The following is a 143,827-nucleotide window of genomic DNA, read 5'->3' as shown; positions in this document are numbered from 1 at the left end:
GAGGCGAGCGACGACTTTCCCAGTGGTTGATAGCCGGGAGATTCCCCTATAGATACCGCAGTCGGACTTGTCCCCTTTGTAAAAGATGTTCACGATCACTGCATCTCAAAGATCTCCCCGCATGTTCTCCAACCGCCAGATGAGAGAGAGGAGGTAATGTATTCGCGCCAGAAGTTCCTCTCTACCATACTTCAGTGCCTCAGCAGGGATTCCGTCCGTCCCCCGTAGCCTTGTTATATCTTTAGATTTCTTGAGGTGTTTTCTATCTGGTGAAGTGTTGGGATCTCATTGGGGTAGTGTCGGATAGCATTCTGCGGAATGGAGTTAACTACACTCGTGTCAAATTTTGGATTACATAGTGTATACTGCACAGAAACAGTCCATTCGCCCCAGCCAATTTTTTATGCTCCACGGGAGCCTCTGCTCAACTTTCCTCAACAGCCTAACGCTCTATTTCCTTCTCTCTCATATGCCTGTCTTGACTCACCTTAAATACTTCCATACTATTCTCTTCAAACACTCCCTGTGGTACCGATAAGTTTTTCTGAATTCCCGATGTTGATTTCATGGTGACTATCTTATATTGAGAGCGTCTGGTTATTCTCTTCCCCACCAGTGGAAACATTCTCACTGCATCCACACCATCAAAATCTTTCATAATTTGAAATGCCTCTATCAGGTCACGGCTCAGCCTTCTTTTTTCAAGGGAAATGGACACTGCCTGCTCATCCTTTCCTGATTTGTATACGCTGGATGTTCTGGTATCATCCTTGTAAATCTTCTCTGCATGCTCTGAAATGCCTCTATGACCTTTTTATAATATGGCGACCAGAACTGTGCATTGTACTCTAAGCGTGATCTAATGAAGGTTAAATACAGGTTTAGCATAATGTGACTACTTTTCAATTCTGTATGTCTCGAAATAAATCAGCGTGTTTGCTTTTGCTTTTTTATGGCCTTGCATGTCGTTATTTTTTCGACTTTTGTATTTGTACTCCGAGATCTCTTTGTTCCTGAACACCATCCAGACTGGCAACTTGCAGCAATAAGTGACCTCCCTAAGTTTACTATCTAAATGTTTAACACCTCACATTTATATGGTTTGAAATTCATTTCCCAATTATATGCCCATTCTGCAAGTTTATTAATGTCCTCCGGTAAGTTGTTTCAGCGTTCCTCAGTATTAACTATCCTTCCTAATTTGGTGTCACCCGCATATTTAGAAATTTTGTTTTTGCTTCATAGATGTAAATCTTTAATATAAATTGTGAACAGCAGCGGTCCCAGCACCGATCCTTGTGGAACACCAGTACCCGCCTTCTGCGAATAAGAAAAGTTACTCTCTGATTTCTGTCTCGAAGTCAGCTATCTCTCCATTCTGCTAGTTTTCTCCTGACTCTGCATTCTCTGACCTGGCTTGAGGCTTTTCTAGTTCATATGCAACAAACTACTTTTTGCAATTGTATTCATTCAAGCATATCGACATCGCTAGCAAGGGCAGCATTTGTTGCCCATCTCGATCTGCCCTTGTGAAGTTGGCGGTGATCACCATTTCGCAACTCGCCAGGCAATTTCAGAGGTCAGTTAAGAGCCAACGACATTGCTGTGGGTTTGGAGTCACATGTAGGCCCAGACCGGTAAGGACGGCAGATTTCCCTCCCTAAAAGCAACAAGTGAACCAGATGGGAAATTTGTTATAATGGTCACCATTACTGATACTTTTAAAATTCCAGGTTTAATAATTGAATTTATATTTCCCCACTCTAGTGTTGGGATGTGATTTCCTCTATCTGGATTATTAGTCCAGTTATATAACCATCATGCCACTATGATTGACCTCTGTCTGTGTAATATGCTCAAGGGGCTTAATGACTCCTCCTAATCCTGTGCAACATGTTGAGGGAAGGAATGGCATGCTCTTGTTCCTATGTAACAGGATCGAGAGGTTGATTAGCTTCCTCCTGTTCCTGTATAACACGTTTGTGTGTCTCAAATGTCTCATCCTCAGCCTATGCTGCAGTTTCGAATGGTTAAATGGGCTTCTAGTCTTCTTATAGATAAGTCACAAGGAGCTGAATGGCTTCCGCGAATCCTATGCCTCAGGCTCGAGGGGTTAATGGCCTTCCCCTATCCTTGAGCAACAGACTGGACAGGCTCAATGGCATCCTCCTATTTCTGCTCAACAGCTTCGTTGGTTTGGCATTGCCTTCTCGTCATCTATGCAAAAGCTTCGAGCGACCGAATGGAGTTCGACATTTCTTGTAAAACAGGCACAAGAAGCTGAATGGCTTCCTCCTGCCCTTTGCAATTGGTTTGAGGGGTTAATGGATACAATGGCCTCCACCTGTCCGTGTGTAACAGGCTCGATTGCTTGCATCTGCTCGTGTGCAAAATACTCAGATGATAATTGGGAAGGACTGTAGCCACTTGTGCAACAGAAAGCGCAGGTACCGCAGCTAGCCTTCTTTGAAGTATTGTTTTGCTGCACAATTCGCTGTGCAGCCCAAGCCCAAATACTGAATTTGGTGTGAGTGGAACCCACAAATGTTTAATATGCCATGGATTAGAAGTGCCAACGTGCTATCCAGTGCACCACCGAGCCGCCAAATGTTGCATCAATCCAAAATTAAAATAGATGCATAATCTGAGCTAAAAACAGAAAAATCTGCATATAGTCAGCAAACGAGGCAAAAACCTGCGGAGAGAGAAACAGAGTGAACGTGTTGGGTCGATGGACTTTCATCGCAACTGGATCAATCTCTGCCGTCCAAAACGGATGCTCTTTCAGACCCGAATCATCATGTTACTGTTTGAAAGGGATTTTTTGTCATTGACTGATGGAACTTTTCAGCTTGGAAGGAGGCCACTTCGCCCCACTGTGTCCGCAATGTCCGACAAATAGCTATCCCACCTAAACCCACTTTCCAGCTCTTCTTGTTCCCATGTAACAATCTATGGTTTCATTTTATTCATTCAAGTATGTGGACATAGCTAGCAAGGAGTTAATGGCCTTCTCCTGTTCTTGTGTAACAGACTGGACGGGCTCAATTGCCTTCTACTATTTCTGAGCAACAGGTTCGTTGGTTTGGCATTGCCTTCTCATCATCTATGCAACAGGTTCGCGCGACCGAATTTGTTGCAGTCATCCTCAGTATTGAATATCCAACTAATTTTGCGTCATCCGCAAATTGAGAAATTATGTTTTTGATTCCTAGGTCTAAATCTTAAATATAAATTGTAAACAACAGTGGTCCCAGCATAGATCCTTCTGGAACAGCACTAGCCACCATCTGCCACTATGAAAGCTAACTTTTACCCCTACACTCTGCTTTCTGTCTTGAAGCCAGCTAGCTATGCATTTATCTAGTTGTCTCCTGATTCCACATTCTCTGACCTGACTTGCGGTTCTTCTTTTTCCTGTTTCACAATCTAGCAATCCTAGTATTTCTTTTATTCATTCTAGCATGTGGATAATGCTAGCAAGGGCAACCGTTTTTGCCTTTCCCTAATTGCCCTTGTGAAGGTAATGGTTAGCCATCTTATGCAACTGAGTTTCTTGCGAGGCCATTTCAGAGGGCAGTTAAGAGTCAACCATGTTGCTCGGGATCTGGAGCCCCATTTAGGCCCAGACCAGTAAGGACTGCAGATTTCCTACACTAAAGGAGACCATTACTAATACTTTTAAAATTCCTGATGTATTTAATTTAATTTAAATTGCTCTATTCTCGCGGTGGGCTATGATTTTCTCGCACTGGATTACTAGTCCAGTGCCATAACCATTATTATATTATGATTGGCCTCCGCCTGTGTAATGTGCTAGAGGGGCTGAATGACTCCTCCTGTTCCTGTGCAACAGGTTGAGGGATGGAATGTCATCCTCCGAGTCCTATGTAACAGGTTCGAGTGGTTGATTAGTCTCAATCTGTTCCTGTATAACAGGTCGGTTGGTCTGAAATGCCTCGTCCTAATCCTATGCAACGTGTTCTATTAAGGGGAGAGCAGAGTGGGGTTCGGGATGTGGGGCCGCGGGGACAGGGGGCAGAGGTCGTGTTGCAGAGAAATCTAGAATGCTAAAAAGAAATGAAAAGGAAACAATGCCGGAAAGTGATTGTTGTATTGTAACCAAATTATGTCAAGAAGGGACAGAGCATAGAAACAAAAGGGGGCACTAACAAAAAGGATCCTGGTAAGAAAAAAAGCGATAAGATAAATAGGGCTATAGTACAAAATAATGTTACGATTTAAAGTGACAAATCTAAAAGCATTGTATCTGAATGAACGAAGCATCTGTAATAAGGTAGAAGAATTGACAGCTCAAATAGATGTAAACGGATACAATATCGTTGCAATTACAGAGATATGGTTGCACGGTGACCAGGGTTGGGAACTGAATATCAAACAATATCCGGTATTTCGGAAGGACAGGCAGAAAGGAAGAGCGGGTTGTGTGGCATTGTTAGTAAAGGATGAAATCAGCGCAAGAAAGAGAAAGTTTAACGGCACGGAAAGTCAAGATGTAGATTCAGTCTGGGTGGCACGAAGGAGAACGAAGGGGCAGAAAAGATTGGTGTGAGTTGTCTATAGGCCTCCAAACAGTTGTGGTAGTGTAGAGGATAACATTAACAGGAAATTGGAGCTGCATGTAACAAGGGTACGACCATCATCGAAGGTGACTTTAAACTGCATATAAATTAAAGTAATAATAATATGGCCGATTAATTCCTGGCATGTGTATGAGATGTTTTTTTAGCCCAGTATTTTCGGAGCCTACTAGGGAACAGAATATCCTAGATTCGGTATTATGTAATGAGAAGTGGTTATTCAGCAATCTTTTTGACCGGGGTCCTTTCGGGAAGAGTGGCAATAATATGATTGAATTCTTTATTAAGATGGAAAGTGAAGTATTCAATCCGAATCTATGGTCCTAAATCCAAGCAAAGGAAACTACGAATGTATGGGGAGTGAATTGGCCGTGATAGATTGGGAAGAGTCAATAAACGTCATGTTGGTGGATGAGTAATGGCTAACATTTCAGGAACGAATGCATGAATTGCGACAGTTACACTTTCCTTTCTGGTGTAAAAACACAAAAATGATACTGGCCCAACCATGGCTAACAAAATAAATTAAGGATAGTGTTAAATTCAAAGAAGAGTTATACAAAGTTGCCAGAAAAAGTAGCGAGCCTGAGGATGGTGGACAATTTAGAATTCAAAAAAATTTGCCAAGAGATTGATTAAGAGGCGAGACATAGAGTATGAGAGTGAACTTGCAAGGAACATAAACAGCAACTGTAGTAGATTCTACAAGTTCATAAAAAGGAAAAGATTAGTGAAGGCAAACGTAGGTCCTTTACAGATAGACACGGGAGAATTTATAAAGTGGAACAAGGAAATGGCAGGACAATTAAATAAATACTTCGTTTCTGTCTTCAAGGACGAGGACACAAGTAACTTTCCAGAAATGCTTGCGGACCAAAGGTCTACTGCGCAAGAGGAATTAAAGGAAATGATTATTTGTAAGAAAATAGTGCTGAGGAAACAAATGGGACTGAAGGCCGATTAATCACCAGGGCCTGATGATCTGCATCAAAGAGTACTAAAAGAGGGTGCAATGGAAAGAGTGCATGCATTGGTTGACAACTTCCAAAAATCTATAGTTTATGGAACAGTTCCTGCAGACTGGACGGTGGCAAATGTAACCTCACTGTTTAAAAATGGATGGAGAGAGAAAACAAGGAACTACAGACCGGTTAGCCTAACATCAGCTGCAGGGAAAATGCGAGAGCCTATAATAAAGGATTTTATAACGGCACACTTATATAATATCAAAGGGATTAGACAAAGTCAACATGAATTCATGAAAAGAAAATCATGTTTGACAAACTGCGTTTTTTGTGTATGTAATAATAGAAAACATAAGGTAGAACCAGTGTATATAGTGTATTTGGATTTTCAGAAGGCCTCGGATAAAGTCCCACGTAAGATGTAGTGTGCAAAATTAAAGTACATCGGATTGGGGGTAATTTACTAGCATGAATGGAAGATTGTTTAACGGACAGGAAACAGGATCGATGGGCAGCGGGACCGGTGTCCTTGTAAAACTGTAATGTGAAAGCATACATGCAGGTGCAGCAAGCAGTTAAGAAGGCAGATGGCATGTTGGTCTTCATTGCAAGAAGATTTGAGTAAAGGAGCAACGATGTGTTACTGGTTGTACAGAGCCTTGGTGAGACCGCACCTGGAGTATGGCGTGCAGTTTTGGTTTCGTAAATCAAGAAAGGATATACTTGCCATAGAGGGAGTGCAGCGAAGGTTCACCAGACGGATTATTGGGATGTCAGGATTGTCGTATGAGGAGAGATTGGGTCGACTAGCCCTGTATTCAGTGGAGTTTATAAGAATGAGAGAAGATCTCATTGAAACTTATACCATTCTGACAGGATGAATAGACTGGATGCGGGGAAGATGATTCTCCTGATGGGAAGATTTTAACAAGGAGTCACAGTCTCAGGATACGGGTTAGGAAGTTTAGAAAGGAGAAGTGGAGGTTTTTTTTCACTCAGAGAGTGGTGCAGCTGTGGAATTCTCTACTACAGAAGACTGTGAAGCCCGAGTCACTGAATATATTTAAGATGGAGATAGATTTCTAGACACAAAAGACATCCAGTGATATGGGGAAAAAGCCTGAATATGGTGTTGAGATAGAGGATTAGGAATGATCATATTGAATAGTGGTCCAGACTCGAAGGGCCGAATGGACGACTACTGCATGTTTCTATGTTTTAGGATCTAAATGGACCTTTGCTTTCTTGTAGAGCAAGCTCAAGGAACTGATCGGCTTCTGCCTCTGCTAAGGCTCAGATTTGAGGCGTTAATGGCTTCCTCCTTTCCCTGTGCAACAGTGCGGTGCGGCTGAAAGTCCTCCTCCTAAATCTGTGTAACAGGAAAGAGTGCCTCCTCGTCATCTATGCAGCAGGTACGAGCGGCCGAATGGCGTTCTACTATTCTTGTATAAAAAGCCCAAGTATCTGACTGACTTCCTCTTGACCCTTGCAACTGGCTCGAGGGGTTAATGGAATTCTACTGTCCTTCTGTAACAGGGTTGATGGCTTGCTCCTGTTGCTGTGTAACAGACTCAGTGTGCTAAGAGAACTCAATAGAAAAGTGGGTGAGGTTGGAGCCACTTGTGTAACAGGAAGTGCAGGCGCCGCAGTTTCCCTTCTCGGAAGTATTGATTTGCTGCAAAATGCACTGACGGCCGATGAAACACCAGCTCATGACCTAAATTACGACTTAACTCCAAGCTATCCAGACGAATGCCACTTTCCGGCTCTTGGTCCGTAGTCTTTTAGATTACTGGAATTCAAGTGCACCTTCAAGGACTTTTTAAAAGTGGTGAGGACTTCGCCCTCTAAAGTCCTTTCAGGCAGTGATTTCCAGACTCTCACCACTCCCTGGGTGAAAGCATTGCACCTCAACTCCCTTATAACCTCCGACCAATTACTTTAAATCTACGCCACCTGGTTGTTGACAACTCTGCTAAGGGAAATCGATCCTTTCTCCTATGCACTCTATCTAGGCTAGTCATAGTTTTATTCACTTCAATACGGACACCTCTTTAGCCTCCTTTGTTCCAAAGAAAACAAACCCAGTCTATGCAATATTTACTCAGAGCTAAATTCACCATCCGCCTAAATCTACCCTGTATCGTCACGAGTGCAGTCAGATCCTTCTCGTAGTACGGTGACCAGAACTGCATGTAATACTCTAGCTGTGGCCTAACTAGAGTTGTACACATTTGAAGCATAACTTCCCCGATCTTATAATCTAGGGCTCATCTAATGAAGGCAACTATTCCGTGTTGATTCTTAACATAGAAATATAGAAATTAGGCGCATCATACGCCATTTGGCACTTCGAGCCTGCACCACCACTCAATAAGATCATGGCTGATCATTCCCTCAGTACCCCGTTCCTGTTTCTCTCCATATCCCTTGATCCATTTAGCCGTAAGGCCATACCTAACTACCTGTTGAATATATCCTATGAACTGGCATCAACAACTCTCTGCGGCAGGGAATTCCACAGGTTAACAACTCTCTGAGTGAAGGAGTTTCTCCTCATCTTATCCTAAATGGTCTGTCCCTTATCCTAAGAATGTGTCACCTGGTTCCGGACTTTCGCAACATCAGGAACATTCTTCCCGCATTAACCTGTCCAGTCCCGTCAGAATCTTATATGTTTCTATGAGATCCCCTCTCATCCTTCTAAACTCTAGTGTATAAAGGCCCAGTTGATCCAGTCTCTCCTCATATGTCAGTCCTGCCATCCCGGGAATCAGTCTGGTGAACCTACGCAGCGCTCCCTCAATAGCAAGAATGTCCTTCCTCGGATTATGAGATCAAAACTGACCAGAATATTCCAGGTGAGGTCTCACCAAGGCCCTGTAGAACAGCAGTAAGACCACCGTGCTCCTATACTCAAATCCCCAAGCTATGAAGGCCAACATACCATTTGCCCTGTTCACCGCCTGCTGTACCTGCATGCCAACTTTCAATGACTGATGTACCATGACACCCAGGTCGCGTTGCACCCCCAGTTTTCCTAATCTGCCGCCATTCAGATAATATTCTGCCTTCGTGTTTTTGCCACCAAAGTGGATAACCTCACATTTATCAACAGTATACTGCATCTGCCATGTATTTGCCCACTCACCGAACCTGCCCAAGTCATCCTGCAGCCTCTTAGCGTCCTCCTAATGGCGCACACCGCCACCCAATTTAGTTTCCTCTGCTATCCTGGAGATATTACACTCAATTCCTTCATCCAAATATTTAATGTACTGTAAAGAGCTGGGATCACAGCACTGAGCCCTGCGGCACTCCACTAATCACTGCCTGCAAATTCTTAAAAGGATCCGTTTATCCCGACACTCTGCTTCCTGTCTGCCAACCAGTTCTCTATCCACGTCAGTACATTACCCCCAATACCATGTGCTTATGTGGGACCTTGTCAACAGCCTTTTGAAAGTCCAAATAGACCACATCCACTGATTCTCCCTTGTCCACTCTGGTAGTTATATCGTCAAATGTCCAGAAGATTTGTCAAGCATGATTTTCCCTTCATAAATCCATGCTGACTTGGACCGACCCTCTCACAGCTTTCCAAATGCGCTGCTATATCATACTTAATTATTGATTCCAACATTTTCCCCACTACTGATATCAGGCTAACCATTCTATAATTACCCATTTTCTCTCTCCCTCCTTTTTAAAAATGTGATGTTACATTAGCTACCCAGATCCAGAATCGATAGACTGTTGGAAAATGATCACCAATTCATCCACTATTTCTAGGGCCACTTCGTTAAGTACTCTGGGATGCAGACTATCAGGCTCCGGGGATGTATCTGCCTTCAATCCCATAAATTTCTCTAAGACAATTTCCCATCTAATAAGGATATCCTTCGGTTCCTCCTTCTCACGAGACCCTCGGTCCATTAATACACCCGGAAGTTTATTTGTGTCTTCCATCGTGAAGACAGAACCAAAGTATTTGTTCAATTACTCGACTATTTCTTTGGTCCCCATTATAAATTCACCTGAATCCGACTGCAAGCGACCGACGTTTGTCTTCACTAATCTTTTTCACTTCACATATCGACAGAAGCTTTTGCACTCATTTTTTATGTGTCCGGCAAGCTTCCTCTCGTACTCTATTTTCCCCCTCTTAATTAAACCCTTAATCCTGCTCTGCTGAATTGTATATTTTCCCAGTCCTTAGGTTTGTTGCTTTTTCTGGCCAATTTATATGCCTCTTCCTTGGATTTAACACTATCCTTAACTTCCCTTGTTCGCCACGGTTGAGCCAACTGCCCCGTTTATTTTTACTCCAGACAGGAATGTAAATTGTTAAAGTTGATCCATGTGATCTTTTAATGTTTGCCATTGCCTATCCACCGTCATCCCTTTAAGTATCATTTGCCAGTCTATTCTTGCCAATTCACGCCTCATTCCATCGTAATTACCTTTCCTTAAGTTCAGGTCCCTAGTTTCTGAATTAATTGTTTCACTCGCCATCTTAATAAAGAATTCGACCATGTTATGGTCATTCTCCCCCAAGGGGCCTCGCACAAAAAGATTGCCAATTAGCCCCCTCTCATTACACATCACCCAATCTAGGATGGCCAGCTCTCCAGTTGATCCCTCGATATATTGATCTAGAAAACCATCCCTAATACACGCCAGGAAATCGTCCACCACTGCAGTGCTACCATGTGTTCAGCCCAATCAATATGTAGATTATAATCACCCATGGTAACTGCTGTACCATTATTGCACACATCCCTTATTTCTTGTTTGATGCAGTCCCCAACCTCACTACTAGTGTTTGGAGGTCTGCACAAAACTCCCACGAGCGTTTTCTGCCATTTGGTATTCCGCAGCTCGAGCCATACCGCTTCCATATCATCCAAGCTAATGTCCTCTTTACTATTGCATTAATTTCCTCTTTAATCAACAACGCCACCCCGCCTTCTTTTCCTTTCTGTCTAGCCTTCCGAAGCATCTTATCTACTGGCCCTGCTACCGTCAAGGATTCAATGGACATGCACTCCAAGGTCATTTGCACCTCTACACTTAACAGTGGCCTAACATTTAATGTTTATTCGCTTTTCCTATAAGCACTCCCCAAATGCATTATCTCACACTTCTCCGTGTTAAATTCCATTAAACGCCTGACCAGTTCTTTGATATCTTCCTGCAATGTACAGCTTTCTTCCTCATTGTCAACCATACCTGGTTCACTAATCTTTTAGTCACCAGCGCTAACTTGTATTTAGCGGCGAGGTGTCAAATTTGTATCGCATAATACTCTTGTGAAGCACCATGGACTTTTCTCTAATTTCAAGGCGCAAATTGTATATAAGTTGTTGTTTAAAATGTGTGTTACGTAACGTTATATCGAGTTTTCACCACAGAAAGAGACAATTGCACCTAACTGATGTTGCTGAAGTTAATGCTCCACACAACCCTACTTCACTTGATTCTAACAGCATATTGTTCTTTTGCTTTCTCAGTCATGTGCTTAGGTACTCCCTCTAAAATAAATCTGTGCTCTTCGCCTCAACTACTGCTTGTGTAGCATCTTCCACATTCTAACCACTCTTTGGTAAATAAGTTACTGTTGAATTGCCAACTGAATTTAGCGGTGACCTCCGTGCTGAAATCCTGCACTATATCAAACATTTTCTCCACATCAAGCCGTTCAAATACCTTCATAATGTTAAAAAAATTTCTCCCTTGTTTTTCTAGAAAGAAGCTCCCCAGTCTGTTCATTTACATTTCCCGAAATGTAAATTATTTCAGTTCTGACCGAAATGTTTCCTTCTTTGCTGTGAGATTCTATGATTCTCCGATTTAATTTTCACATCGTCTGGGAGAGGCAACAGGGCAAGCATGCAGGCAGTCTCTCTGATAATTTGCACCAACCATTGGACTATTAAAACAGCGTTATCGTGTAACTGCGATGACCGAGTGGTTAAGGCGTTGGATTTAAAAGTTTGAACCCTCCTCGCAGTGATTCAACAGACGACTTTTTTTTTTCTCGACTCCCTGTGGATATCACTGGAATCTGACAACAATTCCCTCCACTGCCCTTTATTACACTGATAGACGCGAAGCTGTTGTTCGAACTGGAAACACTAATCATTTATCAGTATTAATTCGTGATTGTTGGTTTGTTATAAACTATCTGCAAAAATCAGTGAGAAATATACACCGCATGAAAAAATGCCTTTTAATAAAGATCCCTGCATTGTTAGGGAGGAAATCACCTTCAGTTAATGAGTGGGAACGGGGTTTGGTTTTATAAAGTTGAACAAGATTTGAGAAAATAACAGCGGCAGCATTTGACGTTGCGATTTTCTGAAAACATCAGCGTGTGCATCAAATTGAGGTGCCTTATCCATTAAGCGATGTGGCCCCTGCCGTTTGCAGCAGGCTAATGATGAGAATGAAGGATTACACAGCGGAATTGCATTTTGATCAGTTCAATACTTTGCACTGCAAACAAATCAGTGGCAGTGAGCCTTTCATTGATTGAAATACGAGAAGTCACAAAGCCCCGGAGGATATGGAATTATTCATGAAATGCTGAAAACACTCCGCAGGGCCATCAGCTCTCGGCAGAACTAATGTTTTGCAGCGTTACTTCAATATACTATAGTTCCGGTGTGATTTTCGTTCCTGAATGTTTAAGTTGCTCTAAAATACTTGCAGCCCAACCGCAACACCAAAAATATAATAGATGGCCGGTAATGAGTTCGAACCCGCGAATTTTGCGTTATTAGTACGACGCTCTCACCAACTGAGCTAACCTGCCTGAACGCTGCGTCCTTTCTTAAGTCACTTTAACATTAAAATGCTAGCATTTCTACAGCAACATTCACCTCAGCACTTCACAAGGCGGTTCTGAGCAAATTAATTACTTTTAATTCACTGTTGTAATGTAGGAGACGCAAAAATGTATAGCATGGAAGGAGGCCGTTTCAGCCAATCGTCTCCACGCAGGCCGACCAAGAGCTCTCCAGCCGAATTCTCACTTCCCAGCTCTAAGTAGGTTACAGCACTATAAGTGGCATCCAAGTATTTTTAAAATGTGTGAGGATTTCTGCTGCTACCGCCCATCCAGGCAATGAGTTCCCGACTACCAGGACCCCCTAACACTCTAACACTCCCACTAATTCATCATCATAGGCAGCCCTCGGGATCGAGGAAGACTTGCTTCCACTCTTAGCATGTGTTCTTAGGTGGCTGTACAGTCTAATACGAGAACTACAGTCTTTGTCACAGGTCGGACAGATATTCGTTGAGGGAAAGGATGGAAAGGGAGCCTGGTTTGCCGCACGCTCCTTCCGCGCTTGATTTCTGCATGCTGTCGGCAACGATACTCGAGGAGCTCAGGACACTCCCGAATGCACTTCCTCCACTTCGCGCAGTCTATGGCCAAGGTCTCCCAGGTGTCATTGGGGATGTCATACTTTATCAGTGAGGCTTTGAGCGTGTCCTTGTAACGTTTCCTCTGCCCGCCCTTGGCTCACTTGCCGTGGACGATTTCCTCGAAGAGCGCTTGCTTTTGCAATCTCGTGTCTGGCACGTGGCCTGCCCAGCGGAGCTGATCAAATGTGGTCAGTGCTTCAATGCTGGGTATGCTGTCCTGGACGAGGATGATAATGTTTGTGCGTCTGTCCTGCTAGGGAATTTGCTGGATCTTGCGGAGACATCGATAGTGGTTTTCTCCAGCGACTTGAGGTGTTTACTGTACATGGTCCAGGTCTCTGAGCCATACAGGAGGCGGGTATTACTACGGCCTTGTAGACCATGAGTTGGTGACAGTTTTAAGGGATTGATCTTCAAACACTTTTTTCCTCAGGCGACCGAAGGCTGCACTGGCTCACTGGAGGCGGTGTTGCCTCTCATCATCAATGCCTGCTCTTGTTGATAGGAGGCTCCCGAGAGAGGGGAAGTGGTCCACCCCGCAATTACTTTAAAACCATTCCTCCTGGTTGTTGACCACTCTGTAAAGGGAAACAAGTCCTTCCTACCAACTCTATCTAGGGTCCTCATAAAGTTATGCACCTGAATATAGTCTCCCCTCAGCCTCCTCTGTTGCAAAGAAAGCAGACTCAGCATTTCCAATCTTTCCTCATCACCCAAATTCTCCAGTCCAGGCAACTATTTTTGGAAATCTCCTCAGTACCCTTTCCAGCAGAATTCCATCTTTTTTCTGAAATGTGATGACGAGAACGGCACACAGTATTCCAGCTGCTGCCTGACCAATGCTTTATAAAGTCAATTATAATGTCCTTGCTGTAACCTGCAGAGTTACGGACCGAGAGCTGGTAAGTGGGAATGGGCTGGATAACCTGTTGTTGGCTGGCGCAGATATAATGGTAAGTACTGCAGGGAATCCAATACGGCCAAGGTGATCTCCTGGACTAATTTCAATCGACAAGATGGAGAGGAAGTTGCACAGATTTTTTTTCCCACATTAGCTTGCTTTTTTTTTCTGTTTTTTGCTTCTCACATGATTTCACATGGCTCCAGTTATGGTGCTGTGTATAAGATTTCGGTGGAAGGGGTGTAGCAGTTGTGCTGGGCGGACTTATTAGGTTGGGCATTCTTTATCATTCCGCCATTGTTAATCTTCACAGGTTCATATATAGCCTTCAGTGTTGTTGATCAAAGTGCCTTGTGGCTCATTGTCAGCCGGCACGTATTCTATGGGCCGAAGTGGTCTCCGTCAGCGCTGTGGATTTCTAAATTTCTATGTTCCTTCACAGATCCAAACTATTCCTTCACAGACCCAGACAGCTGCAACACTGACTCAGACTGCTCGTTCACATTCCCAGACTCTACCTTCACAGATTCAGAATCTTCCTACACAGTCCCACACTCTACCTTCACAGATCCAAACTTGTCCTACAGCGACCCAGACAGCGGTTAAACAGACGCAGGCAGCTCCCGCACAGAGGGGTACTGATCCTACACCGAGCCAGACATTACTGCACAGATGCAGATACTCCTGTGCAGACAGGCAAACCTCATACACAGCATCAAAATGCTTGTTTACAGATTCAGACAGTTCCTTTCACAGACCCAGCATCAACTACACAGGAGCAAACATATCCTCATCAGCCGCAGACAACACCAAAACCTTTCCAGAGAGCTTCGACAGAGACACTGACATTTCCTTCGTGAAAGCAGGCAGCTCCTGTACAGAACCAGGCAGGTGCTACACTGAAGCAGGGATCAACAGCACAGGCACAAACTTTACTACACAGGCCCATACAGCTCCTATCAGAGACATAGGGACCTCCGAGACAGATTAATTCCCTTCTACATAGACATAGACAGCTTTACCCTGGCCAAGGCTTCACCAACACAGATCCAAGAGAGCTCTTACACAGAGATAATCAGTTCTTACACGGGCGCAGACTGTTCCAGCAAAGGACCAGACTGCTGCTACACCCAGCCAGACAGCTAGCTTCGGAGACCCAGACACCTCATTTGAAGATCAAGACAGTATCGGCAATGAATCAAAAACGCCAATACAGAGCAACATCTACCCAGGAAGATCAACCACAGACCGACACACTCCAACACGGACGCAGACTCTCCAACACAAACAGAGACAGCTCTTGCACAGACCAAGTCAGCTCCAAACCTGACACATGGAGCTGTAATATAAACCACGACGCTCCTCCGCAATCACGGACAACACTTAAACAGACACAGTCAGCTCACAATCTGACAGAGGCAGCTGCAACACAGACCCAGACAGCATCTAACGAGATCCAGAAACTGAAAGTTCTTATCGTGACCCAGACACTCCTACATATACCCAGAGAGCTTGTCATTGAATCCAATGCCTAATGCTGCAGATAACGGAAATGTATAGGCTTACAAAGGAGAGCATAGCCTACGCTGCCTTTCTGCCTAATCCAACCATGCCAGCTTTTATGTTCTAATCGAATCTTCTCGAGTCTTTCCTGATTTAAATCTATCAGCATAGCCGTCTATTCCTTTCTCCCTCATATGCTTGTATCGCCTCTCCTTAAACTTATCTATACTATTCGCTTGAACCACTCCTGCATTTTGAGTTCCACATTCTCATCACTCTTTCCAGAAAGAAGTTGCTTCTGAATCCCCTAGCTTGTTCATTATTTCCTCTTATGAATAACCTCACGTTTCCGGTATCGTCCGTGTAAATCCTCTCTGCACCCTCCCAAGAGCCTCTATATCATCTTTATAACCAGAACTGCATGCAGTACTCTAAGTGTGGTCTAACCGAGGTTCAATACTGGTTCAGCATAACCTTCCTACTTTGCAATTCTATAACACTCGAAATAATCTCCACTCTTAGTTACCTTTATTTTGCCTTGCTACACTCTGTCACAATTTAAGTGAGTTGTTATAGTGAGAGATCCTATTGTTCCTCTTGCACCCCCGAGAGTCATTTGCACCAAGTAATAAGTGACCTCCATATTCTTCCCACCAAAATGTAATAACTCACATTTATGTGTGTGGAACTTCATTGAAAATGATGTGCCCATTCTGCATGTTTATCAGTGTTGTCCTTAATTTGCTGCAGTCCTTCTCAGTATAAATTTGCTCCAATTTGGTATCATTAACATATTTGGAAATTTTGTTTTTAGTTCCAAATCTAAATCGTTATTATAAATTGTGAACAATAATGGTCCCAGCATTGATCCTTTTGGAAAACCACTGCCGACCTTCTGCCAATGTGAATAGCTACCGTTTATGTCCAATCTCTGATTGCAGTCTTGAAGCGAGCTCGCTATCCATTCTGCTACTTATCCCCTGACCGTATTCAGTAGCTATTATTTGGTATCAAAGCGAAGATCTTTTGATAATCTCGATACATCACACTTATTGCCTTATCAAGGTCTACTCTCTCTATTACCTCTTCAAAAAGTATGTGAGTTTGGTCCAGCAGGACTTTCCCTCTTGAAATCAATGCTGATAATTCATTTTTATACTTTTGGTTTCTAGATGTTCTTCTATTAGTAAGGGTTCCATTATTTTCCTATCAAAGAGACAATCATACCCCTTGACCACCGAGCTGATTAGCTGAGACAAGCAGGGATTCACATTTTATTTTCCGCCAAAAGGGATTCAGCCTATCCCGCTTTCTACTGCGTAATACAGCGACATCAAGTTGTACTATCAGACTCGGATTAGTCTTTGTCTGTTTAAAATGGTTGTGCTGTCAGTGCTGCTTCACTCGGTGTATGCTTAAAAATGCAACGTGCTAGCTGCAGTATTAATGTGCTTAAATCGTTGGATTCGGAATTTTATGGAATTGTTCCCGAGTAGGTTCAAGCCCTACTCGTAGTGAATCAGTGGGTGTAGGCATTTGCTCGTAATCCGCTCGGATTGGAGTTCATTTCAGCTGAAATTCTTCTGAATTATTTTGCAGCATCTTTTAGGCCACCTGTTACATCACGCTCCCCCAATTATCCACTCGTTCGAGTCCAGAGGATTGGGACATTTTTAAAATCAAGCCAAGAACGACTAAAAATATGATTAAAAGAGGATAGATTATGAATGTTAACTTGCACGAAATATAGAAAACAGATAATAAGAGTTATACAGATATATAAAAAAGAAAAGAGTGGCTAAAGTAAATGTTGGTCTCCTGGAGGATGAGAATGTGGAATTAATAATGGAGAACAGGGAAGTGGCAGAGACTTTGAACAAATATTTTGTATCAGTTCTCACGGTAGAACTCACTAAAAACATCCCAATACTGGATTATCCATGGGCTATAGGGAGGGAGGCACTTAACACTATCATTATCACTAATGAAGTAATAAGATGTAAAATAAGGGGACTAAAGCCGGACAAGTCACCTGAATCTGATGGCTTATATCCTAGGGTCTTAAGAGAAAAGGCAGCATAGATAATGAATGGTTTGGTTGTAATCTACCAAAATTCCCTCGATTCTGGGTTCGTCCCAGCGGATTGGAATACCGCAAACGTAAAGTCCCTATTTAAATAAAAAGACAGACGCAAAGCTGGAAACTATAAACCAGTTAGACTAACATCTGTCGTTGGGAAAAAGCTGGAGTCCATTATTAAGGAAGCAGTAGCAGGACATTTGATCAAACATGATTGAATCAAGCAGACTCAACATGGTTTTATGAAACGGAAGTCATGTTTGATAAATATCCTGCAAATCTTTGAGGATATATCGAGCAGAGTGAATAAGGGGGAACAAGAGGATGTGGTGCATTTGGATTTCCAGAAGGCATTCGATAAGATGCCACATAAGAGGTTACTACACAAGATAAACGCTCACGGGGTTGGCGGTAATCTGTTAGCATGGATAGAGGATTGGCTAACTAACAGAAATCAGAGAGTCAGGATAAACGGGTCATTTTCTGGATGGGAAACAGTGACTAATGGGGTGCCGCAGAGATTTGTGCTGGGTCATCAACTATTTAAAATCTATATTAATTACTTGGATGAAAGGACCGAGTGTAATGTAGCCAAGTTTGCTGATGGTACAAAGATGGGTGGGAAAGCAAATCGTGAGCAGCACAAAAAAAACCTTCAAAGGGATATAGACAGGCTAAGTGACTGGGCAATAATTCGGCAGATTGATTATAATAGGGGAACATGTGAGGTTATCAACTTTTGCAGAAATAATAAAAAAGCAAATATTGGCCCTGAAATTCCGGCTTCCCCGGGTCTGTATGGAGTTCCTATGGACCCGGGAAGGCATCGGAAATGCCGGTTTTCAGTGTGCAAGTTTCTGACTTGACAGATGGCCGTATCTCTGGAGCAAGGACACTTGTAGGTGGAAATTTCCCATAATTATTCTTACTATTGTCCTCAAAAATCTTGCGCCTGGAAAAGCAGGCGCATAGCCGACTTTTACAGGCGCAAGTGTTTTAAAAAGCAAGAAACATATAAAAATAAAGTTATTGAAACATATTTTATCATTAAAAACCCTCCCCACAACGGTAAGTTTGTTAAAGAAAATGTTAAAATTCGTGAATTTTTTAAAGATATTATTAACTTTAATTTAAATGGAAGTAGTTTAATCAATTTTTTTATAAGTGTTTTAGCTATTTGGGGCTGTGTTTTTATTGTTTTAGGCTCTATCACAATCATAGTAACAGGAGTATAGGATCCGGCGGAACTCCTATTACTATGATACCTCACCTGATTGGCTGCACAAAGCCATGTGACTCCAGCTCTAGGCCGTGCACACCCTGCGAAGCACAGTCGAAGGAGTCCTCAAGAAAGTCGAACGTGGTCAACAGCTTAATGTAGATGCGTATTTTATCTCTGAAATGCCCGCGGGAAGGCGAAAACGGAATTTCATGGCCCACAATTTAAATGGAGAAACGTTGAAACGTGATGCAATAATAGGAGACCTGGGGGTCCTTGTGCATTAAACACAAAAACGTTATTATTCAGTTACAGTAAGTAATCAGGAAGGCATATAGCTTGTTGGCATTTATTGCAAGGGAGATAGAGTATAAAAACAATGAAGTCCTGCTACAACTGTACAGGTCACCACGTAGAGTACTGCGTACAGTTTTGTTTTCCATTTTAAGAAAGGTTATACTTGCATTGGACCTGCTCAGAGATGGTTCACTCGGTTCATTCCGGAGATGAGGGCGTTGATTTGAGGATAGGTTTGGTAGGTTGGCCCTATACACATTGGAGTTCTGAAGAATGCGAGGTGATCTGATTGAAACGTATAAGATCGTTAGGGAGCTCGACTAGGTGGATGCAGAGAGGATATTTCCACTCATAGGAGAAAATAAAACAAGGGGATATAGTCTTAAAATAATGTGCTGCCTATTTAAAACTGAGATGAGGAAACATTTCCTCTCTCAGAGTTTTGTTAAACAATGCCCCAGAGCGCTGTGGAGGCTTGGTCTGAATATATTTAAAGCGGAGATAGATAGCTTTTTGAGCAATAATTGAGTAAAGGGTTATGGAGTGCGGACAGGGAAGTGGAGCTGATTCCATTATCAGATCAGCCATCATCTTATTGAATAGCGGCGCAGGGCCAAATGGCCGACTCCTGCACCTATTTCTTATGTTCTTATGTTCCAAATGTAACACATCTACTGACAACGGCAGTGGGATGTGACTTAATGGATAAAGCGTCTGACTTCGGTGCTAACCATGCCCTGTCGGGGCTGTATAACTCACCGGGTAATAACTTTTCTATTCTTCTGTGAAACTGTCTCAAAACTGGCCATTTCTGGAACTCCCTCACCTGAAGTATTGGAAGAGCTTTTGCTTACAGAAGCTGATTGTAGACTTTGAAATTTGTGGACCTGGATGCTCGGGCCATTCAAGTGGTGAACTGGACTTTGTCGCAGGGTATATATGTTTGGATGCAAAAAACAGGAAACCGAAGGGCAGATCACACTTTAGGCCTCAGACGAGGTGTCCGTGTGGTTAAGTAGATGTACTGCGAATCCCTTATACACTGCACGTGTTGGTTCGGATCCCATTCTCGTATTTTTTTTGTGGAATGTTTCATGCCTCTGTTTTTTTTTTTCATTGTACTTTTACCTTGAAGGTCATGTCCAGATTCATCTTTTTCTACCAAGCATGTTACACTCAGCTCATGAAATTTCTCAAATTAATAAGCGAGCCTCGCTGGCTATTAGATAAAAGTAAATATAAACTATGAATTTGCTCCATTTTCCCCACATTTTCCTAAATCTCAGAGCTTCACATGAGCAACTAATGAAAACTAATCCACTGAGTAAAGTTAATTGTTTCCCGGTGTAGCGGCGCTGTGTCGACTTGACGTCTGACACCCGTGTTCCTTTCAGCACGCAGGAACTCGCCTGAATTTGGATACATTTAAATTCAGCGTCCAGCTCAAAATAATGTTGAAAAATCCTCAGCACTGTATTTTAGTCAGTGCCCATTCTCTAGTGCTGAAGGTTTTAAGGAGCTGGCCTTTGAATTACTATCATGTGTGTCGAATGCATACGATTATTTAGGATATACAGCGAAGGAGCAGGCCATTCGACGCAACCAGTCGATTCCCACCTTTATGGTCTACTGGACATCCTCTCATCAGAATTACGCTATACTCCTTTTTCACACATATACTTATCTAACTGTCCCTTAAATGATTATATCCTACTTGCTTCAACAAATTCCTGTGATAGTGAGTTCCACATTCTCAATCTCTGATCCATAAGTTTCTTGTGAATTCTTTATTGGATTTGTTGGTGACGATCTTATATTGATACCCTCCAGTGACGGTCCTCCCCACATGTGGAAACTCTCTCTCTGTGCATTTAACATATCAAACCCTTTCATGTCTAGCAGACCTCTATTAGGTCACTCTCAGACTTCTCTTTTCAAGTGAACAGAGACGCGGCCTGTTCATCCTTTCCTGATATATATCCTCGCATTTCATGTATCCTCCTTGTAAATCCTCTCTTTACCCTCTCCAGTTCCATTATATCAATTTTGTAAATTATATGGGGACGAGATTTGCACAAAGTACGCCAAATGTGGTCTATCTGTAGAGGATTCTGTAATGATTGGGAAGGAACCCGGCGTCGCCAGGCTGTCTGATCAGTGTAAAAGGCTTCATTCCATGAGGTAGTTTATAGCATTCCTGAAGGCATTTTGCTGGCAGAATCTGATTCTACATTTTGAACTTTGTCAATCTGGGTGCACGGGCAGGACTTTGAAGGTGAGGGGGACATTCTAGCAGAATATTTCTGGTTGGAGACTAACAGCACCAGGTTGAATGGCTGAGTTGTCTCAGACAGGAGACGGGACGTTATGGCGATGGCCGCCTAAACCGTTGTGCTCATTTATTGTAAACTTCTGATGCTGATGAATCATCCCAGAATTTGACTGAAACTTACATACAATAGGCATTGAATCCAAATCTCCTTAAAACCACTGGTCTCTGTCCCAGCATTGTTCACGTCTTGTTAAAATGAACACTGACTATTGGAATTCTTCATTTCTTGAATGAAGGTGGAACAGAGATCCGGATCGGAGATGGAACTTTTCCTCACTTCTTCCTTCAGATCATTCGTCTGGAGTGAACTGACAAAGATTTTTTAAGAAATGACATTCAAAGAGAAAACGTGCACGACTGTTCTCTTTACCAGAAGACCTGCCCGTGCATCCGGAGCAACAATGTCAAAAACTGACAGTCAGCTTCTGTGAGCAAAATTAATTTCGCTAAGTCAGTTATGTAAGGTCAGAGACTGTTAGAAATGTTCGGGTAAAAACAGTTCCTTTCCACGTTGGAAGCCACTGGGCAAACCGACCTCAACAGACTCGAAACCGCAATGTTATGTTCCATGAGGAGAGGTTGAGTATACTCGGCCTATATTCTACAGAGTTTAGAAGAATAGGAGGTGATTTCATTGCGGAGCAGGCTCGAAGGGCAGAATGGCCGACCCTTTCTACCAATGCTTATTTTCTTATGGTTCGTCACATGCCTTGCGGGTGCCCACAGATCGGCAATGTGGAAAACGCAGAATCAATCTCTGTAAGCAGGCGTTTCCATAACTTTAGTTGAGTAACTGTCAGAATTGGTCGCTTTTGGGGGAGATTCGGAAAACAGAAGAATAAGTTAAACAACCGGAACACAACCCGAACCTGCAATCTTCTGACAACATCACGATTAAAACTGAACGCGGATGCCTTATCCATTCGGCAATGTGTCCACAGCTGGTCACTTTATTGTGGAGAGAATTGGGAGCTTTTTCAGGGCTTCAGCTATGATTAGAGAAAGGGTTTTACTCAAATATAAATACATTTTGAATTATTCAACAGACGCGCTGTCAACTGGGTTCACTCCTACGCAAGGAAACCCATTTCGCTTTCAAATATATCACCTTAGAAATTCGGTCTTCACAGCTGTAATCAGACTAATATTAAGCAGACACACGCACAGAATGACCCTGGACAGACAGCACATCCCTTTTATACTGACAAAGAATGAACTGAACTGACAGCATATCCATTTAAAGAGACAGAATGATCCGGGACTGACAGCACAGACATATTTAAACACATATTGGTCTACTTTGCTCAATCCTAAAATTCCCCCATCATCATATGCAGCCCCTCGGAATTGAGGAGGACTTGCTTCCACTCCCAAAGTGAGTAATTTCATGGCTGAACAGTCCGATGCGAAATCCACAGACTCTGTCACAGGTGGGACAGACATTCGATGGGGGAAGGGGTCGGTTGGGCTCGATTGCCGCGCGCTCCTTCCGCTGCGTGCGCCTGGGCTCTTCATGCGGATTGCATCAAGCCTCAAAGAGCTCAACGCCCTCCCGGATGGACTTTCTCCACTTCGGGCGATCTGCGGCCAGGGTCTCCCAGTTGTCAGTGGTGATGTCGCAGTTTACCAGGGAGGCTTTGAGGATGTCCTTATAACGTTTTTGCTGTCCTCCTTTGGCTCGGTTACCATGAAGGAGCTCCGCCTAAAGGATTTGCTTCGGGAGTCTCGTATCTGGCATGCGTACTATGTGGCCTGCACAGCGAAGCTGATCGAGTGTGGGCAGTGCTTCAATACAGGGGATTTTAGCCTGGTCGAGGGCACTGATGTTGGTGTGCCTGTCCTCCCCGGAGATTTTCACGATCTAGTGGAGACATCGTTGGTGATATATATTCAGCGACTTGAGGTGCCTTCTGTACATCGTGCATGCTTCAGACCCATACAGGAGAGCGGGTATTTCTACAGCCCTATGAACCATGTGTTTGGTCGTAGATTTGTTCAGATCTGATCTTGAAACACTTATTTCCCCAGGCGGCAGAAGGCTGTTCTGGCGCACTGGAGTCGATGCTGAATCTCTGCATTAATATATGCCTTTGTTGATAAGAGGCTGCCGAGATATGTGAAATGGTCCACGTTATCCAGGGCCGTGCCTTGGGCCTTGATGATTGGAGGGCAGTGCTGTGCGGCGATGGCAGGCTGGTGAATGAATTTTGTCTTACGGATGTTCAGCGTAAGGCCCATGCTTTCATATGCCTCAGGGAATACAGTGATTATACCCTGGAGTTCAGCCACTGAATGTGGACAGACGCAGGCGGCGTCCGCATAGTGCAGCTCAATGACAGAGGTAGGGGCGATCTTGTACCTGCCCTGGATGCGGCGTTGTTTAAACAGCTTCCGACTGGTCCTGAATTTAAATGGGGAGCTTGTTGATTGTGAGGTGGAGCATGGCGGCGAGGAAAATTGAGATACGTATATGAAGGAGAAGAAAATAGAACATTCGGCTGATAGAGTTGAGGAGGAAGGACAGGATAACGTCATTTTAATTCCAGATGTATTTAATGAATTCAATTCAAATTCCACAGCTGCCATGGTTGAATGTGTACACATGCCTCTGAATTACTAAAGCAGTAACATAACCACTGTGCAACCGTACTCTAAACTTCATCCTTTACCTAAGCAAATGGGGCAAGGGGATGAATAGCCTCCTTCAGCTCTTATGTAACAGGCTTTAGTGGCTGAATGGCCTGCTCCATTTCCTAAATACAAGGGTCGAGGGCTTGAATCGCCTCCACCTGGATCGACTGGCTTATATTAACTGGAATTTAGAAGAATGAGAGGGGATTCTATAGGAACAGATACAATTCTGACGGGATTGGACAGGTTAAATGCAGGAAGAATGTCCCCGATATTAGGGAAATCCAGAACTAGGGATCAGAGTCGAAGGATAAGGGGTAAGCCATTTAGGACTGAGATGAGGAGAAACTTCTTCACTCAGAGAATTGTGAACCTGTGGAATTCTCTGTCACAGAAAGTTGTTGTAGCCAGTTTGTTAGATATATTCAAAATGGGAGTAAGATGTGCCACTTACTGCCAAAGGGATCAAGTGGTATGGAGAGAAAGCAGGAATTGTGTACTGATCTTGCATGATCAGCCATAATCATATGAATGGTGGTGCAGGCTCGAAGGGCCGAATGGCCTAATCCTGCATCCATTTTCGATGTTTGTATGTTTCTATGTATCCTGTTTTATCTAATAGGCTGAACAGCGTTTAATCATCCCCTCTATTCCAATGTAAGTGTTTTGAGGGGCCGAATAGTGTGCTTGTGTGTAACAATTTATGGGGGCTGAATGACGTCCTCTTGTTCCACTGCCACAGGCTCGAAGGACTGAATCGCCTCTACCCGTTCCAGCGTAACAGGCTCAAGTGGATGAATGGCCTCCTCCTATTCTTGTGTAACAAGCTCGAGTGGCTGAATGCCCTCCTGCTGTCTTGTCTAACAAGCTTGAGGGAGTGAAAGAGCTCCTCCTGTTCCTGATTAACCAGCCTCTGTGGGTTGAATATTCTTCTCCTGTTCCTATGTAACCGGCTCGGGAGATTGAATGTCCTCCTCTTTTTCTAGTGTATGAGCATCGATGAGCTTAATGACAACCTCCTGTTCCTATGCAACGGATTCGAGGGGCAGAATTGCCTTTTCCTATAACTATAAAACTGTCTGGAAAGTGACGAATGACCCACCTCCTGTTCTTATTTAAAACGCTTGAAAAGTTGAATGGTGGCCACCTGTTACTATTTAACATGTATGAGGGGATGAATAGCCTGCTCCTGCGTACAAGGTTGAAGGTACTGAAAGGCTTCTTCCTGTGCAATAGCCTCACATCATCATCATCATCATAGACAGTCCCTCGGAATCGAGGAAGACTTGCTTCCACTCTTAGTATGAGTTGGTAGGTGGCTGTACAGTCTAATACGAGAACCACAGTCTCTATCACAAGTGGGACAGACAGTGTTTGAAGTAAAGGGTGGGAGTGGAGTCTGGTTTGTTGCACGCTCTTTCCGCTGCCTGCGCTTGATGTTTGCATGCTCTCGGGGATGAAACTCGAGCAGCTCAGTGCCCTCCCGGATGCACTTCCTCCACTTAGGGCAGTCATGGGCCAGTGACTCCCAAGTGTCAGTGGGAATGTCACACTTTATCAGGGAGGCTTTGAGTGTGTCCTTGTAACGTTTCCACTGCCTCGTTGGCAGTGGACGAGTTGCGAGTAGAGCGCTTGCTTTGGGTGTCTCGTGTCTGGCATGCAAACTATGTGGCCTGCCCAACGGAGCTGATCATGTGTAGTCAGTGCTACAATGCTGGGTATGTTGGCCTGGACGAGGATATTAAATTTGGTGCGTCTGTCCTCCCAGGAGATTTGTAGGATCTTTTGGACAAATCGTTGGTGGTATTTCTCCAGCGACTTGCGGTGTCTACTTTACATGTTCCACATCTCTGAGCAGTACAGGAGGGCGGGTATTACTACGGCCTGTCGACCATGAGCTTGGTGAAAGTATTGAAGTCCTGGTCTTCAACCACACTTTTCCACAGGCGGCCGAAGGCTGCACTGGCGCACTGGAGACGTTGTTGGATCTTGTCGTCAATGCCAGCTCTTGTTGATAGGAGGCACCCGAAATAATAAATTGGTTCACGTTGTCCAGGGCCGGACCATGGATGTTGATGACTGGGGAGCAGTGCTGTGCAGCGAGGAGAGGTTGATGGAGGACCTTTGTCTTACTCATGTTTAGCGCAACCGCCATGCTTTCGTGTGCCTCAGTAAATACCTCGACTGTGTGCTGGAGTTCAGCCTCTGTGTGAGCATAGACGAAGGCGTCATCCGCGTACTGTAGCTCACGACAGAGGTTGGGATGGTCTTGGACCTGGCCTAGGGATGGCAAAGGATGAACAGGTTTCCCCTGGTTCTGTAGTTTAGTTCCACTCCAGCGGGGAGCTTGTGGACTGTGAGGTGGAACATGGCAGCGAGGAAGAATGAGAAGAGGGTTGGAGCGTTGACGCAGACTGCTTGACCCCCGGTCCGGAAGTGGATTGCGTCTGTGATGGATCCGTTGGTAATGATCACGGCCTGCATGTCATCGTGGAGCAGGCGGAGGATGGTGACGTACTTTTGGTGGCGTCCGAAACGGAGGAGGACGCTCCTTCAGCTCTCGTGGTTGAGAGTGGGAAAGGCATTTGTAAGGTCGAAGAAGGCCATTTTTCCTGCATTTTTCCTGCAGCTGTCGTGCTGCAAAAAATCATGTCCGTTGTTCCCCGGAGGGGACGAAATCTGCTGTGCAACTCCGTGAGGAGCTCCTCGGCCACAGGAAGAAGTCAGTTGAGGAGGAAGCTGGCGACGACTTTCCAAGTGGCTGGTAGCAGGGAGATTCCCCTTTCGTTGCTGCTTATCGCCTGATTAAAGATGTTCACGATCACTGAATCACTAAGATTTCCCGGCATGCTTTCCTCCCTCCAGATGAGAGAAAGAAGGTCAGGTATTCGCGCCAGCAGTGCCTCACCGCCATACTTTAGTGCCTCAGCAATGATTCCATCAGCCCCCGTAGCCTTGTTATTTTTTAGCTTTCTTATGGCGTTTTCTACCTCGTGCAGCGTTGGGATCTCATTGAGGTGGTGGCGGGAATGGAGTCAAGTACACTCATGTCAAGCATTGGATTACATCGGATACACAGCACTGCAACAGGCCATTCGCCTCAGCCAGTCATTTATGCTCCATTGGAGCCTCCGCTCAACATTCCTCAACAGTCTAATGCTGTATTCTCTTCTCTCTCATATGCCTGTCTAGCCCCTCCTTAAATACTTCCATACTATTCTCTTCAACCACTCCCTGTGGTACCGAGTTCCACAATCTCACCACTCTTTGGGTAAATAAGTTTCTTCTGAATTCCCTATTTTGATTTCATGGTGACTATCTTATATTGATAGCGTCTAGTTATTCTGTTCCCCACAAGTTGATACATTCTAACTGTATCCACTCCATCAAAATCTTTCATAATTTTAAATGTCTGTATCAGGTCACGCCTCAGCCTTCCTTTTTCAAGAGAAAAGAGACACTGCCTGTTGATCCTTTCCTGATTTGTATACGCTGTCTGTTCTGGTATCATCCTTGAAAATCTTCTCTGCATCCTCTGAAATGCCTTTATGCCCTTTTTATAATATGACGACCAGAACTGTACGTAGTACTCTAAGCGTGATCTGATGAAGGTTAAATACAGGTTTAGCATAATGTCGCTACTTTTCAATTCTTTATGTCTAGAAATAAATCAGCGTGTTTGGTTTGCTTTTCATGGCCTTGCTAACTTATGCCGTTATTTTTTGGAGATTTTGTATTTAGAAACATAGAAACATAGAAAATAGGTGCAGGAGTAGGCCATTCGGCCCTTCTAGCCTGCACCGCCATTCAATGAGTTCATGGCTGAACAGTCAACTTTAGGACCCCATTCCTGCTTTCTCACCATACCCATTGATCCCCATAGTAGTAAGGACCTCATCTAACTCCTTTTTGAATATATTTAGTGAATTGGCCTCAACAACTTTCTGTGGTAGAGTATTCCACAGGTTCACCACTCTCTGGGTGAAGAAGTTGCTCCGCATCTCGGTCCTAAATGGCTTACCCCTAATCCTTAGACTGTGACCTCTGGTTCTGGACTTCCTAACATTGGGAACATTCTTCCTGCATCTAACCTGCCTAACCCCGTCAGAATATTAAACGTTTCTATGAGGTCCCCTCTCATTCTTCTGAACTCCAGTGAATACAAGCCCAGTTGATCCAATCTTTCTTGATAGGTCAGTCCCGCCATCCCGGGAATCAGTCTGGTGAACCTTCGCTGCACTCCCTCAATAGCAAGAATATCCTTCCTCAGGTTAGGAGACCAAAACTGTACACAATACTCCAGGTGTGGCCTCATCAATGCCCTGTGCAACTGTAGCAACACCTCCATGCCCCTGTACTCAAATCCCCTTGCTATGAAGACCAACATGCCATTGGCTTTCTTAACCGCCTGCTGCACCTTAATGCCAACCTTCAATGACTGATGTACCACGACACCCAGGTCTCTTTGCACCTCCCCTTTTCGTAATCTGTCACCATTCAGATAATAGTCTGTCTCTCTGTTTTTACCACCAAAGTGGATAACCTCACATTTATCCACGTTATACTTCATCTGCCATGCATTTGCCCACTCACCTAACCTATCCAAGTCGCTCTGCAGCCTCACAGCATCCTCCTCGCAGCTCACACTGCCACCCAACTTAGTGTCATCCGCAAATTTGGAGATACTACATTTAATCCCCTCATCTAAATCATTAATGTACAATGTAAACAGCTGGGGCCCCAGCAAAGAACCTTGCAGTACCCCACTAGTCACTGCCTGCCTTTCTGAAAAGTACCCATTTACTCCTACTCTTTGCTTCCTGTCTGACAACCAGTTCTCAATCCATGTCAGCACACTACCCCCAATACCATGTGCTCTAACTTTGCACATCAATCTCTTGAGTGGGACCTTGTCGAACGCCTTCTGAAAGTCCAAATATACCACATCAACTGTTTCTCCCTTGTCCACTCTACTGGAAACATCCTCAAAAAATTCCAGAAGATTTGTCAAGCTTGATTTCCCTTTCACAAATCCATGCTGACTTGGATCTATCATGTCACCTCTTTCCAAATGCACTGCTATGAAATCCTTAATAATTGATTCCAAATTTTACCCACTACCGATGTCAGGCTGACCGGTCTATAATTCCCTGTTTTCTCTCTCCCTCCTTTTTTAAAAAGTGGGGTTACATTGGCTACCCTCCACTCTATAGGAACTGATCCAAAGTCAATGGAATGTTGGAAAATGACTGTCAATGCATCCACTATTTCCAAGGCCATCTCCTTAAGTACTCTGGGATGCAGTCAATCAGGCCCTGGGGATTTATCGGCCTTCAATCCCATCAATTTCCCGAACACAATTTCCCGGCTAATAAAGATTTCCCTCAGTTCCTCCTGCTTATTGACCACCCGACCCCTTTTATAACCGGAAGGTTGTTTGTGTCCTCCTTCGTGAATACCGAACCAAAGTACTTGTTCAATTGGTCCGCCATTTCTTTGTTCCCCGTTATGACTTCCCCTGATTCTGACTGCAGGGGACCTACGTTTGTCTTTACTAACCTTTTTCTCTTTACATATCTATAGAAAGTTTTTCAATCCGTCTTAATGTTCCCTGCAAGCTTCTGCTCATACTCCATTTTCCCTGCCCTAATCAAACCCTTTGTCCTCCTCAACTGAGTTCTAAATTTCTCCCAGTCCCCAGGTTCGCTGCTATTTCTGGCCAATTTGTATGCCACTTCCTTGGCTTTAATACTATCCCTGATTTACCTTGATAGCCACGGTTGAGCCTCCTTCCCTTTTTTATTTTTATGCCAGACAGGAATGGAGAATTGTTGTACGTCATCCATGCGGTCTCTAAATGTCTGCCATTGCCCATCCACAGTCAACCCCTTAAGTATCATTCGCCAATCCATCCCAGCCAATTCACGTCTCATACCTTCAAAGTTAGCCTTCTTTAAGTTCTGGACCATGGTCTCTGAATTAACTGTTTCATTCTCCATCCTAATGCAGAATTCCACCATATTATGGTCACTCTTCCCCAAGGGGCCTCGCACAACGAGATTGCTAATTAATCCTCTCTCATTACATAACATGCAGTCCAAGATGGCCTCCCCCCTAGTTGGTTCCTCGACATATTGGTCTAAAAAACCATCCCTTATGCACTCCAAGAAATCCTCCTCCACCGTATTGCTTCCAGTTTGGTTAGCCCAATCTATGTGCATATTAAAGTCACCCATTATAACTGCTGCACCTTTATTGCATGCACCCCTAATTTCCTGTTTGATGCCCTCCCGAACATCACTACTACTGTTTGGAGGTCTGTACACAACTCCCACTAACGTTTTTTGTACTCCGATATCCCTTTGTTCCTGTACACCACCCAGACTGGCACCTTCCAATAATAAGTGACCTCACTATGTCTCCTCCATAAATGCAACACCTCACATTTAGATGGTTTGAAATTTATTTGCCTATTATATGCCCATTCTGCAAGTTTATTAATGTCCTCTTGTAAGTTGCTGCAGTGTACATCCGTATTTACTATTCCTCCTAATTTGGTGTCACCCGCACATTTAGAAATGTTGTTTTTGATTCCGACGTCTAAATTTTTAATATGAATTATGAACAACAGTGGTCCCAGCACCGATCCTTGTGGAACGCCACTAACCACCTTCTGAGGCTAAGAAACGCTAAGTTTTACACCTACTCTTTGATTTCTGTCTTGAAGCCAGCAAACTAACCATTCTGCTAGTTGTCACCTGACTCCGCATTCTCTGACCTGGCTTGAGGCATTTCTTGTTCCGATGTAACAATCTATTTTTTTTATTTTATTCATTCAAGCTTGTCGACATCGCTAGCAAGGGCCGGATTTGTTGCCCATCTCCATCTTCCCTTGTGAAATTGTTGGTGAGTCACTTTACGCATCCGACTGGCTCGCCAGGCCATTTCAGAGGTCAGTTAAGAGCCAACAACATTGCTGTGGGTTTGGAGTCACATGTTTGCCCAGACCGGGAAGGGCGGCAGAATTATTTCCCGAAAGGAGACAAGTGAACCAGATGAGGAGTTTGTTACAATGGTCATCATTATTGATACTTTTAAAATTCCAGATTTACTTAATTGAATTTAAATTTCCCCACTCTCGTACTGGACTATGATTTCTTCTCTCTGGATTATTAGTCCAGTGACATAACCATCATGCTACTATGATTGACCTCCATCTATGTAATGCGCTCAAGGGGCTGAATGACACCTCCTATTCATTTGCAACAGGTTGAGGGAAGGAATGGTGTGCCCTGTTCCTACGCAACAGGATCGGGGGATTGATTAGCCTCCTCCTGTTCCTGTATAACAGGTTCGTGAGTCGCAAATGCCTCATCCTCAGTCTTTCGAATGGCTAAAGGGACTTCTACTCTTCTTATGGATAAGTCTCAAGGAGCTGAATGGCTTCCGCCAGTCCTCTGCCTCAGGTTCGATGGGTTAATGGCCTTCCCTTGTCCTTGTGCAACAGACTGGAGAGGCTCAATGACATCCTTCTATTTCTGCTCAACAGCTTCATTGGTTTGGCATTGCCTTATGGTCAACTATGCGAAATGTTCGAGCGACCGAATGGAGTTCGACATTTCTTGTAAAACAGGCGCACACAGCTGAATGACTTCCTCCTGACCTTTGCAATTGGTTTGAGGGGTTAAGTGACTCATTGGCCTCCACCTGTCCCTGTGTAACTGGCTCGATTGCTTGCATCTGTTACTGTGCAAAATATTCAGATGATAATTGGGAAGGACTGGAGCCACTTGTGCAACAGAAAGTGCAGGGACCACAGTTAGCCTTCTCTGAAGTAATGCTTTGATGCAAAGTTCAATGTGCGGCCCAGGCTCAAATCCTGACTCTGGTGGGAGTCGAACCCAAAAAATTTGAATGTTTAATATGCCAAGAATTAAAAATCTAACGTGCTATCCATTGCGCCTCAGAGTCGCCAAATTGTGCATCAATACAAAAGTAAAATAGTGTTGATGCGTAATCTGAGCTAAAACAAAATCTGGAAACACTCAGCAGATGAGGCAGAATCTGCAGAGAGAGAGAAACAGAGTGAACGTTTCAGGTCGATGAACTTTCATCGCTATTGGATCAATATCCACCGTCTAAAACGGATGTCCTGTCAGACCCGAATCATTATGTTCCAAAGGGATGTTTTATCATGGACTCGTAGAACCTTTCAGCATGGAAGGAATCTACTTCGGCCCAGCGTGTCCGCACCGTCCGAAAATTGCTATCCCGCCTAATCCCAATTTCCAACTCTTCTTGTAACCATATAACAATCTATTTTTTTATTTTATTCATTCAAGCATGTTGACATCGCTAGAAAGCGGTTAATGGCCTTCTCCTGTTCTTGTGTCACAAACTGGAGAGGCTCAATTGCCTCCTACTATTTCTGTGCAAAAGGTTCGTTGGTTTTGCATTGCCTTCTCCTCATCTATGCAACAGGTTCGCGCGACCGAATTCGTTGCAGTCATCCTCAGTATTGAATATCCAACTAATTTGGCGTCATCCGCAAATTGAGAAATTATGTTTTTTATTCGCAGGTAGAAGTCATTAATATAAATTGTAAACAACAGTGGTCCCAGCACCGATCCCTGTGGAACAGCACTACCCACCTTCTGCCACTCTAAAAAGCTAACTTTTACCCCTACTCTTTGCTTTCTGTCTTAAAGCCAGCTAGCTATGCATTTATCTAGTTGTCTCCTGACTCCATATTCTATGACCTGTCTTGCGGTTCTTCTTTCTCCCGTGTAATAATCTCGAGATCCTATTGTTTCTTTTATTCATTCTAGTATGTGGACAATGCTAGCAAGGGCAGCCTTTGTTGGACTTCCCTAATTGCCCTTGTGAAGGTGATGGTAAGCCACCTTATGCAAATGAGTTTCTCGCTGGGCCTTTTCAGAGAGCCGTAAAGAGCCAACCACGTTGCTCTGGATCTGGAGCCACATTTGGGCCCAGACCAGTAAGGACGGCAGATTTCCTTCACTAAAGGAGATTATTAAACGAGATGGTGTGTTGCGTCAATGGTCAACAATATTAATACTTTTAAAATTCTAGATGTATTTAATTGAATTTAAATTGTCCTGCTCTCTTGGTGGACTATGATTTTCTCTCACTGGATTACTAGTCCAGTGCCACAGGCCTCCGGCTGTGTAATGTGCTAGAGGGGCTGAATGACTCAGGCTGTTCCTGTGCAATAGTTTGAGGGATGGAATGTCATCCTCCGAGTCCCATGTAACAGGTTCTAGGGGTTGATTAGTTTCCACCTCTTCCTATATAACAGGTCGGCTGGTCTGAATTGCCTCGTCCTAATCCTATGCAACGTGTTCTATTGAGGGGAGAGCGGAGTGGGGTTCCGGATGTGGGGCTGCGGGGGGCGGGGAGCGGAGGTCGTGGTGCAGAGAAATCTAGAATGCTAAAGAGAAATGAAAATGAAGCAATGCCGGAAAGTGATTGTTGTAATGTAACCACATTATGTCAAGAAGGGACAGAGCATAGAAACAAAAGGGGGCACAAATAAAATGGATCCTGATAAGAAAAAACGCGATAAGATAAATCGAACCAAAGTGCAAAAAAATGCTACGATCTCTAATAATGTTAAAAAGACCAATCCAAAAGCATTGTAACTGAATGGACGAAGCATCTGTAATAAGATAGAAGAATTAACAGCGCAAATAGATGTAGACAGATACAATATCGATGCAATTACAGATATATGGTTGCACGGTGACCAGGGTTGGGAACTGAATATCAAATGATATTCGGTATTTAGAAAGGACAGGCAAAAAGGAAGAGCGGATTGTGTTGCGTTGTTGGTAAAGGATGATATCAGTGCAATAATGGGAAAGGTATTCGGCTCAGAAAGACAAGATGTAGATTCAGTTTGATGGCGCTAAGGAGAACGAAGGGGCAGAAAAGATTGGTGTGAGTTGTCCACAGGCCTCCAAACAGTTGTGGTAGTGTAGAGGATAACAATAACAGGAAATCAGAGCTGCATGTAACAAGGGTACCACCATCATCGAAGGTGACTTTAAACTACATATAAATTAAAGTAATAATAATGTGGCTGATGAATTCCTGGCGTTTGTGCCAGTTGTTTATTTAGCCCAGTATTTTGCGGAGCGTACTCGGGAACAGAATATCCTAGATTGGGTCTTGTGCAATGAGAAGGGGTTAATTAAAAGTCAAGTTGTCTGAGGTCCTTTAGCGAAGAGTGGCAATAACTCGATTAAACTCGTTATTAAGATGGAAAGTGAAGTAGCCCAATCCGAATCTATGGTCCTAAATCTAAGCAAAGGAAACTACGAATGCATGGGGAATGAATTGCATGGGGTATGATAGATTGGGAAGAGTCAATAAACGTCATGTTGGTGGATGGGCAAGCACGAACATTTCAGGAACGAATGTATCAATTGCGGCAGTTATACTTTATTTTCTGGTGTTAAAAAAAAGGATGCTGGCCCAAACATGGTTAACACAATAAATTAAGGATGGTATTAGATTCAAAGAAGAGTTATACAAAGTTGCCAGAAAAAGTACAAGCCTGAGGATGGGGAACAATTTAGAATTCAGCAAAAATGTGCCAAGAGATTGATTGAGAGGCGAGAAATAGAGTATAAGAGTGAACTTGCTAGGAACATAAAAACCGGCTGCAGTAGATTCTGCAAGTTCGTAAAAAGGAAAAGATTAGTGAAGACAAATGTTGGCCCTTTAAAGACAGAAATGGGGGAATTTATAATGTGGAACAAGGAACTGTAAGGACAATTAAATAAATACTTCGGTTCTGTCTTCAGGGAGGACATAAATAACATCCCAAAAATGCTTGTGAACCAAAGGTCTAGTGAACAAGAGGAATTAACGGACATGATTATTTGTAAGAATATAGTGCTGAGGAAGCTAATGGGAATGAAGGCCGATAAATCCCCAGGGCCTGATGATCTGCATCCCAGAGTACTAAAAGAGGTTACAATGGAAATAGTGCATGCATTGGTTGACAACTTCCAAACATCTATAGATTATGGAACAGTTCCTGCAGTTTGCACGGTGGCAAATGTAACCCCACTGTTTAAAAATGGAGGGAGAGAGAAAATAAGGAACTACAGACCGGTTAGCCGAACACCAGTTGTAGGACAATGCGAGAATCTATAGTAAAGGATATTATAACGGAACACTAAGATAATATCAAAGAGATTAGACAAAGTCAACATGAAGTCATGAAAAGAAAATCATGTTTGATAAACCTACTCGAGTTTTTGAGGATGTAACTCATAGAAAAGTTAAGGGAGAACCAGTGAATATAGTGTATTTGGATTTTCAGAAGGCCTCTGATAAAGTCCCACGTAAGATATAGTGTGCAAAATTAAAACATATATGATAAGGGGTAATTTACTAGCATGGATTGAAAATTGGTTAATGGACTGGAAACAGGATCGATGGGCAGAGGGACCTGGTGTCCTTGTAAAATAGTCTATTGAAAGCATACATACAGGTGCAGCAAGCAGTGAGGAAGGCAGATAATATGTTGGCCTTCATTCCAAGAGGATGTGAGTAAATGAGTAAAGATGTGTTACTACAATTCTACAGGGCCTTGGTGAGACCGCACCTGGAGTATTGTGTGCAGTTTTGGTTTCGTTACCCAAGAAAGGATATACTTGCCATTGAGGGAGTGCAGCGAAGGATCACCAGATGGATTATTGGGATGGCAGGACTGTCGTATGAGCACAGATTGGGTCGACTCGGCCTGTATTCTGTAGAGTTTAGAAGAATGAGAGAGGATCTCATTGAAACGTATACCATTCTGAAAGGGTTGAATAGACTGGATGCGGGGAAGATGATGCACCTGATTGGGAAGGTTATAACAAGGGGTCACAGTCTCAGGATACGGGGTAGGAAATTTAGGAAGGACAAGGTGAGATTTTTTTTTCATTCAGAGAGTGGTGCAGCTATGGAATTCCCTACCACAGAAGGCTGTGAATGCCGAGTCACTGAATATATTTAAGAGGGAGATAGATTTCTAGACACAAAAGACATCAAGTGATATGGGGGAAACGCGTGAATATGGTGTTGAGATAGAGGATTAGGAATGATCATATTAAATGGTGGTGCAGACTCGAAGGGCCGAATGGACTACTACTGCTCCCGTTTTCTATGTTTCTATGTTAAAGGATCTAAATGGACTTATACTCTTCTTGTAGACCAAGCTCAAGGAACTGATCGGCTTCTGCCTCTCCTAAGGCTCAGATTTGAGGCGTTAATGGCCTCCTACTTTCCCTGTGCAACTGGGCAGTGCGGCTGAATGGCCTCCAGCTAATTCTGTGTAACAGGAAAGGGTGCCTCCTCGTCATCTATGCAGCAGGTACGAGCGGCCGAAGGCGTTCTACTATTCTTGTATAAAATTCCCAAGGATCTGCATTACTTCCTCTTGTCCTTTGCAACTGTCTCGAGGGGCGAATGGAACCCTGCTGTCCTTCTGTAACAGGTTCGATGGCTTGCTCTTGTTCCTGTGTAATAGACTCAGGTTCTAAGAGAACTCAATGGAAAAGTGGGTAGGATTGGAGCCACTTGTGTAGCAGGAATTGCAGGGAACGCAGTTTCCCTTCTCTGAAGTATCGATTTGCTGCAAAATGCGCTGAGCTGCCGAAGAAACACCAGATCATGACCTAAATTCCGACTAAAATCCGACCTATCCAGACTAATGCCACTTTCCAGCTCTTGGTCAATAGCCTTTTAAGTTACTGGAATTGAAGTGCACATTCAAGGACTTTTAAAAGTGGTGAGGACTTGTGCCTCTAAATCACTTTCAGGAGTGAGTTCCAGACTCTCACCACACCTGGGTGAAAACAGTGTACCTCAAATTCCGGAAAACCTCCTACCAATTACTTTAAATCTATGACACCTGGTTGTTGGCCATTCTGCGAAGGGAAATAGATCCTTTCTATGCACTCGATCTAGGTCACTCATAATTTTATTCACTTTAATACCGACCCCTTAGCCTCCTCTGTTCCAAAGAAAACAAACCGAGCCAATGCAATATTTACTCAGAGCTAAATTCACCATCCGTCTAAATCTAACCTGTATGCTCACGAGCGCTGTCTGATCATTCCTGTAATGCGGTGACCAGAGAAGCATGCAATAATCTAGCTGTGGCCAAACTACAGTTTTACACATTTGAAGCATAACATCCCCGATCTTATATTCTATGGCTCATCTAATGAAGGCAAGTATTCCGTGTTGCTTCTCAACATCGAAACATCGAAAATAGATTCAGCAGTACGCCATTCGACACTAGGATCCTGCACCACCACTCAATAAGATCATGGCTGATCATTCCCTCAGTACCGCTTTCCTGTTTCCTCCCTACCTCTTGATCCTTTTAGCCATAAGGGCCACACTAACTCCCTGTTGAATATATCCAATGAACTGGCATCAACAACTATTTGCGGCAGGGTGTTCCACAGGTTAACAACCCTCTGAGTGAAGAAGTTTCTCCTCATCTTCGTTCTAAATGGCCTACCCCTTATCCTAAGACTGTGTCCCCTGATTCTGGACTTTCCCAACATTTTGAACATTCTTCCCGCATCGAATCTTTCCAGTCCCGTCGGAATCTTAGATGTTTCTACGAGATCCCATCTCATCCTTCTGAACTCCAGTGTATAAAGGCCCAGTTGATCCAGTCTCTTTTCATATGTCAGTCGAGCCATCCCTGGAATCAGTCTGGTGAAACTTCGCTGCACTCCCTCAATAGCAAGAACTTCCTTCCTCAGATTAGGAGACCAAAACTGAACACAATATTCCAGGTGAGGTCTCACCAATACCCTTTACAACTGCAGTAAGACGACCCAGCTCCTATACTCAAATCCTCTAGCTATGAAGGCCAACATACCATTTGCCTTCTTCACAGCCTGCTGTACCTGCATGCCAACTTTCAATGATTGATGAACCAAGACACCCAGGTCTCGTTACACCTCACCTTTTCCTAATCTGCCGCCATGCAGATAATATTCTGCCTTCGTTGTTTTGCAATCAAAGTGGATAACTGCACATTTATCAACATTATACTGTATCTGCCATGTATTTGCCCACTCACTTAACCTGTCCAAGTCAACCTGCAGCCTCTTAGCGTCCTCCTCACGGCTCACACCGCCAGCTAATTTAGTTCCATCTGCAAACCTGGATATATTACACTCAATTCCTTCATCTGAATCATTAATGTATTCTGTGAAGAGCTGGGGTCCCAGCACTGAGCCCTGAGGCACTCCACTAGTCACTGCCGGCCATTCTGAAAATGACCCGTTTATCCCGACTCTCTGTTTCCTGTCTGCCAACCAGTTCTCAACACTTCGGTTCTGTCTTCACAAAGGAAGATACAGATCACCTTCCTAATGTACTAGGGGACAGTGGGTCGAGTGAGAATGAGGAACTGAAAGATATCCTTATTCGGTGGGAAATTGTGTTAGGGAAGTTGATGGGATTAAAGGCCGATAAATCCCCGAGTCCTAATAGTCTGCCTGTCAGAGTACTTAAGGAAGTGGCCCGAGAAATAGTGGATGCATTGGTGATCATTTTTCAACAATCTATCGACTGTGGATCAATTCCTATGGACTGGAGGGTAGCTAATGTAACGGCACTTTTTAAAAATGGAGGGAGAGACAAAGCGGCTAAGTGGGCACGCAGGTACAGCAGGTGGTAAAGAAGGCAAATGGTATGTTGGCCTTCGTAGCTAGGGGATTTGAATATAGGAGCACGGAGGTCTTACTGCAGTTATACAGGGCTTAATGAGGCCTCACCTGGAATATTGTGTTCAGTTTTGGTCTGCTAGTCTGAGGAAGGACGTTCTTGTTATTGAGGGAGTGCAGGGAAGGTTCACCAGACTGATTCCAGGGATGGCTGGGCTGTCATATGAGGAGAGACTGGATCAACTAGGCCTTTATTCACAGGAGTTTAGAAGGATGAGAGGGGATCTCATAGAGACATATAAGATTCTGATGGGACTGGACAGGTGAGATGCGGGAAGAATGTTATTGATATTGGGGAAGTCCAGAACCAGGGGAGATAGTCTTAGGATAAGGGACAGGCCATTTACGACTGAGATGAGGAGAAACTTCTTCACTCAGAGAGTTGTTGACCTGTGAAATTCCCTGCCGCAGAGAGTTGTTGATGCCAGTTCATTGGATATATTCAAGAGGGAGTTAGATATGGCCCTTACGGTTAAGGGGATCAAGGTGTATGGAGAGACAGCAGGACAGCGGTACTGATGGAATGGTCAGCCATGATCTGATTGAATGCCTGTGCAGGCTCGAATGGCCAAATGGCCGACTCCTGCACCTATTTTCTTTGTTTCTCTGTTTCTATCCACGTAAGTACATTACCCCCAATTCCATGTGCTCTGATTTTGCACACATATCTCTTGTATGGGACCTTATCTAAAGCCTTTTGAAAGTCCAAATACACCACATCCATTGGTTCTCCCTTGTCCACTCTGCAAGTTACATATTCAGAAAATTCTGGAAGATTCGTCAAGCTTGATTTTCCCTTCATAAATCGATGCTGACTTGGACCGACCATGTCACTGCTTTCCAAATGCGCTGCGATTTCATCTTTAATAATTGATTCCCCACGACTGATGTCAGGCTAACCGATCTTTAATTACCCATTTTCTCTCTCCCTCCTTTTTTAAAAAGTGGTGTTACATTACCAACCCTCTAGTCCAATGGAACTGATCCAGAGTCGATAGACTGTTGGAAAATGATCACGAATGCATCCACTATTTCTCGGGACACTTCCTTAAGTACTCTGGGATGCAGACTATCAGGCCCCGGGGATTTATCGGCCTTCAATCCCATCAATTTCCCCAACACAATTTCCCAGCTAATCAGCATATCCTTCAGTTCCTCCTTCGCACTAGACCCTCGGTCCCCGAGTACATCCAGAAGGTTATTTGTGTCTTCCGTCGTGAAGGCAGAACCAAAGTATTTGTTCAATTCGTCTGCCTTTTCTTTGTTCCCCATTATAAATTCACCTGAATCTGATTGCAAGGGAACTACGTTTGTCTTCACAAATCTTTTTGTCTTCACATATATATAAAAGCTTTGGCAGTCATTTTTTACGCTTCTGGCACACTTCGTCTCGTACTCTTTTTTCCCCCTCTTAACGAAACCCTTAGTCCTCCTTGGCAGAATTCTAAATATCCCCCAGTCCTCAGGTTTCCTGATTTTTCTGGCCAATTTATATAACTCTTCCTTGGATTTAACACTATCCTTAATTTCCCTTGTTAGCCACGGTTGAGCCATCTTCCCCGTTGTATTTTTACTCCAGACAGGGATGTACAATTGTTGAAGTTCATCTATGTGGTCTTTAAATGTTTGCCATTGCCTATCCACCGTCAACCCTTTAAGTATCATTTGCCAGTCTATTCTAGCCAATTCACGCCTCATACCATCGAAATTACCCTTCCTAAAGTTCAGGTCCTTAGTTTCTGAATTAACTGTTTCACTCTCCACCCTATAAAGAATTCTACCATGTTATGGTCACTCTTCCCCAAGGGGCCTCGCACAACAAGATTGCCAATTAGTCCCTTCTCATTACACATCACCTAGTCCACGATGGCCAGCTCTCTAGGTGGTTCCTCGACATATTGGTGTTTAAATCCATCCCTAATATACTCCAGGAAATCGTCCTCCACCGCATTGCTACCATTTTCGTCAGCCCAATCAATATAGAGATTACAGTCGCCCATGGGAACTGCTGTACCTTTATTGCACGCATCCCTTATTTCTTGTTGGATGCTGTCCCCAACCTCACTACTACTGTTTGGAGGTCTGTACACAATTCCCACTAGCGTTTTCTGCCATTTGGTATTCTGCAGCTCCCCCCATACGGTTGCCAAATCATCCAAGCTAATGTCCATCCTTATCATTGCATTCATTTCCTCTTTAACCAGCAACGCGACCCCGCCTCCTTTTCCTTTCTGTCTATCATTCACAAGCATCTTATCTACCTGCCCTGCTACCGTCAAGGATTCTGTGCACATGCACTCCAAGGTCATTTGCACCTCTACACTTATCAGTGGCCTAACATTTAATGTTTATTCGCTTTCACTATAAGCACTCTCCAAATGCATTATCTAACACTTCTCCGGGTTGAATTCCATTAAACCCCTGACCAGTTCTTTGATATCTACCTGCAATATACAGCTTTCTTCCTCATTATAAAGCATACCTGGTTGACCAATCTTTTAGTCACCTGCGCTAATTTGTATTTAGTGGTTCGGTGTCAAATTTGTATCGCCTAATACTCCTGTGAAGCGCCTTGGACATTTCGCTAATTTCAAGGTGCTAATTATATATAAATTGTTGCTGTTGTTTAAAATGTGTGTTACATAACGTTATATAGAGATTGCATCACAGAAAGAGACAATTGTACCTAACTGGTGTTGCTAGAGTTAATGTGCACACTACCCGACTTCACTTGATCCTATCAGCATATTGTTCTATTGCTTTCTCAGTCATGTGCTCTGGTATTCCCTTTAAAATGAATCTGTGCTATTCGCCTCAACTACTGCTCGTGTAGCATCTTCCACATTCTAACCACTCTTTGGTAAATAAGTTGCTCTTGAATTGTCTACTGAATTTATCGGTGACCTCCCGTTCTGAACTCCTGCACAATAGCAAACATTTTCTCCACATCAACTCGATCAAATACCTTCAAAATGTTAAAAATATATCTCACTTGTTTTTCGAGAAAGAAGCTCCCCAGACTGTTCAGTTTTTACCGAAATGTAAATTATTTCAGTTGTGACCGAAATTTTTCCTTCTTTGCTGTGAGATTCTGTGATTCTATGATTTAATTTTCACATCGTCTGGGAGATCCAATCGGGCAAGCATGCAGGCGGTCTCTCTGATAAATTGAACCGACGATTGGACTATTAAAGCAGCTCTACTGTGTAGCTGCGATGGCCGAGTGGTTAAGGCGTTGGACTCGAAATTTAGGTTCGATCCCTACTCGCAGCGATTCTACAGGTTCTTTTTTTATCGACTCAGGGGGATCTCATTGGAATCTGATCACAATTCCCTCCACTGCCCTTTATTACACTGATTGACGTGAAGCTGTTCGAACTGGAAACAGTAATAGTTTATCGGTATTAATTGTTGGTTTGTTGGGCACTATCTGCAAAGATCGGTGAGCAATATACACAGCATGAAAAAATGCCTTTTAATAAAGGTCAGTGCATTGTTTGGGAGGAACTCACCTTTAGCTTATGAGTGCGACCGAGGTTTGGTTTTATAAAGATGAACAAGTTTTGCCAAAATGACCACGGCAGCGTTTGACGTTGCAATTTTCTGATAACATCAGTGTTTGCATCAAAGTAGATGCCTTATCCATTAAGCGATGTGGCTCCTGCAGTTTTCAGCAGACTAATGTACAGCAAAATTCTAATGGGTCAAAGTGTAATAGAAAGGCAAGCATGACATCTCGGTGCCGCAATGCAAGGATATTCGGAACCCAGGACAGGGCTCTGAGCTAGTTAGAGTGGGTGAGCACTCAGATCACAGGACCCAAGAAAAAATGCAAAAGGCAGGAGGCAACAGAGCAGAGTAGCACTGGGGTAAGTGTAAACGACAAGATGATAGGAAGGGACAATATGTATGAATAAAAAGTGTCTGCAGGAGGGGTCAAAACTAAAAATCCTGGTTTAAAAACTGGTATTAAAACACTCTACCTAACCGCACGCAGCATTCGAAATAAAGTAAATGATTTGACGGCACAAATCATCATAAATGGGTATGATTTGGTGGCCATTACAGAAACGTTGCAGGTTGGCCAGGACAGGGAATTCAACATACAGTGGTATCTGACAACTCGGAAAGATAAACAAGAAGGGAAAGCAGGTGGGGTAGCTCTGTTAATAAGGGATGATATCAGGGCAGGTGTGAGAGACGATATTGGCTCTAATGAACAAAATGTTGAATCATTGTGGGTGGAGATTCGAGATAGTAAGGTGAAAAAGTCACTGGTGGGCGTAGTTTATAGGCCCCCAAATAATAGCTTCACGGTGGGGCGGGCAATAACCAAGGGAATAATGGAGGCATGTGAAAAAGAAACGGCAGTAATCATGGGGGATTTTAACCTACATATCGATTGGTCAAATCAAATCGCATGGGTAGCCTTGAGGAGGAATTCATAGAATGCACACGGGATTGTTTCTTTGAACAGTATGTTACTGAACATAAAAGGGAGCAAGCTATCTTAGATCTGGTCCTGTGTAATGAGACAGGAATAATAAACGATCTCCTAGTAAATGATCCTCTCGGAATGAGTGATCACAGTATGGTTGAATTTGTAATACAGTTTGAGGGTGAGGAAGTAGTGTCTCAAACGAGCGTACTATGCTTAACCAAAGGTGACTTCAGTGGGATGAGGGCAGAGTTGGCGGACGTAGACTGGAAACACAGACTAAATGGTGGCACAATTGAGGAACAGTGGAGGACTTTTATGGAGCTCTTTCATCGTGCTCAACAAAATATATATTCCAGTGAAAAAGAAGGGCGGTAAGAGAAGGGATAACCAGCCATGGATAACCAGGGAATTGAAGGAGAGTATCAAAATAAAAACCAATGCGTATAAGAGGGCCAAGGTTAGTGGGAAACTAGCAGATTGGGAACATTTTAAACGACAGCAAAGAATGACGAAGAAAGCAATAATGAAAGAAAAGATAGATTACGAAGGTAAACTTGCACAAAACATAAAAATAGTTAGTAAAAGCTTTTACCGATATATAAAACGGAAAAGAGTGACTAAAGTAAATGTTGGTCCATTAGAAGATGAGAAGCGGGATTTAATAATGGGAAATGTGGAACTGGCTGAGACCTCAAACAATTATTTTGCTTCGGTCTTCAGAGTGGAACACACAAAAACCATGCCAAAAATTGCTGGTCACGGGAATGTGGGAAGGAAGGACCTTGAGATAATCACTATCACTAGGGGGGTAGTGCTGGACAGGTTAATAGGACTCAAGTTAGACAAGCCCCCTGGTCCTGATGAAATGCATCCCAGGTTATTAAAAGTGATGGCGGACGTTCTCGCAGATGCATTCGTTATAATCTACCAACATTCTCTGGACTCTGAGTAGGTACCAGCGAATTAAAAAGCAGCAAATGTAACGCCTCTGTTTAAAAAAGGGGGCAGACAAAAGGCAGGTAACGATAGGCCAGTTAGTTTAACATCTATAGTGGGGAAAATGCTTGAAGCTATCATTAACAAAGAAATAGCGGGACATCTAGATAGGAATAGTACAATCAAGCAGAAGCAACATGGATTCAGGAAGGTGAAAGCATGTTTAAATAATTTACTGGAATTCTTTGAGGATATAACGAGCATGGTGGATAGAGGTGTACCGATGGATGTGGTGTATTTAGATTTCCAAAAGGCTTTTGATAAGGTGCCACACAAAAGGTTACTGCAGAAGATAAAGGTACGTGGAGGCATAGGAAATCTATTAGCATGGATAGAGAATTGGCTGGCTAACAGAAAGCAGAGATTCGGGATAAATGGGTCCTTTTCGGGTTGGAAATCGGTGGTTAGTGGTGTGCCACAGGGATCGGTGCTGGGACCACAACTGTTTACAATATACATAGATGACCTGGAAGAGGGGACAGAGTGTCGTGTAACAAAATTTGCAGATGACACAAAGATTAGTGTGAAAGCGGATTGTCTAGAAGACACAGAGAGGCTGCAAAGAGATTTAGAAAGGTTAAGCGAATGGGCTAAGGTCTGGCAGATGGAATACAATGTCGGAAAATGTGAGGTCATCCATCTTGGGGAAAAAAACTGTAAAAAGGAATATTATTTGAATGGGAAGAAATTACAACATGCCAATTTGGCGTTAGTAACACCAAGGCTAACCAAGGGAGGCAACCGGCCTGCATGCGATGTATTTTCTTATGGCACTCTTACATTAAAATGAAAGCATTCCTATAGCGACTTTCACCTCAGCACTTCCCAAAGCAGTTCAGAGCAAATTAATTACTTTTAAAATGTGATCACTTTGTTTAGTGTAGGAAATGCAAAAATGTACAGCATGGAAGGAGGCCATTTCAGCCAATAGTGCCCGAGGAGGCCGATCAAGAGCTTTCCAGCCTAATTCCCACTTCCCAGCTCTAAGTCCGTCCTATGGGTTACAGCAGTTTAAGTGGCATTCAAATATTTTTAAAATGTGTGAGGGATTCTGCCGCATTGAGGCATTGAGTTCCCGACTACCTGACGCCCTGAGTAAAGACATTTATCCTCACAGCTCGTCTAACCCTCCCCCTAATTCATCATCATAGGCAGTCCCTCGGAATCGAGGAAGACTTGCTTCCACTCTTAGCATGTGTTCGTAGATGGCTGTACAGTTCAATACGGGAACCACAGTCTCTGTCACAGGTCAGACAGACCGTCGTTGAGGCAAAGGATGGGCAGGGAGCCTGGTTTGCCGCAGCTCCTTCCGCGGCCTGCACCTGATTTCTGCATGCTCTCGGCGACGATACTCGAGGAGCTCAGCACACTCCCGCATGCACTTCCTCCACTTAGGGCGATCTATGGCCAAGGACTCCCAGGTCACAGTGGGGATGTCACACTTTATCAGGGAGGCTTTGAGGGTGTCTTTGTAACGTTTCCTCTGTCCGCCTTTGGCTCATTTGCCGTGGACAAGTTCCGAGAAGAGCGCTTGCTATGGCAGTCTCGTGTCTGGCATATGGCCTGCCCAGCGGAGCTGATCAAGTGTGGTAAGTGGTGCAATGCTGGGGATGATGTCTTGGACGACGACGCGAATGTTTGCGCGTCTGTCCTGCCAGGGGATTTGCAGGATCTTGAAGAGACATCGCTGGTGGCATTTCTCCAGCGACTTGAGGTGTTTACTGTACATAGTCCACGTCCCTGAGCCATGCAGGAGGGCGGGTATTACTACAGCCTTGTAGACCATGAGCTTGGTGAAAGTTTTGAGGGACTCATCTTCAAACACACTTTTCCTCAGGCGGCCGAAGGCTAGCACTGGCGCACTGGAGGCGGTGTTGGATCTCGTCATCAATGCCTCCTCTTGTTGATAGGACGCGCCCGAGATAGGGGAATTGGTCGAACCCGAAATTAGTTTAAATCGATTCCCCCTGGTTGTTGACCACTCTGCAAATGGAAACAGGACCTTCCTTCCAACTCTATCTACTGCCCTCATAAAGTTATGCTCCTCAATATAGTCTCCCCTCAGCCTCCTCTGGTCCAAAGAAAACAGACTCAGCATTTCCAATCTTTCCTCATCACCAAAATTCTCCAGTCCAGGCAACTTTTTTTGTAAATCTCCTCAGTACCCTTTCCAGCACAATCGCATCTTTTTTTTTAAATGTGGTGACCAGAACTGCACACAGTGCTCCAGCTGCGGCCTAACCAATGTTTTATACAGTCAAGGACAATGTCCTTGCTGTAACCAGCAGAGTTACGGACCGAGAGCTGGTAAGTGGGATAAGGCTGGTTAGCCTCTTGCTTTCTGGCGCAGATACGATGGTAAGCACTGCAGGGATTCCAATACGACCAAGATGATCTCTTGGACTAATTTTGATCGCGTAGATGGAGAGGAATTTTAACAGATATTTTTTCCCCATAATTAGCCTGGGTTTTTTTCTGTTTTTTGCTTCTCCCATGCGTTCGCATGGCTCGAATTGGGGTGGTGTGTGTAATGTTTCTGTGCAAGGGGTGTCGAGGTTGTGTGGGGCGGACTTATTGGGCTGGGCGTTCTTTATCTTTCCGCCATTGACATGCTTCACAGGTTCATATATAGCCTTCAGGGTTGTTGATCAAAGGGCCTTGTGGCTCTTTGTCGGCTGGCATGTATACTATGGGCCGAACTGGCCTCCTTCAGCGCTGTGGATTTCTAGATTTCTATTTACTTTCACAGACCAGACTATTCCTTCACAGAGCCAGACAGCTGCAACACATATTCAGACGGCTCTTTCACAGTCCCAGACTCTACCTTCACAGATTCACAATCTTCCGACACAGTCCCACAAACTACCTTCACAGATCCAGACTTTTCCTGCACCGACCCAGACAGCGGCTAAACAGATCCAGGCAGCTCCCGCACAGAGGAGTACTGATCCTACAGCGAGTAAGACATTACTGCACAGATCCATACACTCCTGTGCAGACAGGCAAAGCGCATACACAGCATCAAAATGCTTGTGCACAGACTCAGACAGTTCCTTTCAGAGACCCAGCATCACCTACACAGGAGCAAACATGTCCTCATCAGCCGCAGACAACACCAACACATTTCCAGAGAGCTTCGACAGAGACACTGACATTTCCTTCACGAAGGCAGGCAGCTCCTGTAAAGAACCAGGCAGGTGCTACACTGAAGCAGGGATTAACAGCACAGGCACAAACTTTACTACACAGACCCATACAGCTCCTTTCAGAGACATAGGGATCTCCTAGACAGATTAAGTCCCTCCTACATAGACATAGACAGCTCTACCCTGGCCAAGACATCACCAACACTGATCCAAGAGCTCCTACACAGAGATAAGCAGTTCTTACACGGGCGCAGACTGTTCCAACAAAGGACCAGACTGCTCCTACACCGAGCCAGACAGCTCGCTTCGGAGATGCAGACACCTAATTTAAAGATCAAGACAGCACCGGGACTGAATCAAAAAGCTCAATGCAGAACCACACTGACCCAGGGAGATCAACCACAGACAGACACACTCCATCACAGATGCAGACTCTCCGGCACAAAAAGAGACAATTCTTGCACAGACCCAGTCAGCTCCAAACCTGACACATGGAGCTGCAACACAAAGCCCGACGCTCCTACACAAACCCGGACAACACTTAAACAGACACAGTCAGCTCATAATCTGACACAGGCAGCTGCAACACAGACCCAGACAGCACCTAAAGAGACCCAGAAACTATTACACAGAAACAGAAGGCTCTTACAGTGACCCAGACACTCCGACCTATACTCAGAGAGCTTGTCATTGAATCCAATGCACAATGCTGCAGATAACTGAATTAAATATGCTTACAAAGGACTGCATAGCGTATACTGTCTTTCTGGCTATTCTGACCATGCCAGCGTTTATGTTCCACTCGAAATTTCTGGAGTCTTTCTTGATGTAAATCTATCAGCATAGCCATCTATTCATTTCTACTTCATATGCTTGTATAGCCTCTCCTTAAATGTATCTATACTATTCGCTTGAACCACTCCTACGCTTTTGAGTTCCACATTCTCATCACTCTTTCCAGAAAGAAGTTGCTTCTGAATTCTCTATTTGATTTCTGGATTTCTTGATGACTATCTTATATTGGTGGCCTCCAGTTATGCTCTTCCCCACATGCGAAAACATTCTCTCTGTAAACACTCTATCAAAATCTTTCATAATTTTAAATAAATCTATTAGGTCACCCCGATAGATCAATCTTCAAGAGAAAAGAGACCCAGCTTGTTCATTATTTCCACTTATGAATAACCTCCCATTTCTGGTAGCATCCGTGTAAATCTTCTCTGCACCCTCCCAAATGCCTCTATATCATCTTTATAATAGGATGACCAGAACTGCATACAGTACCCTAAATGTGGACTAACCGAGGTTCAATACAGGTTTAGTATAACCTTCCTATTTTGCAATTTTATACCACTAGATATAACCTCCACTGCTTAGTTACCTTTATCTTTCCTTGCTGAACTCTGTCACAATTTTTGTGATTTGTGTTGTTGTACTCAGAGATCCTATTGTTCCTCTACCCCACCGAGAGTCGTTTGTGCCAAGTAATTAGTGACCTCCATATTCTTCCTACCAAAATGTAATACCTCACATGTATGTGTGTGGAACTTAATTGAAAATTATATGCCCATTCTGCGTGTTTATTAATGTTGTCCTTAATTTGTTGCCGTCCTCCTCAGTATAAATTTCCTCCAATTTGGTATCATTGGCAAATTTGGAAATTCTGTTTTTAGTTCCAAATTCTAAATCGTTAATATAAATTGTGAACAATAGTGGGTCCGGCATTGATCCTTTTGGAACACCACTACCCATCTTCTGCCAATATGAGTATCTGCCTTTTACCTCCAATCTCTGATTTCAGTCTTGAAGCTAGCTCTCTATGCATTCTGCTGCTTATACCCTGACGTTGCTCAGCAGGTTATTATTGGGTATCATAGCGAGGGTCTTTTGAAAATCTAGATACCTTATACTTATTGCATGATCAATGTCTACCCTCTCTATAACCTCTTCAAACATTATGAGTTTGGTCCAGCAGTACTTTCCCTATTGAAATCCATGCTGATTATTCATTTTTATACTTTTGGTTTCTAGATGTTCTTCTATTTTCTCCATTAGTAAGGGTTCCATTATTTTCCTATATAAGTGACAATCATACCCCTTGACCAACGAGCTGATTAGCTGAGACAAGCAGGGAATACAGCATTTAATTCCCGCCGAAAGCAATTCAGCCATTCCCGCTTTCTATTGTGTAATACAGCGACATCAAGTTGTTGTACTGTCAGTCTCGGATCAGTCTTTTTCTGTTTAAAAGGCTTGCGCTCTCAGTGCTGCTTCATTCAGTGTGTGTTTAAAAAATGCGACGTGCTAGCTGCCGTGGCTGGATGGTTAAATCTTTGGATTAGGAATGCAATCGAATTGCTTCTGAGTAAGTTCGAGCCCTGTTCACAATGAATCAGTAGCTGTAGGCATTCGCACGTAATCTGCTCTGTTTGGAGGTCGTTTGAGGTGTAATTATTTTGCAGCAACTTTTCGGCCACCTGTTCCGTCACGCTCACCCAATCATCCACTCGTGCGAGTCCAGAGGATTGGGACATTTCTATAATCCAGCAAAGAATGACTAAAAATATGGTTAAAAGAGGGTAGATTATGAATGTTAACTTGAACGAAATATAAAAACAGATAGTAAGAGTTTCTACAGGTATGTAAAAAGGAAAAGAGTGGCTAAAGTAAATGTTAGTCTCGTGGAGGATGAGACTGGGACATTAATAATCGAGAACAGGGAAATGGCAGAGACTTTGAACAAATATTTTGTTTCAGTTCTCACGGTAGAAGTCAGTAAAAACATTCAAATAGTGGATAATCCAAGGGCTATATGGAGGGAGGAAATTAATACTATCATTATCACTAATGAAGTAGTATGAGGTAAAATAATGGGACTAAAGGCGGACAAGTCCCTGGACCTGATGGCTTATATCCAATGGATGCATTGGTTGTATCCACAGGATATAAGCCATCAGGTCCAGGGGTCCTATGGAGGAGTTGCTTCCACTCCCAAAGTGAATTCTTTGATGGCTGAGCAGTCCGATACGAGAGCCACAGACCATTTCACAAGTGGGACAAACATTCGTCAGGGGAAGGGGTCGGTAGGGCTGGTTTGCCGCACGCTCCTTCTGCTGCGTGCGCCTGGGCTCTTCATGCTCCTTGCATCGAGCCTCAAAGAGCTCAACGCCCTCCCGGATGGATTTTCTCCACCTCGGGCTATCTGCGGCCAGGGTCTCACAGGTGTCAGTGGTGATGTCGCACTTTCCCAGCGAGGCTTTGAGGGTGTCCTTAAAACGTTTACGCTGTCCTCCTTTAGCTCGTTTACCATGAAGAAGTTCCGCATAAAGCATTGCTTATGGAGTCTCACATCTGGCATGCGTGCTATGTGGCCTGCCCAGCGAAGCTGATCGAGTGTGGTCAGTGCTTCAATACTGGGGATGTTACCCTGGTCGAGGACACTGATGTTGATGCGTCTGTCCTCCCAGGAGATTTGCAGGATCTTGCGGAGACATCGTTGGTGATATATCTCCAGCGGCCTAAGGTGCCTTCTGCACATCGTCCATGCCTCAGACCCATACAGGAGGGCGGGTACTATTACAGCCCTGTAGACCATGAGTTAGGTGGTAGATTTGAGGGCCTGGTCTGCAAACAGTCTTTTCCGCAGGCGGCCGAAGGCTGCACTGGAGCACTGGAGGAGATGCTGAATCTCCACATAAATTTCTGCCTTTGTTGATAAGAGGCACCCCCTCATTTCCAATGGAATTCTTCCAGTCACACAGCCTTCGTTCAATCAAAAAATATCTAGATTATGAATCAATTATTTATTTATTTAAAACAAATCAAATTCAATTTTTTTTAAATAAAAATTAAATGTATGTATTTTCTTAAGTTGTTTAATATACATATATTTTTTAATTGGCTTTCAGTGGGCTGGTTTTACGTACCTACCTCTTTCCTGTCTGTTGATCACCTGTGGCTTCAATAACAGTCTCTGCGCCGCGTGGTCCTGAGCCCCACTGCACAATTGCCTTCAGGGATGATAAAAATCTCACTTTATTCTTTTAAAAGGGAACTGCGGTCAGTCAAGGGTGATTCTGCATCTGGGTAAAAGGGATGTCCTTGCAGTCCCCGATCATTCTGTATCTGTTTAAAAGGGTTGTTTGTCATTTCCGGTTCATAATCTTTCCCTTCAAAACGGATTTTCTAATAAACCCGCGTCATCCTGTATTATTTGAGAAGGAGTATGATTTCAGCTGCAATGTCCGAATTGTTAAACTGTAGTGTTCCAATTTACATTGGGGTTGCCTGCGCCGGTGCGCACCCAGATCGCAGTGCATCTGTTCATTCACTCGAAATATGCTCATCTTTTCCGAAATCCGCTCCTTGATATTGCAGTTGCCCCGAATTTGCTCGCAATATAAACAACAACACAATGAATGTTGCTGGCAGCGGCCGCGTGGCCTAATGGATAAGGCGTCTGACTTCGATTGCAACCGCAAAGTTATCAAAAGATTGCAGGTTCGAGTCCTGCCGCGGTCAACTTAGCTCGCTACGTGAAATTTTATATTCTTTGTTGTGATTCTGCCGAGAAACCAACCATCTCTTCCAGTCACTCACCTGAAGTGAAGGAAGGCTGTTTGCTCAAAGAATCTTATGGCAAGTTTTCATCATTGTCGATCTGCATGCACGGGCAGAGCACGCTATGAAGTGGACTTTCTTGCACATTATTTCTGTTTGGATACAAAAAGCAGGAGATTGAATGGCTGACGATGTCTTAAAGCAGAGACGAGGTGGCCGAGATGTTAAGGCGATGGACTGCTAATCCATTGTGCTCTGCACGCATGGCTTCGAATCCCATTCTCGTCGTCGTTGGCTTGCAGCTTAACCACTTTTTGACATTCACATTTCACCTCATCGCCAAATTCCCCTTTTACTTACAGGGGTGCTGTACTTTCCTCATGTCATGTCTCAAATTAATAATATATTCAACAAAAAGGAGAACTGTTGCAGTACAATGGCGAGGAGCACTAATTAGATAGGTATCTGATAGACAGCACATGCACGATGGGCCATAATATCATTTCTCACTACCGTCAAAATCTGAGAGCTGCGCTTTTCACTGTCGGCGGCTCGTTAGTCCACGGTTATGATTCTCCCTTCGGAATGATCACATTTGAAATGCGAGACGTCACAGGCCAAATCCCGGATGAGCCCCGCCATGTTTTACTCAAAGTTCCGCTTCTAACAGCCGCTCGACATGTGCGAAAACAGACGTATTTCACGTTAAAACGTGTGATTTTACGCCGATGTTCCCTAAGCATCCAAATCCCAGAGCAAAGTGAAACCCGCCAAACTGAGTAAAGTTAAAATATCTCAGAGGTACTCGGCTCTGTGACTCGTTGGATACCCTAAAGCCTTGTTTGGTTCCGGCCGATACTTGATCAGTATATCTTCCTGTCTGTACGCATAAGTTCACCTCAATTGGGATTAGCATACATTCAGCGTCAATCTCTACCTCTGCCCTGAATATGAGTGCGTCCTGTTTTTCTAGAGCTGAAAAGCTGAGAGAAGCTGCCTTTTGAATTCGTGCCTTGGCTGCCGAATTCAAAGCGGACAGGAAATCAATCCGGGCTGGCAAAGCTGCCTGGTCTGATTAAAAGACGGTGATACCCTATATTGTAGGCATGTTCTCGTCTTCTGGCCTCAACATTAGATTCAACGTATCGGATGATAAGCACCGCTCCCAGTGTCTGGTAATGGTTCTGCTATTCCCACTAACACCTCCTCTGGACCATCCTTTGTTACGTTATTGCCCGATTACCACCCACTTTGCCTTTCTCCATTGTGCCATGTATTATTTAAACACTCCTGCGTTCGGCTGTATCACAGACGTTCCCATTTGTCCGTTCTCGCTGCGTATTTTTTCAAGGCGCTATTTTTGTTGAAAACATCTGTAATCTTTAACTTTTTCCTGAAATATCGGAATGATTATCCGACAGCACGTGAAACCGGATTCTTCCTCCACAAAATCTGCACGACCTGCCGAGTTTTACATATTTATCTGTTTTTATTCATTCTATTTCCGTGTCCCTTTTAAGGGGATTTGCTGTCTGTCCGAGATCATTCTCTGTCTCTTTAAAATGGTGTGCTATCAGACCCTCATCATTCTGTGTCTGTTTAAAAGGGATGTGCTGTCTCTCCCAGATTTCCAATTTCCAATTTCAAAACCTGCCTTTGGAGGTTAACGAATTTTAGTTTGTTTGTGTTTTTGTGTAAGCTAGAGAGTGTGCAAACGTGCTGTGCGATCTTACTGTCATGTGAGAAAAATGCATTACATGCAACTTGAAACCGTACTGATTTGATTGAACACTCCTTCGTGGACTCTCTGACGGTAGAAGAATCTGCTGTGGGATTTTGCTATTCCACATCTGAAAGAAGGGAAAATACACAAGTTAGAAATATAGCGATTTTAGGCAGTGCTTCTGTGTGGGCTGTGTGACATGACGACATCCTCCATCCTTATTTGCAAATTCAAATCAAATCAAACCAATACAAGACATGACTGGCTGACTGACTTTATTTATACATGTATATATATATGTGTATATTTATATATAATCCCAAATTTTTAACTTCCAAAATAAATATGCTTTTTCTGTTCTGCCTGCGCTGTTCATTCACTCGAAATATGCTCATCTTTTCCTTAATCCACTCCTTAATATTGCAGTTGCCCCGAATTTGCTCGCAATATACACAACACAATGAATGGCGCTGGCAGCGGCCGCGTGGCCTAATGTATAAGGCGTCTGACTTCGATTAAAACCTCAAAGTTATCAAAAGATTGCAGGTTCGAGTCCTGCCGCGGTCAACTTAGCTCGCTACGTGAAATTTTATATTCTTTGTTGTGATTCTGCCGAGAAACCAACCATCTCTTCCAGTCACTCACCTGAAGTGAAGGAAGGCTGTTTGCTCAAAGAATCTCATTGCAAGTTTTCATCATTGTCGATATGCATGCACGGGCAGAGCAAGCTGTGAAGTGGACTTTTTTGCACCTTATTTCTGTTTGGATACAAAAAGCAGGAGATTGAATGGCTGACGATGTCGTATAGCAGAGACGAGGTGGCCGAGAGGTTAAGGCGATGGACTGCTCATCCATTGTGCTCTGCACGCATGGCTTCGAATCCCATTCTCGTCGTCGTTGGCTTGCAGCATAACCACTTTTTTTGACATTCACATTTCACCTCATCGCCAAATTCCCCTTTTACTTACAGGGATGCTGAACTTTCCTCATGTCATGTCTCAAATTAATAATATATTCGTCAAAAGGAGAACAGTTGCAGTACAATGGCGAGGGGCACTAATTAGATAGGTATCTGAGAGACAGCACATGCACGATGGGCCATAATATCATTTCTCACCACCGTCAGAATCTGAGAGCTGCGCTTTTCACTGTCGGCGGCTCGTTAGTCCACGGTTATGATTCTCCCTTCGGAATGATCACTTTTGAAATCCGAGAGGTCACGGGCCAAATCCCGGACGAGCCCCGCCATGTTTTACTCAAAGTTCCGCTTCAAACAGCCGCTCGACATGTGAGAAAACAGACGTATTTCACGTTAAAACGTGTGATTTTACGCCGATGTTCCCTAAGCATCCAAATCCCAGAGCAAAGTGAAACCCGCCAAACTGAGTAAAGTTAAAATATCTCAGAGGTACTCGGCTCTGTGACTCGTTGGATACCCTAAAGCCTTGTTTGGTTCCGGCCGATACTTGATCAGTATATCTTCCTGTCTGTACGCATAAGTTCACCTCAATTGGGATTAGCATACATTCAGCGTCAATCTCTACCTCTGCCCTGAATATGAGTGCGTCCTGTTTTTCTAGAGCTGAAAAGCTGAGAGAAGCTGCCTTTTGAATTCATGCCTTGGCTGCCGAATTCAAAGCGGACAGGAAACCATTCCGGGCTGGTGAAGCTGCCTGGTCTGATTAAAAGGCGGTGATACCCTATATTGTAGGCATGTTCTCGTCTTCTGGCCTCAACATTAGGTTCAACGTATCGGATGAAAAGCACCGCTACCATTGTCTGTTAATGGTTCTGCTATTCCCACTAACACCTCCTCTGGACCATCCTTTGTTACGTTATTGCCCGATTACCACCCACTTTGCCTTTCTCCATTGTGCCATGTATTATTTAATCACTCCTGCGTTCCGCTGTATCACAGACATTCCCATTTGACCTTTCGCGCTGCGTATTTTTTCCAGGCGCTATTTTTGTTGAAAACATCTGTAATCTTTAACTTTTTCCTGAAATATCGGAATGATTATCCGACAGCACGTGGAACCGGATTCTTCCTCCACAAAATCTGCAAGACCTGCCGAGTTTTACATATTTATCTGTTTTTATTCATTCTATTTCCGTGTCCCTTTTAAGGGGATTTGCTGTCTGTCCGAGATCATTCTCTGTCTCTTTAAAATGGTGTGCTATCAGACCCTCATCATTCTGTGTCTGTTTAAAAGGGATGTGCTGTCTCTCCCAGATTTCCAATTTCCAATTTCAAAACCTGCCTTTGGAGGTTAACGAATTTTAGTTTGTTTGTGTTTTTGTGTAAGCTAGAGAGTGTGCAAACGTGCTGTGCGATCTTACTGTCATGTGAGAAAAATGCATTACATGCAACTTGAAACCGTACTGATTTGATTGAACACTCCTTCGTGGACTCTCTGACGGTAGAAGAATCTGCTGTGGGATTTTGCTATTCCACATCTGAAAGAAGGGAAAATACACAAGTTAGAAATATAGCGATTTTAGGCAGTGCTTCTGTGTGGGCTGTGTGACATGACGACATCCTCCATCCTTATTTGCAAATTCAAATCAAATCAAACCAATACAAGACATGACTGGCTGACTGACTTTATTTATACATGTATATATATATGTGTATATTTACATATAATCCCAAATTTTTAACTTCCAAAATAAATATGCTTTTTCTGTTCTGCCTGCGCTGCGCTCTCTTACATTTGACCTCTTTCACAGCACAAGCAGCTGCTGTCAGATCCAGCGGAAAGACACACTCGACTTTAAAAGATCGCCCTTGTAGCCCACGTCTTCCCTCATGGCTTGTCTTCCACCATGGGCTTACTGCGTTTGGGTAGTTATTGACTGCACCTCTCATTTCCCAATGGAATTCTTATAGTTACACTGCCTTCGTTCAATAAAAAAATACATAGATTATGAATCAATTATTTATTTCATTAAAACAACTCAAATTCTATTTTTTTAAAATACAATTTAAATGCATTTATTTTCTTAAAATGTTAAATATTTATATATTTCAGACTGGGCTGGTTTTGCGTCCCTCCCTCCCTCCTTCCTGCCTGTCTATCACCTGTGGCTTCAAGAACAGTCTCTGCACCGCGTGGTCCTGAGCCCCACTGCACAATTGCCTTCAGGGATGAGCAAAATCTCACTTTATTCTTTTAAAAGGGAACTGCTGTCAGTCAAGGGTCATTCTGCATCTGGGTAAAAGGGATGTCCTTGCAATCCCGGATCATTCTGTGTCTGTTTAAATGGGATGGTTGTCAGTTCCGGTTCATAATCTTTCCCTTTAAAACGAATTTTTTCATAAACCCGCGGCATCCTGTATTGTTTGAGAAGGAGTATGAATTCAGCTGCAATGACCGAATTGTTAAACTGTAGTGTTCCAATTTACATTGGGGTTGCCTGCGCCGATGCGCACCCAGATCGCAGTGCATCTGTTCATTCACTCGAAATATGCTCATCTTTTCCTTAATCCACTCCTTAATATTGCAGTTGCCCCGAATTTGCTCGCAATATACACAACACAATGAATGGTGCTGGCAGCGGCCGCGTGGCCTAATGTATAAGGCGTCTGACTTCGATTAAAACCTCAAAGTTATCAAAAGATTGCAGGTTCGAGTCCTGCCGCGGTCAACTTAGCTCGCTACGTGAAATTTTATATTCTTTGTTGTGATTCTGCCGAGAAACCAACCATCTCTTCCAGTCACTCACCTGAAGTGAAGGAAGGCTGTTTGCTCAAAGAATCTTATGGCAAGTTTTCATCATTGTCGATCTGCATGCACGGGCAGAGCACGCTGTGAAGTGGACTTTCTTGCACATTATTTCTGTTTGGATACAAAAAGCAGGAGATTGAATGGCTGACGATGTCTTAAAGCAGAGACGAGGTGGCCGAGATGTTAAGGCGATGGACTGCTAATCCATTGTGCTCTGCACGCATGGCTTCGAATCCCATTCTCGTCGTCGTTGGCTTGCAGCTTAACCACTTTTTGACATTCACATTTCACCTCATCGCCAAATTCCCCTTTTACTTACAGGGGTGCTGTACTTTCCTCATGTCATGTCTCAAATTAATAATATATTCAACAAAAAGGAGAACTGTTGCAGTACAATGGCGAGGAGCACTAATTAGATAGGTATCTGATAGACAGCACATGCACGATGGGCCATAATATCATTTCTCACTACCGTCAAAATCTGAGAGCTGCGCTTTTCACTGTCGGCGGCTCGTTAGTCCACGGTTATGATTCTCCCTTCGGAATGATCACATTTGAAATGCTAGACGTCACAGGCCAAATCCCGGATGAGCCCCGCCATGTTTTACTCAAAGTTCCGCTTCTAACAGCCGCTCGACATGTGCGAAAACAGACGTATTTCACGTTAAAACGTGTGATTTTACGCCGATGTTCCCTAAGCATCCAAATCCCAGAGCAAAGTGAAACCCGCCAAACTGAGTAAAGTTAAAATATCTCAGAGGTACTCGGCTCTGTGACTCGTTGGATACCCTAAAGCCTTGTTTGGTTCCGGCCGATACTTGATCAGTATATCTTCCTGTCTGTACGCATAAGTTCACCTCAATTGGGATTAGCATACATTCAGCGTCAATCTCTACCTCTGCCCTGAATATGAGTGCGTCCTGTTTTTCTAGAGCTGAAAAGCTGAGAGAAGCTGCCTTTTGAATTCGTGCCTTGGCTGCCGAATTCAAAGCGGACAGGAAATCAATCCGGGCTGGCAAAGCTGCCTGGTCTGATTAAAAGACGGTGATACCCTATATTGTAGGCATGTTCTCGTCTTCTGGCCTCAACATTAGATTCAACGTATCGGATGATAAGCACCGCTCCCATTGTCTGGTAATGGTTCTGCTATTCCCACTAACACCTCCTCTGGACCATCCTTTGTTACGTTATTGCCCGATTACCACCCACTTTGCCTTTCTCCATTGTGCCATGTATTATTTAAACACTCCTGCGTTCGGCTGTATCACAGACGTTCCCATTTGTCCTTTCTCGCTGCGTATTTTTTCAAGGCGCTATTTTTGTTGAAAACATCTGTAATCTTTAACTTTTTCCTGAAATATCGGAATGATTATCCGACAGCACGTGAAACCGGATTCTTCCTCCACAAAATCTGCACGACCTGCCGAGTTTTACATATTTATCTGTTTTTATTCATTCTATTTCCGTGTCCCTTTTAAGGGGATTTGCTGTCTGTCCGAGATCATTCTCTGTCTCTTTAAAATGGTGTGCTATCAGACCCTCATCATTCTGTGTCTGTTTAAAAGGGATGTGCTGTCTCTCCCAGATTTCCAATTTCCAATTTCAAAACCTGCCTTTGGAGGTTAACGAATTTTAGTTTGTTTGTGTTTTTGTGTAAGCTAGAGAGTGTGCAAACGTGTTGTGCGATCTTACTGTCATGTGAGAAAAATGCATTACATGCAACTTGAAACCGTACTGATTTGATTGAACACTCCTTCGTGGACTCTCTGACGGTAGAAGAATCTGCTGAGGGATTTTGCTATTCCACATCTGAAAGAAGGGAAAATACACAAGTTAGAAATATAGCGATTTTAGGCAGTGCTTCTGTGTGGGCTGTGTGACATGACGACATCCTCCATCCTTATTTGCAAATTCAAATCAAATCAAACCAATACAAGACATGACTGGCTGACTGACTTTATTTATACATGTATATATATATGTGTATATTTATATATAATCCCAAATTTTTAACTTCCAAAATAAATATGCTTTTTCTGTTCTGCCTGCGCTGTTCATTCACTCGAAATATGCTCATCTTTTCCTTAATCCACTCCTTAATATTGCAGTTGCCCCGAATTTGCTCGCAATATACACAACACAATGAATGGCGCTGGCAGCGGCCGCGTGGCCTAATGTATAAGGCGTCTGACTTCGATTAAAACCTCAAAGTTATCAAAAGATTGCAGGTTCGAGTCCTGCCGCGGTCAACTTAGCTCGCTACGTGAAATTTTATATTCTTTGTTGTGATTCTGCCGAGAAACCAACCATCTCTTCCAGTCACTCACCTGAAGTGAAGGAAGGCTGTTTGCTCAAAGAATCTCATTGCAAGTTTTCATCATTGTCGATATGCATGCACGGGCAGAGCAAGCTGTGAAGTGGACTTTTTTGCACCTTATTTCTGTTTGGATACAAAAAGCAGGAGATTGAATGGCTGACGATGTCGTATAGCAGAGACGAGGTGGCCGAGAGGTTAAGGCGATGGACTGCTCATCCATTGTGCTCTGCACGCATGGCTTCGAATCCCATGCTCGTCGTCGTTGGCTTGCAGCATAACCACTTTTTTTGACATTCACATTTCACCTCATCGCCAAATTCCCCTTTTACTTACAGGGATGCTGAACTTTCCTCATGTCATGTCTCAAATTAATAATATATTCGTCAAAAGGAGAACAGTTGCAGTACAATGGCGAGGGGCACTAATTAGATAGGTATCTGAGAGACAGCACATGCACGATGGGCCATAATATCATTTCTCACCACCGTCAGAATCTGAGAGCTGCGCTTTTCACTGTCGGCGGCTCGTTAGTCCACGGTTATGATTCTCCCTTCGGAATGATCACTTTTGAAATCCGAGAGGTCACGGGCCAAATCCCGGACGAGCCCCGCCATGTTTTACTCAAAGTTCCGCTTCAAACAGCCGCTCGACATGTGAGAAAACAGACGTATTTCACGTTAAAACGTGTGATTTTACGCCGATGTTCCCTAAGCATCCAAATCCCAGAGCAAAGTGAAACCCGCCAAACTGAGTAAAGTTAAAATATCTCAGAGGTACTCGGCTCTGTGACTCGTTGGATACCCTAAAGCCTTGTTTGGTTCCGGCCGATACTTGATCAGTATATCTTCCTGTCTGTACGCATAAGTTCACCTCAATTGGGATTAGCATACATTCAGCGTCAATCTCTACCTCTGCCCTGAATATGAGTGCGTCCTGTTTTTCTAGAGCTGAAAAGCTGAGAGAAGCTGCCTTTTGAATTCATGCCTTGGCTGCCGAATTCAAAGCGGACAGGAAACCATTCCGGGCTGGTGAAGCTGCCTGGTCTGATTAAAAGGCGGTGATACCCTATATTGTAGGCATGTTCTCGTCTTCTGGCCTCAACATTAGGTTCAACGTATCGGATGAAAAGCACCGCTACCATTGTCTGTTAATGGTTCTGCTATTCCCACTAACACCTCCTCTGGACCATCCTTTGTTACGTTATTGCCCGATTACCACCCACTTTGCCTTTCTCCATTGTGCCATGTATTATTTAATCACTCCTGCGTTCCGCTGTATCACAGACATTCCCATTTGACCTTTCGCGCTGCGTATTTTTTCCAGGCGCTATTTTTGTTGAAAACATCTGTAATCTTTAACTTTTTCCTGAAATATCGGAATGATTATCCGACAGCACGTGGAACCGGATTCTTCCTCCACAAAATCTGCAAGACCTGCCGAGTTTTACATATTTATCTGTTTTTATTCATTCTATTTCCGTGTCCCTTTTAAGGGGATTTGCTGTCTGTCCGAGATCATTCTCTGTCTCTTTAAAATGGTGTGCTATCAGACCCTCATCATTCTGTGTCTGTTTAAAAGGGATGTGCTGTCTCTCCCAGATTTCCAATTTCCAATTTCAAAACCTGCCTTTGGAGGTTAACGAATTTTAGTTTGTTTGTGTTTTTGTGTAAGCTAGAGAGTGTGCAAACGTGCTGTGCGATCTTACTGTCATGTGAGAAAAATGCATTACATGCAACTTGAAACCGTACTGATTTGATTGAACACTCCTTCGTGGACTCTCTGACGGTAGAAGAATCTGCTGTGGGATTTTGCTATTCCACATCTGAAAGAAGGGAAAATACACAAGTTAGAAATATAGCGATTTTAGGCAGTGCTTCTGTGTGGGCTGTGTGACATGACGACATCCTCCATCCTTATTTGCAAATTCAAATCAAATCAAACCAATACAAGACATGACTGGCTGACTGACTTTATTTATACATGTATATATATATGTGTATATTTATATATAATCCCAAATTTTTAACTTCCAAAATAAATATGCTTTTTCTGTTCTGCCTGCGCTGCGCTCTCTTACATTTGACCTCTTTCACAGCACAAGCAGCTGCTGTCAGATCCAGCGGAAAGACACACTCGACTTTAAAAGATCGCCCTTGTAGCCCACGTCTTCCCTCATGGCTTGTCTTCCACCATGGGCTTACTGCGTTTGGGTAGTTATTGACTGCACCTCTCATTTCCCAATGGAATTCTTATAGTTACACTGCCTTCGTTCAATAAAAAAATACATAGATTATGAATCAATTATTTATTTCATTAAAACAACTCAAATTCTATTTTTTTAAAATACAATTTAAATGCATTTATTTTCTTAAAATGTTAAATATTTATATATTTCAGACTGGGCTGGTTTTGCGTCCCTCCCTCCCTCCTTCCTGCCTGTCTATCACCTGTGGCTTCAAGAACAGTCTCTGCACCGCGTGGTCCTGAGCCCCACTGCACAATTGCCTTCAGGGATGAGCAAAATCTCACTTTATTCTTTTAAAAGGGAACTGCTGTCAGTCAAGGGTCATTCTGCATCTGGGTAAAAGGGATGTCCTTGCAATCCCGGATCATTCTGTGTCTGTTTAAATGGGATGGTTGTCAGTTCCGGTTCATAATCTTTCCCTTTAAAACGAATTTTTTCATAAACCCGCGGCATCCTGTATTGTTTGAGAAGGAGTATGAATTCAGCTGCAATGACCGAATTGTTAAACTGTAGTGTTCCAATTTACATTGGGGTTGCCTGCGCCGATGCGCACCCAGATCGCAGTGCATCTGTTCATTCACTCGAAATATGCTCATCTTTTCCTTAATCCACTCCTTAATATTGCAGTTGCCCCGAATTTGCTCGCAATATACACAACACAATGAATGGTGCTGGCAGCGGCCGCGTGGCCTAATGTATAAGGCGTCTGACTTCGATTAAAACCTCAAAGTTATCAAAAGATTGCAGGTTCGAGTCCTGCCGCGGTCAACTTAGCTCGCTACGTGAAATTTTATATTCTTTGTTGTGATTCTGCCGAGAAACCAACCATCTCTTCCAGTCACTCACCTGAAGTGAAGGAAGGCTGTTTGCTCAAAGAATCTTATGGCAAGTTTTCATCATTGTCGATCTGCATGCACGGGCAGAGCACGCTGTGAAGTGGACTTTCTTGCACATTATTTCTGTTTGGATACAAAAAGCAGGAGATTGAATGGCTGACGATGTCTTAAAGCAGAGACGAGGTGGCCGAGATGTTAAGGCGATGGACTGCTAATCCATTGTGCTCTGCACGCATGGCTTCGAATCCCATTCTCGTCGTCGTTGGCTTGCAGCTTAACCACTTTTTGACATTCACATTTCACCTCATCGCCAAATTCCCCTTTTACTTACAGGGGTGCTGTACTTTCCTCATGTCATGTCTCAAATTAATAATATATTCAACAAAAAGGAGAACTGTTGCAGTACAATGGCGAGGAGCACTAATTAGATAGGTATCTGATAGACAGCACATGCACGATGGGCCATAATATCATTTCTCACTACCGTCAAAATCTGAGAGCTGCGCTTTTCACTGTCGGCGGCTCGTTAGTCCACGGTTATGATTCTCCCTTCGGAATGATCACATTTGAAATGCTAGACGTCACAGGCCAAATCCCGGATGAGCCCCGCCATGTTTTACTCAAAGTTCCGCTTCTAACAGCCGCTCGACATGTGCGAAAACAGACGTATTTCACGTTAAAACGTGTGATTTTACGCCGATGTTCCCTAAGCATCCAAATCCCAGAGCAAAGTGAAACCCGCCAAACTGAGTAAAGTTAAAATATCTCAGAGGTACTCGGCTCTGTGACTCGTTGGATACCCTAAAGCCTTGTTTGGTTCCGGCCGATACTTGATCAGTATATCTTCCTGTCTGTACGCATAAGTTCACCTCAATTGGGATTAGCATACATTCAGCGTCAATCTCTACCTCTGCCCTGAATATGAGTGCGTCCTGTTTTTCTAGAGCTGAAAAGCTGAGAGAAGCTGCCTTTTGAATTCGTGCCTTGGCTGCCGAATTCAAAGCGGACAGGAAATCAATCCGGGCTGGCAAAGCTGCCTGGTCTGATTAAAAGACGGTGATACCCTATATTGTAGGCATGTTCTCGTCTTCTGGCCTCAACATTAGATTCAACGTATCGGATGATAAGCACCGCTCCCATTGTCTGGTAATGGTTCTGCTATTCCCACTAACACCTCCTCTGGACCATCCTTTGTTACGTTATTGCCCGATTACCACCCACTTTGCCTTTCTCCATTGTGCCATGTATTATTTAAACACTCCTGCGTTCGGCTGTATCACAGACGTTCCCATTTGTCCTTTCTCGCTGCGTATTTTTTCAAGGCGCTATTTTTGTTGAAAACATCTGTAATCTTTAACTTTTTCCTGAAATATCGGAATGATTATCCGACAGCACGTGAAACCGGATTCTTCCTCCACAAAATCTGCACGACCTGCCGAGTTTTACATATTTATCTGTTTTTATTCATTCTATTTCCGTGTCCCTTTTAAGGGGATTTGCTGTCTGTCCGAGATCATTCTCTGTCTCTTTAAAATGGTGTGCTATCAGACCCTCATCATTCTGTGTCTGTTTAAAAGGGATGTGCTGTCTCTCCCAGATTTCCAATTTCCAATTTCAAAACCTGCCTTTGGAGGTTAACGAATTTTAGTTTGTTTGTGTTTTTGTGTAAGCTAGAGAGTGTGCAAACGTGCTGTGCGATCTTACTGTCATGTGAGAAAAATGCATTACATGCAACTTGAAACCGTACTGATTTGATTGAACACTCCTTCGTGGACTCTCTGACGGTAGAAGAATCTGCTGAGGGATTTTGCTATTCCACATCTGAAAGAAGGGAAAATACACAAGTTAGAAATATAGCGATTTTAGGCAGTGCTTCTGTGTGGGCTGTGTGACATGACGACATCCTCCATCCTTATTTGCAAATTCAAATCAAATCAAACCAATACAAGACATGACTGGCTGACTGACTTTATTTATACATGTATATATATATGTGTATATTTATATATAATCCCAAATTTTTAACTTCCAAAATAAATATGCTTTTTCTGTTCTGCCTGCGCTGTTCATTCACTCGAAATATGCTCATCTTTTCCTTAATCCACTCCTTAATATTGCAGTTGCCCCGAATTTGCTCGCAATATACACAACACAATGAATGGCGCTGGCAGCGGCCGCGTGGCCTAATGTATAAGGCGTCTGACTTCGATTAAAACCTCAAAGTTATCAAAAGATTGCAGGTTCGAGTCCTGCCGCGGTCAACTTAGCTCGCTACGTGAAATTTTATATTCTTTGTTGTGATTCTGCCGAGAAACCAACCATCTCTTCCAGTCACTCACCTGAAGTGAAGGAAGGCTGTTTGCTCAAAGAATCTCATTGCAAGTTTTCATCATTGTCGATATGCATGCACGGGCAGAGCAAGCTGTGAAGTGGACTTTTTTGCACCTTATTTCTGTTTGGATACAAAAAGCAGGAGATTGAATGGCTGACGATGTCGTATAGCAGAGACGAGGTGGCCGAGAGGTTAAGGCGATGGACTGCTCATCCATTGTGCTCTGCACGCATGGCTTCGAATCCCATTCTCGTCGTCGTTGGCTTGCAGCATAACCACTTTTTTTGACATTCACATTTCACCTCATCGCCAAATTCCCCTTTTACTTACAGGGATGCTGAACTTTCCTCATGTCATGTCTCAAATTAATAATATATTCGTCAAAAGGAGAACAGTTGCAGTACAATGGCGAGGGGCACTAATTAGATAGGTATCTGAGAGACAGCACATGCACGATGGGCCATAATATCATTTCTCACCACCGTCAGAATCTGAGAGCTGCGCTTTTCACTGTCGGCGGCTCGTTAGTCCACGGTTATGATTCTCCCTTCGGAATGATCACTTTTGAAATCCGAGAGGTCACGGGCCAAATCCCGGACGAGCCCCGCCATGTTTTACTCAAAGTTCCGCTTCAAACAGCCGCTCGACATGTGAGAAAACAGACGTATTTCACGTTAAAACGTGTGATTTTACGCCGATGTTCCCTAAGCATCCAAATCCCAGAGCAAAGTGAAACCCGCCAAACTGAGTAAAGTTAAAATATCTCAGAGGTACTCGGCTCTGTGACTCGTTGGATACCCTAAAGCCTTGTTTGGTTCCGGCCGATACTTGATCAGTATATCTTCCTGTCTGTACGCATAAGTTCACCTCAATTGGGATTAGCATACATTCAGCGTCAATCTCTACCTCTGCCCTGAATATGAGTGCGTCCTGTTTTTCTAGAGCTGAAAAGCTGAGAGAAGCTGCCTTTTGAATTCATGCCTTGGCTGCCGAATTCAAAGCGGACAGGAAACCATTCCGGGCTGGTGAAGCTGCCTGGTCTGATTAAAAGGCGGTGATACCCTATATTGTAGGCATGTTCTCGTCTTCTGGCCTCAACATTAGGTTCAACGTATCGGATGAAAAGCACCGCTACCATTGTCTGTTAATGGTTCTGCTATTCCCACTAACACCTCCTCTGGACCATCCTTTGTTACGTTATTGCCCGATTACCACCCACTTTGCCTTTCTCCATTGTGCCATGTATTATTTAATCACTCCTGCGTTCCGCTGTATCACAGACATTCCCATTTGACCTTTCGCGCTGCGTATTTTTTCCAGGCGCTATTTTTGTTGAAAACATCTGTAATCTTTAACTTTTTCCTGAAATATCGGAATGATTATCCGACAGCACGTGGAACCGGATTCTTCCTCCACAAAATCTGCAAGACCTGCCGAGTTTTACATATTTATCTGTTTTTATTCATTCTATTTCCGTGTCCCTTTTAAGGGGATTTGCTGTCTGTCCGAGATCATTCTCTGTCTCTTTAAAATGGTGTGCTATCAGACCCTCATCATTCTGTGTCTGTTTAAAAGGGATGTGCTGTCTCTCCCAGATTTCCAATTTCCAATTTCAAAACCTGCCTTTGGAGGTTAACGAATTTTAGTTTGTTTGTGTTTTTGTGTAAGCTAGAGAGTGTGCAAACGTGCTGTGCGATCTTACTGTCATGTGAGAAAAATGCATTACATGCAACTTGAAACCGTACTGATTTGATTGAACACTCCTTCGTGGACTCTCTGACGGTAGAAGAATCTGCTGTGGGATTTTGCTATTCCACATCTGAAAGAAGGGAAAATACACAAGTTAGAAATATAGCGATTTTAGGCAGTGCTTCTGTGTGGGCTGTGTGACATGACGACATCCTCCATCCTTATTTGCAAATTCAAATCAAATCAAACCAATACAAGACATGACTGGCTGACTGACTTTATTTATACATGTATATATATATGTGTATATTTATATATAATCCCAAATTTTTAACTTCCAAAATAAATATGCTTTTTCTGTTCTGCCTGCGCTGCGCTCTCTTACATTTGACCTCTTTCACAGCACAAGCAGCTGCTGTCAGATCCAGCGGAAAGACACACTCGACTTTAAAAGATCGCCCTTGTAGCCCACGTCTTCCCTCATGGCTTGTCTTCCACCATGGGCTTACTGCGTTTGGGTAGTCATTGACTGCACCTCTCATTTCCCAATGGAATTCTTATAGTTACACTGCCTTCGTTCAATAAAAAAATACATAGATTATGAATCAATTATTTATTTCATTAAAACAACTCAAATTCTATTTTTTTAAAATACAATTTAAATGCATTTATTTTCTTAAAATGTTAAATATTTATATATTTCAGACTGGGCTGGTTTTGCGTCCCTCCCTCCTTCCTGCCTGTCTATCACCTGTGGATTCAAGAACAGTCTCTGCACCGCGTGGTCCTGAGCCCCACTGCACAATTGCCTTCAGGGATGAGCAAAATCTCACTTTATTCTTTTAAAAGGGAACTGCTGTCAGTCAAGGGTCATTCTGCATCTGGGTAAAAGGGATGTCCTTGCAATCCCGGATCATTCTGTGTCTGTTTAAATGGGATGGTTGTCAGTTCCGGTTCATAATCTTTCCCTTTAAAACGAATTTTTTCATAAACCCGCGGCATCCTGTATTGTTTGAGAAGGAGTATGAATTCAGCTGCAATGACCGAATTGTTAAACTGTAGTGTTCCAATTTACATTGGGGTTGCCTGCGCCGATGCGCACCCAGATCGCAGTGCATCTGTTCATTCACTCGAAATATGCTCATCTTTTCCTTAATCCACTCCTTAATATTGCAGTTGCCCCGAATTTGCTCGCAATATACACAACACAATGAATGGTGCTGGCAGCGGCCGCGTGGCCTAATGTATAAGGCGTCTGACTTCGATTAAAACCTCAAAGTTATCAAAAGATTGCAGGTTCGAGTCCTGCCGCGGTCAACTTAGCTCGCTACGTGAAATTTTATATTCTTTGTTGTGATTCTGCCGAGAAACCAACCATCTCTTCCAGTCACTCACCTGAAGTGAAGGAAGGCTGTTTGCTCAAAGAATCTTATGGCAAGTTTTCATCATTGTCGATCTGCATGCACGGGCAGAGCACGCTGTGAAGTGGACTTTCTTGCACATTATTTCTGTTTGGATACAAAAAGCAGGAGATTGAATGGCTGACGATGTCTTAAAGCAGAGACGAGGTGGCCGAGATGTTAAGGCGATGGACTGCTAATCCATTGTGCTCTGCACGCATGGCTTCGAATCCCATTCTCGTCGTCGTTGGCTTGCAGCTTAACCACTTTTTGACATTCACATTTCACCTCATCGCCAAATTCCCCTTTTACTTACAGGGGTGCTGTACTTTCCTCATGTCATGTCTCAAATTAATAATATATTCAACAAAAAGGAGAACTGTTGCAGTACAATGGCGAGGAGCACTAATTAGATAGGTATCTGATAGACAGCACATGCACGATGGGCCATAATATCATTTCTCACTACCGTCAAAATCTGAGAGCTGCGCTTTTCACTGTCGGCGGCTCGTTAGTCCACGGTTATGATTCTCCCTTCGGAATGATCACATTTGAAATGCTAGACGTCACAGGCCAAATCCCGGATGAGCCCCGCCATGTTTTACTCAAAGTTCCGCTTCTAACAGCCGCTCGACATGTGCGAAAACAGACGTATTTCACGTTAAAACGTGTGATTTTACGCCGATGTTCCCTAAGCATCCAAATCCCAGAGCAAAGTGAAACCCGCCAAACTGAGTAAAGTTAAAATATCTCAGAGGTACTCGGCTCTGTGACTCGTTGGATACCCTAAAGCCTTGTTTGGTTCCGGCCGATACTTGATCAGTATATCTTCCTGTCTGTACGCATAAGTTCACCTCAATTGGGATTAGCATACATTCAGCGTCAATCTCTACCTCTGCCCTGAATATGAGTGCGTCCTGTTTTTCTAGAGCTGAAAAGCTGAGAGAAGCTGCCTTTTGAATTCGTGCCTTGGCTGCCGAATTCAAAGCGGACAGGAAATCAATCCGGGCTGGCAAAGCTGCCTGGTCTGATTAAAAGACGGTGATACCCTATATTGTAGGCATGTTCTCGTCTTCTGGCCTCAACATTAGATTCAACGTATCGGATGATAAGCACCGCTCCCATTGTCTGGTAATGGTTCTGCTATTCCCACTAACACCTCCTCTGGACCATCCTTTGTTACGTTATTGCCCGATTACCACCCACTTTGCCTTTCTCCATTGTGCCATGTATTATTTAAACACTCCTGCGTTCGGCTGTATCACAGACGTTCCCATTTGTCCTTTCTCGCTGCGTATTTTTTCAAGGCGCTATTTTTGTTGAAAACATCTGTAATCTTTAACTTTTTCCTGAAATATCGGAATGATTATCCGACAGCACGTGAAACCGGATTCTTCCTCCACAAAATCTGCACGACCTGCCGAGTTTTACATATTTATCTGTTTTTATTCATTCTATTTCCGTGTCCCTTTTAAGGGGATTTGCTGTCTGTCCGAGATCATTCTCTGTCTCTTTAAAATGGTGTGCTATCAGACCCTCATCATTCTGTGTCTGTTTAAAAGGGATGTGCTGTCTCTCCCAGATTTCCAATTTCCAATTTCAAAACCTGCCTTTGGAGGTTAACGAATTTTAGTTTGTTTGTGTTTTTGTGTAAGCTAGAGAGTGTGCAAACGTGCTGTGCGATCTTACTGTCATGTGAGAAAAATGCATTACATGCAACTTGAAACCGTACTGATTTGATTGAACACTCCTTCGTGGACTCTCTGACGGTAGAAGAATCTGCTGAGGGATTTTGCTATTCCACATCTGAAAGAAGGGAAAATACACAAGTTAGAAATATAGCGATTTTAGGCAGTGCTTCTGTGTGGGCTGTGTGACATGACGACATCCTCCATCCTTATTTGCAAATTCAAATCAAATCAAACCAATACAAGACATGACTGGCTGACTGACTTTATTTATACATGTATATATATATGTGTATATTTATATATAATCCCAAATTTTTAACTTCCAAAATAAATATGCTTTTTCTGTTCTGCCTGCGCTGTTCATTCACTCGAAATATGCTCATCTTTTCCTTAATCCACTCCTTAATATTGCAGTTGCCCCGAATTTGCTCGCAATATACACAACACAATGAATGGCGCTGGCAGCGGCCGCGTGGCCTAATGTATAAGGCGTCTGACTTCGATTAAAACCTCAAAGTTATCAAAAGATTGCAGGTTCGAGTCCTGCCGCGGTCAACTTAGCTCGCTACGTGAAATTTTATATTCTTTGTTGTGATTCTGCCGAGAAACCAACCATCTCTTCCAGTCACTCACCTGAAGTGAAGGAAGGCTGTTTGCTCAAAGAATCTCATTGCAAGTTTTCATCATTGTCGATATGCATGCACGGGCAGAGCAAGCTGTGAAGTGGACTTTTTTGCACCTTATTTCTGTTTGGATACAAAAAGCAGGAGATTGAATGGCTGACGATGTCGTATAGCAGAGACGAGGTGGCCGAGAGGTTAAGGCGATGGACTGCTCATCCATTGTGCTCTGCACGCATGGCTTCGAATCCCATGCTCGTCGTCGTTGGCTTGCAGCATAACCACTTTTTTTGACATTCACATTTCACCTCATCGCCAAATTCCCCTTTTACTTACAGGGATGCTGAACTTTCCTCATGTCATGTCTCAAATTAATAATATATTCGTCAAAAGGAGAACAGTTGCAGTACAATGGCGAGGGGCACTAATTAGATAGGTATCTGATAGACAGCACATGCACGATGGGCCATAATATCATTTCTCACCACCGTCAGAATCTGAGAGCTGCGCTTTTCACTGTCGGCGGCTCGTTAGTCCACGGTTATGATTCTCCCTTCGGAATGATCACTTTTGAAATCCGAGAGGTCACGGGCCAAATCCCGGACGAGCCCCGCCATGTTTTACTCAAAGTTCCGCTTCAAACAGCCGCTCGACATGTGAGAAAACAGACGTATTTCACGTTAAAACGTGTGATTTTACGCCGATGTTCCCTAAGCATCCAAATCCCAGAGCAAAGTGAAACCCGCCAAACTGAGTAAAGTTAAAATATCTCAGAGGTACTCGGCTCTGTGACTCGTTGGATACCCTAAAGCCTTGTTTGGTTCCGGCCGATACTTGATCAGTATATCTTCCTGTCTGTACGCATAAGTTCACCTCAATTGGGATTAGCATACATTCAGCGTCAATCTCTACCTCTGCCCTGAATATGAGTGCGTCCTGTTTTTCTAGAGCTGAAAAGCTGAGAGAAGCTGCCTTTTGAATTCATGCCTTGGCTGCCGAATTCAAAGCGGACAGGAAACCATTCCGGGCTGGTGAAGCTGCCTGGTCTGATTAAAAGGCGGTGATACCCTATATTGTAGGCATGTTCTCGTCTTCTGGCCTCAACATTAGGTTCAACGTATCGGATGAAAAGCACCGCTACCATTGTCTGTTAATGGTTCTGCTATTCCCACTAACACCTCCTCTGGACCATCCTTTGTTACGTTATTGCCCGATTACCACCCACTTTGCCTTTCTCCATTGTGCCATGTATTATTTAATCACTCCTGCGTTCCGCTGTATCACAGACATTCCCATTTGACCTTTCGCGCTGCGTATTTTTTCCAGGCGCTATTTTTGTTGAAAACATCTGTAATCTTTAACTTTTTCCTGAAATATCGGAATGATTATCCGACAGCACGTGGAACCGGATTCTTCCTCCACAAAATCTGCAAGACCTGCCGAGTTTTACATATTTATCTGTTTTTATTCATTCTATTTCCGTGTCCCTTTTAAGGGGATTTGCTGTCTGTCCGAGATCATTCTCTGTCTCTTTAAAATGGTGTGCTATCAGACCCTCATCATTCTGTGTCTGTTTAAAAGGGATGTGCTGTCTCTCCCAGATTTCCAATTTCCAATTTCAAAACCTGCCTTTGGAGGTTAACGAATTTTAGTTTGTTTGTGTTTTTGTGTAAGCTAGAGAGTGTGCAAACGTGCTGTGCGATCTTACTGTCATGTGAGAAAAATGCATTACATGCAACTTGAAACCGTACTGATTTGATTGAACACTCCTTCGTGGACTCTCTGACGGTAGAAGAATCTGCTGTGGGATTTTGCTATTCCACATCTGAAAGAAGGGAAAATACACAAGTTAGAAATATAGCGATTTTAGGCAGTGCTTCTGTGTGGGCTGTGTGACATGACGACATCCTCCATCCTTATTTGCAAATTCAAATCAAATCAAACCAATACAAGACATGACTGGCTGACTGACTTTATTTATACATGTATATATATATGTGTATATTTATATATAATCCCAAATTTTTAACTTCCAAAATAAATATGCTTTTTCTGTTCTGCCTGCGCTGCGCTCTCTTACATTTGACCTCTTTCACAGCACAAGCAGCTGCTGTCAGATCCAGCGGAAAGACACACTCGACTTTAAAAGATCGCCCTTGTAGCCCACGTCTTCCCTCATGGCTTGTCTTCCACCATGGGCTTACTGCGTTTGGGTAGTCATTGACTGCACCTCTCATTTCCCAATGGAATTCTTATAGTTACACTGCCTTCGTTCAATAAAAAAATACATAGATTATGAATCAATTATTTATTTCATTAAAACAACTCAAATTCTATTTTTTTAAAATACAATTTAAATGCATTTATTTTCTTAAAATGTTAAATATTTATATATTTCAGACTGGGCTGGTTTTGCGTCCCTCCCTCCTTCCTGCCTGTCTATCACCTGTGGATTCAAGAACAGTCTCTGCACCGCGTGGTCCTGAGCCCCACTGCACAATTGCCTTCAGGGATGAGCAAAATCTCACTTTATTCTTTTAAAAGGGAACTGCTGTCAGTCAAGGGTCATTCTGCATCTGGGTAAAAGGGATGTCCTTGCAATCCCGGATCATTCTGTGTCTGTTTAAATGGGATGGTTGTCAGTTCCGGTTCATAATCTTTCCCTTTAAAACGAATTTTTTCATAAACCCGCGGCATCCTGTATTGTTTGAGAAGGAGTATGAATTCAGCTGCAATGACCGAATTGTTAAACTGTAGTGTTCCAATTTACATTGGGGTTGCCTGCGCCGATGCGCACCCAGATCGCAGTGCATCTGTTCATTCACTCGAAATATGCTCATCTTTTCCTTAATCCACTCCTTAATATTGCAGTTGCCCCGAATTTGCTCGCAATATACACAACACAATGAATGGTGCTGGCAGCGGCCGCGTGGCCTAATGTATAAGGCGTCTGACTTCGATTAAAACCTCAAAGTTATCAAAAGATTGCAGGTTCGAGTCCTGCCGCGGTCAACTTAGCTCGCTACGTGAAATTTTATATTCTTTGTTGTGATTCTGCCGAGAAACCAACCATCTCTTCCAGTCACTCACCTGAAGTGAAGGAAGGCTGTTTGCTCAAAGAATCTCATTGCAAGTTTTCATCATTGTCGATATGCATGCACGGGCAGAGCAAGCTGTGAAGTGGACTTTTTTGCACCTTATTTCTGTTTGGATACAAAAAGCAGGAGATTGAATGGCTGACGATGTCGTATAGCAGAGACGAGGTGGCCGAGAGGTTAAGGCGATGGACTGCTCATCCATTGTGCTCTGCACGCATGGCTTCGAATCCCATGCTCGTCGTCGTTGGCTTGCAGCATAACCACTTTTTTTGACATTCACATTTCACCTCATCGCCAAATTCCCCTTTTACTTACAGGGATGCTGAACTTTCCTCATGTCATGTCTCAAATTAATAATATATTCGTCAAAAGGAGAACAGTTGCAGTACAATGGCGAGGGGCACTAATTAGATAGGTATCTGAGAGACAGCACATGCACGATGGGCCATAATATCATTTCTCACCACCGTCAGAATCTGAGAGCTGCGCTTTTCACTGTCGGCGGCTCGTTAGTCCACGGTTATGATTCTCCCTTCGGAATGATCACTTTTGAAATCCGAGAGGTCACGGGCCAAATCCCGGACGAGCCCCGCCATGTTTTACTCAAAGTTCCGCTTCAAACAGCCGCTCGACATGTGAGAAAACAGACGTATTTCACGTTAAAACGTGTGATTTTACGCCGATGTTCCCTAAGCATCCAAATCCCAGAGCAAAGTGAAACCCGCCAAACTGAGTAAAGTTAAAATATCTCAGAGGTACTCGGCTCTGTGACTCGTTGGATACCCTAAAGCCTTGTTTGGTTCCGGCCGATACTTGATCAGTATATCTTCCTGTCTGTACGCATAAGTTCACCTCAATTGGGATTAGCATACATTCAGCGTCAATCTCTACCTCTGCCCTGAATATGAGTGCGTCCTGTTTTTCTAGAGCTGAAAAGCTGAGAGAAGCTGCCTTTTGAATTCGTGCCTTGGCTGCCGAATTCAAAGCGGACAGGAAATCAATCCGGGCTGGCAAAGCTGCCTGGTCTGATTAAAAGACGGTGATACCCTATATTGTAGGCATGTTCTCGTCTTCTGGCCTCAACATTAGATTCAACGTATCGGATGATAAGCACCGCTCCCATTGTCTGGTAATGGTTCTGCTATTCCCACTAACACCTCCTCTGGACCATCCTTTGTTACGTTATTGCCCGATTACCACCCACTTTGCCTTTCTCCATTGTGCCATGTATTATTTAAACACTCCTGCGTTCGGCTGTATCACAGACGTTCCCATTTGTCCGTTCTCGCTGCGTATTTTTTCAAGGCGCTATTTTTGTTGAAAACATCTGTAATCTTTAACTTTTTCCTGAAATATCGGAATGATTATCCGACAGCACGTGAAACCGGATTCTTCCTCCACAAAATCTGCACGACCTGCCGAGTTTTACATATTTATCTGTTTTTATTCATTCTATTTCCGTGTCCCTTTTAAGGGGATTTGCTGTCTGTCCGAGATCATTCTCTGTCTCTTTAAAATGGTGTGCTATCAGACCCTCATCATTCTGTGTCTGTTTAAAAGGGATGTGCTGTCTCTCCCAGATTTCCAATTTCCAATTTCAAAACCTGCCTTTGGAGGTTAACGAATTTTAGTTTGTTTGTGTTTTTGTGTAAGCTAGAGAGTGTGCAAACGTGCTGTGCGATCTTACTGTCATGTGAGAAAAATGCATTACATGCAACTTGAAACCGTACTGATTTGATTGAACACACCTTCGTGGACTCTCTGACGGTAGAAGAATCTGCTGAGGGATTTTGCTATTCCACATCTGAAAGAAGGGAAAATACACAAGTTAGAAATATAGCGATTTTAGGCAGGGCTTGCGTGTGGGCTGTGTGACATGACGACATCCTCCATCCTTATTTGCAAATTCAAATCAAATCAAACCAATACAAGACATGACTGACTGACTGACTTTATTTATACATGTATATATATATATATGTGTATATTTATATATAATTCCAAATTTTTAACTTCCAAAATAAATATGCTTTTTCTGTTCTGCCTGCGCTGCGCTCTCTTACATTTGACCTCTTTCACAGCACAAGCAGCTGCTGTCAGATCCAGCGGAAAGACACACTCGACTTTAAAAGATCGCCCTTGTAGCCCACGTCTTCCCTCATGGCTTGTCTTCCACCATGGGCTTACTGCGTTTGGGTAGTTATTGACTGCACCTCTCATTTCCCAATGGAATTCTTATAGTTACACTGCCTTCGTTCAATAAAAAAATACATAGATTATGAATCAATTATTTATTTCATTAAAACAACTCAAATTCTATTTTTTTAAAATACAATTTAAATGCATTTATTTTCTTAAAATGTTAAATATTTATATATTTCAGACTGGGCTGGTTTTGCGTCCCTCCCTCCTTCCTGCCTGTCTATCACCTGTGGCTTCAAGAACAGTCTCTGCACCGCGTGGTCCTGAGCCCCACTGCACAATTGCCTTCAGGGATGAGCAAAATCTCACTTTATTCTTTTAAAAGGGAACTGCTGTCAGTCAAGGGTCATTCTGCATCTGGGTAAAAGGGATGTCCTTGCAATCCCGGATCATTCTGTGTCTGTTTAAATGGGATGGTTGTCAGTTCCGGTTCATAATCTTTCCCTTTAAAACGAATTTTTTCATAAACCCGCGGCATCCTGTATTGTTTGAGAAGGAGTATGAATTCAGCTGCAATGACCGAATTGTTAAACTGTAGTGTTCCAATTTACATTGGGGTTGCCTGCGCCGATGCGCACCCAGATCGCAGTGCATCTGTTCATTCACTCGAAATATGCTCATCTTTTCCTTAATCCACTCCTTAATATTGCAGTTGCCCCGAATTTGCTCGCAATATACACAACACAATGAATGGTGCTGGCAGCGGCCGCGTGGCCTAATGTATAAGGCGTCTGACTTCGATTAAAACCTCAAAGTTATCAAAAGATTGCAGGTTCGAGTCCTGCCGCGGTCAACTTAGCTCGCTACGTGAAATTTTCTATTCTTTGTTGTGATTCTGCCGAGAAACCAACCATCTCTTCCAGTCACTCACCTGAAGTGAAGGAAGGCTGTTTGCTCAAAGAATCTCATTGCAAGTTTTCATCATTGTCGATATGCATGCACGGGCAGAGCAAGCTGTGAAGTGGACTTTTTTGCACCTTATTTCTGTTTGGATACAAAAAGCAGGAGATTGAATGGCTGACGATGTCGTATAGCAGAGACGAGGTGGCCGAGAGGTTAAGGCGATGGACTGCTCATCCATTGTGCTCTGCACGCATGGCTTCGAATCCCATGCTCGTCGTCGTTGGCTTGCAGCATAACCACTTTTTTTGACATTCACATTTCACCTCATCGCCAAATTCCCCTTTTACTTACAGGGATGCTGAACTTTCCTCATGTCATGTCTCAAATTAATAATATATTCGTCAAAAGGAGAACAGTTGCAGTACAATGGCGAGGGGCACTAATTAGATAGGTATCTGAGAGACAGCACATGCACGATGGGCCATAATATCATTTCTCACCACCGTCAGAATCTGAGAGCTGCGCTTTTCACTGTCGGCGGCTCGTTAGTCCACGGTTATGATTCTCCCTTCGGAATGATCACTTTTGAAATCCGAGAGGTCACGGGCCAAATCCCGGACGAGCCCCGCCATGTTTTACTCAAAGTTCCGCTTCAAACAGCCGCTCGACATGTGAGAAAACAGACGTATTTCACGTTAAAACGTGTGATTTTACGCCGATGTTCCCTAAGCATCCAAATCCCAGAGCAAAGTGAAACCCGCCAAACTGAGTAAAGTTAAAATATCTCAGAGGTACTCGGCTCTGTGACTCGTTGGATACCCTAAAGCCTTGTTTGGTTCCGGCCGATACTTGATCAGTATATCTTCCTGTCTGTACGCATAAGTTCACCTCAATTGGGATTAGCATACATTCAGCGTCAATCTCTACCTCTGCCCTGAATATGAGTGCGTCCTGTTTTTCTAGAGCTGAAAAGCTGAGAGAAGCTGCCTTTTGAATTCGTGCCTTGGCTGCCGAATTCAAAGCGGACAGGAAATCAATCCGGGCTGGCAAAGCTGCCTGGTCTGATTAAAAGACGGTGATACCCTATATTGTAGGCATGTTCTCGTCTTCTGGCCTCAACATTAGATTCAACGTATCGGATGATAAGCACCGCTCCCATTGTCTGGTAATGGTTCTGCTATTCCCACTAACACCTCCTCTGGACCATCCTTTGTTACGTTATTGCCCGATTACCACCCACTTTGCCTTTCTCCATTGTGCCATGTATTATTTAAACACTCCTGCGTTCGGCTGTATCACAGACGTTCCCATTTGTCCGTTCTCGCTGCGTATTTTTTCAAGGCGCTATTTTTGTTGAAAACATCTGTAATCTTTAACTTTTTCCTGAAATATCGGAATGATTATCCGACAGCACGTGAAACCGGATTCTTCCTCCACAAAATCTGCACGACCTGCCGAGTTTTACATATTTATCTGTTTTTATTCATTCTATTTCCGTGTCCCTTTTAAGGGGATTTGCTGTCTGTCCGAGATCATTCTCTGTCTCTTTAAAATGGTGTGCTATCAGACCCTCATCATTCTGTGTCTGTTTAAAAGGGATGTGCTGTCTCTCCCAGATTTCCAATTTCCAATTTCAAAACCTGCCTTTGGAGGTTAACGAATTTTAGTTTGTTTGTGTTTTTGTGTAAGCTAGAGAGTGTGCAAACGTGCTGTGCGATCTTACTGTCATGTGAGAAAAATGCATTACATGCAACTTGAAACCGTACTGATTTGATTGAACACTCCTTCGTGGACTCTCTGACGGTAGAAGAATCTGCTGAGGGATTTTGCTATTCCACATCTGAAAGAAGGGAAAATACACAAGTTAGAAATATAGCGATTTTAGGCAGGGCTTGCGTGTGGGCTGTGTGACATGACGACATCCTCCATCCTTATTTGCAAATTCAAATCAAATCAAACCAATACAAGACATGACTGACTGACTGACTTTATTTATACATGTATATATATATATGTGTATATTTATATATAATTCCAAATTTTTAACTTCCAAAATAAATATGCTTTTTCTGTTCTGCCTGCGCTGCGCTCTCTTACATTTGACCTCTTTCACAGCACAAGCAGCTGCTGTCAGATCCAGCGGAAAGACACACTCGACTTTAAAAGATCGCCCTTGTAGCCCACGTCTTCCCTCATGGCTTGTCTTCCACCATGGGCTTACTGCGTTTGGGTAGTTATTGACTGCACCTCTCATTTCCCAATGGAATTCTTATAGTTACACTGCCTTCGTTCAATAAAAAAATACATAGATTATGAATCAATTATTTATTTCATTAAAACAACTCAAATTCTATTTTTTTAAAATACAATTTAAATGCATTTATTTTCTTAAAATGTTAAATATTTATATATTTCAGACTGGGCTGGTTTTGCGTCCCTCCCTCCTTCCTGCCTGTCTATCACCTGTGGCTTCAAGAACAGTCTCTGCACCGCGTGGTCCTGAGCCCCACTGCACAATTGCCTTCAGGGATGAGCAAAATCTCACTTTATTCTTTTAAAAGGGAACTGCTGTCAGTCAAGGGTCATTCTGCATCTGGGTAAAAGGGATGTCCTTGCAATCCCGGATCATTCTGTGTCTGTTTAAATGGGATGGTTGTCAGTTCCGGTTCATAATCTTTCCCTTTAAAACGAATTTTTTCATAAACCCGCGGCATCCTGTATTGTTTGAGAAGGAGTATGAATTCAGCTGCAATGACCGAATTGTTAAACTGTAGTGTTCCAATTTACATTGGGGTTGCCTGCGCCGATGCGCACCCAGATCGCAGTGCATCTGTTCATTCACTCGAAATATGCTCATCTTTTCCTTAATCCACTCCTTAATATTGCAGTTGCCCCGAATTTGCTCGCAATATACACAACACAATGAATGGTGCTGGCAGCGGCCGCGTGGCCTAATGTATAAGGCGTCTGACTTCGATTAAAACCTCAAAGTTATCAAAAGATTGCAGGTTCGAGTCCTGCCGCGGTCAACTTAGCTCGCTACGTGAAATTTTCTATTCTTTGTTGTGATTCTGCCGAGAAACCAACCATCTCTTCCAGTCACTCACCTGAAGTGAAGGAAGGCTGTTTGCTCAAAGAATCTCATTGCAAGTTTTCATCATTGTCGATATGCATGCACGGGCAGAGCAAGCTGTGAAGTGGACTTTTTTGCACCTTATTTCTGTTTGGATACAAAAAGCAGGAGATTGAATGGCTGACGATGTCGTATAGCAGAGACGAGGTGGCCGAGAGGTTAAGGCGATGGACTGCTCATCCATTGTGCTCTGCACGCATGGCTTCGAATCCCATGCTCGTCGTCGTTGGCTTGCAGCATAACCACTTTTTTTGACATTCACATTTCACCTCATCGCCAAATTCCCCTTTTACTTACAGGGATGCTGAACTTTCCTCATGTCATGTCTCAAATTAATAATATATTCGTCAAAAGGAGAACAGTTGCAGTACAATGGCGAGGGGCACTAATTAGATAGGTATCTGAGAGACAGCACATGCACGATGGGCCATAATATCATTTCTCACCACCGTCAGAATCTGAGAGCTGCGCTTTTCACTGTCGGCGGCTCGTTAGTCCACGGTTATGATTCTCCCTTCGGAATGATCACTTTTGAAATCCGAGAGGTCACGGGCCAAATCCCGGACGAGCCCCGCCATGTTTTACTCAAAGTTCCGCTTCAAACAGCCGCTCGACATGTGAGAAAACAGACGTATTTCACGTTAAAACGTGTGATTTTACGCCGATGTTCCCTAAGCATCCAAATCCCAGAGCAAAGTGAAACCCGCCAAACTGAGTAAAGTTAAAATATCTCAGAGGTACTCGGCTCTGTGACTCGTTGGATACCCTAAAGCCTTGTTTGGTTCCGGCCGATACTTGATCAGTATATCTTCCTGTCTGTACGCATAAGTTCACCTCAATTGGGATTAGCATACATTCAGCGTCAATCTCTACCTCTGCCCTGAATATGAGTGCGTCCTGTTTTTCTAGAGCTGAAAAGCTGAGAGAAGCTGCCTTTTGAATTCGTGCCTTGGCTGCCGAATTCAAAGCGGACAGGAAATCAATCCGGGCTGGCAAAGCTGCCTGGTCTGATTAAAAGACGGTGATACCCTATATTGTAGGCATGTTCTCGTCTTCTGGCCTCAACATTAGATTCAACGTATCGGATGATAAGCACCGCTCCCATTGTCTGGTAATGGTTCTGCTATTCCCACTAACACCTCCTCTGGACCATCCTTTGTTACGTTATTGCCCGATTACCACCCACTTTGCCTTTCTCCATTGTGCCATGTATTATTTAAACACTCCTGCGTTCGGCTGTATCACAGACGTTCCCATTTGTCCGTTCTCGCTGCGTATTTTTTCAAGGCGCTATTTTTGTTGAAAACATCTGTAATCTTTAACTTTTTCCTGAAATATCGGAATGATTATCCGACAGCACGTGAAACCGGATTCTTCCTCCACAAAATCTGCACGACCTGCCGAGTTTTACATATTTATCTGTTTTTATTCATTCTATTTCCGTGTCCCTTTTAAGGGGATTTGCTGTCTGTCCGAGATCATTCTCTGTCTCTTTAAAATGGTGTGCTATCAGACCCTCATCATTCTGTGTCTGTTTAAAAGGGATGTGCTGTCTCTCCCAGATTTCCAATTTCCAATTTCAAAACCTGCCTTTGGAGGTTAACGAATTTTAGTTTGTTTGTGTTTTTGTGTAAGCTAGAGAGTGTGCAAACGTGCTGTGCGATCTTACTGTCATGTGAGAAAAATGCATTACATGCAACTTGAAACCGTACTGATTTGATTGAACACTCCTTCGTGGACTCTCTGACGGTAGAAGAATCTGCTGAGGGATTTTGCTATTCCACATCTGAAAGAAGGGAAAATACACAAGTTAGAAATATAGCGATTTTAGGCAGGGCTTGCGTGTGGGCTGTGTGACATGACGACATCCTCCATCCTTATTTGCAAATTCAAATCAAATCAAACCAATACAAGACATGACTGACTGACTGACTTTATTTATACATGTATATATATATATGTGTATATTTATATATAATTCCAAATTTTTAACTTCCAAAATAAATATGCTTTTTCTGTTCTGCCTGCGCTGCGCTCTCTTACATTTGACCTCTTTCACAGCACAAGCAGCTGCTGTCAGATCCAGCGGAAAGACACACTCGACTTTAAAAGATCGCCCTTGTAGCCCACGTCTTCCCTCATGGCTTGTCTTCCACCATGGGCTTACTGCGTTTGGGTAGTTATTGACTGCACCTCTCATTTCCCAATGGAATTCTTATAGTTACACTGCCTTCGTTCAATAAAAAAATACATAGATTATGAATCAATTATTTATTTCATTAAAACAACTCAAATTCTATTTTTTTAAAATACAATTTAAATGCATTTATTTTCTTAAAATGTTAAATATTTATATATTTCAGACTGGGCTGGTTTTGCGTCCCTCCCTCCTTCCTGCCTGTCTATCACCTGTGGATTCAAGAACAGTCTCTGCACCGCGTGGTCCTGAGCCCCACTGCACAATTGCCTTCAGGGATGATCGAAATCTCACTTTATTCTTTTAAAAGGGAACTGCTGTCAGTCAAGGATCATTCTGCATCTGGGTAAAAGGGATGTCCTTGCAATTCCGGATCATTCTGTGTCTGTTTAAATGGGCTAGTTGTCAGTACCGGTTATAATCTTTCCCTTTAAAACGGATTTTCTCATAAACCCGGGTCATCCTGTATTGTTTGAGAAAGAGTATGATTTCAGCTGCAATGACCGAATTGTTAAACTATAGTGTTCCAATTTACATTGGGGTTGCCTGCGCCGATGCGCACCCAGATCGCAGTGCATCTGTTCATTCACTCGAAATATGCTCATCTTTTCCTTAATCCACTCCTTAATATTGCAGTTGCCCCGAATTTGCTCGCAATATAGACAACACAATGAATGGTGCTGGCAGCGGCCGCGTGGCCTAATGTATAAGGCGTCTGACTTCGATTAAAACCTCAAAGTTATCAAAAGATTGCAGGTTCGAGTCCTGCCGCGGTCAACTTAGCTCGCTACGTGAAATTTTATATTCTTTGTTGTGATTCTGCCGAGAAACCAACCATCTCTTCCAGTCACTCACCTGAAGTGAAGGAAGGCTGTTTGCTCAAAGAATCTCATTGCAAGTTTTCATCATTGTCGATATGCATGCACGGGCAGAGCAAGCTGTGAAGTGGACTTTTTTGCACCTTATTTCTGTTTGGATACAAAAAGCAGGAGATTGAATGGCTGACGATGTCGTATAGCAGAGACGAGGTGGCCGAGAGGTTAAGGCGATGGACTGCTCATCCATTGTGCTCTGCACGCATGGCTTCGAATCCCATTCTCGTCGTCGTTGGCTTGCAGCATAGCCACTTTTTTTGACATTCACATTTCACCTCATCGCCAAATTCCCCTTTTACTTACAGGGATGCTGAACTTTCCTCATGTCATGTCTCAAATTAATAATATATTCGTCAAAAGGAGAACAGTTGCAGTACAATGGCGAGGGGCACTAATTAGATAGGTATCTGAGAGACAGCACATGCACGATGGGCCATAATATCATTTCTCACCACCGTCAGAATCTGAGAGCTGCGCTTTTCACTGTCGGCGGCTCGTTAGTCCACGGTTATGATTCTCCCTTCGGAATGATCACTTTTGAAATCCGAGAGGTCACGGGCCAAATCCCGGACGAGCCCCGCCATGTTTTACTCAAAGTTCCGCTTCAAACAGCCGCTCGACATGTGAGAAAACAGACGTATTTCACGTTAAAACGTGTGATTTTACGCCGATGTTCCCTAAGCATCCAAATCCCAGAGCAAAGTGAAACCCGCCAAACTGAGTAAAGTTAAAATATCTCAGAGGTACTCGGCTCTGTGACTCGTTGGATACCCTAAAGCCTTGTTTGGTTCCGGCCGATACTTGATCAGTATATCTTCCTGTCTGTACGCATAAGTTCACCTCAATTGGGATTAGCATACATTCAGCGTCAATCTCTACCTCTGCCCTGAATATGAGTGCGTCCTGTTTTTCTAGAGCTGAAAAGCTGAGAGAAGCTGCCTTTTGAATTCGTGCCTTGGCTGCCGAATTCAAAGCGGACAGGAAATCAATCCGGGCTGGCAAAGCTGCCTGGTCTGATTAAAAGACGGTGATACCCTATATTGTAGGCATGTTCTGGTCTTCTGGCCTCAACATTAGATTCAACGTATCGGATGATAAGCACCGCTCCCATTGTCTGGTAATGGTTCTGCTATTCCCACTAACACCTCCTCTGGACCATCCTTTGTTACGTTATTGCCCGATTACCACCCACTTTGCCTTTCTCCATTGTGCCATGTATTATTTAAACACTCCTGCGTTCGGCTGTATCACAGACGTTCCCATTTGTCCGTTCTCGCTGCGTATTTTTTCAAGGCGCTATTTTTGTTGAAAACATCTGTAATCTTTAACTTTTTCCTGAAATATCGGAATGATTATCCGACAGCACGTGAAACCGGATTCTTCCTCCACAAAATCTGCACGACCTGCCGAGTTTTACATATTTATCTGTTTTTATTCATTCTATTTCCGTGTCCCTTTTAAGGGGATTTGCTGTCTGTCCGAGATCATTCTCTGTCTCTTTAAAATGGTGTGCTATCAGACCCTCATCATTCTGTGTCTGTTTAAAAGGGATGTGCTGTCTCTCCCAGATTTCCAATTTCCAATTTCAAAACCTGCCTTTGGAGGTTAACGAATTTTAGTTTGTTTGTGTTTTTGTGTAAGCTAGAGAGTGTGCAAACGTGCTGTGCGATCTTACTGTCATGTGAGAAAAATGCATTACATGCAACTTGAAACCGTACTGATTTGATTGAACACTCCTTCGTGGACTCTCTGACGGTAGAAGAATCTGCTGAGGGATTTTGCTATTCCACATCTGAAAGAAGGGAAAATACACAAGTTAGAAATATAGCGATTTTAGGCAGGGCTTGCGTGTGGGCTGTGTGACATGACGACATCCTCCATCCTTATTTGCAAATTCAAATCAAATCAAACCAATACAAGACATGACTGACTGACTGACTTTATTTATACATGTATATATATATATGTGTATATATATATATAATTCCAAATTTTTAACTTCCAAAATAAATATGCTTTTTCTGTTCTGCCTGCGCTGCGCTCTCTTACATTTGACCTCTTTCACAGCACAAGCAGCTGCTGTCAGATCCAGCGGAAAGACACACTCGATTTTAAAAGATCGCCCTTGTAGCCCACATCTTCCCTCATGGCTTGTCTTCCACCATGGGGTTACTGTGTTTGGGTAGTTATTGACTGCACCTCTCATATCCAATGGAATTCTTATAGTTACACAGCATTCGTTCAATAAAAAAATACATAGATTATGAATCAATTATTTATTTCATTAAAACAACTCAAATTCAATTTTTTTTAAATACAATTTAAATGCATTTATTTTCTTAAAATGTTAAATATTTATATATTTCAGACTGGGCTGGTTTTACTTCCCTCCCTCCTTCCTTCCTGCCTGTCTATTACCTGTGGCTTCAATAACAGTCTCTGCGCCGCGTGGTCCTGAGCCCCACTGCACAATTGCCTTCAGGGATGATCGAAATCTCACTTTATTCTTTTAAAAGGGAACTGCTGTCAGTCAAGGATCATTCTGCATCTGGGTAAAAGGGATGTCCTTGCAATTCCGGATCATTCTGTGTCTGTTTAAATGGGCTAGTTGTCAGTACCGGTTATAATCTTTCCCTTTAAAACGGATTTTCTCATAAACCCGGGTCATCCTGTATTGTTTGAGAAAGAGTATGATTTCAGCTGCAATGACCGAATTGTTAAACTATAGTGTTCCAATTTACATTGGGGTTGCCTGCGCCGATGCGCACCCAGATCGCAGTGCATCTGTTCATTCACTCGAAATATGCTCATCTTTTCCTTAATCCACTCCTTAATATTGCAGTTGCCCCGAATTTGCTCGCAATATACACAACACAATGAATGGTGCTGGCAGCGGCCGCGTGGCCTAATGTATAAGGCGTCTGACTTCGATTAAAACCTCAAAGTTATCAAAAGATTGCAGGTTCGAGTCCTGCCGCGGTCAACTTAGCTCGCTACGTGAAATTTTATATTCTTTGTTGTGATTCTGCCGAGAAACCAACCATCTCTTCCAGTCACTCACCTGAAGTGAAGGAAGGCTGTTTGCTCAAAGAATCTCATTGCAAGTTTTCATCATTGTCGATATGCATGCACGGGCAGAGCAAGCTGTGAAGTGGACTTTTTTGCACCTTATTTCTGTTTGGATACAAAAAGCAGGAGATTGAATGGCTGACGATGTCGTATAGCAGAGACGAGGTGGCCGAGAGGTTAAGGCGATGGACTGCTCATCCATTGTGCTCTGCACGCATGGCTTCGAATCCCATTCTCGTCGTCGTTGGCTTGCAGCATAGCCACTTTTTTTGACATTCACATTTCACCTCATCGCCAAATTCCCCTTTTACTTACAGGGATGCTGAACTTTCCTCATGTCATGTCTCAAATTAATAATATATTCGTCAAAAGGAGAACAGTTGCAGTACAATGGCGAGGGGCACTAATTAGATAGGTATCTGAGAGACAGCACATGCACGATGGGCCATAATATCATTTCTCACCACCGTCAGAATCTGAGAGCTGCGCTTTTCACTGTCGGCGGCTCGTTAGTCCACGGTTATGATTCTCCCTTCGGAATGATCACTTTTGAAATCCGAGAGGTCACGGGCCAAATCCCGGACGAGCCCCGCCATGTTTTACTCAAAGTTCCGCTTCAAACAGCCGCTCGACATGTGAGAAAACAGACGTATTTCACGTTAAAACGTGTGATTTTACGCCGATGTTCCCTAAGCATCCAAATCCCAGAGCAAAGTGAAACCCGCCAAACTGAGTAAAGTTAAAATATCTCAGAGGTACTCGGCTCTGTGACTCGTTGGATACCCTAAAGCCTTGTTTGGTTCCGGCCGATACTTGATCAGTATATCTTCCTGTCTGTACGCATAAGTTCACCTCAATTGGGATTAGCATACATTCAGCGTCAATCTCTACCTCTGCCCTGAATATGAGTGCGTCCTGTTTTTCTAGAGCTGAAAAGCTGAGAGAAGCTGCCTTTTGAATTCGTGCCTTGGCTGCCGAATTCAAAGCGGACAGGAAATCAATCCGGGCTGGCAAAGCTGCCTGGTCTGATTAAAAGACGGTGATACCCTATATTGTAGGCATGTTCTCGTCTTCTGGCCTCAACATTAGATTCAACGTATCGGATGATAAGCACCGCTCCCATTGTCTGGTAATGGTTCTGCTATTCCCACTAACACCTCCTCTGGACCATCCTTTGTTACGTTATTGCCCGATTACCACCCACTTTGCCTTTCTCCATTGTGCCATGTATTATTTAAACACTCCTGCGTTCGGCTGTATCACAGACGTTCCCATTTGTCCGTTCTCGCTGCGTATTTTTTCAAGGCGCTATTTTTGTTGAAAACATCTGTAATCTTTAACTTTTTCCTGAAATATCGGAATGATTATCCGACAGCACGTGAAACCGGATTCTTCCTCCACAAAATCTGCACGACCTGCCGAGTTTTACATATTTATCTGTTTTTATTCATTCTATTTCCGTGTCCCTTTTAAGGGGATTTGCTGTCTGTCCGAGATCATTCTCTGTCTCTTTAAAATGGTGTGCTATCAGACCCTCATCATTCTGTGTCTGTTTAAAAGGGATGTGCTGTCTCTCCCAGATTTCCAATTTCCAATTTCAAAACCTGCCTTTGGAGGTTAACGAATTTTAGTTTGTTTGTGTTTTTGTGTAAGCTAGAGAGTGTGCAAACGTGCTGTGCGATCTTACTGTCATGTGAGAAAAATGCATTACATGCAACTTGAAACCGTACTGATTTGATTGAACACTCCTTCGTGGACTCTCTGACGGTAGAAGAATCTGCTGAGGGATTTTGCTATTCCACATCTGAAAGAAGGGAAAATACACAAGTTAGAAATATAGCGATTTTAGGCAGGGCTTGCGTGTGGGCTGTGTGACATGACGACATCCTCCATCCTTATTTGCAAATTCAAATCAAATCAAACCAATACAAGACATGACTGACTGACTGACTTTATTTATACATGTATATATATATATGTGTATATTTATATATAATTCCAAATTTTTAACTTCCAAAATAAATATGCTTTTTCTGTTCTGCCTGCGCTGCGCTCTCTTACATTTGACCTCTTTCACAGCACAAGCAGCTGCTGTCAGATCCAGCGGAAAGACACACTCGACTTTAAAAGATCGCCCTTGTAGCCCACGTCTTCCCTCATGGCTTGTCTTCCACCATGGGCTTACTGCGTTTGGGTAGTTATTGACTGCACCTCTCATTTCCCAATGGAATTCTTATAGTTACACTGCCTTCGTTCAATAAAAAAATACATAGATTATGAATCAATTATTTATTTCATTAAAACAACTCAAATTCTATTTTTTTAAAATACAATTTAAATGCATTTATTTTCTTAAAATGTTAAATATTTATATATTTCAGACTGGGCTGGTTTTGCGTCCCTCCCTCCTTCCTGCCTGTCTATCACCTGTGGCTTCAAGAACAGTCTCTGCACCGCGTGGTCCTGAGCCCCACTGCACAATTGCCTTCAGGGATGAGCAAAATCTCACTTTATTCTTTTAAAAGGGAACTGCTGTCAGTCAAGGGTCATTCTGCATCTGGGTAAAAGGGATGTCCTTGCAATCCCGGATCATTCTGTGTCTGTTTAAATGGGATGGTTGTCAGTTCCGGTTCATAATCTTTCCCTTTAAAACGATTTTTTTCATAAACCCGCGGCATCCTGTATTGTTTGAGAAGGAGTATGAATTCAGCTGCAATGACCGAATTGTTAAACTGTAGTGTTCCAATTTACATTGGGGTTGCCTGCGCCGATGCGCACCCAGATCGCAGTGCATCTGTTCATTCACTCGAAATATGCTCATCTTTTCCTTAATCCACTCCTTAATATTGCAGTTGCCCCGAATTTGCTCGCAATATACACAACACAATGAATGGTGCTGGCAGCGGCCGCGTGGCCTAATGTATAAGGCGTCTGACTTCGATTAAAACCTCAAAGTTATCAAAAGATTGCAGGTTCGAGTCCTGCCGCGGTCAACTTAGCTCGCTACGTGAAATTTTCTATTCTTTGTTGTGATTCTGCCGAGAAACCAACCATCTCTTCCAGTCACTCACCTGAAGTGAAGGAAGGCTGTTTGCTCAAAGAATCTCATTGCAAGTTTTCATCATTGTCGATATGCATGCACGGGCAGAGCAAGCTGTGAAGTGGACTTTTTTGCACCTTATTTCTGTTTGGATACAAAAAGCAGGAGATTGAATGGCTGACGATGTCGTATAGCAGAGACGAGGTGGCCGAGAGGTTAAGGCGATGGACTGCTCATCCATTGTGCTCTGCACGCATGGCTTCGAATCCCATGCTCGTCGTCGTTGGCTTGCAGCATAACCACTTTTTTTGACATTCACATTTCACCTCATCGCCAAATTCCCCTTTTACTTACAGGGATGCTGAACTTTCCTCATGTCATGTCTCAAATTAATAATATATTCGTCAAAAGGAGAACAGTTGCAGTACAATGGCGAGGGGCACTAATTAGATAGGTATCTGAGAGACAGCACATGCACGATGGGCCATAATATCATTTCTCACCACCGTCAGAATCTGAGAGCTGCGCTTTTCACTGTCGGCGGCTCGTTAGTCCACGGTTATGATTCTCCCTTCGGAATGATCACTTTTGAAATCCGAGAGGTCACGGGCCAAATCCCGGACGAGCCCCGCCATGTTTTACTCAAAGTTCCGCTTCAAACAGCCGCTCGACATGTGAGAAAACAGACGTATTTCACGTTAAAACGTGTGATTTTACGCCGATGTTCCCTAAGCATCCAAATCCCAGAGCAAAGTGAAACCCGCCAAACTGAGTAAAGTTAAAATATCTCAGAGGTACTCGGCTCTGTGACTCGTTGGATACCCTAAAGCCTTGTTTGGTTCCGGCCGATACTTGATCAGTATATCTTCCTGTCTGTACGCATAAGTTCACCTCAATTGGGATTAGCATACATTCAGCGTCAATCTCTACCTCTGCCCTGAATATGAGTGCGTCCTGTTTTTCTAGAGCTGAAAAGCTGAGAGAAGCTGCCTTTTGAATTCGTGCCTTGGCTGCCGAATTCAAAGCGGACAGGAAATCAATCCGGGCTGGCAAAGCTGCCTGGTCTGATTAAAAGACGGTGATACCCTATATTGTAGGCATGTTCTCGTCTTCTGGCCTCAACATTAGATTCAACGTATCGGATGATAAGCACCGCTCCCATTGTCTGGTAATGGTTCTGCTATTCCCACTAACACCTCCTCTGGACCATCCTTTGTTACGTTATTGCCCGATTACCACCCACTTTGCCTTTCTCCATTGTGCCATGTATTATTTAAACACTCCTGCGTTCGGCTGTATCACAGACGTTCCCATTTGTCCGTTCTCGCTGCGTATTTTTTCAAGGCGCTATTTTTGTTGAAAACATCTGTAATCTTTAACTTTTTCCTGAAATATCGGAATGATTATCCGACAGCACGTGAAACCGGATTCTTCCTCCACAAAATCTGCACGACCTGCCGAGTTTTACATATTTATCTGTTTTTATTCATTCTATTTCCGTGTCCCTTTTAAGGGGATTTGCTGTCTGTCCGAGATCATTCTCTGTCTCTTTAAAATGGTGTGCTATCAGACCCTCATCATTCTGTGTCTGTTTAAAAGGGATGTGCTGTCTCTCCCAGATTTCCAATTTCCAATTTCAAAACCTGCCTTTGGAGGTTAACGAATTTTAGTTTGTTTGTGTTTTTGTGTAAGCTAGAGAGTGTGCAAACGTGCTGTGCGATCTTACTGTCATGTGAGAAAAATGCATTACATGCAACTTGAAACCGTACTGATTTGATTGAACACTCCTTCGTGGACTCTCTGACGGTAGAAGAATCTGCTGAGGGATTTTGCTATTCCACATCTGAAAGAAGGGAAAATACACAAGTTAGAAATATAGCGATTTTAGGCAGGGCTTGCGTGTGGGCTGTGTGACATGACGACATCCTCCATCCTTATTTGCAAATTCAAATCAAATCAAACCAATACAAGACATGACTGACTGACTGACTTTATTTATACATGTATATATATATATGTGTATATTTATATATAATTCCAAATTTTTAACTTCCAAAATAAATATGCTTTTTCTGTTCTGCCTGCGCTGCGCTCTCTTACATTTGACCTCTTTCACAGCACAAGCAGCTGCTGTCAGATCCAGCGGAAAGACACACTCGACTTTAAAAGATCGCCCTTGTAGCCCACGTCTTCCCTCATGGCTTGTCTTCCACCATGGGCTTACTGCGTTTGGGTAGTTATTGACTGCACCTCTCATTTCCCAATGGAATTCTTATAGTTACACTGCCTTCGTTCAATAAAAAAATACATAGATTATGAATCAATTATTTATTTCATTAAAACAACTCAAATTCTATTTTTTTAAAATACAATTTAAATGCATTTATTTTCTTAAAATGTTAAATATTTATATATTTCAGACTGGGCTGGTTTTGCGTCCCTCCCTCCTTCCTGCCTGTCTATCACCTGTGGCTTCAAGAACAGTCTCTGCACCGCGTGGTCCTGAGCCCCACTGCACAATTGCCTTCAGGGATGAGCAAAATCTCACTTTATTCTTTTAAAAGGGAACTGCTGTCAGTCAAGGGTCATTCTGCATCTGGGTAAAAGGGATGTCCTTGCAATCCCGGATCATTCTGTGTCTGTTTAAATGGGATGGTTGTCAGTTCCGGTTCATAATCTTTCCCTTTAAAACGAATTTTTTCATAAACCCGCGGCATCCTGTATTGTTTGAGAAGGAGTATGAATTCAGCTGCAATGACCGAATTGTTAAACTGTAGTGTTCCAATTTACATTGGGGTTGCCTGCGCCGATGCGCACCCAGATCGCAGTGCATCTGTTCATTCACTCGAAATATGCTCATCTTTTCCTTAATCCACTCCTTAATATTGCAGTTGCCCCGAATTTGCTCGCAATATACACAACACAATGAATGGTGCTGGCAGCGGCCGCGTGGCCTAATGTATAAGGCGTCTGACTTCGATTAAAACCTCAAAGTTATCAAAAGATTGCAGGTTCGAGTCCTGCCGCGGTCAACTTAGCTCGCTACGTGAAATTTTCTATTCTTTGTTGTGATTCTGCCGAGAAACCAACCATCTCTTCCAGTCACTCACCTGAAGTGAAGGAAGGCTGTTTGCTCAAAGAATCTCATTGCAAGTTTTCATCATTGTCGATATGCATGCACGGGCAGAGCAAGCTGTGAAGTGGACTTTTTTGCACCTTATTTCTGTTTGGATACAAAAAGCAGGAGATTGAATGGCTGACGATGTCGTATAGCAGAGACGAGGTGGCCGAGAGGTTAAGGCGATGGACTGCTCATCCATTGTGCTCTGCACGCATGGCTTCGAATCCCATGCTCGTCGTCGTTGGCTTGCAGCATAACCACTTTTTTTGACATTCACATTTCACCTCATCGCCAAATTCCCCTTTTACTTACAGGGATGCTGAACTTTCCTCATGTCATGTCTCAAATTAATAATATATTCGTCAAAAGGAGAACAGTTGCAGTACAATGGCGAGGGGCACTAATTAGATAGGTATCTGAGAGACAGCACATGCACGATGGGCCATAATATCATTTCTCACCACCGTCAGAATCTGAGAGCTGCGCTTTTCACTGTCGGCGGCTCGTTAGTCCACGGTTATGATTCTCCCTTCGGAATGATCACTTTTGAAATCCGAGAGGTCACGGGCCAAATCCCGGACGAGCCCCGCCATGTTTTACTCAAAGTTCCGCTTCAAACAGCCGCTCGACATGTGAGAAAACAGACGTATTTCACGTTAAAACGTGTGATTTTACGCCGATGTTCCCTAAGCATCCAAATCCCAGAGCAAAGTGAAACCCGCCAAACTGAGTAAAGTTAAAATATCTCAGAGGTACTCGGCTCTGTGACTCGTTGGATACCCTAAAGCCTTGTTTGGTTCCGGCCGATACTTGATCAGTATATCTTCCTGTCTGTACGCATAAGTTCACCTCAATTGGGATTAGCATACATTCAGCGTCAATCTCTACCTCTGCCCTGAATATGAGTGCGTCCTGTTTTTCTAGAGCTGAAAAGCTGAGAGAAGCTGCCTTTTGAATTCGTGCCTTGGCTGCCGAATTCAAAGCGGACAGGAAATCAATCCGGGCTGGCAAAGCTGCCTGGTCTGATTAAAAGACGGTGATACCCTATATTGTAGGCATGTTCTCGTCTTCTGGCCTCAACATTAGATTCAACGTATCGGATGATAAGCACCGCTCCCATTGTCTGGTAATGGTTCTGCTATTCCCACTAACACCTCCTCTGGACCATCCTTTGTTACGTTATTGCCCGATTACCACCCACTTTGCCTTTCTCCATTGTGCCATGTATTATTTAAACACTCCTGCGTTCGGCTGTATCACAGACGTTCCCATTTGTCCGTTCTCGCTGCGTATTTTTTCAAGGCGCTATTTTTGTTGAAAACATCTGTAATCTTTAACTTTTTCCTGAAATATCGGAATGATTATCCGACAGCACGTGAAACCGGATTCTTCCTCCACAAAATCTGCACGACCTGCCGAGTTTTACATATTTATCTGTTTTTATTCATTCTATTTCCGTGTCCCTTTTAAGGGGATTTGCTGTCTGTCCGAGATCATTCTCTGTCTCTTTAAAATGGTGTGCTATCAGACCCTCATCATTCTGTGTCTGTTTAAAAGGGATGTGCTGTCTCTCCCAGATTTCCAATTTCCAATTTCAAAACCTGCCTTTGGAGGTTAACGAATTTTAGTTTGTTTGTGTTTTTGTGTAAGCTAGAGAGTGTGCAAACGTGCTGTGCGATCTTACTGTCATGTGAGAAAAATGCATTACATGCAACTTGAAACCGTACTGATTTGATTGAACACTCCTTCGTGGACTCTCTGACGGTAGAAGAATCTGCTGAGGGATTTTGCTATTCCACATCTGAAAGAAGGGAAAATACACAAGTTAGAAATATAGCGATTTTAGGCAGGGCTTGCGTGTGGGCTGTGTGACATGACGACATCCTCCATCCTTATTTGCAAATTCAAATCAAATCAAACCAATACAAGACATGACTGACTGACTGACTTTATTTATACATGTATATATATATATGTGTATATTTATATATAATTCCAAATTTTTAACTTCCAAAATAAATATGCTTTTTCTGTTCTGCCTGCGCTGCGCTCTCTTACATTTGACCTCTTTCACAGCACAAGCAGCTGCTGTCAGATCCAGCGGAAAGACACACTCGACTTTAAAAGATCGCCCTTGTAGCCCACGTCTTCCCTCATGGCTTGTCTTCCACCATGGGCTTACTGCGTTTGGGTAGTTATTGACTGCACCTCTCATTTCCCAATGGAATTCTTATAGTTACACTGCCTTCGTTCAATAAAAAAATACATAGATTATGAATCAATTATTTATTTCATTAAAACAACTCAAATTCTATTTTTTTAAAATACAATTTAAATGCATTTATTTTCTTAAAATGTTAAATATTTATATATTTCAGACTGGGCTGGTTTTGCGTCCCTCCCTCCTTCCTGCCTGTCTATCACCTGTGGCTTCAAGAACAGTCTCTGCACCGCGTGGTCCTGAGCCCCACTGCACAATTGCCTTCAGGGATGAGCAAAATCTCACTTTATTCTTTTAAAAGGGAACTGCTGTCAGTCAAGGGTCATTCTGCATCTGGGTAAAAGGGATGTCCTTGCAATCCCGGATCATTCTGTGTCTGTTTAAATGGGATGGTTGTCAGTTCCGGTTCATAATCTTTCCCTTTAAAACGATTTTTTTCATAAACCCGCGGCATCCTGTATTGTTTGAGAAGGAGTATGAATTCAGCTGCAATGACCGAATTGTTAAACTGTAGTGTTCCAATTTACATTGGGGTTGCCTGCGCCGATGCGCACCCAGATCGCAGTGCATCTGTTCATTCACTCGAAATATGCTCATCTTTTCCTTAATCCACTCCTTAATATTGCAGTTGCCCCGAATTTGCTCGCAATATACACAACACAATGAATGGTGCTGGCAGCGGCCGCGTGGCCTAATGTATAAGGCGTCTGACTTCGATTAAAACCTCAAAGTTATCAAAAGATTGCAGGTTCGAGTCCTGCCGCGGTCAACTTAGCTCGCTACGTGAAATTTTCTATTCTTTGTTGTGATTCTGCCGAGAAACCAACCATCTCTTCCAGTCACTCACCTGAAGTGAAGGAAGGCTGTTTGCTCAAAGAATCTCATTGCAAGTTTTCATCATTGTCGATATGCATGCACGGGCAGAGCAAGCTGTGAAGTGGACTTTTTTGCACCTTATTTCTGTTTGGATACAAAAAGCAGGAGATTGAATGGCTGACGATGTCGTATAGCAGAGACGAGGTGGCCGAGAGGTTAAGGCGATGGACTGCTCATCCATTGTGCTCTGCACGCATGGCTTCGAATCCCATGCTCGTCGTCGTTGGCTTGCAGCATAACCACTTTTTTTGACATTCACATTTCACCTCATCGCCAAATTCCCCTTTTACTTACAGGGATGCTGAACTTTCCTCATGTCATGTCTCAAATTAATAATATATTCGTCAAAAGGAGAACAGTTGCAGTACAATGGCGAGGGGCACTAATTAGATAGGTATCTGAGAGACAGCACATGCACGATGGGCCATAATATCATTTCTCACCACCGTCAGAATCTGAGAGCTGCGCTTTTCACTGTCGGCGGCTCGTTAGTCCACGGTTATGATTCTCCCTTCGGAATGATCACTTTTGAAATCCGAGAGGTCACGGGCCAAATCCCGGACGAGCCCCGCCATGTTTTACTCAAAGTTCCGCTTCAAACAGCCGCTCGACATGTGAGAAAACAGACGTATTTCACGTTAAAACGTGTGATTTTACGCCGATGTTCCCTAAGCATCCAAATCCCAGAGCAAAGTGAAACCCGCCAAACTGAGTAAAGTTAAAATATCTCAGAGGTACTCGGCTCTGTGACTCGTTGGATACCCTAAAGCCTTGTTTGGTTCCGGCCGATACTTGATCAGTATATCTTCCTGTCTGTACGCATAAGTTCACCTCAATTGGGATTAGCATACATTCAGCGTCAATCTCTACCTCTGCCCTGAATATGAGTGCGTCCTGTTTTTCTAGAGCTGAAAAGCTGAGAGAAGCTGCCTTTTGAATTCGTGCCTTGGCTGCCGAATTCAAAGCGGACAGGAAATCAATCCGGGCTGGCAAAGCTGCCTGGTCTGATTAAAAGACGGTGATACCCTATATTGTAGGCATGTTCTCGTCTTCTGGCCTCAACATTAGATTCAACGTATCGGATGATAAGCACCGCTCCCATTGTCTGGTAATGGTTCTGCTATTCCCACTAACACCTCCTCTGGACCATCCTTTGTTACGTTATTGCCCGATTACCACCCACTTTGCCTTTCTCCATTGTGCCATGTATTATTTAAACACTCCTGCGTTCGGCTGTATCACAGACGTTCCCATTTGTCCGTTCTCGCTGCGTATTTTTTCAAGGCGCTATTTTTGTTGAAAACATCTGTAATCTTTAACTTTTTCCTGAAATATCGGAATGATTATCCGACAGCACGTGAAACCGGATTCTTCCTCCACAAAATCTGCACGACCTGCCGAGTTTTACATATTTATCTGTTTTTATTCATTCTATTTCCGTGTCCCTTTTAAGGGGATTTGCTGTCTGTCCGAGATCATTCTCTGTCTCTTTAAAATGGTGTGCTATCAGACCCTCATCATTCTGTGTCTGTTTAAAAGGGATGTGCTGTCTCTCCCAGATTTCCAATTTCCAATTTCAAAACCTGCCTTTGGAGGTTAACGAATTTTAGTTTGTTTGTGTTTTTGTGTAAGCTAGAGAGTGTGCAAACGTGCTGTGCGATCTTACTGTCATGTGAGAAAAATGCATTACATGCAACTTGAAACCGTACTGATTTGATTGAACACTCCTTCGTGGACTCTCTGACGGTAGAAGAATCTGCTGAGGGATTTTGCTATTCCACATCTGAAAGAAGGGAAAATACACAAGTTAGAAATATAGCGATTTTAGGCAGGGCTTGCGTGTGGGCTGTGTGACATGACGACATCCTCCATCCTTATTTGCAAATTCAAATCAAATCAAACCAATACAAGACATGACTGACTGACTGACTTTATTTATACATGTATATATATATATGTGTATATTTATATATAATTCCAAATTTTTAACTTCCAAAATAAATATGCTTTTTCTGTTCTGCCTGCGCTGCGCTCTCTTACATTTGACCTCTTTCACAGCACAAGCAGCTGCTGTCAGATCCAGCGGAAAGACACACTCGACTTTAAAAGATCGCCCTTGTAGCCCACGTCTTCCCTCATGGCTTGTCTTCCACCATGGGCTTACTGCGTTTGGGTAGTTATTGACTGCACCTCTCATTTCCCAATGGAATTCTTATAGTTACACTGCCTTCGTTCAATAAAAAAATACATAGATTATGAATCAATTATTTATTTCATTAAAACAACTCAAATTCTATTTTTTTAAAATACAATTTAAATGCATTTATTTTCTTAAAATGTTAAATATTTATATATTTCAGACTGGGCTGGTTTTGCGTCCCTCCCTCCTTCCTGCCTGTCTATCACCTGTGGCTTCAAGAACAGTCTCTGCACCGCGTGGTCCTGAGCCCCACTGCACAATTGCCTTCAGGGATGAGCAAAATCTCACTTTATTCTTTTAAAAGGGAACTGCTGTCAGTCAAGGGTCATTCTGCATCTGGGTAAAAGGGATGTCCTTGCAATCCCGGATCATTCTGTGTCTGTTTAAATGGGATGGTTGTCAGTTCCGGTTCATAATCTTTCCCTTTAAAACGAATTTTTTCATAAACCCGCGGCATCCTGTATTGTTTGAGAAGGAGTATGAATTCAGCTGCAATGACCGAATTGTTAAACTGTAGTGTTCCAATTTACATTGGGGTTGCCTGCGCCGATGCGCACCCAGATCGCAGTGCATCTGTTCATTCACTCGAAATATGCTCATCTTTTCCTTAATCCACTCCTTAATATTGCAGTTGCCCCGAATTTGCTCGCAATATACACAACACAATGAATGGTGCTGGCAGCGGCCGCGTGGCCTAATGTATAAGGCGTCTGACTTCGATTAAAACCTCAAAGTTATCAAAAGATTGCAGGTTCGAGTCCTGCCGCGGTCAACTTAGCTCGCTACGTGAAATTTTCTATTCTTTGTTGTGATTCTGCCGAGAAACCAACCATCTCTTCCAGTCACTCACCTGAAGTGAAGGAAGGCTGTTTGCTCAAAGAATCTCATTGCAAGTTTTCATCATTGTCGATATGCATGCACGGGCAGAGCAAGCTGTGAAGTGGACTTTTTTGCACCTTATTTCTGTTTGGATACAAAAAGCAGGAGATTGAATGGCTGACGATGTCGTATAGCAGAGACGAGGTGGCCGAGAGGTTAAGGCGATGGACTGCTCATCCATTGTGCTCTGCACGCATGGCTTCGAATCCCATGCTCGTCGTCGTTGGCTTGCAGCATAACCACTTTTTTTGACATTCACATTTCACCTCATCGCCAAATTCCCCTTTTACTTACAGGGATGCTGAACTTTCCTCATGTCATGTCTCAAATTAATAATATATTCGTCAAAAGGAGAACAGTTGCAGTACAATGGCGAGGGGCACTAATTAGATAGGTATCTGAGAGACAGCACATGCACGATGGGCCATAATATCATTTCTCACCACCGTCAGAATCTGAGAGCTGCGCTTTTCACTGTCGGCGGCTCGTTAGTCCACGGTTATGATTCTCCCTTCGGAATGATCACTTTTGAAATCCGAGAGGTCACGGGCCAAATCCCGGACGAGCCCCGCCATGTTTTACTCAAAGTTCCGCTTCAAACAGCCGCTCGACATGTGAGAAAACAGACGTATTTCACGTTAAAACGTGTGATTTTACGCCGATGTTCCCTAAGCATCCAAATCCCAGAGCAAAGTGAAACCCGCCAAACTGAGTAAAGTTAAAATATCTCAGAGGTACTCGGCTCTGTGACTCGTTGGATACCCTAAAGCCTTGTTTGGTTCCGGCCGATACTTGATCAGTATATCTTCCTGTCTGTACGCATAAGTTCACCTCAATTGGGATTAGCATACATTCAGCGTCAATCTCTACCTCTGCCCTGAATATGAGTGCGTCCTGTTTTTCTAGAGCTGAAAAGCTGAGAGAAGCTGCCTTTTGAATTCGTGCCTTGGCTGCCGAATTCAAAGCGGACAGGAAATCAATCCGGGCTGGCAAAGCTGCCTGGTCTGATTAAAAGACGGTGATACCCTATATTGTAGGCATGTTCTCGTCTTCTGGCCTCAACATTAGATTCAACGTATCGGATGATAAGCACCGCTCCCATTGTCTGGTAATGGTTCTGCTATTCCCACTAACACCTCCTCTGGACCATCCTTTGTTACGTTATTGCCCGATTACCACCCACTTTGCCTTTCTCCATTGTGCCATGTATTATTTAAACACTCCTGCGTTCGGCTGTATCACAGACGTTCCCATTTGTCCGTTCTCGCTGCGTATTTTTTCAAGGCGCTATTTTTGTTGAAAACATCTGTAATCTTTAACTTTTTCCTGAAATATCGGAATGATTATCCGACAGCACGTGAAACCGGATTCTTCCTCCACAAAATCTGCACGACCTGCCGAGTTTTACATATTTATCTGTTTTTATTCATTCTATTTCCGTGTCCCTTTTAAGGGGATTTGCTGTCTGTCCGAGATCATTCTCTGTCTCTTTAAAATGGTGTGCTATCAGACCCTCATCATTCTGTGTCTGTTTAAAAGGGATGTGCTGTCTCTCCCAGATTTCCAATTTCCAATTTCAAAACCTGCCTTTGGAGGTTAACGAATTTTAGTTTGTTTGTGTTTTTGTGTAAGCTAGAGAGTGTGCAAACGTGCTGTGCGATCTTACTGTCATGTGAGAAAAATGCATTACATGCAACTTGAAACCGTACTGATTTGATTGAACACTCCTTCGTGGACTCTCTGACGGTAGAAGAATCTGCTGAGGGATTTTGCTATTCCACATCTGAAAGAAGGGAAAATACACAAGTTAGAAATATAGCGATTTTAGGCAGGGCTTGCGTGTGGGCTGTGTGACATGACGACATCCTCCATCCTTATTTGCAAATTCAAATCAAATCAAACCAATACAAGACATGACTGACTGACTGACTTTATTTATACATGTATATATATATATGTGTATATTTATATATAATTCCAAATTTTTAACTTCCAAAATAAATATGCTTTTTCTGTTCTGCCTGCGCTGCGCTCTCTTACATTTGACCTCTTTCACAGCACAAGCAGCTGCTGTCAGATCCAGCGGAAAGACACACTCGATTTTAAAAGATCGCCCTTGTAGCCCACATCTTCCCTCATGGCTTGTCTTCCACCATGGGGTTACTGTGTTTGGGTAGTTATTGACTGCACCTCTCATATCCAATGGAATTCTTATAGTTACACAGCATTCGTTCAATAAAAAAATACATAGATTATGAATCAATTATTTATTTCATTAAAACAACTCAAATTCAATTTTTTTTAAATACAATTTAAATGCATTTATTTTCTTAAAATGTTAAATATTTATATATTTCAGACTGGGCTGGTTTTACTTCCCTCCCTCCTTCCTTCCTGCCTGTCTATTACCTGTGGCTTCAATAACAGTCTCTGCGCCGCGTGGTCCTGAGCCCCACTGCACAATTGCCTTCAGGGATGATCGAAATCTCACTTTATTCTTTTAAAAGGGAACTGCTGTCAGTCAAGGATCATTCTGCATCTGGGTAAAAGGGATGTCCTTGCAATTCCGGATCATTCTGTGTCTGTTTAAATGGGCTAGTTGTCAGTACCGGTTATAATCTTTCCCTTTAAAACGGATTTTCTCATAAACCCGGGTCATCCTGTATTGTTTGAGAAAGAGTATGATTTCAGCTGCAATGACCGAATTGTTAAACTATAGTGTTCCAATTTACATTGGGGTTGCCTGCGCCGATGCGCACCCAGATCGCAGTGCATCTGTTCATTCACTCGAAATATGCTCATCTTTTCCTTAATCCACTCCTTAATATTGCAGTTGCCCCGAATTTGCTCGCAATATACACAACACAATGAATGGTGCTGGCAGCGGCCGCGTGGCCTAATGTATAAGGCGTCTGACTTCGATTAAAACCTCAAAGTTATCAAAAGATTGCAGGTTCGAGTCCTGCCGCGGTCAACTTAGCTCGCTACGTGAAATTTTATATTCTTTGTTGTGATTCTGCCGAGAAACCAACCATCTCTTCCAGTCACTCACCTGAAGTGAAGGAAGGCTGTTTGCTCAAAGAATCTCATTGCAAGTTTTCATCATTGTCGATATGCATGCACGGGCAGAGCAAGCTGTGAAGTGGACTTTTTTGCACCTTATTTCTGTTTGGATACAAAAAGCAGGAGATTGAATGGCTGACGATGTCGTATAGCAGAGACGAGGTGGCCGAGAGGTTAAGGCGATGGACTGCTCATCCATTGTGCTCTGCACGCATGGCTTCGAATCCCATGCTCGTCGTCGTTGGCTTGCAGCATAACCACTTTTTTTGACATTCACATTTCACCTCATCGCCAAATTCCCCTTTTACTTACAGGGATGCTGAACTTTCCTCATGTCATGTCTCAAATTAATAATATATTCGTCAAAAGGAGAACAGTTGCAGTACAATGGCGAGGGGCACTAATTAGATAGGTATCTGAGAGACAGCACATGCACGATGGGCCATAATATCATTTCTCACCACCGTCAGAATCTGAGAGCTGCGCTTTTCACTGTCGGCGGCTCGTTAGTCCACGGTTATGATTCTCCCTTCGGAATGATCACTTTTGAAATCCGAGAGGTCACGGGCCAAATCCCGGACGAGCCCCGCCATGTTTTACTCAAAGTTCCGCTTCAAACAGCCGCTCGACATGTGAGAAAACAGACGTATTTCACGTTAAAACGTGTGATTTTACGCCGATGTTCCCTAAGCATCCAAATCCCAGAGCAAAGTGAAACCCGCCAAACTGAGTAAAGTTAAAATATCTCAGAGGTACTCGGCTCTGTGACTCGTTGGATACCCTAAAGCCTTGTTTGGTTCCGGCCGATACTTGATCAGTATATCTTCCTGTCTGTACGCATAAGTTCACCTCAATTGGGATTAGCATACATTCAGCGTCAATCTCTACCTCTGCCCTGAATATGAGTGCGTCCTGTTTTTCTAGAGCTGAAAAGCTGAGAGAAGCTGCCTTTTGAATTCGTGCCTTGGCTGCCGAATTCAAAGCGGACAGGAAATCAATCCGGGCTGGCAAAGCTGCCTGGTCTGATTAAAAGACGGTGATACCCTATATTGTAGGCATGTTCTCGTCTTCTGGCCTCAACATTAGATTCAACGTATTGGATGATAAGCACCGCTCCCATTGTCTGGTAATGGTTCTGCTATTCCCACTAACACCTCCTCTGGACCATCCTTTGTTACGTTATTGCCCGATTACCACCCACTTTGCCTTTCTCCATTGTGCCATGTATTATTTAAACACTCCTGCGTTCGGCTGTATCACAGACGTTCCCATTTGTCCTTTCTCGCTGCGTATTTTTTCAAGGCGCTATTTTTGTTGAAAACATCTGTAATCTTTAACTTTTTCCTGAAATATCGGAATGATTATCCGACAGCACGTGAAACCGGATTCTTCCTCCACAAAATCTGCACGACCTGCCGAGTTTTACATATTTATCTGTTTTTATTCATTCTATTTCCGTGTCCCTTTTAAGGGGATTTGCTGTCTGTCCGAGATCATTCTCTGTCTCTTTAAAATGGTGTGCTATCCGACCCTCATCATTCTGTGTCTGTTTAAAAGGGATGTGCTGTCTCTCCCAGATTTCCAATTTCCAATTTCAAAACCTGCCTTTGGAGGTTAACGAATTTTAGTTTGTTTGTGTTTTTGTGTAAGCTAGAGAGTGTGCAAACGTGCTGTGCGATCTTACTGTCATGTGAGAAAAATGCATTACATGCAACTTGAAACCGTACTGATTTGATTGAACACTCCTTCGTGGACTCTCTGACGGTAGAAGAATCTGCTGAGGGATTTTGCTATTCCACGTCTGAAAGAAGGGAAAATACACAAGTTAGAAATATAGCGATTTTAGGCAGGGCTTGCGTGTGGGCTGTGTGACATGACGACATCCTCCATCCTTATTTGCAAATTCAAATCAAATCAAACCAATACAAGACATGACTGACTGACTGACTTTATTTATACATGTATATATATATATGTGTATATTTATATATAATTCCAAATTTTTAACTTCCAAAATAAATATGCTTTTTCTGTTCTGCCTGCGCTGCGCTCTCTTACATTTGACCTCTTTCACAGCACAAGCAGCTGCTGTCAGATCCAGCGGAAAGACACACTCGATTTTAAAAGATCGCCCTTGTAGCCCACATCTTCCCTCATGGCTTGTCTTCCACCATGGGGTTACTGTGTTTGGGTAGTTATTGACTGCACCTCTCATATCCAATGGAATTCTTATAGTTACACAGCATTCGTTCAATAAAAAAATACATAGATTATGAATCAATTATTTATTTCATTAAAACAACTCAAATTCAATTTTTTTTAAATACAATTTAAATGCATTTATTTTCTTAAAATGTTAAATATTTATATATTTCAGACTGGGCTGGTTTTACTTCCCTCCCTCCTTCCTTCCTGCCTGTCTATTACCTGTGGCTTCAATAACAGTCTCTGCGCCGCGTGGTCCTGAGCCCCACTGCACAATTGCCTTCAGGGATGATCGAAATCTCACTTTATTCTTTTAAAAGGGAACTGCTGTCAGTCAAGGATCATTCTGCATCTGGGTAAAAGGGATGTCCTTGCAATTCCGGATCATTCTGTGTCTGTTTAAATGGGCTAGTTGTCAGTACCGGTTATAATCTTTCCCTTTAAAACGGATTTTCTCATAAACCCGGGTCATCCTGTATTGTTTGAGAAAGAGTATGATTTCAGCTGCAATGACCGAATTGTTAAACTATAGTGTTCCAATTTACATTGGGGTTGCCTGCGCCGATGCGCACCCAGATCGCAGTGCATCTGTTCATTCACTCGAAATATGCTCATCTTTTCCTTAATCCACTCCTTAATATTGCAGTTGCCCCGAATTTGCTCGCAATATACACAACACAATGAATGGTGCTGGCAGCGGCCGCGTGGCCTAATGTATAAGGCGTCTGACTTCGATTAAAACCTCAAAGTTATCAAAAGATTGCAGGTTCGAGTCCTGCCGCGGTCAACTTAGCTCGCTACGTGAAATTTTATATTCTTTGTTGTGATACTGCCGAGAAACCAACCATCTCTTCCAGTCACTCACCTGAAGTGAAGGAAGGCTGTTTGCTCAAAGAATCTCATTGCAAGTTTTCATCATTGTCGATATGCATGCACGGGCAGAGCAAGCTGTGAAGTGGACTTTTTTGCACCTTATTTCTGTTTGGATACAAAAAGCAGGAGATTGAATGGCTGACGATGTCGTATAGCAGAGACGAGGTGGCCGAGAGGTTAAGGCGATGGACTGCTCATCCATTGTGCTCTGCACGCATGGCTTCGAATCCCATTGTCGTCGTTGGCTTGCAGCATAACCACTTTTTTTGACATTCACATTTCACCTCATCGCCAAATTCCCCTTTTACTTACAGGGATGCTGAACTGTCCTCATGTCATGTCTCAAATTAATAATATATTCGTCAAAAGGAGAACAGTTGCAGTACAATGGCGAGGGGCACTAATTAGATAGGTATCTGAGAGACAGCACATGCACGATGGGCCATAATATCATTTCTCACCACCGTCAGAATCTGAGAGCTGCGCTTTTCACTGTCGGCGGCTCGTTAGTCCACGGTTATGATTCTCCCTTCGGAATGATCACTTTTGAAATCCGAGAGGTCACGGGCCAAATCCCGGACGAGCCCCGCCATGTTTTACTCAAAGTTCCGCTTCAAACAGCCGCTCGACATGTGAGAAAACAGACGTATTTCACGTTAAAACGTGTGATTTTACGCCGATGTTCCCTAAGCATCCAAATCCCAGAGCAAAGTGAAACCCGCCAAACTGAGTAAAGTTAAAATATCTCAGAGGTACTCGGCTCTGTGACTCGTTGGATACCCTAAAGCCTTGTTTGGTTCCGGCCGATACTTGATCAGTATATCTTCCTGTCTGTACGCATAAGTTCACCTCAATTGGGATTAGCATACATTCAGCGTCAATCTCTACCTCTGCCCTGAATATGAGTGCGTCCTGTTTTTCTAGAGCTGAAAAGCTGAGAGAAGCTGCCTTTTGAATTCGTGCCTTGGCTGCCGAATTCAAAGCGGACAGGAAATCAATCCGGGCTGGCAAAGCTGCCTGGTCTGATTAAAAGACGGTGATACCCTATATTGTAGGCATGTTCTCGTCTTCTGGCCTCAACATTAGATTCAACGTATCGGATGATAAGCACCGCTCCCATTGTCTGGTAATGGTTCTGCTATTCCCACTAACACCTCCTCTGGACCATCCTTTGTTACGTTATTGCCCGATTACCACCCACTTTGCCTTTCTCCATTGTGCCATGTATTATTTAAACACTCCTGCGTTCGGCTGTATCACAGACGTTCCCATTTGTCCTTTCTCGCTGCGTATTTTTTCAAGGCGCTATTTTTGTTGAAAACATCTGTAATCTTTAACTTTTTCCTGAAATATCGGAATGATTATCCGACAGCACGTGAAACCGGATTCTTCCTCCACAAAATCTGCACGACCTGCCGAGTTTTACATATTTATCTGTTTTTATTCATTCTATTTCCGTGTCCCTTTTAAGGGGATTTGCTGTCTGTCCGAGATCATTCTCTGTCTCTTTAAAATGGTGTGCTATCAGACCCTCATCATTCTGTGTCTGTTTAAAAGGGATGTGCTGTCTCTCCCAGATTTCCAATTTCCAATTTCAAAACCTGCCTTTGGAGGTTAACGAATTTTAGTTTGTTTGTGTTTTTGTGTAAGCTAGAGAGTGTGCAAACGTGCTGTGCGATCTTACTGTCATGTGAGAAAAATGCATTACATGCAACTTGAAACCGTACTGATTTGATTGAACACTCCTTCGTGGACTCTCTGACGGTAGAAGAATCTGCTGAGGGATTTTGCTATTCCACATCTGAAAGAAGGGAAAATACACAAGTTAGAAATATAGCGATTTTAGGCAGGGCTTGCGTGTGGGCTGTGTGACATGACGACATCCTCCATCCTTATTTGCAAATTCAAATCAAATCAAACCAATACAAGACATGACTGACTGACTGACTTTATTTATACATGTATATATATATATGCGTATATTTATATATAATTCCAAATTTTTAACTTCCAAAATAAATATGCTTTTTCTGTTCGGCCTGCGCTGCGCTCTCTTACATTTGACCTCTTTCACAGCACAAGCAGCTGCTGTCAGATCCAGCGGAAAGACACACTCGATTTTAAAAGATCGCCCTTGTAGCCCACATCTTCCCTCATGGCTTGTCTTCCACCATGGGGTTACTGTGTTTGGGTAGTTATTGACTGCACCTCTCATATCCAATGGAATTCTTATAGTTACACAGCATTCGTTCAATAAAAAAATACATAGATTATGAATCAATTATTTATTTCATTAAAACAACTCAAATTCAATTATTTTTTAAATACAATTTAAATGCATTTATTTTCTTAAAATGTTAAATATTTATATATTTCAGACTGGGCTGGTTTTACTTCCCTCCCTCCTTCCTTCCTGCCTGTCTATTACCTGTGGCTTCAATAACAGTCTCTGCGCCGCGTGGTCCTGAGCCCCACTGCACAATTGCCTTCAGGGATGATCGAAATCTCACTTTATTCTTTTAAAAGGGAACTGCTGTCAGTCAAGGATCATTCTGCATCTGGGTAAAAGGGATGTCCTTGCAATTCCGGATCATTCTGCGTCTGTTTAAATGGGCTAGTTGTCAGTACCGGTTATAATCTTTCCCTTTAAAACGGATTTTCTCATAAACCCGGGTCATCCTGTATTGTTTGAGAAAGAGTATGATTTCAGCTGCAATGACCGAATTGTTAAACTATAGTGTTCCAATTTACATTGGGGTTGCCTGCGCCGATGCGCACCCAGATCGCAGTGCATCTGTTCATTCACTCGAAATATGCTCATCTTTTCCTTAATCCACTCCTTAATATTGCAGTTGCCCCGAATTTGCTCGCAATATACACAACACAATGAATGGTGCTGGCAGCGGCCGCGTGGCCTAATGTATAAGGCGTCTGACTTCGATTAAAACCTCAAAGTTATCAAAAGATTGCAGGTTCGAGTCCTGCCGCGGTCAACTTAGCTCGCTACGTGAAATTTTATATTCTTTGTTGTGATTCTGCCGAGAAACCAACCATCTCTTCCAGTCACTCACCTGAAGTGAAGGAAGGCTGTTTGCTCAAAGAATCTCATTGCAAGTTTTCATCATTGTCGATATGCATGCACGGGCAGAGCAAGCTGTGAAGTGGACTTTTTTGCACCTTATTTCTGTTTGGATACAAAAAGCAGGAGATTGAATGGCTGACGATGTCGTATAGCAGAGACGAGGTGGCCGAGAGGTTAAGGCGATGGACTGCTCATCCATTGTGCTCTGCACGCATGGCTTCGAATCCCATTCTCGTCGTCGTTGGCTTGCAGCATAACCACTTTTTTTGACATTCACATTTCACCTCATCGCCAAATTCCCCTTTTACTTACAGGGATGCTGAACTGTCCTCATGTCATGTCTCAAATTAATAATATATTCGTCAAAAGGAGAACAGTTGCAGTACAATGGCGAGGGGCACTAATTAGATAGGTATCTGAGAGACAGCACATGCACGATGGGCCATAATATCATTTCTCACCACCGTCAGAATCTGAGAGCTGCGCTTTTCACTGTCGGCGGCTCGTTAGTCCACGGTTATGATTCTCCCTTCGGAATGATCACTTTTGAAATCCGAGAGGTCACGGGCCAAATCCCGGACGAGCCCCGCCATGTTTTACTCAAAGTTCCGCTTCAAACAGCCGCTCGACATGTGAGAAAACAGACGTATTTCACGTTAAAACGTGTGATTTTACGCCGATGTTCCCTAAGCATCCAAATCCCAGAGCAAAGTGAAACCCGCCAAACTGAGTAAAGTTAAAATATCTCAGAGGTACTCGGCTCTGTGACTCGTTGGATACCCTAAAGCCTTGTTTGGTTCCGGCCGATACTTGATCAGTATATCTTCCTGTCTGTACGCATAAGTTCACCTCAATTGGGATTAGCATACATTCAGCGTCAATCTCTACCTCTGCCCTGAATATGAGTGCGTCCTGTTTTTCTAGAGCTGAAAAGCTGAGAGAAGCTGCCTTTTGAATTCGTGCCTTGGCTGCCGAATTCAAAGCGGACAGGAAATCAATCCGGGCTGGCAAAGCTGCCTGGTCTGATTAAAAGACGGTGATACCCTATATTGTAGGCATGTTCTCGTCTTCTGGCCTCAACATTAGATTCAACGTATTGGATGATAAGCACCGCTCCCATTGTCTGGTAATGGTTCTGCTATTCCCACTAACACCTCCTCTGGACCATCCTTTGTTACGTTATTGCCCGATTACCACCCACTTTGCCTTTCTCCATTGTGCCATGTATTATTTAAACACTCCTGCGTTCGGCTGTATCACAGACGTTCCCATTTGTCCTTTCTCGCTGCGTATTTTTTCAAGGCGCTATTTTTGTTGAAAACATCTGTAATCTTTAACTTTTTCCTGAAATATCGGAATGATTATCCGACAGCACGTGAAACCGGATTCTTCCTCCACAAAATCTGCACGACCTGCCGAGTTTTACATATTTATCTGTTTTTATTCATTCTATTTCCGTGTCCCTTTTAAGGGGATTTGCTGTCTGTCCGAGATCATTCTCTGTCTCTTTAAAATGGTGTGCTATCAGACCCTCATCATTCTGTGTCTGTTTAAAAGGGATGTGCTGTCTCTCCCAGATTTCCAATTTCCAATTTCAAAACCTGCCTTTGGAGGTTAACGAATTTTAGTTTGTTTGTGTTTTTGTGTAAGCTAGAGAGTGTGCAAACGTGCTGTGCGATCTTACTGTCATGTGAGAAAAATGCATTACATGCAACTTGAAACCGTACTGATTTGATTGAACACTCCTTCGTGGACTCTCTGACGGTAGAAGAATCTGCTGAGGGATTTTGCTATTCCACGTCTGAAAGAAGGGAAAATACACAAGTTAGAAATATAGCGATTTTAGGCAGGGCTTGCGTGTGGGCTGTGTGACATGACGACATCCTCCATCCTTATTTGCAAATTCAAATCAAATCAAACCAATACAAGACATGACTGACTGACTGACTTTATTTATACATGTATATATATATATGTGTATATTTATATATAATTCCAAATTTTTAACTTCCAAAATAAATATGCTTTTTCTGTTCTGCCTGCGCTGCGCTCTCTTACATTTGACCTCTTTCACAGCACAAGCAGCTGCTGTCAGATCCAGCGGAAAGACACACTCGATTTTAAAAGATCGCCCTTGTAGCCCACATCTTCCCTCATGGCTTGTCTTCCACCATGGGGTTACTGTGTTTGGGTAGTTATTGACTGCACCTCTCATATCCAATGGAATTCTTATAGTTACACAGCATTCGTTCAATAAAAAAATACATAGATTATGAATCAATTATTTATTTCATTAAAACAACTCAAATTCAATTTTTTTTAAATACAATTTAAATGCATTTATTTTCTTAAAATGTTAAATATTTATATATTTCAGACTGGGCTGGTTTTACTTCCCTCCCTCCTTCCTTCCTGCCTGTCTATTACCTGTGGCTTCAATAACAGTCTCTGCGCCGCGTGGTCCTGAGCCCCACTGCACAATTGCCTTCAGGGATGATCGAAATCTCACTTTATTCTTTTAAAAGGGAACTGCTGTCAGTCAAGGATCATTCTGCATCTGGGTAAAAGGGATGTCCTTGCAATTCCGGATCATTCTGTGTCTGTTTAAATGGGCTAGTTGTCAGTACCGGTTATAATCTTTCCCTTTAAAACGGATTTTCTCATAAACCCGGGTCATCCTGTATTGTTTGAGAAAGAGTATGATTTCAGCTGCAATGACCGAATTGTTAAACTATAGTGTTCCAATTTACATTGGGGTTGCCTGCGCCGATGCGCACCCAGATCGCAGTGCATCTGTTCATTCACTCGAAATATGCTCATCTTTTCCTTAATCCACTCCTTAATATTGCAGTTGCCCCGAATTTGCTCGCAATATACACAACACAATGAATGGTGCTGGCAGCGGCCGCGTGGCCTAATGTATAAGGCGTCTGACTTCGATTAAAACCTCAAAGTTATCAAAAGATTGCAGGTTCGAGTCCTGCCGCGGTCAACTTAGCTCGCTACGTGAAATTTTATATTCTTTGTTGTGATTCTGCCGAGAAACCAACCATCTCTTCCAGTCACTCACCTGAAGTGAAGGAAGGCTGTTTGCTCAAAGAATCTCATTGCAAGTTTTCATCATTGTCGATATGCATGCACGGGCAGAGCAAGCTGTGAAGTGGACTTTTTTGCACCTTATTTCTGTTTGGATACAAAAAGCAGGAGATTGAATGGCTGACGATGTCGTATAGCAGAGACGAGGTGGCCGAGAGGTTAAGGCGATGGACTGCTCATCCATTGTGCTCTGCACGCATGGCTTCGAATCCCATTCTCGTCGTCGTTGGCTTGCAGCATAACCACTTTTTTTGACATTCACATTTCACCTCATCGCCAAATTCCCCTTTTACTTACAGGGATGCTGAACTTTCCTCATGTCATGTCTCAAATTAATAATATATTCGTCAAAAGGAGAACAGTTGCAGTACAATGGCGAGGGGCACTAATTAGATAGGTATCTGAGAGACAGCACATGCACGATGGGCCATAATATCATTTCTCACCACCGTCAGAATCTGAGAGCTGCGCTTTTCACTGTCGGCGGCTCGTTAGTCCACGGTTATGATTCTCCCTTCGGAATGATCACTTTTGAAATCCGAGAGGTCACGGGCCAAATCCCGGACGAGCCCCGCCATGTTTTACTCAAAGTTCCGCTTCAAACAGCCGCTCGACATGTGAGAAAACAGACGTATTTCACGTTAAAACGTGTGATTTTACGCCGATGTTCCCTAAGCATCCAAATCCCAGAGCAAAGTGAAACCCGCCAAACTGAGTAAAGTTAAAATATCTCAGAGGTACTCGGCTCTGTGACTCGTTGGATACCCTAAAGCCTTGTTTGGTTCCGGCCGATACTTGATCAGTATATCTTCCTGTCTGTACGCATAAGTTCACCTCAATTGGGATTAGCATACATTCAGCGTCAATCTCTACCTCTGCCCTGAATATGAGTGCGTCCTGTTTTTCTAGAGCTGAAAAGCTGAGAGAAGCTGCCTTTTGAATTCGTGCCTTGGCTGCCGAATTCAAAGCGGACAGGAAATCAATCCGGGCTGGCAAAGCTGCCTGGTCTGATTAAAAGACGGTGATACCCTATATTGTAGGCATGTTCTCGTCTTCTGGCCTCAACATTAGATTCAACGTATTGGATGATAAGCACCGCTCCCATTGTCTGGTAATGGTTCTGCTATTCCCACTAACACCTCCTCTGGACCATCCTTTGTTACGTTATTGCCCGATTACCACCCACTTTGCCTTTCTCCATTGTGCCATGTATTATTTAAACACTCCTGCGTTCGGCTGTATCACAGACGTTCCCATTTGTCCTTTCTCGCTGCGTATTTTTTCAAGGCGCTATTTTTGTTGAAAACATCTGTAATCTTTAACTTTTTCCTGAAATATCGGAATGATTATCCGACAGCACGTGAAACCGGATTCTTCCTCCACAAAATCTGCACGACCTGCCGAGTTTTACATATTTATCTGTTTTTATTCATTCTATTTCCGTGTCCCTTTTAAGGGGATTTGCTGTCTGTCCGAGATCATTCTCTGTCTCTTTAAAATGGTGTGCTATCAGACCCTCATCATTCTGTGTCTGTTTAAAAGGGATGTGCTGTCTCTCCCAGATTTCCAATTTCCAATTTCAAAACCTGCCTTTGGAGGTTAACGAATTTTAGTTTGTTTGTGTTTTTGTGTAAGCTAGAGAGTGTGCAAACGTGCTGTGCGATCTTACTGTCATGTGAGAAAAATGCATTACATGCAACTTGAAACCGTACTGATTTGATTGAACACTCCTTCGTGGACTCTCTGACGGTAGAAGAATCTGCTGAGGGATTTTGCTATTCCACGTCTGAAAGAAGGGAAAATACACAAGTTAGAAATATAGCGATTTTAGGCAGGGCTTGCGTGTGGGCTGTGTGACATGACGACATCCTCCATCCTTATTTGCAAATTCAAATCAAATCAAACCAATACAAGACATGACTGACTGACTGACTTTATTTATACATGTATATATATATATGTGTATATTTATATATAATTCCAAATTTTTAACTTCCAAAATAAATATGCTTTTTCTGTTCTGCCTGCGCTGCGCTCTCTTACATTTGACCTCTTTCACAGCACAAGCAGCTGCTGTCAGATCCAGCGGAAAGACACACTCGATTTTAAAAGATCGCCCTTGTAGCCCACATCTTCCCTCATGGCTTGTCTTCCACCATGGGGTTACTGTGTTTGGGTAGTTATTGACTGCACCTCTCATATCCAATGGAATTCTTATAGTTACACAGCATTCGTTCAATAAAAAAATACATAGATTATGAATCAATTATTTATTTCATTAAAACAACTCAAATTCAATTTTTTTTAAATACAATTTAAATGCATTTATTTTCTTAAAATGTTAAATATTTATATATTTCAGACTGGGCTGGTTTTACTTCCCTCCCTCCTTCCTTCCTGCCTGTCTATTACCTGTGGCTTCAATAACAGTCTCTGCGCCGCGTGGTCCTGAGCCCCACTGCACAATTGCCTTCAGGGATGATCGAAATCTCACTTTATTCTTTTAAAAGGGAACTGCTGTCAGTCAAGGATCATTCTGCATCTGGGTAAAAGGGATGTCCTTGCAATTCCGGATCATTCTGTGTCTGTTTAAATGGGCTAGTTGTCAGTACCGGTTATAATCTTTCCCTTTAAAACGGATTTTCTCATAAACCCGGGTCATCCTGTATTGTTTGAGAAAGAGTATGATTTCAGCTGCAATGACCGAATTGTTAAACTATAGTGTTCCAATTTACATTGGGGTTGCCTGCGCCGATGCGCACCCAGATCGCAGTGCATCTGTTCATTCACTCGAAATATGCTCATCTTTTCCTTAATCCACTCCTTAATATTGCAGTTGCCCCGAATTTGCTCGCAATATACACAACACAATGAATGGTGCTGGCAGCGGCCGCGTGGCCTAATGTATAAGGCGTCTGACTTCGATTAAAACCTCAAAGTTATCAAAAGATTGCAGGTTCGAGTCCTGCCGCGGTCAACTTAGCTCGCTACGTGAAATTTTATATTCTTTGTTGTGATTCTGCCGAGAAACCAACCATCTCTTCCAGTCACTCACCTGAAGTGAAGGAAGGCTGTTTGCTCAAAGAATCTCACTGCAAGTTTTCATCATTGTCGATATGCATGCACGGGCAGAGCAAGCTGTGAAGTGGACTTTTTTGCACCTTATTTCTGTTTGGATACAAAAAGCAGGAGATTGAATGGCTGACGATGTCGTATAGCAGAGACGAGGTGGCCGAGAGGTTAAGGCGATGGACTGCTCATCCATTGTGCTCTGCACGCATGGCTTCGAATCCCATTCTCGTCGTCGTTGGCTTGCAGCATAACCACTTTTTTTGACATTCACATTTCACCTCATCGCCAAATTCCCCTTTTACTTACAGGGATGCTGAACTTTCCTCATGTCATGTCTCAAATTAATAATATATTCGTCAAAAGGAGAACAGTTGCAGTACAATGGCGAGGGGCACTAATTAGATAGGTATCTGAGAGACAGCACATGCACGATGGGCCATAATATCATTTCTCACCACCGTCAGAATCTGAGAGCTGCGCTTTTCACTGTCGGCGGCTCGTTAGTCCACGGTTATGATTCTCCCTTCGGAATGATCACTTTTGAAATCCGAGAGGTCACGGGCCAAATCCCGGACGAGCCCCGCCATGTTTTTTTACTCAAAGTTCCGCTTCAAACAGCCGCTCGACATGTGAGAAAACAGACGTATTTCACGTTAAAACGTGTGATTTTACGCCGATGTTCCCTAAGCATCCAAATCCCAGAGCAAAGTGAAACCCGCCAAACTGAGTAAACTTAAAATATCTCAGAGGTACTCGGCTCTGTGACTCGTTGGATACCCTAAAGCCTTGTTTGGTTCCGGCCGATACTTGATCAGTATATCTTCCTGTCTGTACGCATAAGTTCACCTCAATTGGGATTAGCATACATTCAGCGTCAATCTCTACCTCTGCCCTGAATATGAGTGCGTCCTGTTTTTCTAGAGCTGAAAAGCTGAGAGAAGCTGCCTTTTGAATTCGTGCCTTGGCTGCCGAATTCAAAGCGGACAGGAAATCAATCCGGGCTGGCAAAGCTGCCTGGTCTGATTAAAAGACGGTGATACCCTATATTGTAGGCATGTTCTCGTCTTCTGGCCTCAACATTAGATTCAACGTATTGGATGATAAGCACCGCTCCCATTGTCTGGTAATGGTTCTGCTATTCCCACTAACACCTCCTCTGGACCATCCTTTGTTACGTTATTGCCCGATTACCACCCACTTTGCCTTTCTCCATTGTGCCATGTATTATTTAAACACTCCTGCGTTCGGCTGTATCACAGACGTTCCCATTTGTCCTTTCTCGCTGCGTATTTTTTCAAGGCGCTATTTTTGTTGAAAATATCTGTAATCTTTAACTTTTTCCTGAAATATCGGAATGATTATCCGACAGCACGTGAAACCGGATTCTTCCTCCACAAAATCTGCACGACCTGCCGAGTTTTACATATTTATCTGTTTTTATTCATTCTATTTCCGTGTCCCTTTTAAGGGGATTTGCTGTCTGTCCGAGATCATTCTCTGTCTCTTTAAAATGGTGTGCTATCAGACCCTCATCATTCTGTGTCTGTTTAAAAGGGATGTGCTGTCTCTCCCAGATTTCCAATTTCCAATTTCAAAACCTGCCTTTGGAGGTTAACGAATTTTAGTTTGTTTGTGTTTTTGTGTAAGCTAGAGAGTGTGCAAACGTGCTGTGCGATCTTACTGTCATGTGAGAAAAATGCATTACATGCAACTTGAAACCGTACTGATTTGATTGAACACTCCTTCGTGGACTCTCTGACGGTAGAAGAATCTGCTGAGGGATTTTGCTATTCCACGTCTGAAAGAAGGGAAAATACACAAGTTAGAAATATAGCGATTTTAGGCAGGGCTTGCGTGTGGGCTGTGTGACATGACGACATCCTCCATCCTTATTTGCAAATTCAAATCAAATCAAACCAATACAAGACATGACTGACTGACTGACTTTATTTATACATGTATATATATATATGTGTATATTTATATATAATTCCAAATTTTTAACTTCCAAAATAAATATGCTTTTTCTGTTCTGCCTGCGCTGCGCTCTCTTACATTTGACCTCTTTCACAGCACAAGCAGCTGCTGTCAGATCCAGCGGAAAGACACACTCGATTTTAAAAGATCGCCCTTGTAGCCCACATCTTCCCTCATGGCTTGTCTTCCACCATGGGGTTACTGTGTTTGGGTAGTTATTGACTGCACCTCTCATATCCAATGGAATTCTTATAGTTACACAGCATTCGTTCAATAAAAAAATACATAGATTATGAATCAATTATTTATTTCATTAAAACAACTCAAATTCAATTTTTTTTAAATACAATTTAAATGCATTTATTTTCTTAAAATGTTAAATATTTATATATTTCAGACTGGGCTGGTTTTACTTCCCTCCCTCCTTCCTTCCTGCCTGTCTATTACCTGTGGCTTCAATAACAGTCTCTGCGCCGCGTGGTCCTGAGCCCCACTGCACAATTGCCTTCAGGGATGATCGAAATCTCACTTTATTCTTTTAAAAGGGAACTGCTGTCAGTCAAGGATCATTCTGCATCTGGGTAAAAGGGATGTCCTTGCAATTCCGGATCATTCTGTGTCTGTTTAAATGGGCTAGTTGTCAGTACCGGTTATAATCTTTCCCTTTAAAACGGATTTTCTCATAAACCCGGGTCATCCTGTATTGTTTGAGAAAGAGTATGATTTCAGCTGCAATGACCGAATTGTTAAACTATAGTGTTCCAATTTACATTGGGGTTGCCTGCGCCGATGCGCACCCAGATCGCAGTGCATCTGTTCATTCACTCGAAATATGCTCATCTTTTCCTTAATCCACTCCTTAATATTGCAGTTGCCCCGAATTTGCTCGCAATATACACAACACAATGAATGGTGCTGGCCGCGGCCGCGTGGCCTAATGTATAAGGCGTCTGACTTCGATTAAAACCTCAAAGTTATCAAAAGATTGCAGGTTCGAGTCCTGCCGCGGTCAACTTAGCTCGCTACGTGAAATTTTATATTCTTTGTTGTGATTCTGCCGAGAAACCAACCATCTCTTCCAGTCACTCACCTGAAGTGAAGGAAGGCTGTTTGCTCAAAGAATCTCATTGCAAGTTTTCATCATTGTCGATATGCATGCACGGGCAGAGCAAGCTGTGAAGTGGACTTTTTTGCACCTTATTTCTGTTTGGATACAAAAAGCAGGAGATTGAATGGCTGACGATGTCGTATAGCAGAGACGAGGTGGCCGAGAGGTTAAGGCGATGGACTGCTCATCCATTGTGCTCTGCACGCATGGCTTCGAATCCCATTCTCGTCGTCGTTGGCTTGCAGCATAACCACTTTTTTTGACATTCACATTTCACCTCATCGCCAAATTCCCCTTTTACTTACAGGGATGCTGAACTGTCCTCATGTCATGTCTCAAATTAATAATATATTCGTCAAAAGGAGAACAGTTGCAGTACAATGGCGAGGGGCACTAATTAGATAGGTATCTGAGAGACAGCACATGCACGATGGGCCATAATATCATTTCTCACCACCGTCAGAATCTGAGAGCTGCGCTTTTCACTGTCGGCGGCTCGTTAGTCCACGGTTATGATTCTCCCTTCGGAATGATCACTTTTGAAATCCGAGAGGTCACGGGCCAAATCCCGGACGAGCCCCGCCATGTTTTACTCAAAGTTCCGCTTCAAACAGCCGCTCGACATGTGAGAAAACAGACGTATTTCACGTTAAAACGTGTGATTTTACGCCGATGTTCCCTAAGCATCCAAATCCCAGAGCAAAGTGAAACCCGCCAAACTGAGTAAAGTTAAAATATCTCAGAGGTACTCGGCTCTGTGACTCGTTGGATACCCTAAAGCCTTGTTTGGTTCCGGCCGATACTTGATCAGTATATCTTCCTGTCTGTACGCATAAGTTCACCTCAATTGGGATTAGCATACATTCAGCGTCAATCTCTACCTCTGCCCTGAATATGAGTGCGTCCTGTTTTTCTAGAGCTGAAAAGCTGAGAGAAGCTGCCTTTTGAATTCGTGCCTTGGCTGCCGAATTCAAAGCGGACAGGAAATCAATCCGGGCTGGCAAAGCTGCCTGGTCTGATTAAAAGACGGTGATACCCTATATTGTAGGCATGTTCTCGTCTTCTGGCCTCAACATTAGATTCAACGTATCGGATGATAAGCACCGCTCCCATTGTCTGGTAATGGTTCTGCTATTCCCACTAACACCTCCTCTGGACCATCCTTTGTTACGTTATTGCCCGATTACCACCCACTTTGCCTTTCTCCATTGTGCCATGTATTATTTAAACACTCCTGCGTTCGGCTGTATCACAGACGTTCCCATTTGTCCTTTCTCGCTGCGTATTTTTTCAAGGCGCTATTTTTGTTGAAAACATCTGTAATCTTTAACTTTTTCCTGAAATATCGGAATAATTATCCGACAGCACGTGAAACCGGATTCTTCCTCCACAAAATCTGCACGACCTGCCGAGTTTTACATATTTATCTGTTTTTATTCATTCTATTTCCGTGTCCCTTTTAAGGGGATTTGCTGTCTGTCCGAGATCATTCTCTGTCTCTTTAAAATGGTGTGCTATCAGACCCTCATCATTCTGTGTCTGTTTAAAAGGGATGTGCTGTCTCTCCCAGATTTCCAATTTCCAATTTCAAAACCTGCCTTTGGAGGTTAACGAATTTTAGTTTGTTTGTGTTTTTGTGTAAGCTAGAGAGTGTGCAAACGTGCTGTGCGATCTTACTGTCATGTGAGAAAAATGCATTACATGCAACTTGAAACCGTACTGATTTGATTGAACACTCCTTCGTGGACTCTCTGACGGTAGAAGAATCTGCTGAGGGATTTTGCTATTCCACATCTGAAAGAAGGGAAAATACACAAGTTAGAAATATAGCGATTTTAGGCAGGGCTTGCGTGTGGGCTGTGTGACATGACGACATCCTCCATCCTTATTTGCAAATTCAAATCAAATCAAACCAATACAAGACATGACTGACTGACTGACTTTATTTATACATGTATATATATATATGTGTATATTTATATATAATTCCAAATTTTTAACTTCCAAAATAAATATGCTTTTTCTGTTCGGCCTGCGCTGCGCTCTCTTACATTTGACCTCTTTCACAGCACAAGCAGCTGCTGTCAGATCCAGCGGAAAGACACACTCGATTTTAAAAGATCGCCCTTGTAGCCCACATCTTCCCTCATGGCTTGTCTTCCACCATGGGGTTACTGTGTTTGGGTAGTTATTGACTGCACCTCTCATATCCAATGGAATTCTTATAGTTACACAGCATTCGTTCAATAAAAAAATACATAGATTATGAATCAATTATTTATTTCATTAAAACAACTCAAATTCAATTTTTTTTAAATACAATTTAAATGCATTTATTTTCTTAAAATGTTAAATATTTATATATTTCAGACTGGGCTGGTTTTACTTCCCTCCCTCCTTCCTTCCTGCCTGTCTATTACCTGTGGCTTCAATAACAGTCTCTGCGCCGCGTGGTCCTGAGCCCCACTGCACAATTGCCTTCAGGGATGATCGAAATCTCACTTTATTCTTTTAAAAGGGAACTGCTGTCAGTCAAGGATCATTCTGCATCTGGGTAAAAGGGATGTCCTTGCAATTCCGGATCATTCTGTGTCTGTTTAAATGGGCTAGTTGTCAGTACCGGTTATAATCTTTCCCTTTAAAACGGATTTTCTCATAAACCCGGGTCATCCTGTATTGTTTGAGAAAGAGTATGATTTCAGCTGCAATGACCGAATTGTTAAACTATAGTGTTCCAATTTACATTGGGGTTGCCTGCGCCGATGCGCACCCAGATCGCAGTGCATCTGTTCATTCACTCGAAATATGCTCATCTTTTCCTTAATCCACTCCTTAATATTGCAGTTGCCCCGAATTTGCTCGCAATATACACAACACAATGAATGGTGCTGGCAGCGGCCGCGTGGCCTAATGTATAAGGCGTCTGACTTCGATTAAAACCTCAAAGTTATCAAAAGATTGCAGGTTCGAGTCCTGCCGCGGTCAACTTAGCTCGCTACGTGAAATTTTATATTCTTTGTTGTGATTCTGCCGAGAAACCAACCATCTCTTCCAGTCACTCACCTGAAGTGAAGGAAGGCTGTTTGCTCAAAGAATCTCATTGCAAGTTTTCATCATTGTCGATATGCATGCACGGGCAGAGCAAGCTGTGAAGTGGACTTTTTTGCACCTTATTTCTGTTTGGATACAAAAAGCAGGAGATTGAATGGCTGACGATGTCGTATAGCAGAGACGAGGTGGCCGAGAGGTTAAGGCGATGGACTGCTCATCCATTGTGCTCTGCACGCATGACTTCGAATCCCATTCTCGTCGTCGTTGGCTTGCAGCATAACCACTTTTTTTGACATTCACATTTCACCTCATCGCCAAATTCCCCTTTTACTTACAGGGATGCTGAACTGTCCTCATGTCATGTCTCAAATTAATAATATATTCGTCAAAAGGAGAACAGTTGCAGTACAATGGCGAGGGGCACTAATTAGATAGGTATCTAGAGACAGCACATGCACGATGGGCCATAATATCATTTCTCACCACCGTCAGAATCTGAGAGCTGCGCTTTTCACTGTCGGCGGCTCGTTAGTCCACGGTTATGATTCTCCCTTCGGAATGATCACTTTTGAAATCCGAGAGGTCACGGGCCAAATCCCGGACGAGCCCCGCCATGTTTTACTCAAAGTTCCGCTTCAAACAGCCGCTCGACATGTGAGAAAACAGACGTATTTCACGTTAAAACGTGTGATTTTACGCCGATGTTCCCTAAGCATCCAAATCCCAGAGCAAAGTGAAACCCGCCAAACTGAGTAAAGTTAAAATATCTCAGAGGTACTCGGCTCTGTGACTCGTTGGATACCCTAAAGCCTTGTTTGGTTCCGGCCGATACTTGATCAGTATATCTTCCTGTCTGTACGCATAAGTTCACCTCAATTGGGATTAGCATACATTCAGCGTCAATCTCTACCTCTGCCCTGAATATGAGTGCGTCCTGTTTTTCTAGAGCTGAAAAGCTGAGAGAAGCTGCCTTTTGAATTCGTGCCTTGGCTGCCGAATTCAAAGCGGACAGGAAATCAATCCGGGCTGGCAAAGCTGCCTGGTCTGATTAAAAGACGGTGATACCCTACATTGTAGGCATGTTCTCGTCTTCTGGCCTCAACATTAGATTCAACGTATTGGATGATAAGCACCGCTCCCATTGTCTGGTAATGGTTCTGCTATTCCCACTAACACCTCCTCTGGACCATCCTTTGTTACGTTATTGCCCGATTACCACCCACTTTGCCTTTCTCCATTGTGCCATGTATTATTTAAACACTCCTGCGTTCGGCTGTATCACAGACGTTCCCATTTGTCCTTTCTCGCTGCGTATTTTTTCAAGGCGCTATTTTTGTTGAAAACATCTGTAATCTTTAACTTTTTCCTGAAATATCGGAATGATTATCCGACAGCACGTGAAACCGGATTCTTCCTCCACAAAATCTGCACGACCTGCCGAGTTTTACATATTTATCTGTTTTTATTCATTCTATTTCCGTGTCCCTTTTAAGGGGATTTGCTGTCTGTCCGAGATCATTCTCTGTCTCTTTAAAATGGTGTGCTATCAGACCCTCATCATTCTGTGTCTGTTTAAAAGGGATGTGCTGTCTCTCCCAGATTTCCAATTTCCAATTTCAAAACCTGCCTTTGGAGGTTAACGAATTTTAGTTTGTTTGTGTTTTTGTGTAAGCTAGAGAGTGTGCAAACGTGCTGTGCGATCTTACTGTCATGTGAGAAAAATGCATTACATGCAACTTGAAACCGTACTGATTTGATTGAACACTCCTTCGTGGACTCTCTGACGGTAGAAGAATCTGCTGAGGGATTTTGCTATTCCACGTCTGAAAGAAGGGAAAATACACAAGTTAGAAATATAGCGATTTTAGGCAGGGCTTGCGTGTGGGCTGTGTGACATGACGACATCCTCCATCCTTATTTGCAAATTCAAATCAAATCAAACCAATACAAGACATGACTGACTGACTGACTTTATTTATACATGTATATATATATATGTGTATATTTATATATAATTCCAAATTTTTAACTTCCAAAATAAATATGCTTTTTCTGTTCTGCCTGCGCTGCGCTCTCTTACATTTGACCTCTTTCACAGCACAAGCAGCTGCTGTCAGATCCAGCGGAAAGACACACTCGATTTTAAAAGATCGCCCTTGTAGCCCACATCTTCCCTCATGGCTTGTCTTCCACCATGGGGTTACTGTGTTTGGGTAGTTATTGACTGCACCTCTCATATCCAATGGAATTCTTATAGTTACACAGCATTCGTTCAATAAAAAAATACATAGATTATGAATCAATTATTTATTTCATTAAAACAACTCAAATTCAATTTTTTTTAAATACAATTTAAATGCATTTATTTTCTTAAAATGTTAAATATTTATATATTTCAGACTGGGCTGGTTTTACTTCCCTCCCTCCTTCCTTCCTGCCTGTCTATTACCTGTGGCTTCAATAACAGTCTCTGCGCCGCGTGGTCCTGAGCCCCACTGCACAATTGCCTTCAGGGATGATCGAAATCTCACTTTATTCTTTTAAAAGGGAACTGCTGTCAGTCAAGGATCATTCTGCATCTGGGTAAAAGGGATGTCCTTGCAATTCCGGATCATTCTGTGTCTGTTTAAATGGGCTAGTTGTCAGTACCGGTTATAATCTTTCCCTTTAAAACGGATTTTCTCATAAACCCGGGTCATCCTGTATTGTTTGAGAAAGAGTATGATTTCAGCTGCAATGACCGAATTGTTAAACTATAGTGTTCCAATTTACATTGGGGTTGCCTGCGCCGATGCGCACCCAGATCGCAGTGCATCTGTTCATTCACTCGAAATATGCTCATCTTTTCCTTAATCCACTCCTTAATATTGCAGTTGCCCCGAATTTGCTCGCAATATACACAACACAATGAATGGTGCTGGCCGCGGCCGCGTGGCCTAATGTATAAGGCGTCTGACTTCGATTAAAACCTCAAAGTTATCAAAAGATTGCAGGTTCGAGTCCTGCCGCGGTCAACTTAGCTCGCTACGTGAAATTTTATATTCTTTGTTGTGATTCTGCCGAGAAACCAACCATCTCTTCCAGTCACTCACCTGAAGTGAAGGAAGGCTGTTTGCTCAAAGAATCTCATTGCAAGTTTTCATCATTGTCGATATGCATGCACGGGCAGAGCAAGCTGTGAAGTGGACTTTTTTGCACCTTATTTCTGTTTGGATACAAAAAGCAGGAGATTGAATGGCTGACGATGTCGTATAGCAGAGACGAGGTGGCCGAGAGGTTAAGGCGATGGACTGCTCATCCATTGTGCTCTGCACGCATGGCTTCGAATCCCATTCTCGTCGTCGTTGGCTTGCAGCATAACCACTTTTTTTGACATTCACATTTCACCTCATCGCCAAATTCCCCTTTTACTTACAGGGATGCTGAACTTTCCTCATGTCATGTCTCAAATTAATAATATATTCGTCAAAAGGAGAACAGTTGCAGTACAATGGCGAGGGGCACTAATTAGATAGGTATCTGAGAGACAGCACATGCACGATGGGCCATAATATCATTTCTCACCACCGTCAGAATCTGAGAGCTGCGCTTTTCACTGTCGGCGGCTCGTTAGTCCACGGTTATGATTCTCCCTTCGGAATGATCACTTTTGAAATCCGAGAGGTCACGGGCCAAATCCCGGACGAGCCCCGCCATGTTTTACTCAAAGTTCCGCTTCAAACAGCCGCTCGACATGTGAGAAAACAGACGTATTTCACGTTAAAACGTGTGATTTTACGCCGATGTTCCCTAAGCATCCAAATCCCAGAGCAAAGTGAAACCCGCCAAACTGAGTAAAGTTAAAATATCTCAGAGGTACTCGGCTCTGTGACTCGTTGGATACCCTAAAGCCTTGTTTGGTTCCGGCCGATACTTGATCAGTATATCTTCCTGTCTGTACGCATAAGTTCACCTCAATTGGGATTAGCATACATTCAGCGTCAATCTCTACCTCTGCCCTGAATATGAGTGCGTCCTGTTTTTCTAGAGCTGAAAAGCTGAGAGAAGCTGCCTTTTGAATTCGTGCCTTGGCTGCCGAATTCAAAGCGGACAGGAAATCAATCCGGGCTGGCAAAGCTGCCTGGTCTGATTAAAAGACGGTGATACCCTATATTGTAGGCATGTTCTCGTCTTCTGGCCTCAACATTAGATTCAACGTATCGGATGATAAGCACCGCTCCCATTGTCTGGTAATGGTTCTGCTATTCCCACCAACACCTCCTCTGGACCATCCTTTGTTACGTTATTGCCCGATTACCACCCACTTTGCCTTTCTCCATTGTGCCATGTATTATTTAATCACTCCTGCGTTCGGCTGTATCACAGACGTTCCCATTTGTCCTTTCTCGCTGCGTATTTTTTCAAGGCGCTATTTTTGTTGAAAACATCTGTAATCTTTAACTTTTTCCTGAAATATCGGAATGATTATCCGACAGAACGTGAAACCGGATTCTTCCTCCACAAAATCTGCACGACCTGCCAAGTTTTACATATTTATCTGTTTTTATTCATTCTATTTCCGTGTCCCTTTTAAGGGGATTTGCTGTCTGTCCGAGATCCTTCTCTTTCTCTTTAAAATGGTGTGCTGTCAGACCCTCATCATTCTGTGTCTGTTTAAAAGGGATGTGCTGTCTGTCACGGATTTCCAATTTCCAATTTCAAAACCTGCCTTTGGAGGTCAAGGAATTTTAGTTTGTTTGTGTGTTTCAGACTGGGCTGGTTTTACGCTACTCCCTCCTTCCTTCCTGCCTGTCTATCACCTGTGGCTTCAATACTGTTCTGAGCCCCACTGCACAATTTCCTTCAGGGATGATCGAAATCTCACTTTATTCTTTTAAAAGGGAACTGCTGTCAGTCAAGTGTCATTCTGCATCTGGGTAAAAGGGATGTCCTTGCAATCCCGGATCATTCTGTGTCTGTTTAAATGGGCTGGTTGTCAGTTCCGGTTATAATCGTTCCCTTTAAAACGGATTTTCTGATAAACCCGGGTCATCCTGTATTGTTTGAGAAAGAGTATGATTTCAGCTGCAATGACCGAATTGTTAAACTATAGTGTTTCAATTTACATTGGGTTTGCCTGCGCCGGTGCGCACCCAGATCGCAGTGCATCTGTTCATTCACTCGAAATATGCTCATCTTTTCCTAAATCCACTCCTTGATATTGCAGTTGCCCCGAATTTGATCGCAATATGCACAACAACACAATGAATGGTGCTGACTTCGATTACAACCGCAAAGTTATCAGAAGATTGCAGGTTTGAGTCCTGCCGCGGTCAACTTAGCTCGCTACGTGAAATGTTATATTCTTTGTTGTGATTCTGCCGAGAAACCAACCATCTCTTCCAGTCACTCACCTGAAGTGAAGCAAGGCTGTTTGCTTAAAGAATCTCATGGCAAGTTTTCATCATTGTCGATCTGCATGCACGCGCAGAGCAAGCTGTGAAGTGGACTTTCTTGCACATTATTTCTGTTTGGATACAAAAAGCAGGAGATTGAATGGCTGACGATGTCTTACAGCAGAGACGAGGTGGCCGAGAGGTTAAGGCGATGGACTGCTAATCCATTGTGCTCTGCACGCATGGGTTCGAATCCCATTCTCGTCGTCGTTGGCTTGCAGCTTAACCACTTTCTGACATTCACATTTCACCTCATCGCCAAATTCCCCTTTTACTTACAGGGGTGCTGTACTTTCCTCATGTCATGTCTCAAATTAATAATATATTCGTCAAAAGGAGAACAATTGCAGTACAATGGCGAGGGGCACTAATTAGATAGGTATCTGAGAGACAGCACATGCACGATGGGCCATAATATCATTTCACACCACCGTCAGAATCTGAGAGCTGCGCTTTTCACTGTCGGCGGCTCGTTGGTCCACGGTTATGATTCTCCCTTCGGAATGATCACATTTGAAATGCGAAAGGTCACGGGCTAAATCCCTTACGAGCCCCGCTATGTTTTACTCAATGTTCCGCTTCTAACAGCCGCTTGACATGTGAGAAAACAGACGTATTTCACGTTAAAATGTGTGATATTACGCCGATCTTCCCTCAGCATCCAAATCCCAGAGCAAAGTGAAACCCGACAAACTGAGTAAAGTTAAAATATCTCAGAGATACTCGGCTCTGTGACTCGTTGGATAACCTAAAGCCTTGTTTGGTTCCGGCCGATACTTGATCAGTATATCTTCCTGTCTGTACGCATAAGTTCACCTCAATTGGGATAAGCATACATTCAGCGTCAATCTCCACCTCTGCCCTGAATATGAGTGCGTCCTGTTTCTCTAGAGCTGAAAAGCTGAGAGAAGCTGCCTTTTGAATTCGTCCCTTGGCTGCCGAATTCAAAGCGGACAGGAAATCAATCCGGGCTGGCAAAGCTGCTTGGTCTGATTAAAAGGCGGTGATACCCTATATTGTAAGCATGTTCTCGTCTTCTGGCCTCAACATTAGTTTCAACGTATCGGATGATAAGCACCGCTCCCATTGTCTGGTAATGGTTCTGCTATTCCCACTGCACCTACTCTGGACCATCCTTTGTTACGTTATTGCCCGATTACAACCCACTTTGTTTTTCTCCATTGTGCCATGTATTATTTAATCACTCCTGCGTTCCGCTGTATCACAGACGTTCCCATTTGACCTTTCTCGCTGCGTATTCTTTCCAGGCGCTATTTGTGTTGAAAACATCTGTAATCTTTAACTTTTTCCTGAAATATCGGAATGATTATCCGACAGAACGTGAAACCGGATTCTTCCTCCACAAAATCTGCACGACCTGCCGAGTTTTACATATTTATCTGTTTTTATTCATTCTATTTCTGTGTCCCTTTTAAGGGGATTTGCTGTCTGTCCGAGACCATTTTCTGTCTCTGTAAAATGGTGTGCTATCAGACCCTCATCATTCTGTGTCTGTTTAAAAGGGATGTGCTGTCTGTCCCGGATTTCCAATTTCAAATTTCAAAACCTGCCTTTGCAGGTTAAGGAATTTTAGTAGGTTTGTGTGTTTCAGACTGGGCTGGTTTTACGTCCCTCCCTGCCTCCTTCCTTCCTTCCTGTCTGTCTTTCAACTGTGGCTTCAATAACAGTCTCTGCGCCGCGTGGTCCTGAGCCCCACTGCACAATTGTCTTCAGGGATGATCGAAATCTCACTTTATTCTTTTAAAAGGGAACTGCTGTCAGTCAAGGATCATTCTGCATCTGGGTAAAAGGGATGTCCTTGCAATCCCGGATCATTCTGTGTCTGTTTAAATGTGCTGGTTGTCAGTTCCGGTTATAATCTTTCCCTTTAAAACGGATTTTCTGATAAACCCGGGTCATCCTGTATTGTTTGAGAAAGAGTATGATTTCAGCTGCAATGACCGAATTGTTAAACTATAGTGTTTCAATTTACATTGGGTTTGCCTGCGCCGGTGCGCACCCAGATCGCAGTGCATCTGTTCATTCACTCGAAATATGCTCATCTTTTCCTAAATCCACTCCTTGATATTGCAGTTGCCCCGAATTTGATCGCAATATGCACAACAACACAATGAATGGTGCTGACTTCGATTACAACCGCAAAGTTATCAGAAGATTGCAGGTTTGAGTCCTGCCGCGGTCAACTTAGCTCGCTACGTGAAATGTTATATTCTTTGTTGTGATTCTGCCGAGAAACCAACCATCTCTTCCAGTCACTCACCTGAAGTGAAGCAAGGCTGTTTGCTTAAAGAATCTCATGGCAAGTTTTCATCATTGTCGATCTGCATGCACGGGCAGAGCAAGCTGTGAAGTGGACTTTCTTGCACATTATTTCTGTTTGGATACAAAAAGCAGGAGATTGAATGGCTGACGATGTCTTACAGCAGAGACGAGGTGGCCGAGAGGTTAAGGCGATGGACTGCTAATCCATTGTGCTCTGCACGCATGGGTTCGAATCCCATTCTCGTCGTCGTTGGCTTGCAGCTTAACCACTTTCTGACATTCACATTTCACCTCATCGCCAAATTCCCCTTTTACTTACAGGGGTGCTGTACTTTCCTCATGTCATGTCTCAAATTAATAATATATTCGGCAAAAGGAGAACAATTGCAGTACAATGGCGAGGGGCACTAATTAGATAGGTATCTGAGAGACAGCACATGCACGATGGGCCATAATATCATTTCACACCACCGTCAGAATCTGAGAGCTGCGCTTTTCACTGTCGGCGGCTCGTTGGTCCACGGTTATGATTCTCCCTTCGGAATGATCACATTTGAAATGCGAAAGGTCACGGGCTAAATCCCTTACGAGCCCCGCTATGTTTTACTCAAAGTTCCGCTTCTAACAGCCGCTTGACATGTGAGAAAACAGACGTATTTCACGTTAAAATGTGTGATATTACGCCGATCTTCCCTCAGCATCCAAATCCCAGAGCAAAGTGAAACCCGACAAACTGAGTAAAGTTAAAATATCTCAGAGATACTCGGCTCTGTGACTCGTTGGATAACCTAAAGCCTTGTTTGGTTCCGGCCGATACTTGATCAGTATATCTTCCTGTCTGTACGCATAAGTTCACCTCAATTGGGATAAGCATACATTCAGCGTCAATCTCCACCTCTGCCCTGAATATGAGTGCGTCCTGTTTCTCTAGAGCTGAAAAGCTGAGAGAAGCTGCCTTTTGAATTCGTCCCTTGGCTGCCGAATTCAAAGCGGACAGGAAATCAATCCGGGCTGGCAAAGCTGCTTGGTCTGATTAAAAGCCGGTGATACCCTATATTGTAAGCATGTTCTCGTCTTCTGGCCTCAACATTAGTTTCAACGTATCGGATGATAAGCACCGCTCCCATTGTCTGGTAATGGTTCTGCTATTCCCACTGCACCTACTCTGGACCATCCTTTGTTACGTTATTGCCCGATTACCACCCACTTTGTTTTTCTCCATTGTGCCATGTATTATTTAATCACTCCTGCGTTCCGCTGTATCACAGACGTTCCCATTTGACCTTTCTCGCTGCGTATTCTTTCCAGGCGCTATTTGTGTTGAAAACATCTGTAATCTTTAACTTTTTCCTGAAATATCGGAATGATTATCCGACAGAACGTGAAACCGGATTCTTCCTCCACAAAATCTGCACGACCTGCCGAGTTTTACATATTTATCTGTTTTTATTCATTCTATTTCTGTGTCCCTTTTAAGGGGATTTGCTGTCTGTCCGAGACCATTTTCTGTCTCTGTAAAATGGTGTGCTATCAGACCCTCATCATTCTGTGTCTGTTTAAAAGGGATGTGCTGTCTGTCCCGGATTTCCAATTTCAAATTTCAAAACCTGCCTTTGCAGGTTAAGGAATTTTAGTAGGTTTGTGTGTTTCAGACTGGGCTGGTTTTACGTCCCTCCCTGCCTCCTTCCTTCCTTCCTGTCTGTCTTTCAACTGTGGCTTCAATAACAGTCTCTGCGCCGCGTGGTCCTGAGCCCCACTGCACAATTGTCTTCAGGGATGATCGAAATCTCACTTTATTCTTTTAAAAGGGAACTGCTGTCAGTCAAGGATCATTCTGCATCTGGGTAAAAGGGATGTCCTTGCAATCCCGGATCATTCTGTGTCTGTTTAAATGTGCTGGTTGTCAGTTCCGGTTATAATCTTTCCCTTTAAAACGGATTTTCTGATAAACCCGGGTCATCCTGTATTGTTTGAGAAAGAGTATGATTTCAGCTGCAATGACCGAATTGTTAAACTATAGTGTTTCAATTTACATTGGGTTTGCCTGCGCCGGTGCGCACCCAGATCGCAGTGCATCTGTTCATTCACTCGAAATATGCTCATCTTTTCCTAAATCCACTCCTTGATATTGCAGTTGCCCCGAATTTGATCGCAATATGCACAACAACACAATGAATGGTGCTGACTTCGATTACAACCGCAAAGTTATCAGAAGATTGCAGGTTTGAGTCCTGCCGCGGTCAACTTAGCTCGCTACGTGAAATGTTATATTCTTTGTTGTGATTCTGCCGAGAAACCAACCATCTCTTCCAGTCACTCACCTGAAGTGAAGCAAGGCTGTTTGCTTAAAGAATCTCATGGCAAGTTTTCATCATTGTCGATCTGCATGCACGGGCAGAGCAAGCTGTGAAGTGGACTTTCTTGCACATTATTTCTGTTTGGATACAAAAAGCAGGAGATTGAATGGCTGACGATGTCTTACAGCAGAGACGAGGTGGCCGAGAGGTTAAGGCGATGGACTGCTAATCCATTGTGCTCTGCACGCATGGGTTCGAATCCCATTCTCGTCGTCGTTGGCTTGCAGCTTAACCACTTTTTGACATTCACATTTCACCTCATCGCCAAATTCCCCTTTTACTTACAGGGGTGCTGTACTTTCCTCATGTCATGTCTCAAATTAATAATATATTCGTCAAAAGGAGAACAATTGCAGTACAATGGCGAGGGGCACTAATTAGATAGGTATCTGAGAGACAGCACATGCACGATGGGCCATAATATCATTTCACACCACCGTCAGAATCTGAGAGCTGCGCTTTTCACTGTCGGCGGCTCGTTGGTCCACGGTTATGATTCTCCCTTCGGAATGATCACATTTGAAATGCGAAAGGTCACGGGCTAAATCCCTTACGAGCCCCGCTATGTTTTACTCAAAGTTCCGCTTCTAACAGCCGCTGGACATGTGAGAAAACAGACGTATTTCACGTTAAAATGTGTGATATTACGCCGATCTTCCCTCAGCATCCAAATCCCAGAGCAAAGTGAAACCCGACAAACTGAGTAAAGTTAAAATATCTCAGAGATACTCGGCTCTGTGACTCGTTGGATAACCTAAAGCCTTGTTTGGTTCCGGCCGATACTTGATCAGTATATCTTCCTGTCTGTACGCATAAGTTCACCTCAATTGGGATAAGCATACATTCAGCGTCAATCTCCACCTCTGCCCTGAATATGAGTGCGTCCTGTTTCTCTAGAGCTGAAAAGCTGAGAGAAGCTGCCTTTTGAATTCGTCCCTTGGCTGCCGAATTCAAAGCGGACAGGAAATCAATCCGGGCTGGCAAAGCTGCTTGGTCTGATTAAAAGGCGGTGATACCCTATATTGTAAGCATGTTCTCGTCTTCTGGCCTCAACATTAGTTTCAACGTATCGGATGATAAGCACCGCTCCCATTGTCTGGTAATGGTTCTGCTATTCCCACTGCACCTACTCTGGACCATCCTTTGTTACGTTATTGCCCGATTACCACCCACTTTGTTTTTCTCCATTGTGCCATGTATTATTTAATCACTCCTGCGTTCCGCTGTATCACAGACGTTCCCATTTGACCTTTCTCGCTGCGTATTCTTTCCAGGCGCTATTTGTGTTGAAAACATCTGTAATCTTTAACTTTTTCCTGAAATATCGGAATGATTATCCGACAGAACGTGAAACCGGATTCTTCCTCCACAAAATCTGCACGACCTGCCGAGTTTTACATATTTATCTGTTTTTATTCATTCTATTTCTGTGTCCCTTTTAAGGGGATTTGCTGTCTGTCCGAGACCATTTTCTGTCTCTGTAAAATGGTGTGCTATCAGACCCTCATCATTCTGTGTCTGTTTAAAAGGGATGTGCTGTCTGTCCCGGATTTCCAATTTCAAATTTCAAAACCTGCCTTTGCAGGTTAAGGAATTTTAGTAGGTTTGTGTGTTTCAGACTGGGCTGGTTTTACGTCCCTCCCTGCCTCCTTCCTTCCTTCCTGTCTGTCTTTCAACTGTGGCTTCAATAACTGTCTCTGCGCCGCGTGGTCCTGAGCCCCACTGCACAATTGTCTTCAGGGATGATCGAAATCTCACTTTATTCTTTTAAAAGGGAACTGCTGTCAGTCAAGGATCATTCTGCATCTGGGTAAAAGGGATGTCCTTGCAATCCCGGATCATTCTGTGTCTGTTTAAATGGGCTGGTTGTCAGTTCCGGTTATAATCTTTCCCTTTAAAACGGATTTTCTGATAAACCCGGGTCATCCTGTATTGTTTGAGAAAGAGTATGATTTCAGCTGCAATGACCGAATTGTTAAACTATAGTGTTTCAATTTACATTGGGTTTGCCTGCGCCGGTGCGCACCCAGATCGCAGTGCATCTGTTCATTCACTCGAAATATGCTCATCTTTTCCTAAATCCACTCCTTGATATTGCAGTTGCCCCGAATTTGATCGCAATATGCACAACAACACAATGAATGGTGCTGACTTCGATTACAACCGCAAAGTTATCAGAAGATTGCAGGTTTGAGTCCTGCCGCGGTCAACTTTGCCCGCTACGTGAAATTTTATATTCTTTGTTGTGATTCTGCCGAGAAACCAACCATCTCTTTCAGTCACTCACCTGAAGTGAAGCAAGGCTATTTGCTTAAAGAATCTCATGGCAAGTTTTCATCATTGTCGATCTGCATGCACGGGCAGAGCAAGCTGTGAAGTGGACTTTTTTGCACATTATTTCTGTTTGGATACAAAAAGCAGGAGATTGAATGGCTGACGATGTCTTATAGCAGAGACGATGTGGCCGAGAATCTGCTGAGGGATTTTGCTATTCCACATCTGAAAGAAGGGAAAATACACAAGTTAGAAATATAGCGATTTTAGGCAGGGCTTGCGTGTGGGCTGTGTGACATGACGACATCCTCCATCCTTATTTGCAAATTCAAATCAAATCAAACCAATACAAGACATGACTGACTGACTGACTTTGTTTATACATGTATATTTATATATGTGTATATTTATATATAATCCCAAATTTTTAACTTCCAAAATAAATATGCTTTTTCTGATCTGCCTGCGCTGGGCTCTATTACATTTGACCTCTTTCACAGCACAAGCAGCTGCTGTCAGATCCAGCAGAAAGACACACGCGACTTTAAAAGATCGCCCTTGTAGCCCACATCTTCCCTCGTGGCTTGACTTCCACCATGGGCTTACTGTGTTTGGGTATTTTTTGATTGCACCTCTCATTTACAATGGAATTCTTCTAGTTACACAGATTTCGTTCAATCAAAAAACACATAGATTATGAATCAATTATTTATTTGTTTAAAACAACTCAAATTCAATTTTTTTTAAATACAATTTAAATGCATTTATTTTCTTAAAATGTTAAATATTTATATATTTCAGACTGGGCTGGTTTTACGTCCCTCCCTCCTTCCTGCCTGTCTATCACCTGTGGCTTCAATAACAGTCTTTGTCCCGCGTGGTCCTGAGCCCCACTACACAATTGCCTTTAGGGATGTTCGAAATCTCAATTTATTCTTTTAAAAGAGAACTGCTGTCATTCAAGGGTCATTCTGCATCTGGGTAAAAGGGATGTCCTTGCAGTCCCGGATCATTCTGTGTCTGTTTAAACGGGCTGTTTGTCAGTTCCGTGTCATAATCTTTCCATTGAAACTGGTTTTCTCATAAACCCGGGTCATCCTGTATAGTTTGAGAAGGAGTATGATTTCAGCTGCAATGACCGAATTGTTAAACTGTTGTGTTTCAATTTACATTGGGATTGCCTGCGCCGGCGCGCACCCAGATCGCCGTGCATCTGTTCATTCACTAGAAATATGCTCATCTTTTCCGAAATCCAGTCCTTGATGTTGCAGTTGCCCCGAATCTGCTCGCAATATGCACAATAACACAATGGATGGCGTTAGCAGAGACCGCGTGCCCTAATGGATCAGGCGGCTGACTTCGATTATAACCGCAAAGTTATCAGAAGATTGAAGGTTCGAATCCTGACGCCGTCAACATCACATGCTTTAGTGAATTTTTACATTCTTTGTTGTGAATCTGCCGAGAAACCAACCATCTCTTCCAGTCACTCACCTGCAGCAAAGGAAGGCTGTTTGCTTAAATAATCTCATGGCAAGTTTTCAGCATTGTCGATCTGCATGCACGGGCAGAGCAAGCTGTGAAGTGGACTTTGTTGCACATTATTTCTCATTGGATACAAAAAGCAGGAGATTGAATGGCTGACGATGTATTAAAGCAGTGCCGAGATGGCCGAGAGGTTAAGGCGATGGACTGCTGATTCATTGTGCTCTGCACGCATGGGTTCGAATCCATTCTCGTCGTCGTTGGCTTGCAACTCAACCAATTTTTTATATTCACATTTAACCTCATCGCCAAATTCCCCTTTTACTTACAGGGATGCTGTACTTTCCTCATGTCATGTCTCAAATTAATAATATATTCGTCAAAAGGAGAACAGTTGCAGTACAATGGCGAGGGGCACTAATTAGATAGGTATCTGAGAGACAGCACATGCACGATGGGCCATAATATCATTTCTCACCACCGTCAGAATCTGAGAGCTGCGCTTTTCACTGTCGGCGGCTCGTTGGTCCACGGTTATGATTCTCCCTTCGGAATGATCACATTTGAAATGCGAGAGGTCACGGGCCAAATCCCGGACGAGCCCCGCCATGTTTTACTCAAAGTTCCGCTTCTAACAGCCGCTCGACATGTGAGAAAACAGACGTATTTTACGTTAAAACGTGTGGTTTTACGCCGATGTTCCCTACGCATCCTAATCCCAGAGCAAAGTGAAACCCGCCAAACTGAGTAAAGTTAAAATATCTCAGAGGTACTCGGCTCTGTGACTCGTTGGATAACCTAAAGCCTTGTTTGTTTCCGGCCGATACTTGATCAATATATCTTCCTGTCTGTACGCATAAGTTCACCTCAATTGGGATAAGCATACATTCAGCGTCAATCTCCACCTCTGCCCTGAATATGTGCGCGTCCTGTTTCTCTAGAGCTGAAAAGATGAGATAAGCTGCCTTTTGAATTCGTCCCTTGGCTGCCGAATTCAAAGCGGACAGGAAATCAATCCGGGCTGGCAAAGCTGCCTGGTCTGATTAAAAGGCGGTGACACCCTATATTGTAAGCATGTTCTCGTCTTCTGGCCTCAACATTAGGTTCAACGTATCGGATGATAAGCACCGCTCCCATTGTCTGGTAATGGTTCTGCTGTTCCCACTAACACCTCCTCTGGACCATCCTTTGTTACGTTATTGCCCGATTACCACCCACTTTGCCTTTCTCCATTGTGCCATGTATTATTTAATCACTCATGCGTTCCGCTGTATCACAGACGTTCCCATTTGACCTTTCTCGCTGCGTATTTTTACCTGCCGAGTTTTACATATTTATCTGTTTTTATTCATTCTATTTCCGTGTCCCTTTTAAGGGGATTTGCTGTCTGTCCGAGATCATTCTCTGTCTCTGTAAAATGGTGTGCTATCAGACCCTCATCATTCTGTGTCTGTTTAAAAGGGATGTGCTGACTGTCCCGGATTTCCAATTTCAAATTTCAAAACCTGCCTTTGGAGGTTAAGGAATTTTAGTTTGTTTGTGTGTTTGTGTAAGCCAGAGTGTGTGCAAACGTGCTGTGCGATCTTACTGTCATGTGAGAAAAATGCATTACATGCAAATTGAAACCGTACTGATTTGATTGATCACTCCTTCGTGGAATCTCTGACGGTAGAAGAATCTGCTGTGGGATTTTGCTATTCCACATCTGAAAGAAGGGAAAATACACAAGTTAGAAATATAGCGATTTTAGGCAGGGCCTGCGTGTGGGCTGTGTGACATGATGACATCCTCCATCCTTATTTGCAAATTCAAATCAAATCAAACCAAGACAAGACATGACTGACTGACTGACTTTGTTTATACATGTATATTTATATATGTGTATATTTATATATAATCCCAAATTTTTAACTTCCAAAATAAATATGCTTTTTCTGATCTGCCTGCGCTGGGCTCTATTACATTTGACCTCTTTCACAGCACAAGCAGCTGCTGTCAGATCCAGCAGAAAGACACACGCGACTTTAAAAGATCGCCCTTGTAGCCCACATCTTCCCTCGTGGCTTGACTTCCACCATGGGCTTACTGTGTTTGGGTATTTTTTGATTGCACCTCTCATTTACAATGGAATTCTTCTAGTTACACAGATTTCGTTCAATCAAAAAACACATAGATTATGAATCAATTATTTATTTGTTTAAAACAACTCAAATTCAATTTTTTTTAAATACAATTTAAATGCATTTATTTTCTTAAAATGTTAAATATTTATATATTTCAGACTGGGCTGGTTTTACGTCCCTCCCTCCTTCCTGCCTGTCTATCACCTGTGGCTTCAATAACAGTCTTTGTCCCGCGTGGTCCTGAGCCCCACTACACAATTGCCTTTAGGGATGTTCGAAATCTCAATTTATTCTTTTAAAAGAGAACTGCTGTCATTCAAGGGTCATTCTGCATCTGGGTAAAAGGGATGTCCTTGCAGTCCCGGATCATTCTGTGTCTGTTTAAACGGGCTGTTTGTCAGTTCCGGTTCATAATCTTTCCATTGAAACTGGTTTTCTCATAAACACGGGTCATCCTGTATAGTTTGAGAAGGAGTATGATTTCAGCTGCAATGACCGAATTGTTAAACTGTTGTGTTTCAATTTACATTGGGGTTGCCTGCGCCGGCGCGCACCCAGATCGCCGTGCATCTGTTCATTCACTAGAAATATGCTCATCTTTTCCGAAATCCAGTCCTTGATGTTGCAGTTGCCCCGAATCTGCTCGCAATATGCACAATAACACAATGGATGGCGTTAGCAGAGACCGCGTGCCCTAATGGATCAGGCGGCTGACTTCGATTATAACCGCAAAGTTATCAGAAGATTGAAGGTTCGAATCCTGACGCCGTCAACATCACATGCTTTAGTGAATTTTTACATTCTTTGTTGTGAATCTGCCGAGAAACCAACCATCTCTTCCAGTCACTCACCTGCAGCAAAGGAAGGCAGTTTGCTTAAATAATCTCATGGCAAGTTTTCAGCATTGTCGATCTGCATGCACGGGCAGAGCAAGCTGTGAAGTGGACTTTGTTGCACATTATTTCTGTTTGGATACAAAAAGCAGGAGATTGAATGGCTGACGATGTAGTAAAGCAGTGCCGAGATGGCCGAGAGGTTAAGGCGATGGACTGCTGATTCATTGTGCTCTGCACGCATGGGTTCGAATCCCGTCGTCGTTGGCTTACAGTTTTGACCTCGTTTTGTCAATCACATTTAACCTCATCGCCAAATTCCCCTTTTACTTACAAGGATGCTGTACTTTCCTCATGTCATGTCTCAAATTAATAATATATTCGTCAAAAGCAGAACAGTTGCAGTACAATGGCGAGGGGCACTAATTAGATAGGTATCTGAGAGACGGCACATGCACGATGGGCCATAATATCATTTCTCACCACCGTCAGAATCTGAGAGCTGCGCTTTTCACTGTCGGCGGCTCGTTGGTCCACGGTTATGATTATCCCTCCGGAATGATCACATTTGAAATACGAGAGGGCACGGGCCAAATCCCGGACGAGCCGCGCCATGTTTTACTCATCCGACAGAACGTGAAACCGACTTCTTCCTCCACAGAATCTGCACGACCTGCCGAGTTTTACATATTTATCTGCTTTTATTCATTCTATTTCCGTGTCCATTTTAAGGGGATGTGCTGTCTGTCCGAGATCATTCTCTGTCTGTTTAAAATTGTGTGCTATCTGTCCCGCATCATTCTGTGTCTGTTTAAAAGGGATGTGCTGTCTATCCCGGATTTCCAATTTCAAATTTCAAAAACTGCCTTTGGAGGGTGCAGGAATGTTAGTTTATTTGTGTGTTTGTGTAAGCCAGAGTGTGTGCAAACGTGCTGTGCGATCTTACTGTCATGTGAGAAAAATGCATTACATGCAATTTGAAAACGTACTGATTTGATTGAACACTCCTTCGTGGACTCTCTGACGGTAGAAGAATCTGCTGTGGGATTTTGCTGTTCCACATCTGAAAGAAGGGAAAATACACAAGTTAGAAATATAGCGATTTTAGCCAGAGCTTGCGTGTGGGCTGTGTGATATGATGCCATCCTCCATCGTTATTTTCAAATTCAAATCAAATCAAACCAAGACAAGACAAGACATGACTGACTGATTGACTTTGTTTATACATGTATAAATATGAATATATTTATATGTAATCCCAAATTTTGAACTTCCAAAAGAAATATGCTTTTTCTGTTCCGCCGGCACCGGGCTCTATTACATTTGACCTCTTTCACAGCACAATAGCTGCTGTCAGATCCAGCAGAAAGACACACGCGACTTTAAAAGATCGCCTTTGTAGCCCACAACTTCGCGCGTGGCTTGTCTTCCAAAATGGGCTTACTGTGTTTGGGTATTGATTGATTGCACTCCTCATTTCCAATGAAATTCTTCCCGTCAAACAGACTTCCTTCAATCAAAAAATATATAGATTATGAATCAATTATTTATTTATTTAAAACAACTCAAATTCAATTTTTGAATACAAATTTAAATGCATGTATTTTCGTAAAATGTTAAATATATATATATTTCAGTCTGGGCTGGTTTTACGTCCCTCCCTCCTTCCTGGCTGTGGCTTCCATAACTGTCTCTGCCCCACCTGGACCCGAGGCCGAATACACAATTGCCTTCAGGGATGATAGAAATCTCACTTTATTCTTTTAAAAAAGAACTGCTGTCAGTCAAGGGTCATTCTGCATCTGGGTAAAAGGGATGTCCTTGCAGTCCCCGATCATTCTGTGTCTGTTTAAACGGGCTGGTTGTCAGTTCCGGTTCAGCACATGGGATTGGGGGTAGTGTGCTGACATGGATTGAGAAATGGTTGTCAGACAGGAAGCAAAGAGTAGGAGTAAATGGGTACTTTTCAGAATGTCAGGCAGTGACTAGTGGGATACCGCAATGTTCTGTGCTGTGGCCCCAGCTGTTTCCACTGTACATTAATGATTTAGACGAGGGGATTAAATGTAGTAGCTCGAAATTTGCGGAAGACACTAAGTTGGGTGGCAGTGTGAGCTGCAAGGTGGATGCTATGAGGCTGCAGAGTGACTTGGATAGGTTAGGTGAGTGGGCAAATGAATGGCAGATGAAGTATAATGTGGATAAATGTGAGGTTATCCACTTTGGTGGTAAAAACAGAGAGACATTCTATTATCTGAATGGTGACAGATTAGGAAAAGGGAAGGTGCAACGAGACCTGGGTGTCATGGTCCATCAGTCATTGAAGGTTGGCATGCAGGTACAGCAGGCGGTTAAAAAAGCAAATGGCATGTTGGCCTTCATAGCGAGACATTTGTGTACAGGGGCAGGGAGGTGTTGCTACAGTTGCACAGGGCCTTGGTGAGGCCACACCTGGTGTATTGTACACAGTTTTGGTCTCCTAACTTGAGGAAGGACATTCTTGCTATTGAGGGAGTGCAGCGAAGATTCACCAGACTGATTCCCGGAATGGTGCGACTGACCTATCAAGAAAGACTGGATCAACTGGGCTTGTATTTACTGGAGTTCAGAAGAATGAGAGGGGACCTCATAGAAACGTTTAAAAATCTGACGGGGTTAGACAGGTTAGATGCAGGAAGAATGTTCCCAATGTTGGGGAAGTCCAGAACCAGGGGTCACAGTCTAAGGATAAGGGGTAAGCCATTTACGACCGAGATGAGGAGAAACTTCTCCACCCAGAGAATGGTGAACCTGTGGAATTCTCTAGCACAGAAAGCAGTTGAGGCCAATTCACTTAATATATTCAAAAGGGAGTTAGATGAAGTCCTTACCACTCGGGGGATCAAGGGGTATGGTGTGAAAGCAGGAAGGGGGTACTGAAGTTTCATGTTCCGCCATGAACTCATTGAATGGCGGTGCAGGCTAGAAGGGCTGAATGGCCTGCTCCTGCACCTATTTTCTATGTTTCTATGTTTCTATAATCTTTCCCTTTGAACCGGATTTTCTCATAAACCCGGGTCATCCTGTCTTGTTTTAGAAGGAGTATGATTTCAGCTGCAATGACCGAATTGTTAAATTGCTGTGCTCCAATTTATATTGGGTTTGCCTACGCCGGTGCGCACCCAGATCGCCGTGCATCTGTTCATTCACTCGAAATATGCTCATCTTTTCCTCAATCCAGTCCTTGATATTGCAGTTGCATCGAATCTGCGCCCAATATACACAATAGCACAGTGGATGGCATTGGCAGAGGCCGCGTGGCCTAATGGATAAGGCATCTGACTTGGATTATAAACGCGAGGTTATCAGAAGATTGCAGGTTTGAATCCGGCCGTGGTCAACTTAGCTTGCTGCGTTTCTTCCAGTCACTCACCTTCAGTCAAGGAAGGCTGTTTGCTGAACGAATCTCTCACGACACGTTTTCATCATTGTCGATCTGCATGCACGGGCAGAGCAAGCTGTGAAGTGGACTTTCTTGCACGTTATTTTTGTTTGCATACAAAAAGCAGGAGATTGCATCGCTGACGATGTGTTAAAGAAGAGACGAGGTGGCCGAGAGCTGAAGGCGATGGACTGATAATGGGCTCTGCGCAATGGGTTCGAATCCCATTCTCGTCGTCGTTGTCTGACAGCTTTGACCTTCCTGGTCGTTTTGTCATTCACATTTAACCTCATCGCCAAATTCCCCTTTTACTTGCAAGGATGCTGTACTTTGCTCATGTCATGTCTCAAATTAATAATATATTCGTCAAAAGGATAACATTTGCAGGACTATGGAGAGGGTGACGAATTAGATAGTTCTCTGAGGGACAGCACAAACACGATGGGCCGAATATTTTTTCTCACTACCGTCAGAATCTGAGAGCTACACTCCTTACTGTCGGCGGCTCGTTGGTCAAGTGCTATGTTTTTTGCTTTAGGATGATCACATTTGATATGTGAGAAGTTCGCGGACGAGCCCCACCATTTGTTACTTAAAGTTGCATTTCTCACAGCAGCTCGACATGTGAGAAAACAGACATATTTCACATTAAAACGTGTGATTTTGCGCCGATGTTCCCACTGCGTCCAAATCCCAGGGCAAAGATTTAATCCCCTTCCCACTGAATACTGCGGACAGACATGGTCACCTTGGTAACGGAATGGTCATTCTGTCATCACTTTCTAAACAATAGCACACAAGACAATGGGTCATCAATAAATGGTAACTGAATTAAACACTCTGCAATTACATTGTAAATAATAGGAAATAAAATGCTGGATAATAGCTGGTGCAGAAAGTAGCTTATCTCTCGCAAAGATTAAGAATGATGTGTTTTGTTTACACACACACACACACACGCACATAGCAACGACTCTGTGCATTTTTTTCAGTTGTTCTACTTAACCTGATGCAATTTATTTCTTAGGACTTTAGGAACCTGCGGGAAGCCATTCGGCGGTATTTGCTGTGTCAGTATCTCAAGAGGTTGCGCGCGGTTGCTCCTCCCACTGCCCGGGGGAATGGGGCACTATTTAAAGGGACAGGGACTCTCTTTTCTCTGCCTATTTATACTTGAAGGATCAGTCCAGTTTATCTCAGAGTGTTGGCGGACTTCACGAACAGAGCTCCGATTAACATTCGCTCCCTTCTGTATTGTCCTGTCATTGTAAAGCTGTCTATTCGAGTGACTTGAGCCTTTCTAAAATGGAACATTGTTTTTATAATCCATTTGACTTGCTTGTTTAATTGGGAAAAATTTCAGAATTGTGCAGTGTGACGAAGGTTTTGTTTAAAGGTGGAGTAAAATGTGTTTAAAAATATTCTTTCCAACCCTGCCTCAACCCCCCAAATTTTAGAACAATCTGCAATACTGACTGGGAAGTTCCAAAGTTCGGTCCTTGTTCTGGGCTGTTAGTTGATCTCAGCCAAGGCAGCAGTTCAGGGGTTATAATTGTCCTCAGTACCACTGGGCTAAGTATGAGTAAAAAATAGCCACTAGCCTTGCTCTTGATACTGATCCAGTGACATCAATTGGGAGGTCTGTGGATGTCAGTTGGAGGTAGGATTGGATTCGGCTTTGATGCCTACCACGGTGGAAATCCTGCTGACACTCTCTGAGTCGACTGTTTGTGAAGCACCAGAGCTTAACAAATTAATGTGGAATTGCACCCAGCCAGATTTAGCACTTCCTGGAGAAAGTAAATCGCAGTTGATTTTATACCGTAAGGATGGAGGGAGACTGTCTAGAATAAGGCTTTTGCTTCTTGGAGGGACAGAGGCGACAGAATGTCCTATAGAATCTAAATTTGTCTATTCTGAATTTATATCCTGTACTTAAAGTAACAACTTTTGTAACTTACATTTGCAGGGTATTAGAATGGGAGGATCTGCAGCTTGGTAACTCAAACCAAACATCACATCAAGATTTGAGAGATTCACCAGATTCATCAGGATCACCTTATCATCAGCCTTTGGAAAAACACCAATCACAGCGGTGAGAAACAGGACACATGTTCTGTGCGTGGATAGAACTTCAACCATTCGTCAACCTGTGAGAGTCGTGTGCCCAGCTGACTAAACACTGTAAATGTGGGGACTGTGGGAATGGATGCAGATGTGCGTTCGGTGGAAACACATCAGGGAGAGGCCATTTACCAGCTGAGTGTGGAAAGAGATTCAGTCTCTCATCTCACCAACTGACATTCGAGGACTTAGATAACAGACTTTCTCCTGTAAATATCGAGCTGTGTTATTGTGCCGTGATGTTTTTACTTGTTCATCTAGTTGACTGTAAACCTTTGCCAATTAGTTGATGTGTTCAGTTTACTTGTAGATATTTGAAAAAATACATTTGCTGAGTGGATTCAAATTTCAATGGAAACCAGCTTTGCAGGGGTGATGCCCTACTCACACATTGAAGGTGAGAGAGATGCTGTGGACACACGAAAATTCCAGTATCGGTAAGTGATTAACAGACTGGATTTTGTGTTTAATGATCCAGGGCGTGTTAGCTATCCCTACCTGGACATCAAGGCACTCTGGACGGTATGTGGAACTGCCACTTGTCCTGAGAGTAACCAAAGGTCTGAGAACTGAAACAATCTACAGTTAGAAAGCAGTAAAGGCGCAAAATGAAGCAGTCGATAACAAGACATCAATTTGTCTGCTCTTATCATGGAGACATCAAGTATCGACACACTGTTTTATTTGAATTATCAAAATAGTAAACTCCAGCCCAGTTTTATGGGTGATTAACATCAGCAGAAACAAATGCCAACTCACAGAATGAACACGATTCAGTTAGGATGTGATTAACAGCAGTAATGACAGTAGAACCCAAACCCTGCAGTGACTTGCGAACTCGCAATACAAATGACTGTGTAAATCCCTTCCCACACTCCCCCAGTGCGATCTCGCTGGAGTTTCAGCAGATCAGATGACTGAGTGAAACATTGTCCATTGACAGAGCAGGTGAATTGTCTCTCCCCAGTGTGACTGCGATGATGGATTTCTAGATCAGACGGGAAACTGAATCCCTCCCTACAGTCTCCACATTTCCATGATTTCTCCATGGAGCAGGTGTCCTTGTGTCTCTCCAGGTTGGACGATCAGGTGAAGTTTCGTGCACACACAGAACACATGTAGTTTCTCCCCGCTGTGAATGGTGCGATGCTTTTCAGGCTGTGTAACTGGTTGAAGCTCTTTCCACAGTCAGTACACTGGAATATTCTCACGCGGAAAGGTTATGTGTGTCTCACTGATGTTTGAAATATTTTTCCACAGACAGAACTGAAAAATGTTTCTCCTTCCACATTCAAAGGCAGATGGTATTTATCATTTCCACTTTACATGGTTGGGTAAGTACGCAAAGTGAGAATAAAATAAATGAGCTGCTGATTTTCTCTGCTGATCACTGGGCATTTTGTGCTGGCCCAATAGGGTGAACCCGGGCTGGCCCAATAGGATGTGCCTGGGTAAACCAATAGGGTGAGCACGGTCTGGCCTAATAGTGTGAGCCCGGGCTGACCTAAGGAGATGAGACTGTGTTGGCCCATTAGGGTGAGCCTGGGCTGGCCCAATAGGGTTAGCTTGGGCTGGTCTGGCACAATAGGGTGAGGCGCGCTGGTCCAGGTTCACCAGACAACGATCAGAACAACAAGGCTCCCTTTCAGGGGCCACTGAGCTGGACATAAACATGTGACCAATCAAACTGACTGACATCCTGAAGCCCCGCCCACCCTTTGTCCCTGCACAAAGGATCGTGCATGCGCCATGA

General features: G+C 43.2%; 32 non-coding genes across 32 annotated transcripts; all 32 read left to right on the top strand.

The window, feature by feature from the left end:
* Positions 1-51,749: 51,749 nt before the first annotated feature.
* trnar-ucg (transfer RNA arginine (anticodon UCG)) lies at positions 51,750-51,838 on the top strand. The gene is given in 2 exon segments: positions 51,750-51,786; positions 51,803-51,838. It is a non-coding gene; the product is annotated as a tRNA-Arg (tRNA).
* Positions 51,839-52,083: 245 nt separating this feature from the next.
* trnas-gcu (transfer RNA serine (anticodon GCU)) lies at positions 52,084-52,165 on the top strand. Its single transcript has one exon. It is a non-coding gene; the product is annotated as a tRNA-Ser (tRNA).
* Positions 52,166-54,412: 2,247 nt separating this feature from the next.
* trnas-gcu (transfer RNA serine (anticodon GCU)) lies at positions 54,413-54,494 on the top strand. Its single transcript has one exon. It is a non-coding gene; the product is annotated as a tRNA-Ser (tRNA).
* Positions 54,495-57,493: 2,999 nt separating this feature from the next.
* trnas-gcu (transfer RNA serine (anticodon GCU)) lies at positions 57,494-57,575 on the top strand. Its single transcript has one exon. It is a non-coding gene; the product is annotated as a tRNA-Ser (tRNA).
* Positions 57,576-59,822: 2,247 nt separating this feature from the next.
* Positions 59,823-59,904, top strand: trnas-gcu (transfer RNA serine (anticodon GCU)). The gene has a single exon. It is a non-coding gene; the product is annotated as a tRNA-Ser (tRNA).
* Positions 59,905-62,903: 2,999 nt separating this feature from the next.
* Positions 62,904-62,985, top strand: trnas-gcu (transfer RNA serine (anticodon GCU)). The gene has a single exon. It is a non-coding gene; the product is annotated as a tRNA-Ser (tRNA).
* A 2,247-nt stretch (positions 62,986-65,232) lies between these two features.
* On the top strand, positions 65,233-65,314 carry trnas-gcu (transfer RNA serine (anticodon GCU)). Its single transcript has one exon. It is a non-coding gene; the product is annotated as a tRNA-Ser (tRNA).
* Positions 65,315-68,309: 2,995 nt separating this feature from the next.
* On the top strand, positions 68,310-68,391 carry trnas-gcu (transfer RNA serine (anticodon GCU)). Its single transcript has one exon. It is a non-coding gene; the product is annotated as a tRNA-Ser (tRNA).
* A 2,247-nt stretch (positions 68,392-70,638) lies between these two features.
* trnas-gcu (transfer RNA serine (anticodon GCU)) lies at positions 70,639-70,720 on the top strand. The gene has a single exon. It is a non-coding gene; the product is annotated as a tRNA-Ser (tRNA).
* A 2,995-nt stretch (positions 70,721-73,715) lies between these two features.
* On the top strand, positions 73,716-73,797 carry trnas-gcu (transfer RNA serine (anticodon GCU)). Its single transcript has one exon. It is a non-coding gene; the product is annotated as a tRNA-Ser (tRNA).
* A 2,999-nt stretch (positions 73,798-76,796) lies between these two features.
* trnas-gcu (transfer RNA serine (anticodon GCU)) lies at positions 76,797-76,878 on the top strand. The gene has a single exon. It is a non-coding gene; the product is annotated as a tRNA-Ser (tRNA).
* Positions 76,879-79,875: 2,997 nt separating this feature from the next.
* Positions 79,876-79,957, top strand: trnas-gcu (transfer RNA serine (anticodon GCU)). The gene has a single exon. It is a non-coding gene; the product is annotated as a tRNA-Ser (tRNA).
* A 2,996-nt stretch (positions 79,958-82,953) lies between these two features.
* Positions 82,954-83,035, top strand: trnas-gcu (transfer RNA serine (anticodon GCU)). Its single transcript has one exon. It is a non-coding gene; the product is annotated as a tRNA-Ser (tRNA).
* Positions 83,036-86,034: 2,999 nt separating this feature from the next.
* trnas-gcu (transfer RNA serine (anticodon GCU)) lies at positions 86,035-86,116 on the top strand. The gene has a single exon. It is a non-coding gene; the product is annotated as a tRNA-Ser (tRNA).
* A 2,997-nt stretch (positions 86,117-89,113) lies between these two features.
* Positions 89,114-89,195, top strand: trnas-gcu (transfer RNA serine (anticodon GCU)). Its single transcript has one exon. It is a non-coding gene; the product is annotated as a tRNA-Ser (tRNA).
* Positions 89,196-92,192: 2,997 nt separating this feature from the next.
* Positions 92,193-92,274, top strand: trnas-gcu (transfer RNA serine (anticodon GCU)). The gene has a single exon. It is a non-coding gene; the product is annotated as a tRNA-Ser (tRNA).
* A 2,997-nt stretch (positions 92,275-95,271) lies between these two features.
* trnas-gcu (transfer RNA serine (anticodon GCU)) lies at positions 95,272-95,353 on the top strand. The gene has a single exon. It is a non-coding gene; the product is annotated as a tRNA-Ser (tRNA).
* A 2,997-nt stretch (positions 95,354-98,350) lies between these two features.
* trnas-gcu (transfer RNA serine (anticodon GCU)) lies at positions 98,351-98,432 on the top strand. The gene has a single exon. It is a non-coding gene; the product is annotated as a tRNA-Ser (tRNA).
* Positions 98,433-101,431: 2,999 nt separating this feature from the next.
* trnas-gcu (transfer RNA serine (anticodon GCU)) lies at positions 101,432-101,513 on the top strand. The gene has a single exon. It is a non-coding gene; the product is annotated as a tRNA-Ser (tRNA).
* Positions 101,514-104,512: 2,999 nt separating this feature from the next.
* On the top strand, positions 104,513-104,594 carry trnas-gcu (transfer RNA serine (anticodon GCU)). Its single transcript has one exon. It is a non-coding gene; the product is annotated as a tRNA-Ser (tRNA).
* Positions 104,595-107,591: 2,997 nt separating this feature from the next.
* Positions 107,592-107,673, top strand: trnas-gcu (transfer RNA serine (anticodon GCU)). The gene has a single exon. It is a non-coding gene; the product is annotated as a tRNA-Ser (tRNA).
* Positions 107,674-110,672: 2,999 nt separating this feature from the next.
* Positions 110,673-110,754, top strand: trnas-gcu (transfer RNA serine (anticodon GCU)). Its single transcript has one exon. It is a non-coding gene; the product is annotated as a tRNA-Ser (tRNA).
* Positions 110,755-113,753: 2,999 nt separating this feature from the next.
* Positions 113,754-113,835, top strand: trnas-gcu (transfer RNA serine (anticodon GCU)). The gene has a single exon. It is a non-coding gene; the product is annotated as a tRNA-Ser (tRNA).
* Positions 113,836-116,837: 3,002 nt separating this feature from the next.
* On the top strand, positions 116,838-116,919 carry trnas-gcu (transfer RNA serine (anticodon GCU)). Its single transcript has one exon. It is a non-coding gene; the product is annotated as a tRNA-Ser (tRNA).
* Positions 116,920-119,918: 2,999 nt separating this feature from the next.
* trnas-gcu (transfer RNA serine (anticodon GCU)) lies at positions 119,919-120,000 on the top strand. The gene has a single exon. It is a non-coding gene; the product is annotated as a tRNA-Ser (tRNA).
* A 2,998-nt stretch (positions 120,001-122,998) lies between these two features.
* trnas-gcu (transfer RNA serine (anticodon GCU)) lies at positions 122,999-123,080 on the top strand. The gene has a single exon. It is a non-coding gene; the product is annotated as a tRNA-Ser (tRNA).
* Positions 123,081-125,299: 2,219 nt separating this feature from the next.
* trnas-gcu (transfer RNA serine (anticodon GCU)) lies at positions 125,300-125,381 on the top strand. The gene has a single exon. It is a non-coding gene; the product is annotated as a tRNA-Ser (tRNA).
* Positions 125,382-127,622: 2,241 nt separating this feature from the next.
* trnas-gcu (transfer RNA serine (anticodon GCU)) lies at positions 127,623-127,704 on the top strand. The gene has a single exon. It is a non-coding gene; the product is annotated as a tRNA-Ser (tRNA).
* Positions 127,705-129,945: 2,241 nt separating this feature from the next.
* trnas-gcu (transfer RNA serine (anticodon GCU)) lies at positions 129,946-130,027 on the top strand. Its single transcript has one exon. It is a non-coding gene; the product is annotated as a tRNA-Ser (tRNA).
* A 3,722-nt stretch (positions 130,028-133,749) lies between these two features.
* trnas-gcu (transfer RNA serine (anticodon GCU)) lies at positions 133,750-133,830 on the top strand. The gene has a single exon. It is a non-coding gene; the product is annotated as a tRNA-Ser (tRNA).
* Positions 133,831-136,714: 2,884 nt separating this feature from the next.
* Positions 136,715-136,799, top strand: trnas-gcu (transfer RNA serine (anticodon GCU)). Its single transcript has one exon. It is a non-coding gene; the product is annotated as a tRNA-Ser (tRNA).
* Positions 136,800-139,819: 3,020 nt separating this feature from the next.
* Positions 139,820-139,908, top strand: trnap-ugg (transfer RNA proline (anticodon UGG)). The gene is given in 2 exon segments: positions 139,820-139,856; positions 139,873-139,908. It is a non-coding gene; the product is annotated as a tRNA-Pro (tRNA).
* Positions 139,909-143,827: the final 3,919 nt, after the last annotated feature.

Source organism: Pristiophorus japonicus, chromosome 25 (assembly GCF_044704955.1).
Source record: "Pristiophorus japonicus isolate sPriJap1 chromosome 25, sPriJap1.hap1, whole genome shotgun sequence".
NCBI classification, from domain to species: domain Eukaryota; kingdom Metazoa; phylum Chordata; class Chondrichthyes; family Pristiophoridae; genus Pristiophorus; species Pristiophorus japonicus.
Note: the sequence above shows the minus strand (reverse complement) of the source record. Positions and strands in the feature narration are given on the sequence as shown.